A 144,179-nucleotide genomic window follows, 5' to 3' on the forward strand; every position below is an offset into this window, starting at 1 on the left:
CTCTCTTTGCCTTTTCCGTTTTTGCCTCCGCCAGTGTTCATCCTATCAAATAAAACCCTGCATCCACCTCTACACAGAAATAATTTTAAAACAACTTTGCAGTGCAAGAATGAATAGTTGTGATCTAAGCCGCCCACCTTGACTATCACCCTGTCTTCTCTCATCCGAACTTCTTACGAGGGGGTTTAACAAAAAGTATAAGTGCTATCAGTATTGCAAAGCCACTGTTGAGAAATAACTGTTAGGCACATGCTCCTATATTAGATCGACAGCTTGACTCAGATGGCAGTTACAACTATTTTTAACACGTAGGGTTCTTGGTCGAGCAATTTTCTCAGTACACAGGAGATCAGAACACGCTGCACCTTTGTGGACTACAATAAGTGACCGGTCAGTGTAGCACTGCTGCCACCAAGCTGTACCAAGCTGTACCAAGCTGTACACAAAGCTGTACCAAGCTGTACCACATATTCTTTATTCCCTTAATTAAACTTTTCGATTGTACATAGACAGATTTTGAAATTTGTTTTCTCTTACCTCACTTTATCATGTTCATGTTAGGTGCGGAAAATATGTCACTTCTTGTTAACTGTCGTTGCTCGTTCATACTAGTTGTCTCTTTTTTTACTGAGAACTACCACATTTGTGTTTTTGTTTGAGCAGTCCAATTTACAATTCCAGAGAAGGTTCAGGTTAAACATTACATAAAAATATAAACACAATACATCCAAATTCAATTATTACAAACTACGAGTGCGATGAATCACTCAAATAAGCAGACCTACATATATATACAGTGCTATTGGAAGGCCGAAACACCTCCTAATACCCACTTACAGTCACATCAGTCAAGTTCTCGTAACTGAATTTCACTGTGCACATCATAGCAAGACACCATAATTGTATAGACATAGGTTCTCACCCATTGTAACTAACCTGAAAAACACCCGGTGACATCTGATGAGAGGTCCATCTATACCATCAAAGTAAGGCATGTCAGCTGATCTCCACCGTAAGGTGTAACAGTCAGCCGCCTGCAAGACGGAAGTTATTAGCAAACAATAACATAGTCACATGTGCTTTAACACTTAAATTTTAAATATAATATTACGGTGTTTAAGTGGTGAAAACGTTGCTTTAATGATTATGCTCAAAGGGAATGGCATGCTATGTGAAGAACTTCTGAAAACATACAAGTAAAACAATCCTAAGTTTCTGAAGTTTTTTTTTATGTGATTGCAGCTTAGACCAGGTTCAATGCTCCTTCACGTGCAGTGCTTCAAGGCCACATGATTTGTCAGTGCAAGTTTTCAACTGGTACCGTCAATATCATACTAACCACATTTTCTTTTAAAACATGTATCTACTTAGGCTTCAATAATGGCCGTGATGTCTGAGGCTACGCATAGGGCACAAGAATAAAGGTTGCGCTCACATTCACATGTATCAAACCCATTCAAACGATTTTCACAAATGCGAAACATTGGAATCGGCTGCAAAGACTGATACACGACAATAATGCCAGAAGATATAGCCAGTGTTTAAAAAATTATTGCGATGAGAAGGAAATTATGCTCTTGTGAAAAATATTCAGTGTGACATAACCATTGCACACCTGGAAAAGGCATTTCTTTCACCTATTCTCCAGCGCTGTAGTCTCTAGAGGTATATTCGTTTATATCAAGTGATGTGCTTTGACAAAGATTGTATTCTTTGCTGTGAAATGCTGTCCACATGCTACTAAAACGAAACCTTTAGCCATCACCAGTCCAGAGAAGACAACCATTTTTAAGCATTTCCTCTTGTGCATGGTGCACTCATCCACACAATGAGTGCCCAACGCAAAAAATTACACCATCTTCCCGTGGGGAACCCTGATAAGGATGCGAAGCACCATGGGGGTTCCGTGTGTTTCCATTGTGTTGCCATTATGTTGAGCGATCTGGTGTTTAGTAGCACAAGAGGGAATTCCGTGTCAAGTTCCGCACCGGTGGCAAATGCACGCGAGCACTGTTGTGTTACGGTGAGTAGGCGGTGGTTCTCGAGGCGCCGAAACTCGTCCATCATGCTCTTGTTGATGTTGTCGTCTCTGTGGTAAAATCGGCAGTCTCCGTCAGCGTTGGTGAGGTAAGGGTTGGTGACTTTGGTGCATCGGCTAAGAGCAACGTACACATCCTCCCCTTCGCTGCTTTGTCTTCTCCTCCTCCTTCTTCTTCTTCAGCGGTTCCTCTACGGGAAGATGACGACCGTGGTTGAACGCCACGCTATCTCGTGGTGGATTCTTTGGTTGGCCAATTCATAGGGACATCCCGCCACAATCATCATCAGGGGTGCTGGGGATGGGGCGAGAGCAACGTACACTTCCTCCTCTTCACAGCTTTGTCTTCTTCTTCTTCAGCGGTTCCCCTACGGGAAGATGACGACGGTAGTTTAACGCGAAGCTATCTCGTGATGGATTCTTTGGTTGGCCAATCCTTAGGGGCATCCTGCCAAAATCATCATCAGAGGCGCTGCGGACGGGGCACGGACGCGGGACATCCCCCAATCAAGAGATGCATCGCATCTAATATGAATAAGCTACATGCCTTTCCGCGGATTATTCGGAGACGGTAATGATTGTTTCAGTGCTAAAACGTTCACGATGTGCAGCGGGAATTGCTTACTCCTCTGCATCAGACGCACGATACGCATGTAGTTTCCACGTGGTTGCAAATTCTGGTAGAATAAACGCTTTTCGTGATACTAATACACATGCACGAGCATTCATGCGCTTTATCGAACGACCGGAATGCTCAAACATTCACTGCAAGTGCGGGGCGTGCGAGCGTGAAGTCAGTTTCAGCCATCTACGCTACATCGAAACGCAGAAAGAGAGCCTTCTTTGTGCCAGTGCAATTTACTGAGTGATCGCTTTGAAAAATGCGTCTCCCGGCAGTAGACGGCTATGTGCCTCGGCCAAAAGCTACCACGAAGTACGACTTCGCAATTCCTTAAGAATCATCATCATCACCAGCCTGTCTACGCCCACTGCAGGGCAAAGGCCTCTCCCATTATTCTCGAATTACCTCGGTCCTGTGCCAACTGTGACCAATTTATCCCCGCAAACTTCTTGATCTCATTTGCCCATCTAACTTTCTGCCGCCCCCTGCAGCGCTTGCCTTCTCTAGGGATCCACTCTGTTACCCTTAATGACCAGCGGTTATCTTGCCTTCGCATTACATGCCCTGCCCACGTCCATTTCTTCTTCTTAATTTCTACTAATATGTCTTTAACACCAGTTTGCTCCCTGGCCCACTCCGCTCTCTTCTTGTCCCTTAATGTTACACCTAGCATTTTCCGCTCCATTGCCCGCTGAGTCGTTCTCAGTATAAGTTGAACCCTCTTAGTGAGCCTCCAAGTTTCTGCCCCGTAGGTGAGTACCGGTAATATGCAGCTGTCATACACTTTCTTCTTCAGCGACAATGGTAGGCTGCTATTCATTATCTGGGAATGTCTGCCATATGCACCCCACCCCATTCTGATTCTTCTAATTATCTCTGCCTCATGGTTGGGATCTGGGGTCACAACTTGGCCTAAGTAGATATATTCGCTTACCACTTCCACTGCCTCGCCACCTATCTCAAACTGCTGTGCTGTCCCGAGGTTATTGATCATTACTTTAGTTTTCTGCATATTAATTTTCAGGCCCACGGTTCTACTCTGTTCGCCCAGTGCGGAAAGCATGCTTTGCAATTCGTCCCCCGAGTTACTTAGCAAGGCAACGTCATCAGCAAATCTGAGGTTACTGAGGTATTCTCCATTAACCCTTACTCCCACCTGTTCCCAATCCAACGTTCTGAATACTTCTTGTAAGCATGCTGTGAATAACATTGGAGAGATTGTGTCCCCTTGTCTGACACCCTTCCTTATAGGTATTTTACTGCTCTCTTTATGGAGGATGATGGTAGCTGTAGGCCCATTATAGATATCCTCTAGTATTCTTACATAATGCTCATCTACCCCTTGGTTCCGTAATGCCTGAATGACTGCTAGGGTTTCGACCGAGTCAAATGCTTTCTCATAATCTATGAAGGCTATATATAGGGGTTTAGTATACTGAGCGCACTTCTCTATCACCTGATTGATCGTGTGAATATGGTCCATTGTTGAATAACCTTTACGGAACCCTGCTTGTTCTTTAGGTTGACTGAAATCTAAGGTTGCAGAGATTCGGTTAGCGATTACCTTGGTAAATACCTTGTAGACGACTGACAGTAAGCTGATCGGCCTGTAGTTTTTCAAGTCCTTCATGTCGCCTTTCTTATGGATTAGGATGATGTTCGCGTTCTTCCAAGATTCCGGTACCATTGCGGTCATTAGGCATTGCGTATACAGGTTTGCCAGTTTTTCAAGTACAATTTCTCCGCCATCCTTCAAGAGGTCTGCTGTTATCTGATCCTCACCAGGTGCTTTGCCCCCTTTCGTTTCTTTGAAAGCCTTCCTTAATTCTTCGGTCGTTACTGGTGGGATGTCTATGTCCTCTGAACTACTGTCTCGTTCGGCATTATCCTGTATGTCCCGGCTACTGTACAGATCCCTATAGAACTCCTCGGCCACTGTGACTATTTTATCCCTATTTGTGATGACATTGCCTTGCTTATCCTTAAGTGTATACATCTGATTTTTCCCCACGCCAAGACGTCTCTTTACTGCTTTCAGGCTACATCCGTTCTTTACAGCGTATTCGATCCTCTCCATATTATACTTCCGTATGTCAGCTGTCTTGCGCTTATTGATTAACTTCGAGAGCTCTGCTAGTTCTATTCTGTCGGCTGCAGTAGAGATTCTCATGGTTTGCCGTTTCCTGATTAGATCTTTCGTCTCCTGTGAAAGTTTACCAGTATCCTGTCTAGCCATAGTGCCCCCGACTTCTACTGCACACTCCGTGAGAATGCGTGTAAGGTTGTCGTTGGCTTCCTGTGTCGTAAGCTCGGCTTCCTCGGCTTCCTTAAGAATACTACCTACAAAAAAGGAAAAGTAACTGCTGCGAACTCAACCTGGAGCAGCTTATCAGTGCCCATTGGTCAACCACGTATGGGCGATCGGTTGCGATGACGAAACCGTTTAGCCAACTTAGCAGCATGATCCCATTTCGCTGAACAAAAAGCCTACAAATGGCCCAAGCACTGGGGCTTTTCGATTCACAGACTCGGAAGTCATCGCGGAGAGTTTGCCGGAGTGCGAGGATTTTCTTAAGCCATAAGGACACATAGGAGAATCGAATGTCAGACTGCTTCTCAGGGAGTCTGCGGTGAGTCCGGGAGTGTAAATCAAAAAGCCGTACTGTTGCTGCTTCCGCACTTAATATCCGCGGTCGAAGGGCGCTCTCAAAGATCTACGTACCCTCAAAACCAGCCGCTGACAAAAAAAAACTAGAGCTAACCTGCGACGCAAATGTCTATCACTGAACAGAACACCCCTGTCCTGTTATATACACAAGTCAAGCACCCAAAGCAGACTCGTCACTTATCTTAAATCACAGGCGGCATATCTTCCATTGTCTTCAAAGCAACTAAAAGAAAGCCAGTCGGCCAGGGTGTACGACTCCAGCAACTCAGCGGCAACCGGGAAGTCGAGGCCATGGCGATTGTGCAGGAAGAAGTAGTGGAGTACTGGCGCCAGTGTTTCGGTTTCAGCTTTGCCTGTTTTTTTCAGGACGTGCTTTATACGACTAGGCACGAACTGAACCAAACGCGTCAAAACAAGCACTAGGTTGAACATAGGCGAATAAAGCATCGCAAATAGAATGATCAAGCACCATACGTAGCAATAAGTTGGGTGTGTTGTGTTCTCCTGTCCATGAGCAAGTTGTGGAAACAAACCTACAACATCGTTTAAGGAAAGCACTTTTGGTTAACAAATAGCAAAAACAGGAACATTTTGCGGTTAAAACGCATTTATGTTATAGTGTTGGCGCTAAAGAAAAAAACGGCTGAGCGGGGATCTAACCACCAACCTTTGCAACAAAAAATGCATTACCAATGCAGCACCGCTGCGAAAACAACCGCTGTTCCAAAAAGACAATCCCTCCAATTCCTGGCTTAAAAACAAGAAGCGCTAATCCAAGTAGCTTTTATGGAATATGCCAAGTTTGCGGCAATCCCTTTTCAAAAAGGCAGTTATTGTAATTTTCTTGAAACGTTCAATACCACAGCTATTTTTCTGTTATTACAACCGCTTCGCTATAGAATGAATTTTGCCTTGGTGCCGTAATTCATTCGGAAAATGCATTTCCATCACCAATTCAGACGTCAAGCTTTCCATCACGCCAATATGGGCCGGCATTGCGCAACGTGCGTGCCAACACCTTTCAGCGTCACTTCAAGCAGCCTCCATTACAGTTTGTTATGTACATCAAGCTTTCCGATATGACTATTAACCGCACTAAACCTTGCCAACAATGAATCTGGATGGCTGGTTGATGGAATTTGCTACAGGGTAAAGATTGTATATCTGAAACCTACCCATCCAGCCTGCAAAACACCAATATTTTCTACTACATGCTCGTCGTCTCCCGACTCACTGAATTTTTTTATTTATCCCACACTGCCAGTTTAAATTACGTTTTAAAAAGTGACCCATAATTCCTGGACAGCTTCGTGCCAAAAGGGGGATGATTAGTTTTCAAAACACTATATCTGCCTTTTTTTTCGGACCTTCCCCTTTCACGCTTACGCAACTTCAGGCCAAGTGTGCTTTCATGGCATGTTGTACGGCTCCCCAACGTTTGCCTCTTCGCGGTTCATGTGCTGTCTTCTTGCTGTGGCTGTAACGTCAGCTAGAAATTACACAAAAAAGGCAACCATAACTTTCATCGATGCCTTTTTTAGTCAACCTTATAATTTGACTGTCAATACACAAGCGCAAGTTCAGTTGAGAACATTGCGCAGATTTTTCGGGGCCCTGTTGCGTCATTTTTGAAAGAATATTAGGGAGGAACATTATACGACACCGGTAAGTGGGCTATTTTCTATCTGCATAGTTTTGTGTCTGAATATTGTTTATCAGGGTTTCTAAGCGACCATTTGTAGGGTTTTGAATCAGATCTCGCTGTTTCAGACGCCTATAATATTTGAAAGGTAACACAAATAATCAACAGTTTAGTCGTAAGAGAAAATTTCGGCTCAAAGTAAGCTAAGCGTCCGAGAAGATTGGATACACTGTAAGCCTGCGTTGCACTACTCTAACTGGACGTGAGTTGTCGGCGGCAAAGGGCTCATTAATACTTTCATTCCCAGCTTCAAGTGTACACAATGAAAGCCCTAAATAACTATTTCGACTTCGACATGGTAAAAAGCCACTAGACGGGGACCGAAGAAGAAACAGTGACACGGGACGAGCGCTAGGCATCAACTAAGGCTTTATTGACAAGAAAGGCAACATGCATATAAATACGCAGAAACACTAAACAAGATACGGAAGGCGCAGTTTTCACAGAGGATGGGATTTAAGCTGCAGATAGGCTTTTTCTTTTAGGTCCAGAGCCAGAGACGGTGTGTTCACGCATTCATTATTTTCCTTGATAATACAGAACGCTGTATTGACAAGAACGCTGATAATACAGAATGGGTGACACACCGTCTCTGGCTTCTCACAAAAAAGAAAAACCCTATCTACAGCTTCAATCACATTCTCTGCGAAAGCTGCGCTTTTCGTATTTTCTTTAGTGTTTCTGCGCATTTATATGCATGTTGCCTTTCTTGCCAATAAAGCGCCCCAGTTGATGTCTAGCGCTCGTCCCGTGCCTCTGTCTACGTCGAGTGTGCTTTTTATTATGTTGAAGTCGTATTATCAACTAGCCAAAATTTTTGCGTTGAATAACTAATACGACAGTGTTTTTCATCATACCTGCCATTTCTGTCGATAAAACCTGACCTAACTTTGGCTGCACGTAAGAGACGTTGATTTGGATATTGTTATGTGCACGCTCATAAAATTCGAATAATTTTGTGTAGCCTTCTCAAAGCAACGAAATGTCGCAAGCTCCTGTAATGAATGTGGGGAGAGTAAAGTGTTTTTAGCTTTCCCAGGCACTGCATAAATCTGTCATGTTAACATAAAAATCGTCTTAAACAGCTTTCATTCACCAAATTCCCCATGATCTGGGCTTCCTGATTTCTTCCTATCTCCGTTTTTGTTCATTTGTTCGAAGTCGTCTTCGCAACGTGCTTGCTACGAACCACAACAGCATACTGGCCATGTGTCGTTACTCGGGCCATTCAGTGATTCCTTCCAGCTTAGTAATAGAGACTTCCATGCGACGCATGTAATATTGAGGAACCAAACCACGGCACGCTCCTTTTTATACGTATTTCATGCGCACACAAGACACTAAATCGAATCGATGCGTGCCCATAACGTGCATTCGTACGCTACCGCTCAGCAAAGCATCCACACTAGCACCGCGACGCTGCCGTCACCTATAGGTCGGTATCGCGGTGAATACTGGCTTATAATATTCTCGAAGCACGTCACTTTCTTGGTAGAGCGCGCTTTCTGACTCGAAAACAGACGCGTCTGGGGGCAGAGCTGTCGCTGTCGTTGAATTCCTGCAAAATGTTTCCGTAATTGTTCAATTTTTCAATCATCACAAGGTTTCTGAAGGTATCTTTATGAAGCCGCACTTGTGTGTGCTTATACTACTGCGCCTAACATACACATAATTTATTTATTACAGAAAAAAAGTCATTCGCATCATTGAAAACGTACAATATCTACAGGACGCAACAGCGCTCTTTCAAAAACACGCGATCATAAAACCGGAACATATACACCTGTTCAGACATTTGTGTACCTAAAAAGTGACGTTCAGGAAAGGCTTTAGTCATTTCTAGAATAAGCGGATCTCAATAGACCTAACAATGCATATCCCCTGCGCTACATATTGCCATGGCACATACCTTTTTTGCGCACTACTTACGGAACGCAACGACTTCGGCACGCATTAACCGCAGCGCTAAAGTACATAGATGGAAGATGCAGCGACATTCCAAACAATCCTCGTAACGCTACTTTTGCATTGTTCTTTTGAGGGTGTTCTTGAGCAGAAAATGTGACTTTTATTTTATTCTTCGCTCGTTATGCATTCATTTACATGTTTCTAAGAATGTATGACACCCAAAAACACTGCGTTGTACTGCAAGAATCCTGTATACCTTGCTACGCTGCTAGGTTATTTTTATTTTATCTGGTGATTTCTTGCTTATTTTAATGCAGGCGTACATTATTTGTATCCTCTTTCATGCTCAAGTATTGTTTCGCATTGCGTCGTTTGAGTTGCGGCAGTTGTACGCAACTTTTAATCCAGTAATGAAGCGTATGCTTTGTTTCAGGAGTGACGTGCATTTCAGTAGACGTGTTTAAAGTAGATTTATAACGCATTATTGCGGTTTTATTGCGTTGTAGCTTAGGTAAGATTTTTACTGTGTACGTTTATGCAACTTTTATATGCTATATTTTGTTTGCCTACTGCTTTCTTTCCTTGGTTTTCTCTATATTTTTTTTTTCTTTTTTCCTACGACGCTACTACAGCTGTGGAAGGGTGGATGGAGCTATGTCAAGCGGCGAAAGTGTAGCTTTTTCTCCAACCACCTTCTTCCGCTGTACACATGGCGAAAAATAAACTTGATTGATTGATTGATTGATTGATTGATTGATTGATTGATTGATTGATTGATTGATTGATTGATTGATTGATTGATTGATTGATTGATTGATTGATTGATTGATTGATTGATTGATTGATTGATTGATTGATTGATTGATTGATTGATTGATTTGGCGGTCTTTCTAACAACATCAAATTTTCAAATTTCAAATAGGATTTCAGATAGGCTCCCCAAGAATAAACTTTTTGTAGATGTAGTATTATTTTAGTCAGAGCCCCGTTATGGCAAAGTCAATAGTGGGCCGCATATGTGTTTTTTTTCCAAGAAAAAAATCTTTCCAATTTTAAAGCGCCTTTACGAGGTTCCCAAAATAAAACATTTGTGTAAAGGTAGATTTTTGCCTTTCAGAAAAGATTTTAAAAGAAGGCCACAGTGATACCGCATTTGCAAAGAAGTTTTAAAGAATGCTTAAAAAGCAGGCAGTAGGGCAAACGGTCACAAAGAAAAAAATTATCAGTATAACATATGTTAGTACATCCTGTGACATTCTCTTCAAACTTGCTAATGCGACAGAGAAATTTCAGCGAGGAGTTTGTAAATTTTATTTATCAAAGCAGTGAAGCCTAATGTTTACGGTAAAGGGATGTTGCAGCAGTAAAATACAACCAGCAAAAACTAACGATAGCCAACTGCACGAAGTGTAAGATAGCCCACTGCACGAAGACTAAAATTGCGTGCACCAGTGACTGGTTGGCAAGCCGGTAATCGATTTCCGCGCTACCAAAGCATTGTTCCTTGTAAACTTATACAAGTTAGGCAAGCTTATACAAGTTGTAAGCGGGACAAGCTGGCGCATCCGCTAATGCGGTTTTGGTGCGCTGGTTTTTTACCGATATTTTATAGTACTCAGCTACCGAGCTATTGTGTTCACCATTCTTGTACGTATTTCCAAAAAAGTAGAGTTGTAGAGCGCCTGTATGTTATTTAGCTCCCGCGCATTTTCACAACATCAATAATATCCTACTCATTTATCTACTCGTGATTATAGAACAGAACAGCTAAAATTGACTCCCTAAAAATTTATGCTGCGTGCACTGGTTGTTCTCTGTTTGAAAGTTGTAACATCTAGACGGGCTTGCGCTCGAGCTTGTTGGTATTGCATAAGGCTCATCTTAAACGCACAAAAATAACACGGGCAAAGAAAAAAAGGACAAGCGCTAACCTCCAAATGTACTTCATTGAACCAAGATGACATATACCTACAAATGTACTTCATTGAACCAAGATGACGTATACCTATACCAGTAAAAAGGGAACCTATACAGAAAAGATTGCAATTATAGAAAAAATTCAAATTACGAACCAAGTGTTTTTGTTATTCAAATAGTTTATAAAATTGTAGTAAAGATAAACGTTCAAGATGAATGAATTGTAATGAAGCCTAAGATGAACGTTGTACGATGTGTTTTTGGAACATTAGCCTGGATCCTGCGCTCATAAATGCACAGGTTTTGGAACAAATAATAGTTAAACCCATGGAATGTAACTACAAATAAAACTCTATCTAACGAAATTTCATCTTATGATTTTTCCGATCTAATGAAGAAATACGGAACACGGCTAAATACTTTTATGAAGTCGAACTAACGAAATAGCGTCAGCGCCACTCCAGATTTCACGACGTATTTTGAGAACCAGACACATTTCAAAAATGGGCTATTTGGAATGTGATTCGCCAGGACGCCACAAAGGTGGTTGCTCCAAGTCAGAAGAAAACAAAGCATTTAGATTCATTTTCACGAAGTCCTCTAATAAAGTTTTCCACAACTAGAACTCGCGGTTTCCCCCAGCGCCTGCGCATTTTCTTGGATCCTTCTTCTGAGACTTTGCATGTTGCGAAAAGTCTCGCGACCCTATGCTAACAAAGCGCGTGCAGGCGAAAATTATCAGCATTTTGCGACGGAATAAATCCGTTTCCCCCAGAACGCTTACAATTTTATTGTTATTATTTTCAGTAAAGACGTTTAGCGCCTCCCTACATAATTGGCACTCGAGTGCTGCGGCCGCCGCCATTACGCTGTCATGGTAGCCGCCTTGATGCGCCTTCCTTCAGACATCAAACTTGTTGTATCAACTGCTTGTAAAATTACAGTCCCGATTTTACAAAGTTCTCGATTTAACAAAATAATTCTGGTTCCCAGTGACTTCGTTAGATCGGGTTTGAAAAGTATAAATGTTGAAAATAGCAAGATGGCCGGAAAGGTAAATATTCCTTATGCCATCTCGTAAACGCCAGAACGACGTCTTGTACGTCTTGAAAGGACGCTTAGGTCTAAATACTATTTGCTACTACTAATCGCTGTTCTTATTGTGCGCTCAAATTTGAGCAAATACTGAAGCAGCAGCTAAACGTATTATTTCCGAGTGTGCAAACGTTTACCCTCACGTTTAAGTTATTATGTGTCCGGGGATCATTCTAAATTGGGAACTACGAACAGAAATTAATTTTTTTCACTGCTACAACTTTTTTCTTATACCTGTCACTGAGACATAGGTCTTCATTAGGTCCGGTGCTATCTCAATTTTAGAGCCTACGTGGAGGCCCATAATGAGTCACTCTCTTTGCGTAATAAATTATTTGTTTGACGCGTTTGTGTTGACAGCCTAACAAATTTTCTTTTTTTCTTTGACCTCACAACTGTTTTTTGATATTCATGGTACAAAAACTGGTGAAGCTTTCACTAAGTCGCGCAAGGCTTGAACGGTAGCAAAGCTGCAGGAATTCTTTCTACGTGAGCACTGGAGCACACTAATTTGTAAAAGTTTGAAATTGTATATTGACATGTTCCATCGCCGCTTTCAACTGTTCTAGTAGTGGCCATTATCATATGCATCTATATCTTTGTTTTCCTTCTGCGGAAAATTACATGCGCGGCCCGTCTTCACGACATCTCGAGCGCAGCGGCGGATCGTGCATGCACGACGCATGCGTGGCGTTCCTGGAGTCGCGGTGAGGTTCCGTGGACGAGGTGATGCGTCATCAGTAGCGTTAGTTGTTGCTAGGCAACGTGGCGTGTTCCTCGGGGTTTTCGCCAGTCTTTTTGTAAGCAACTGCGCGTGCCGGAGACGCTCAGCGGTCGCCGCGAGGCATGCGCTTACGAACACGCGGCATTTTCTCGCTCCTGACACCCGCGTGGTACTCATGTTTCATTTAACCAAAACATGTCACAGGCGCAAAAATGCTGCAATTCTCCGCAATCTCCACAAGTAACATTAGGGGAGATGATTTACAACTACATCAGGGAATTCCTGAATACCAGAACGGCACAGGTGAAGGTGGGACCCCGTTAATCGCCCGTAATCTTAACGTGGAGCATCGGAACTCCCCAAGGATCGGTTTTTTCTATTCCCATTCAATCCCAGAACAATCGACCTCGCCAATAAAATGCAAACCATGGATGAAGTACACCACAGCATTTACACCAACGATGTCACTTTATGGACAGCGGTGGGCAGACACCGGGACGTACAGCCTGTAAAAGGCTTGTCTATAACACAGCTTTCGTACTCTCAGCCCTCTCCTGCCCCGCCGGTGCGGGATTTGAATAAAACTACTCCGGAATTCTGAAGTCTTAGCCCTTCGCTTTTGCCTCCGACATGTTTGGAACGAGTATGTTTCGGCAGTTTTCGGATGTAGCTGGTTGAAGTTAAAATCGCTGTTATAGACAAGCGTTTTACCGACTGTACATGATCGCCTTCAATTGGCGGTGGACCTTGTTGAACAACACGCCAAAACACTCGGCCTTTTCTGTTCCCCAGAAAAGTTTGTACTGCGGTACAAGCTCACAAAACTACGCCGAAAGCATAGACACCCCCACAAAATCACAGCTTGACGCTGCGAGTAGGTGAAACTCCAATCCCCGAAGTGCCCGAGATACGTATCCTCGGCATCCACCTCCCGGCCAAGGGACACAATGGCAAGACAGTATCCACTCTTAAGAAAGCCACCAACCTGGTCACGAGACTCATTGCGCCGATAGCAAACAAGCACGAGGGCGTTAAGCAGAAGACGCAGCTAAATCTTTGCACTCGTAATTAGCATATTAGCATACGTAACCCCTTTCTCACCCCTTAAGCAGCAGAGCGCCACAAAATCAAGTCTCATCAAAAGAGCTCATAAGCAGGCTCTGGGAATCCCCATATGTGCGTCTAATAAGAAACCTGCTGCACTTGTGCACACAACACCCTCGAAGAGCTCATCGAGCAACATCGCATTGCACACCTCAAACGCCTGATCAAGACGCCCACCGGCAGGCAAATCCTCGAACCCCTACGCATTCCGTACGAGAGGACTTTTGGAGAAAAGCACTATGCCCCAGACCAACCACACAAAGGAATCTACATTCCTGCTTTCCTCAACAACTTGTATCTAATGTACAACGAAAAGCCAAGACAAATGCGAGCCCTAGCTTTAGAGAAACAACTGTGAGCAGAACCTCAAGTCGTCTACACGGACGCTGCATCTTACAAAAAACGCAGGTCCGTTGTCCCAGTTGTCACCGACGAGAAAGGAAAGGTTCTCACCGCTTGCTTCATCCGAAACCGACACCACGAAAAAGGTGAATAACTAGCCATAGCGTTAGCCCTAGCCACAGCCCAAGAGAAAAATATTCAGCCACTACCAGCCCGCAATCCGCAGCATCACAAACAGGAGAATTTCAAGTGCGGCACTACGAGTCCATGTTCAGCAGGACAAGAACGTACACGTACACACCATAACCACTTTAATACGCAAACCCGTACAGGCGGTGCTAGAGGGCAACGACCGGGCCAACGAAGCTCCTCGAGCATTCCCCTACCGACAGCCCCTTCAAGACACCCTGCCGACAACACCAAGGATCAGCCTGTGCACCTACCAGGATGTGCTTCATGAATAGAGACGCAAAAGGCGGACATGCTCTGCCGCCGACCCCTTGCAGACAAAAAAACAGGAAAAAGCGTGCAGACGTCTTCGGACTAATAGCTATCCAAGCCCACGTCTCTACACGAACTTCCATCCAGAAATTTATTAGAGTGAATGTAAACACTGCCCGCAGTTTGCGCGATTGGCACACATGCTCTGTAAAGGCCCTGTCATAAAATGAACAGACTTTAGCAATCCAAAGAAAACATTTATTATCAACACCAAAGAGCAGTGGGAGACCGTGATGCTTAGCGAGGACCCTGCCATCCACCAGTGGGCCGTCTTGAATGCCGAAGATGCCACCAGGAGCCAAGACATGCTGGCCCTCGTCTGAAGCACGCTTTCACAAGTTTTTTGGGGCTAAATGTGCTAAAGCTAGCGCAGGCCACGGACGCCTGACGGGTGCACACGCTCACGAGCGCACGGCAATTTTTAACGCCTTGCGGGCACACATCATGGCCAGCTTCAACAGCTCCGCTGTTAAAATAAACAGTGAGTACGCAAAATTGAGCAGCCCGTTATAAGCAAACGAATATTTTTTTGTCCAGTCAAAAATAAAAAAAAACAGCTCTGGTGTAAATGGCATTTCGTTTCCTCTTTGAGATTGACCATTTTTCAATCCCGATGCACTCTTTCTTTTACAGTCCCTGAGAAATTAAAGCAATCAATGCGGAGAGTGATAAAGTTTACAGCTCAATATGGAGATAATCAAACACTTCTCGTAATATAGGAGGCTTCAGTCCGCAATGTTGAGTTGACTGAGTATTAATTTCTGTTTGCTGGATTGAGAAAACTGAACAGCTTTAAAGGCACATCGAAACAAGTCAACCTATGAAGGCAATGTAATGTGCTAGCTACAGACTTTCATTGAATTATTTTAAGTCTCTAGCTTCGGCTGCAACCTCGTGGGCGCCTAACGGCAATTTAATGGGCTACTGATGCAATTTTTTTTAAATAACACTAGAAAAGCTTAGGTTTGGTTGAAACCTCTTGGAGTATGAGGGTAATATAACGTGCTAATGAAACACTTTTATTGACTAACACCAGGGGACTTAGGTCAGGCTGAATCCTCCTGAACGTCTGAGGGTAATATGAAGTGCTACTGATACACGTTCATTGAATAACACTAGGAGGGCTTAGGTTGGGTTGAAACCTCCAGGGCTTATGTGAGTAATATGACGTACTACTGGTACGCTTACTGAATAATGCTAGTGATGCTAGGTTGGGCACGTGGTTGGGCTGAAACCTCGTGGTTGTATTACGGTAATATAAGGGGCTACTGAAATACTTTTATTGAATAACCCATAGGGGGCTAAGGTTGGACTAAAATCTCCTGGACGTATGAGGTTAATGTGGGGTGCTACTGATACACATTTATTGGATAACACTCGGAGGCCTTAGGTTGGTCTGAAAACACCTGGGCGTATGAGAGTAATATAAGATAGTACTGATACACTTTTATGAAATAATCGTACGGGTGGTCAGGTAGCGCATACATGTTTTTGGCGCATGAGGGTAATATTGCCACGAAGCCCAAAACAACACAGTTGTCTTGAACGAAATACAAGTTTATTGATGCCAACTTCTGCTTCCCAGAAACTGAATACCCAGGCGGCGAAGCAGATCAAGAAATTGACGTGCGCAGTCGGGGGCCGGAGAATCGAATACCGCCACGTTTGGCCGGCGAGTATTTATCTTTCGGCGCGATTCTTCCTCAAAACGTTGAATTACAACGAGAGCACTGGAGATCACAGACGATTATTCTGAGCTAGTGATGCCATGGCCAAACACTCAACTTAATAATATAAGCTATCCTGTGTGGCATTTAAAAGAAAGTCAAGGTTACATGCACTTCAGTTCAAACACTGATAATACAGCTGGGCGCCGCCGGGTGGTAAAAGCAAAATAGAAGTCTACAAACACAGTGCACGGTTTGCGGCCTTACCCCCTCTAAGAGTGCATCGACCCGATAATAAAACGACAGTCCGAACAAAAAACAAAAGCCCGTAATCTTGCGTAGTAACGTTTGAGGCAAACCCCGTGAACGACTTTGTGCCGCGTGCGTGCTCGTGGTGTGCCAGAATCATCGTCGGGGAGAACCTCGTCGATAAGTTGGCCAACACGTCATTCAATTCGGTATAGGGCCGGAGGTACCATCACAGCTGCTTCTCAATCAGTCCGCGTCTTTGCATGGGTGTCGAAACCCACACAAGATCACCTTGGTGACACTCGGCGTCTCGGCGTCAGAGATTGTAGCGTCCGGCATCCGCCAGCTGCTACTTTGTAGTACGTCCGCTAGCAAGCTTGCGGCTTCCTTCGCATGGTGCAGGTAACCCTGGACGTCCGCGATGAGGTCGTCGTCATCTACGAGCGGCAGCGTGGCGTCAAGCATCGACGATCGCTGGGGACAACAGAAAACCTCTGAGTCATCGGCGTAGTTTCCTGGACAGCTGTATTGTACCCGCTGGTGACACAAGCTAGTATTTCGTCCCGTGGTCTTCCGGGGATCGGCGTTGCTGTAACGTAGGACGCCTTGCGTGTGCTCCGCAGTGAGTGCCGTTCCGCTGTCCGGGGTTAGTACTTCAAGGTATCCTTGTCGCAGCACAACTTGGTGGATAAAGAGCAAGTTCTGCAGTTCTTGTGTAGTCCCCGTCGGAAGATCGGCGGTCTCTGCGTAGTCGTTTGTAGTCGGTTGCTACGATATTCCTCTTGTTCTTGGATCGTGACATAGAAAACGGGCCCAGAAGGTCCATTCCGATCTGTTGGAAGGGCCTTGATGAGACGGCGATAGGTTGCAGAAGTCCGGCGAGTCCCGTCCGTGACGTTTTTCGTCGCTGGCCGTCACAACAGCTCTGGACATAGGGGAGACACCGGATGTAAGATGAGGCCAATAGTACTTCACCTTGATTTTTCTAATAGTGCGTGCTGTGCCGAGATGTCCGGAAAACGGGTTCTCTGGACACGCTTCGAAAATTTCATCCCGAACGTCTGCGGCGAGGACAAGATAATTTGTTCTCGTTCCTGGGTTGAAAATCGTCTTCACGAGGACGGAGTTTTTGAGGCTGAATGCAGGTAAGTTGCTGAAGTGGCGTCCTTCGAGGTAGTCAATTATAACGTGTAAGTCGGGGTCCGCACGCTTCCGGGTGGCTAGGTCGCTCTGATTAACGACTCCGAAGAATGCGCCCTCTTCGTCAGAGTCTTGTGGTGGTGGGTCGACGGGCCGCAAGGCACACTGCCATGATTGGAAGCGCAACAAAAACACACGGATGAAGAACAGAGTAGACGAGACAGGCGCTAACTTCCAATTATTTTGTTCTGTCTCGTCTGTCTCGTCTACTGTCTCGTCTACTCTGTCTCGTCTCGTCTACTCTGTTCTTCGTCCGTGTGTTTTTGTTGCGTGTCAAATCATGGCATCTATTCACGAACTAGCCCAGCAAGAAGTTATTTTCGAGACACGCTTTCGGCGTCGTAAGTGGTCTTGCCAGATTTGTAGACTATTTTGACGTTTACTTTTTTCGGGAGCAAGCTCCACCTAGCGAGGCGGCCGCGGGGGTTTTTCGAATTTGCAAGCCGAATCAGTGAATGGCGCCCTGTCACAACATTACTCGGTCTGCCATCCACGTATACGCGAAATTTTAAAATGGCCCATATAATAGCGAGGCACTATTTCTCAGAGGCTTAGTAGTTTTTCTCTTCCTTTGACAGACCATGGCTCGTATAGGCGATTACTTTTACGCAACTGCTTTTCCTTTGCACGAGGACGACGCCCAGGCCTATATCACCGCGGCCGTGCAAATTTCTGTTTCGGCGTTTTCGTCGAAGTGAGCGAGCAGAGGCGGGCTTTGCAAACGTTGTTGCAGCTTGCAGAGTGCTTCCTCTTCAGCGTTTTCCCAGCTGAAAGAGGTGCTATATTTCGCGAAGCGTGCGAAGTTTCCGAAGAAGCGCCCGGTTGTACGCGCACAGTCAGCGGAATCTTCCCACGCCCATCTTGTCTTGGTCTTCGGAAGTTCGCTATAACTGAAGTTTTTGCGGCGTCAAGCAGGCCTACTGCGGCGTTGACGACGCGGCCCAAAAACTTGAGTTCCTCTTACGAGAAGCGGCATTTTTCAGCCTTTAGCCTTAACCCCGACGTACGAATTGCCCCGAGTAGAGATTCCAACATTGCAAGGTGTTCGTCGAAAGTCCGCGCGAATAACACATCACCGAGGTATAAAATGCAAGTGTGCTAGTTCAGTTCAGCTAGCACAATATCCATGATTCTTCGAAGCTTTGCGGGTGCCGTGCATAGCCGAAACGGCATCACCATGAAGGGGTATAGGCCGTCAGGGGCTATGAATTCAGGCTTTTCTGTCTCTCTCTCTCTTCCACGTCAATTTGCCAGTAGCCTGTCTTCAGATACATCGAATACAAGTACTTCGCGCGGCAGAGGGGGGTCAAGGGCATTGGCGATTCGTGGTAGGGGGTACACGTTCCTTTTGGGGATTTCTTCCGTCGCTGGTAGTCAATGAACACGGAACCTTAACGTCCGTATTTTCCTCTAAGAGTATGACCAGCAGAGTCGAGGAGATTTTTGATGGCTTTATAATGTCGTCGCTGAGCAGGTCTTCGACTTGTGCTGGGATGGCTCCCCGCTCGAGTTATGACACGTCGTATATATATATATATATATATATATATATATACTAACTGTCGGGTAGGTCGGGATCCATCTTTGGTTATAATTTTGTGCTTCGCTCGAGGTGTCTGGCGTAATTTTAGGTTGGCCTTCTGCTGTGCGTACGTGCGGACCGTCAATCTGGTCGAACTTTCTTCATCTTAGACACCAATGACACGCTCATTACTGAGTACTCGGCTCCCATGTGTATCAGTGAGACTACATTAGAGCCGCCGATGGACAACTGGCCTTCGGACGCTGCTTTCCTCGAGTGCAGGTACGTCGGGGCGTCGTATCTCGGCTTGTTCCTGTTGACTATTGGGCACTATGCGCCGTCGTTGTCGCTGTCTTCTCAGCGGCAGGGTCGGTCTTGTCGGATACGCGTGGCGCCGTTTGGTGCCTTCGTGTTCTGGAGTCACATAAGGGTTAGATCGGGTTGTCGGGCTGATGGCATGTCGTGAATCACGGTCTTCGGCGCGCCCTTGCGTCGTTGGAGGGTTTTCGATTTTTCACCGTAGAGCGCCCTGACCTCCCGAGGTTTCTTTTTTAGTTTCCCCTATGTGGGCTGCGGGATCTCAAACGCGTGCAGCCTGCGTTCCTTCGACAGCTTCCCGAGCAGTATGGGCAGGACTTCGTATGGGTAAATGCACTGGTCTTGGGTAGGTGTTGGACAGGTATTCTTCGTTCTCAGTAGGGCGCTGTCCGGGTAGGGTCCTGGTGCGTCGAAGAACCATCGCAAACCAAGCCGAGGGGCAGCGACGGTACATGTGGTCGCCCTATCTGCAGTGGTAGCACAGCAAACGATTATAGGAAGTTCGACATACGTCCGTCTTCCTCGGCGTCTGGTTTCGGACTACTGGGGGTCGGGCGAGTGACAGTGGGCGGCGGGACTGACGACGAGTTGGAGCTGGCGGATCGGACAAATAGCTCCGGCGTAGGACGTACCTCGTAGCTCACGGGGTGCTTCCGATGACGTAGAAAATCCCAGTGCGTGTTGAACTTCTCGGATCACGTCTGTTAGGGAGGCAACTTGGCATTACTGGGAATGCTTACCGCAGCTTTTCTCTAGCTACTGCACGGGTGGTCTCGCGCAGTACATCGCACCTGAGAGCTCCGGCACCAATCGCCTCCAAGAAAAGCGAGTTAACAAGGCGGTCGTACTGTCTCGTTCGAATTTTGAGCATCTTCTCCATCACTGCACCTTAAGGCGCGAATTCGGTTACCGTCTCTAGTGGGGTGGGGAGGTTGGCGGACAACGCAGGCGAAAACTCTTGCTTTGCCCCTCGCATCAAAAACCTTAGTTTCCCTTCTTTCTCTCCTCGACAAAAATCACGACCCCTTCGTTGGGGTGTTGCGAGCGCGTTTCCAGCAAAACTGCAGCTGGTTAATTTCGCACGACGGTGGAGAATGTTTTACAGAACTCGCGTTTTAAGAGAGTCGATTCGGTCAGGAAGCGTTCGTGGCCCTCGAACCAAGCTCGAGCAGCATCTTCTAAATAGAACAAAACATGGTGGAACGTTTCTTCGTAATCCCACCTGTTAAAGATCCGGACGTGCTCTACTTTCTCCCACCAGGCCTCAGGGTTTTCACTTGGACATTCGCTGAACGATGGTGGTTCCCGGGGCTGCTTCGGGACGACGGCAGGCGTGGCTTCTTGCACCTTGTTGCCGCTTGTAGTTGTATTTCTCTTGGTTCTTTCTGTTAGTAGTTCTTCTGTTAGGAGGCCAGACTCGGTCGGTAAACCTTGAGTCGGCGGCTAGCTCGGCTTGGGCAGGCTTGGGCTGGCTTGTCGGATTCCAGAGGGCGTCGGGAGCATAAAGGGGTGTACACAACACCTCAACCAGATATCGCGAATCCAGAGACGACACAGTTGTCTTGAAGCAGGAACTAGTTTATTGGAGTGAACGTGTGCTTCCCTGGCAACTCGAATACCGCGCCGGCTGCCCTGCCAGTATTTATCTTTCGGTTCAATTGTTTTTCGAAATGTGAAATTACAACAAGATCGCTGGTGATTAAACAAGGTTATTCCATTCTAGTGTCGTCAGGGACAAACACTATCCCTATCAAAATAAGATAGCTGGTGTGGCACTGAAAAGAAAGGAAATGATACATACGTTTTGCTTCAAACACTGGTAACACCGCCGGGCGCTGCCGGGTTGTAAAAACAAATATGAAATATACAAACAGAATGCATGATTCGTGGGAATATAAGGTGCTACTGAAACTGTTATAGAGTAACAATAGGGGTGCTTAGGTTGGGCTGAGACCTTCCGGGCGTATGAGGGTAATATGAGGTGCTAGTGATACAATTTAACTGAATCACAGTAGGATTGCCTTCGTTGGGCGGAAACCTCGTGGGCGTTGAGGGTAATATTAGGTGCTACTGGTGCGCTTTTTACTGAAGAACACTAGGATTGCTTAGATTCGGCTGAAACCTCGTGGGCGTAGGACTGTAATTAAGGTGCTACTGATACACTTTTATGCTTTTATGAAAGAACAGTGCGAGTGCTTAGCTTAGGCTGAAACATTGCAGACGAAAAGGGTAATATAAGGAGCTAGCGATAAAGTTTTATTCAATAATCACAGAGGTGCTTAGGTTGCGCTCAAACATGGGGGGGGGCATGTGAGCGTAATAGAATGTGCCAGTGATGAACGTTTACGGCATAATCCTAAAGGTGCTTACGTTGCCCGTAAATCTCGTGAGCTTGTTTACTTATATTGTTCGTCTGCATTGTCACTAGAGCCTCCACAGCTGGGAATCAAACCTGTGGTTTCGTATGCGGCCTGTTGAAATCCTCAGCCTCTAAAAAAAGTGTCGTAATAATTCGACATTACGCCAACAATTTCATCAGTGATCAGTTTTTACATGACTTAACAACGTGTGGGTTCAGCGCACAAAATATTTAGAACTTTTGAAAGCCCCTGTGCCATACACTCCCTATGAAGTTCCATTGATTTCTATAGTCGTACTCATTTATTTATTTATTTATTTATTTATTTATGTATTTATTTATTTATTTATTTATTTATTTATTTATTTATTTATTTATTTATTTATTTATTTATTTATTTATTTATTTATTTATTTGTTTGTTTATTTGTTTATTTATTTATTTATTGATTTATTTATTTATTTACTCGTTCGTTCTTTCGTACTGCAGCCTCACTATACTTTTCAGTGTGCGTAAAAGGTAAATACAATGCATACAAACAACGCAAAACAAACAGCAGAACATACAAAATGCATACCAAGCGAAAGGCGAACGGTCCAAACGAGACAAAACATAGCTTACTACAAGGGCTTCTCGAATGAAGAGATTTACTGCTTTGTAACTGTTTTGCCAGTAATACCGTTCAAATAAACAATACTGCCCAGAGAGAAGTTCATTTCACTTTAACTTGGTGCTTATTGACCTGATAGGCCATGCACTCAATCGGACGATCCTCTACGGTTCATTGTGTTTATTTTTGGCGGAGAGGTGAACCCAGTGAAACCTCCGTAGAGGCAGGCTTGTAGGGAAGGGTGCCGATACCGAAGAGCAGGGCCAGGTATAGGGACAGCCACACCCACCACAGCCTCGGTACTAATGGTTCCGAAAGCGTTTCGAAGAGATTGCAGCCTCTCTCATGCTTCCCCTACCTCGTTCAATCCACCCTAGCAGCGAGCGCCGCACTTTCGTGCTTGAGTTCTTATGCTACGCTTTCCCTGAACCAAAGTGTTCTAGAACCCTCCTTCCCACCATCCACTCTACATCCTACTCCACCACCTGCAAATTCGGCGTTCAATCCTGCACAACCTATCGCATAAGTTGGGAATGCTCCCTTACCCTTTTTCCTTACTCATATCTTCACACCACACCCCCAGCATTGGGGGGCAAGTTGGCCAGCTTAGAACCTCAGGACAACTTTCTCTTGGTCTAGAGGTATCGGCTGACCGCGACTAATCAGGGACTTTTGCAATGGAGACCCCCCCCCCATCATGGGCCCCATTACCCAGAAACGTTTGTTACCACGTTATGTATTCGTCCTCTTCCATAAAAGTACAATTCCATGAATGGAAGTGCTCACACGAAGCTTTACCTAAAACAGAACTGCTTTGCAGGAGTGTTGCGGTTTTGTAATTACGCAATATTAGATGTTTCTTACACAGAACACCGATTGAAGTTGAGATAAAGCAGATTGCCCTGCTTGTGTTCAAGCCCGCCGCGATGACTTAAGATAAGGCGTTGTGCTTCCGAGCCCAAAGAAGCAGGTTGGATCCCGGCCAAGGTGCCTTTTTTTCAGGTGGAGACGAAAAGCTAAGGCACCTGTTTGTCAACATTTCGGCGCAGGTTAAAGATCTACCCTTGCTTAATATTAATGTGAAGCCCTCCACTACGGTGGGCCTCAAACCAAAGTGTAGTTTTGGGGTGCTAAACGCTACAATTAGCGGCTTGTTTTCGAGGTCCCACCTAAAGGCAAAAAGCGGCAAACCCTTCAAAAGTTGGTAGAAGAAACAACAGATTCATATGTAGTTTTACTAACCTAGCTTGTGTACCAAACGACGATATCGGAGGAGTCTACTTTGACACAGTAAACGACTGAATGACTGACAAACCTGGCTGACGCTGACTTCTGGACCGCATTAAGCATCTTACATGCATTATTGAGGCAGCAATATACTACACGGCGGCAAAACTTTAGTGAAGACACGGAGAGGCAGGAGAGCAAAAATGGCCAAAGCTACGACACGTAGCAGCGGTGGAGCTGCTTGCGCAGCTGCTGGCCGGCTTCGGGAAGCGGCGCGCATGCCGCCTGGCATCGCAGCGTAACACAGAGCATGGAGCGAGGACATGACGATTAGGAGCAAAAACATGAAACGGGAATGACGCCGGTGAAATGTTTTTGGTAAACAACAACAGCAGTGACCGCCAGACGATGCGAAGAGTGAAAGGAGAAAAAGTGACCACGGAGAACGTAAGAACTAAACGCACAGCTGGCATGGTGTGCAAAGGATGTGAGAAACCGCCGTGTTAGGAGCTTCAAAGTCCAGAGGAATTCGTGAGCATCGGGCTGAGGCTCAAGTGCGCGATGAAGAGAGATGACATGCCCGCACATTCTGAAAGAGCCACCACTAAATTTTTATTTTTTTCCTTAAGTAAGCGTTGTTCTAAATAAACAAAACAGACGTCCTGGTTCCCTTCACTTCTCGTTTCCAGATTCAACTGCATATGTTCGTTTTGTTTTGCTGCATTGCCTATTCCTATAATCTAGTGCTCCTACAAAATACTCGCCTGCTTGCAACAGATAAGCATATTGTTTTTTGTCCAACATAAATCATGAGACGAAATTTTTGACACCAATATACATCCGACGTAAACCGCAAACTCAGTGAGGGAAGGCTGGCGCATTGTTTTCGCTTGACTTTGTGCCTAAAAAGTATACTAATCTAAAAAAACAAATTAAAAGCTTCGATTTATCAAAGGCGTTATTCTGCAAGCTCCCCAGTCTTTTCCAATAAATTCATTTAAATTAGTTTTCGGATTTGGATTAGTTTGGATTCGGATTTCTCGCGCTTCATTACCGGTCAAGCACAAATTTTAGCGCTTTCTTTTGATTATATTACCCCAGAGCCTCTGCGTTCTTTTCGCATCCACAATAAAAATCATACAACACCATCGCAGTCTAAAATGCATAAGATATTTGAGCTCATTGGCACGGCTCACTTTCTAGCATTTCTACAGTAAAGCGGTGTTCCTCTAATATTTGGCTTGCCTTTGGAAGCAGCAGTACTTCGCTCTGGTCATATTAAATAAAAATGTCAACTGGCCTTACATGTAGCCTTAAGCTTAGCATTAGCAAACAAAACTAGTCGGGCATCTTCCATAGGCCACCATATATACGTCAGGACCAACAAATATCAAGCCTGGAGGGAAAAAGCCACTGACCATGTTCGTGACGAACTCAGGCCGGTGTCGAAAGGTTGCCATTTCTGCGCAGTGCATCAGTCTTTTTACATCACCTTTGATGAGGAGGTAACGCTGAAAACCACGAATCGCTCAACAGTGGCCAGCCATACTCCACGAAGCTAGTCACCATCGCCTACAACACTACAAAGCTAAGACTCAAGAAAATCAACCAACACCATGTCCGGCTTCCACCCCATTCTTGGGTTGCTCGCTGTCGCGGTCTGTATAAGGTGCTCCATTCATTTTGTTTTATGCAATTTTTATAATTTGTAAATGTGGAATAAGAGTGTTTCTTCAGCACAAATAATTGACACATTTTTAAGGTTATTGCGTGTAGCTAGTTTGCGTATGTGCCAGAAAGCCTGTAAACTGCTCACAACCGTTACGTCTTCGTTAACAATACTATAAATCACTGTAGCCTACGTACTTATAGATCAGCACGAATTAAAAGCGAACCTATCGTTATTTCTCGGTTACTTTTGTATGAGCAACGATTTAGGATTTTCCGCCCGCTAACTTTCTATGAAACTTTCTAAGCTCATCACATCTGCAATGACTAGTAATTATTCCGAATTAGGTATACAAGCGCTGGTCTTTATTAAACATATTACGTTGAACAAAACCGTAGACTTGTACATGAGGCGAGCTGCAACTAAAACTACAAGTTCAAACCCTGGGAAAATAAGGGTTCATATCTTAGCCGGAGGGGGCGTACAAAAAATTAATAATTCTCTCCAAACCTATACAGCACTGCACAACCACACACACACGCTCGCTGCACCAAGAATTGTTTGACACAAACATTCTAGCGCAAATTGCAAGTGCAAAACAAGCGTTATCATAAAACCGGAAATAAATAGGACGGTGCCGCTATTGCGCTCTTTTGTAAAATCAAGTCTGCGAATTTATGCCCCTGACTTGCATCTGCCAATGACATGAGCCGTATTCCAAGCAGGAGAATTAACCCACAATCTGTCGTGATTTTTTAAATGTCCGCCAAAACAAGCCACAGAGGAGTTCTGTTTGTTTTCGCCTCTACCGAAAATCTTGTCACTGCGACTTGAAATTCCTTCAGCACGCAATGGATCATCCTCGCGGAGAAAGTAACTCGCTCCAATAAGTACCTTTGCCCCTCCTTAGTTTCATAAAGAAAGCCGTGTGATTATGTTTGGTGCCTCGACGAAAAGTCTTTTAGAAAGTACTGAGTGCCCCATACGTGATTCAATACTTAAAAATATACTAAGATAATTCACTATATCTCTGTAAGCTGGAACAATTACTGTAACAATATTCTTTCGCTTCTCGGGGGGAAACTGTAGAAAAAGCAGAAACTTTGCCCCTGCACTCCGTTCTCATGGTTAACCAGAGAAGCTGTAACGTGTGGCTGGTGTATTTACCCGTTGGCTGTCCGTTTCGAATGGTGTTTTTCCTTACCATGTTGACGCTGCTACGCCCGCACTGCCGCCGCCCCTCCAGCCGTTGTCCCTTCAGCTGAGCTTCACGCATCTTCTCATTCGAGGGCAGTCGTTTACAACTGCCTCTAAAAAGCAAAACATATTGTAGCCGGCTGACCTGAATTAGTTAAAGCAATAATATGAACATCGGTAAGGTAAAGCTCGCAAATTGGCCCCACTTTAAACCGTACTCCATCTTTTCTAAAGTGCCTATTATGAGCTGGTTTTGTGTTAGTCTCTTTAACCAGTTACTCTCCCCAGTTTTTATTGACCAAACAGGAGCAAAGGTGGTGCACTATTTGCTGAGTCTACAATAGTTAGCGTAAGTAGCGTAATTTCAACGTATTTAAATATTTCAAATTTATCCGGAGACTTCACAGCAGGACTCTTCACAACTCACGTGTAGCGTCTGTGCGTAGCAGTGCCTTGGAAAATTTCACTTTTGGATACATTAACTTCGAGAGTTCAGGATGGTTCACTTGTTCTCTTGCAAATTCAATTAGTTTGCTTTGTGATTTACATAAAACAGGCTATTAACAAAGTTTCCTGCGAACCATAAAATGTGAGAGATACTAATAATCGCAACTAATATGGGTAAATGCACGCTACCAATATTTCATTTTTCCTGAACATTGAGAAACGTCAACCGCTCCTTCACTAACGTCTGTGCTCATTCAGAAAGCTAAACACCTCCGAATCTGTGTATAAGCCACTGACTAGTTTTCTGACGAGGTTCAATACCGTGATTTTCTTGCTCAAAAAAACAGTTGGTTGACATAAAGCCACGAAAGACCCCAAACTAGCTCAGCCTTTTATACTTTCCCTCCAAGACTGAGCTGCCGTTTCTAGTCTACGTCGAGCAAGGCGGAACACTGGAAGAACGTTTACCAAGGGTTGTATTCAAACCCCATATACAATTTTTTTTCGGTGGGCGTTTATCTATCAACACGAGGTGTAGGGTACGTCAAGCATAAAGTCGTTACACACTGCTTAAGGGTGCCTGACAAGCCTCACAGACGGCCGCGTACTTTAGAAAAATAGTCCTTGCAAAATGACCTATTTAAATCATGTGAACCGACGGCAGCAGTTTGTACAAGCACTTCTGTAGGATTAGTATGAGCTATTAAGCACATATACAGAAGCACACCTTGAATCAAGAATCAAAATAATGCGTACGGTAGATTTCTTCACAACCAGTTAGTTCTCTGAAAAACATGCCACTATCTGTTTCCGGGTAACTGTTTAGTATTGACATTTTTTGCTCACACGCATTACGCAAAACGGGGAATCCGTATGCCAGCTACTGCGCTAAATAGTGTGGCGACGTGGTACGACCCACTTATCGCTACATCGACCACGCGATTCAGTACTATTTTTGAATAACCCTGATACTGAGTACTAGAGGGATGTGAAGCTGGCATTTTGAAAGAAAAAAGAATAAATCCGACAGAGCTCCTGTGTGTTTGCGGAAGGGGTACTACATTATATTATACAAATTGATACCTCGTGTCCGTGAACGGCACATTATCTATACTATGCAGTGCTTTCGTTCGCCAAAAGTGAATTGAGTTTGTAATTTTGTTGTAATCTTGCACTACACAAACGTGCAGAAATTGGCAAGCGAAGACAATTAGGCATGATAAATTTTGAGCTTAACTTATGTCGCGAACACATCACATCTGCCTAGCCCTTCCGAAGCAAATTATAAATATTTCAATACAGAATGCATATTACATGACCACGTCATATCTTCAGAAAATGTAACTAAAAATTATGTCGGCTAAAAATTTCTAACAAAGCATAAACAAGGGTCAGCTGTTTCTTTAAGCTTACCCGTTTCCTATTTCTTTTCTCCGTGTTCATTTTTAACTATTCGAATTAAACCATTTGGATAGTTCTTGTAGGCCTTTTTTTGTGACCGGTGGCAACTTCGTCAGCATCTGTCTCGCCAATGTGGCCCTGAAATTCAATGAGGTTGACCAATATTAGATTCAGTATGTTCCATTTCACATGTTTTTGCATCCAAGGTTGAAAACGCAATAAACAAGGTTAAAACAATCAATGAGCGAATGGAATTGTCACACAATGTGAAAGTTTTGCAGTGAGCTTAGTTTATCCATTTTCACCGAGCCTCCCTTGCCCTTCAAGCAAGTCATAAGTAGCGAATGTTAGTGTTCGTGTGTATAAGGCTTACAGATATTTTATGGCTCTTACATCCTTTGGTTCCCTTGGTAGCGTTACTAACGTTGCGAATAGCTCTCCCTGCAAGTGATATAACCATTCCATTTTGGTGTTGTCTCGTGCACGTTGTGCACCTGAGACAGTCGGAGCGGGTCTTGTTTACAGGACAACCATTATTACTCGTGTCTGCAACTCCTCAGACGCAGGCTAAATTTGGTTCCCCGACACCTCCTTGCTGTCTCCTGCTTCTGCTTCTAAAAGGCTTAAGCCGAGCTTACGCCGGTCACCGAAGACACTAGGCATACACTGCTGTGGATTGGGGGAGCATGTAGTCTAGATAATAGCACCAATTTTTTCCCATATATTCGCACCGTGCCCCTCACTAAAATGCAAAGGCAAAACAGGGGCCCTATCTGGGGCAAGTCATCTGCGCCAGGTTTTCTAACGCGTGAGTATGCTGTGAGCTCTTACGTCGATCGTCATTAAACCCACCTTGGTGAAATAATACGTAAAAAGGTAGAATTACGTAACATAATACGTAAAAAGATAAAGGTAGAACCGGGAGTGCGAATAGTTTTAAAGTTAGGTTTAAGTTTTATTGTCTCCATTTTGCACTAATTTAGATACGCCTATGTATTTAGGCCTTTATCTGGGTACCTGCGCATGTGCGTGTATGTACCCGCATGTGTGTGAAGGTGTGCGTATGTGCGATGCTGCGTGGATGTGTAAGTGAATAAAATCATTTACAAGGAGGGCCCAAAACAAGTAGTTAGTTTTAAAGCAACAAGAAGGTAATTTGTGAATATTCAGAAATTATAAAACGAAAAAACATGTGCGCCCGGTGTGATAGGAAACGACGACCTTTAATTGAGGGCCGAACATCTTCAATATCCAGCCAGCGATGCTGCTCTATTCGTTTTTACTTTATGAATAATTCCTGGGCTTTTGACTGTGTTTCACTCTTAAGGGTTGTGCGTTACGACATCACGAAAGTCAGAGCGAGTTGAAGCTTTTTTTTTATTTTGCGCATCATAACTCACCTGTCTACGACATGTCAGGAACAATCAACTTTTGGTTGTTCTGCAACCCTGTTATGCTACCTGTGGCAGCAACATACTACAAAAATCGAAGCCCTCAAAACATACGTGCGCACAGAAAGGACCACCTTATCAATCGCCATTTCAAAAACACATCGGTTTGACCGAAAACAAAGCCATATTTCAACGACAGTAATTTTCGCGGCCACTGTCTTCAACGTACCTTCTTCAGCAGAATCATATATCCGGTAAGTGTCATTAAATATAATAACCGTTTAACACACTTGCATGAAGCGCTTCTTGAGCGTTTTTCGATGGTACCAATCTCACAGAAAAATTATATTTTATGCAAACCAGTAACTCCTCCAAGAAGCATTTAATGACGTGACATAGACGTCCGTGCACATTGTGCGTGGCATAGATTTACGTTGCACATCGTGGATTTATGCAGTACATTTTATAGAAAGCGGACACTCCTTCAGGAAGCATGTAATGAGGTAACATACATGTATGTAGACTACGAAGTACATTGTAAGCTTAAACGTTCCTAGAAGTCATAACCTAGAACGTCTCATACTTCAACAAGCTTCCCTAACGAGCCACAAGTAGCTAGATTGTGAGTCGCGCACTATGACATTTTCCGATATGCATTGCAGCATTCGGCATGTTCCCAAAGAAGTAAAACGTTAGTGTGTATTTTTTTAAATTGAAAATTGTCCTGCTGCACCGAGGTTTTCTAGCCTGCGAAGTAGGTAACAATCGCCTATTTGCGTTGACGTTAAAGCAAGAGAACGTACATCCCCACTATTTCAGGACCTTTCAAAAACCAGAAAAATGCGCAAATTTCCTGGAGACCTTCAATAGGCCGAAAAAAAAATGTCAGAGTACTGTAATATGTTCCGTGGTACACTCCACATTTCAATTTAGTATGCATAGGTGCTGGGGTCAACATGTGGTCGGCCATGGCCGAAATGCTCTTTACAGATGCCAGGCCGCAGCCTTTACATCGCGGTCTGGCACAAGAACTAGCACATTAAATTTGGAAAATTTGGGTATCTGCCGTAAAGGTCAAACAAAATATCGAGCAATACACCTTTCGCCAGGAAGAATCTTCCGCTCGTGACCCCACCTCTCCTATACGTGTCGTATACGTGTACAAAAAACCGGTAAGACCAGGCTTCACAGCCTAGTTAGGAGGGGCGTCAATATAACGTAAACATTCTGAAAAAATTCAGGTGGCCAAATCTCAAACAAAAACCGCGCATTTATCACTTGCGAGACCTATAACATTATCGTCAGGTTGGGCGCTTTGGTGACGACGCTGCGCCGAATGGATATGCCAGTATTCTTTGCGCCGATACGAGCAAAAGTGGCTGCAACGCCAGCACATATGAGAGTGCACGCAGCGCAAAGAAGTCACCAGCCTGACTTGGCTGTTTCTCCGCTGGGTAAGCCCAGCGCATCGCCGTGTCCGCCCATCCCGACGCCGCGCCAGCAGTTCGGATGGCTCCTTAGCAATGACGACAGCATTGCTATGGTGCCACGAGATGCGTGGTTGAGGTGAAAACTTTTACTGCATCTAAAAATCAAATCACGTGATGTGTGGTTGTGGTGAAAATGTTTATTGCCTCTAAAAAAATTAAACCACGTAATGCGTAGTTGTGGTGAAAACGTTTACTGCATCTAAAAAATCGAAAGAGAAAGATGGTTAACACGCGAAGCTTTCTTCCGTGCAACCTGAGTGAAAGTGAAAGTCCTAAATCCAAACTGGTTCTACCATGTCGGCATTTCGCAATCGGATAGACCCAGCAGAGATTCCGACCATGGGAAGCCTTTTACTTTTTTTGTTTTTTGAGGCGCTTGAAGTGGCTTTCCTTATAATCTTCATCGTTTTGTGGAACTCATTACGTAAAGTTGGCTTTTCTGTAGTGCGTTCCTGAGACGAACGACACCATCGGTGAGGCATAGAAAGCTTCACTGTAAGAACTGCTAGAAGAGGAGCCTTACTTAGTGGTGTAATCGGTCCAGGGCTCAAACGGCGGAAGCAGTCTGGCAGGCCCACGTGATCAGCCATTGCTTGTCTTGCAAAGCAGTGCTGGACAGAGCAATTTCCCAGGAGCAGACGGTGGAAACATGTGTAAAGGCGGGCCCGCCTGGTTGTCGTTTGGTCTTCTATACCTAATATTGCAGGGTGATACTGGGATGGGGTTATCACATGCCACGGAGTTAGTAGAGTATTGGGTGGAGAAGCAAAGATGTCTGATGTAAGTGCGTGTGTCTTGAAGCTGCTGCCATTATGTGGCTTGGGTACGGAATATTGAGTGGTATGGCAGAGTGTGTGTGTGTGTATGTGTGTGTGTGCGTGTGTGCGTGCGTGTGTGTGTGTGTGTGGGCGCGCGCGCGTGTGCATGGGGTGGTATGGAAGAAGGAGTATATGCTTGAGTGTTTCATGAAATGTGGTGATAGATTCTATTATCTGAAAGTCACTTTCTATGCGTCTTTCATATCACAAACCCGGTGCGGATGTTTGGTGTGTGAGTACCCGCGTTTCTGCCACTTGACCTCGGCACCCTTTTGTTTTTATTTTGTTTATGTACATTAACAGTACGCGGACCTCCGTTTTCCTCGTAGCATTCGCGCAGGGTCGTCGTTCACTGACTTGTCCCCACCGCTTGTTCATACGTATGGTTTTCTTTCCTTCCGTGGTTCTTTTTGCACCGGAATATGGGTTAGATGACGCTACGAGTAGCAAGTAATAGCATATTATCCGCCTTCCTGCGGCGCTGGATTTTTGCTACCTAATGAGCTACCTAATGCTCCCGCATTACAAGTACAAGGACACCTAAAATTTTTGTTGATGTTAGAAATGCGAAGACAAACTTAACATACACACATCCAGTATACGCAACAAGAGTCCATAGGTCTTAAAGTCAAGCATTCCCATGCTTTAATATCATCGCCTGAGCTTGCTGCCGGACAGCACACATCTGATTGAATGACCTAACGTAGAGTACATCTTGCCAACTGTTGGTGCGCAGACGATGTGTGCCTGCGTTTATGGTGAGCATGAATTTTTTTAAGCACTCGTTTCAATAACGGCCCTTGGTTATGCGACGAAAGCATTGTGCTACTCTTCAAATAGCGTACACCTCTAACGTTTACTGCTTCCCATCTGTGCTGGTAAATTTCACTGCTGTTTCCTTTCGAGAAACAGGAGCAGGTTTTAAGCCTAAATCACTGTGCTTAAAAAAGTTTACTACAAGTGGGTGGGGGATGCAGTCGGTGACTGCTTGTTTGCTTCATTACCAGTCTTCATTATAGTGACTGTGTTTTCAATTCAACTGTCGGTTTACACTCTTTCAGCTGTGGATTTCGACTGCGGAGAAAGATGTCAGGTGTTGCAACGTTTATTTAAATGCCGTCACATATTCTTCAAGTCATTCTGTAGTAGAGACCCATTTACATGGTGTACACCGACTATGTACGATGGAGGCTTCGACGTAAAACATCTGTTATGACTGAAGCGTACGTAGTAGGCTGCAGGAGCCCTATTGAGGCTCAGTTATTTTAAATGTACTCATTACTATATTAGGCGTTCGACAAAGGCGGAACTACTTCTCTCACAAAATACGTGAGCATTTCTTCCAAAACCACAAGCACCTGCACATGGGCTGGCCTGTCAGCCATTTCCAACCATTTTTACTGTAATATGTGTAAATTGTGGAGCCATCTAGTACAGATACTCGTTTTATGGAACGGCACCCCCACAGATAACAACCTCGCCGATCAGCTAATGTCAAAGAAATAAATGAAACCCATATTCACGCACATCCGCACCACATTGATCAAGGATTTGCACTGCATGTGTGGCGCCTGCAGGGGACGCTAATCTGTTTATTTGCTTGTTTGCTACCGTAACTACTGCCTTCGTCAAGCAGAAGCTTCACATTCACATTTCTGCACTCGAACGTAGTCTCACATAACGCTCAACCTTGATACATTTTTACTTCTGTGTCTTTTAGGTAGCATTCAATAAACCCCTTCCCGGTGTCACCGCGCGCCCACTCCCAAGTATCACAGAAAGAAGGGCACTGCAACGTATGGTAATAACCAGCGTCCAGTGCTGTGAACGCTTTCAAGCTTTTCTAGTTGCACCTCCTAGGCTGCCTAGTGATAATATCTCTGAAATTTAAGTCAGCTTACACCTTTGAAGGAGAATGTCACGGGATTATCGAATAGCGCTTTGCTGCTACCTCGTGTTTGCGTCACTTTGTTACATTTAGTTTCTTGGCCTGTTCACACTAACTACTCGGACAAGCAGACTTACCGCAATTTATACGGCATCTTCCCTAGAGTGAAAACACTCCTTCCTGTGCACTTATACTACACACGTGCCGCCACGTGCACACGTCACAGCGCACGCATCAGACTGATCCTTGTTCCCTTCTGACAGGGTGTAGGGTTAGCGCCGTTGTTATTGCGCCTGGCTGATGCACTGGCGACTTAAGTTCAAATTCCAAACAAGCGCAATTTATTTTCTCCTTACATCCGCGGCCATTTTGGAACCTTTCGCGCTGACTTCGACTACGAATACAATCACTTGCGCATAAGACTCCTAAAGCCTTCTTTAGGAAGGCTTTAGGAGTCTTCCTACTTTTAAACAAGTAACATAGTTTTAAACAAGTACTTTTAAACATGTTACTTTTAAACAAGTAACATACAGCAACGCGATGGAACACCCTATTTTTATTGACAGCTGTAGAAAAACCGAAGGCAGCCGCGGCTATCGCAACTAGGGGCCCTGTCGCAGCCGATATAGGTAAGATATCTCACGCAACTTTACGATCCGGCAGCGATATAATACTGTAACCGATGACAAATCCAAATTGTCAATTATCTTGTTACTTTCTTATTGCGCGGTTGATGCTCCTTCTACTATCTTAGGTTTAAAAATGAAGGCAAAGAGAAGCCGGGTAGAACAGAAAACAAGGGTTTTATACACATAAATCACGCGAGAAGCATTAGCTTGGTTTTGGGCTAAACTAGGGTGCTTCTCACTGTGCGCCTAGTAAACTTCTGAACTTAAAGTTGCAGATTTGTATTTTTCACAATGTACATTTGACATAGGTCATATTAGCACTGCCTGCCCGATCAACTCGTTGCGCAGATTATTCCAAATTCAGCATAAACGGAGGACTGAGAGTTGGGCGAGTTGGTAATGATGCATCTCAAAAAAACAAACTGCGCTTGTGCTGTCTTCATGTGTTCTTATCGCCGTTAATTTGCGCGTAGTTTTTTTTTGGATAAACGGTTGAACTGTGGTGCACTCAGACAATTCTTACAATAGCAGCTGACTATAAAAAGCATACAAAGGGAGCATACCTGTTCGTGGCATAATCTTAGGGCAATGCTTATGCCTATACCTTTTTTTCTGTCAATTGTTCTACCCTAGTATTCAGCCGCGTATAACCAGTGTAATTTCAAACGTTCACGAGAGCAGTTCTTGACATGCAAGTTTCACACAACGGCTATGCTGTGACTGGGTCAGGAATAGGCCAGCTTTAACGTAGTTCTCATACATGTGCCACTTTTTCACACATCCCAACCATTGCAAGGACCCCGTCCATTGCACTGGCTTACTGCTTATCTCTTATATAACGAATCTGCTTCAGCGCGTGTACTGTCTTATGCCTCAGATGATTATTCATTCGGCAAGTTATCCTGCGCTGCGAGGCCTACAGCAGCTTATTTGAATTTTTTGAAGCGCAGATTGCAATTATGGTCGAGCCAGTTCATGTAGGTATGTGCATGACTCGCTGTTCTCTCCTGGGAGAAGCTACAAAGTGGTCCCACTGTTCAATACGTAACTGAGTTTAACTAGGAGTGAGTCATACTTGTTTATTGAGAAGCCCCTCAGGCAGATTGCGAAGGCGATGCGTCGTGACACAAGTACGTAAATTTATGCAATAAATATACCAGTGGAAAGAGGCATACGTCACAGTCTAATCATATTCTGTGATACGCTGTGCTCTCTTACATTCATTTTTATGCCTGTGTTTGGTTTTGTCTTGTCTTTTTCTGAACGTTTCAGAAACGGTACTGTGGTAACCTAAGCAATACTACACCCGCAACCCTTAAACCAAATAAATAATAAGAGAGGGCGTTAGTTCATTGCTCTGTATGGGAACACAGCTGAATTGGCACAGTCCGAGCGTGTGATTTGCGTGGAAGGTTACTTTTAGCGCTATTTGCTCGTCATGCCTGCAGTATGTCCTTCGTTTGGCTATCTAAGATAACGGGGCGGCTGGTGATCGCCCGCAGTTAATATTCATACTAGAGCCTCAGAAGTGTTTCCTATAAGCCACCTAGACATACAATCTTCCATAATCAAATCAGCCCCTTTATAGGTAGTTTGTGAGAACGGCTGGCTAGCTTGCACTCAAATCGTAGACCAGGCCGAATTTTGTTCCCTTTTCTTGTTCAGAAGGCAGGCTGCGTGCTTTCTTTTTCGAACCCAATACAATCTTGTTTTCGTACATCGGCACAGACGAGCATTATTTACATGTACTATGGAGTTCCTTGTGCGACATCTCAAAATAAAATTAAGAATAAATAAGATCATTCAGAATTGGATTTCTTAGATACCGGTGGTTTCCTATGCAAACAGTTCAAATTAGCTCATTATTGTTGCGAGGTTCTGAACAGTAGAAACTCTGGGCTGTCGGTTGCTGCGGTCTTTCTTCGCAAACCGACTAAAAAGCTGGCAAGAGCACGAGACAACGGTTTTCGTTCTTCACACGCACTGCAGTGGGGTTGCTTCATCTTCTCTGTATTCCCGCTTCCGTGCTTTTACAGAAGAGTGAATAAATTAATGTGAAACCATGCAAACGTATTTATTCACAATTCCTGACAGGCTCCTAGGAGCATTGAGCAACGGGGGGTAATACAAAACTATTTGTGAGAGCATTAACGTAAAATCAAAGGTTAAAGAGACGATGTTGTACCGAGACGCAATAGGACATAAATCGCTATGTGCATTAATACAGGTGATGCAAGCATACAAACACGCGCTAATACACACAAAAAAAACAAAGATTTCTACCATTTCATTTTAAAAATATGAAAATGGCGTGAAACTCTTGTGTTTTCTTCAGCTCGTTCATAATTACAAACTGCCGGCTCGCGAGCACCCTGCCTTTCGAACGCTCCAGGGCCTGTTTGACGGCCCGTAGTTGTAGCTCGTAATTGTAAGTTCGTACGGCTTCTTCTATAGTCATGGGTGGATGGCTTCTGATATAGATGCATTGGGGTGCTGGGTACCTTCCCATAGGATCTGCGCAGGGTTGGCCTTTCTCTTGCGACAGACTTGGCATTCGTTTTATTGTGGCGTTAGCCAGCAAGGAGACCCGTTCGCAGAGTGTTCGCCATCGATCCGCGGCCACAGTGCGGCAGAATATGAGAGAAGAAGAGAGGGAGTGTCGATATTGTTACCTCAAGCGGAGACCCAGCCGGAGGCCGCATCAGCAGCAGTGGCGCTGTCCTCGCACCACTGTGTCTGCCCGACACGCCCTTCGTTCGTCGTCTCAGCGCGTCCCGTTACTGCTTGTACGCGTTGTAAAATGGACTGTGACCGGAGTGCAGGGCTGAGCAGGCAGCAAAGAAGAGGGCACGAAACGGTGACGAAACGCTGCAACTGACGGACAACAAAAGGAGCCACCAGCAATCAATGCCGGTGTTGTCACAAGCAAGCGTACCACTCCGGCGGATAAAACGTGAACATTGTCGGTACGATTTCGAGGGGCGTACAAGGAACGCCTTCTGGCGGGCTTTACTTCTAAAGCCGGAGCATTCCGTCCGCATCTAGCGGAGCCTGATGTTGGAGCGAAAGAGGGCATAGGTGTTTTCGCAGTCTTAGCGGTTCTGCAATAAATCTTTCATTTTTGGCTGACCTCACCCTGCTGTACGTTTGTATCTTTTATTTCCCGATGTAGTTGTCTTGAAAGGAGTTTTGTAATCTTTTTGACAATTGTACCGTGTTAAGGGTATTATCTCATTGAAACCAACTTGGTTCAGCACTAAAAATAATTCTTATGGCTTTCTTTTAGACGTCGCGCTATTTAAAAAAAGTACGCAAATTTGTTGCTCAAATTGAATGCTAAATTGTTCTACATCCTTTATAACTGCGGAGGGCATCCATACACAACGAAATCAAATGGTCATTTCTGCCATTTCTGCAAAAAGCCGCCAGTATGATAAAACATACTCATTTATTCCTTCATTCCATTTGGCAGATCCTCTGATTTTTTGTTTTGATTTCTCCTAACTTCCCCAATTAAACGCTCTTCCCTCTCCTTGAAGACGATCACGACCCTGTCATTAAATCAGACAAACCGAGCCAGCCAGCTTCGCTTGATGCTACAGACGATTGCCAAAAAGAGGAAACCAACCCCCTGGACCACATAGCGCACATGGTTACGCTTGAAAGACGGCAACAAGCCAGAGTGCAAATATTGGCAACAATAAAACTCGCAATTTATTAAACCATTTCAGCAGGTTCAATCTGTGGCGTTTTTCAAGAAGGGCAGGAAGGAATATTGTTACCGAACAGGTGGACAACACCCGACGTCCCACCGTCGACGAAGACGAGGGAGCGGCTGGCGTGCAGCCCGTGCGAGATCTGTGATAGTCGCAATGTAAATGTAAAATACATCATCCGCATCTCATTGTTCATATCCAGTGCCACGTAACATGTTTTGTGGAGTGTGTGGGTTTCTCACTCTCCTGGCCCCAGCATCGGCGTGGCCCGGCATGGCCCAGTCTCGGCATCGGCACAAACATGGAGGGTACACGGGCCGTGTCGTGCAGCCCCAGTCCCGCTTCGACCAGCACATGAAGATGCCCCCGCCCCGTGTGCCCAGCCCGTGAGAAACCGATAAAGAAAAATCGAGACCCGACGAGACGTGACCAGCCAAGGCGAGTCGCCCATGCCGTGTCCCCAGACGTTTCGTGCGGCGCGGTTCCCAGCACCCGCATCGGCTCGTCGTGGCCTTGTGGACGTCGATGTTCAAGGCTGCCATCGTCATTGACGGCAGAAAGGCCTTCACTGTTTATAGGCATCGCATCCCATCCTCACTGCACCCGTCCACTCACGGGGACCGAGTTCGACCGAGAGGGTCGTCTTTAACCCGAGAGGGGGGGGGGGGGGGATGATATTACGGAACAGGTGGACCATGCCCGATATCCCACCATCGACGTCGACGACGAGGGAGTGGCTGGCGTGCAGCCCGTGCGAGATCTGTACTAGCCGCAATGTAAATATTGTAAAATATTTCATCCGCATCTTACGGTTCACGTCCTGTGCCAAGTAACAATATTTTCCGTGCCAAAACAAACAGGAAGGACAGAGCGGAAATCTTCACAAGAATAATGCGAGAACCTCCGCAAGAGAAAACGGTTCGTAGTCATACCTAGAAACAAAATTGACAGCACCGTTACACCGCCCATCAAGCAAAGCAGTGAAAGGGGTTGGTGAAAGATATGCGAAGGCTCAATTTATAATGACGAATGTGATGAAAGTGATGAAAGCAGTCAACAAGGGAGTCATGAGGAACACTAACGTCGGCGAGAAGACAGAGCAACAGGGACGCAAGTCCAACACTGTTTAGGTATAGATAGTTGGTAGGAAGGCAAGTATTTTAGTAATCAATAGATGGGTGACCGCATTGAAGTAAATTCGTTTATAAAACAAAAAAAGTGGGCGAATTGCCGCCTTGAGGGTTTGTCAGGGCTAAGACAAATTTCTCTTTAAAAATAAAACTTTATCGTCATTTCTATAGTTCTTTATCACTTGCGGTTTGTTTACGTTACTAACACCCAGATTCAGGACAAAGTTGGCGATGCCACTTGTCAAATTCTAAGCAACGCCTCCGCTTGAGAAGATTTGTAGCTTAAATAGGCCTGCGAGTATCGCCTTTATCCATGATAATCGCTTGCTGTAAATGAAAAACCACGTAATCAATTTTTTTATATGCGCTCGCCATCGCTATTAAAACAGTTCATCAATGTGTAACACTAAATCCAGAATGCTGACCCTGCCCCCAGGCCATGCACTTCGTATTGATCACGAGGATAACATTGAACATTGTTTGGAATAACACTTTTATAACAATTTCAACGCAGCCCGAAATGCTCAATTAAAGTGCGTGCTGTTTTTTTTTTTGACAAATCACTCAAAGCCTTAGCGAAAAATTGTGGGTAGCAAAAACAAAAAAAAACGATTGAACGTGAACAAATCTCGAGTGACATGGTATTGTAGTCGACTCCCAAGCTCAAGATGCGGCGTTATGTTTCCTCATATTTAAATCACATTGTTTTGCTAGTATGGCGATCACATGACTCTAGAATACAAGTACGCTTGAAGACTGCGATTCTCAGGATGCCGTTAGTCCAGGTCATTGCAGTTGATCATGCTCTTTTCTATAAAAACCCTAGGGCACAACCAACGCGATTACGAAAGATACAAACGAAACAAGAAATGCAAAACAACAAGGCGCACTCTATGAAGTCCCCTGCTACTGTCACTAAAAAAATACATATTCTAATGTTGGAAGAGGCAGAAAGCGTGCAAACATCACTTAGGTTATGGGCAATCTTCGTCGACGGAACAGAATAATTCAGTACAGTAACCGTATGTGTGCCAAACTCTAGAACATATAAACACTCAAACGTTGCACCTCAGTTACAAACTTTACTACATCCTCTCACACAGCAAAGCCTGAGACCTCGTGCTCGGCGGTACAATGCTATTGACATCATTCCACCACTTCGGGTCATAAGTGTAGACGTAAGACTCGACAAAACGTGCTTTTAAGCCAAGCGGTAATGTTCGGAGAGTGACTTTTCCCGAATTCAGATAACAAATATAAGCTACCAACGACCCACGAGTCCCACGGCTCACTGCGGAGTTTGTCCTAGTCTTTGAACTGTACGCACAACTGAAGCCATTGAAGTTTTCGTGTGGTCTTAACGTAAACACCTAAAAAATATATATGCTCGGGTGAAAACTGACAGAAATATACCTGGAAACTCTTTTAAAAATTATTGCACATAGCTGGAGGGGAAAGCGCTTATGCTGTGAATAGTAAAAACAAAGACCAGAAAGACAACAACACCGGGCGAAGCGCTATGCCGCATCAACTCCAGCTATGCCGCACCAGCTAGCCCCTACAGCTGTTAATGACTGCACACTTAGCCCAGGATTCTGAGTTCCGTCATAAACTTCGCCATATGGCGACAATGGTGCTAAACGTCTTTTGAGATCAACAAGCAATACACTTTTGGATTGAAATGCGCGTGCAACGACACAGCGGGACTCAGCACCCCACCAGTTCAAAAAGCAGTGCATAGTGCGCGCCTGAGCATAAAGCATACACTCAAGGCACATTCAAATAACAAAGATACGACAAGCTGCGTAATGTTCAGAAAATCAACCATGACAATAACGATGATAAGATACCAGCAGATGCAACGTCCAGTTGAACTTCAATTTTGCAATGTTAACATCGCCAACGTTTGAGGATACCATTAAAAGTAAGGTTCAAGGGCGTAAGGATATTTATGATGGCAGCACGAAAAGCCTAACTACAAATTTCGCCCCTATTTTGGCAGCTTTATGTTGAATTTTTATATAAAATCAGAGGAACGTGCAAGAGAAAAGCCCTTGTTTCTTGATATGCACATGCTTCTGTGCTTTGCTTGTTCTTGAATACATGTGGTTCGTTGGTTGAAACAACCGCACAACTACGAATATTGGGCATTTATTTGGTGCCCTCGGTTTTTATGCATTGCCATAATAATTGTTCCAAGATGGCTCACAGTCTTAAGACAGCAAAATGTATAAATAAGGGGGCAAATTATTTTATTCCCTTTACATTGAATTAGTATTGCTTGTCGGAGAAACATGTCGGCTTGTTCCACAACGTCCACTCGCAGTCTTTTTCTGCGCAATTTCTTGCCCTCTGCTAATGTATCTGCACAACCAAAACAAACAATTACGCTCCTCAAGCGAATCAACCGCACCAAGTCTAGCATGTGATGCCGTTTACCTGTCTTTGTCTACCAAATAACATATTGCGTTCTGCTCATATTTTTGTGCAATTTTTTCAGCTATGCAAAAGGAGCCCCGTTTTCCACCGTTCTAAAAGATGACATAACTGCACATAACCTGTACAACCCACTTCTTCACATATCTGCATTGGCTGCACAGGACGACAGCCTTCTTCCAAGGAGGTTGTACAACAAGAACGATAATGTTGCTGACAAAGATGACAGCCGGGACACAAACTTAATTCGTGGGAGAAACTACGAAAATAATAACCAACTCGCCGGCGAAGGTAACCATGCGGATCCTACCCAATCTAGGGCAAGGAAACCTGACAGCGGAAGCATTCGGGAAAATGCTCTGGTAGGCGGCAGATCCTTGCATGAGGAGAAGCGCTCCGACGTTTTTCAAAAGAGTTGTAGGAACTCCGAAAGAAGCGATGAGGAAAATTCAAGGTCATTAATCGGCACCGCTCTTGCACGCTCCGAGACGGACGAAGACTGCGAGGAAGATGAAGAAAACAGTGGCCAAAAAGCGACCAGCACGACAACCACAAAAAACGACGAAGAGGGTCCCACAGATCCCGACAATGAGGACTGTGAGCCTGAAGAATCTGATCACAGCGAGAGCCCAGAGCTCCCTGCATCACCCTCACAAAGTTATACAAGCCAAACGGAAGACAGCTGGTACACAACCCTTAGAACCACAAAGCGTCCAATGAAACCACGCGATCCCAACCGAAGCTCCGGCTCATTTCACGACAAGAGCAGCGAGGGCGTGGACTTTAGCAATAGTGAGAGCCGGGAAAGCTTTGGTCGAAGCACGGAGTTAGACTAATTCAACAACCAAGTGATTTGAGCTGATCTCCAGAGAGCCCACTCGGCGTTCGAAGCTCAGCTGTAGCCAATAATTGATGAGTGAAATATTCAAAATAATAAATACACACTCCCATTTCGAAGCGTTCTTTATACTTGATGAGATTTTTCCTCCCAACACTGGCATTAACATACTGATATCCCGAAAACATACTAAGAAGATTTAAGACTGTTAATAAGTTTAAGCATAGTGTACGCGGCTCCTCCTAGCAATAATCATTGGTTGCAAAATCATGGCTTGCTTTAAAGTCCCAGGCGTGGAATTCGACCCCAAAAACACACAAGCATACTTCGGCAAGCCCAAAGGTCTGCCTATATAAGCACTAAATAGTACATGGTGCAGTGACGCAAAACATTGATGATGAAAACAAAACATAAATAACGTCATTTATAAAACCAAAGCCTCGGGTATCTGTTTCATGGCACGAGGGAAGTACAAAAGGATTGTTGCCATCCTCTACAAAAGTTCAAGTTGCGCGAGTCGGGAAGCGTAAGCCAGGAATCGCGCGCCAGGAAAGGGAAGCACAAGTGCTGGTGGAAGATCGGGGTAGCGCAGTCAAAAATGGCGATGCAGCCCGTGCGGCGAACGGGAAACAGCTTTTCCAAAGAAGGGTAGGCCACTGCCACACGTGTAATACGAGCCTCATTGGCAGGGAAAAGTGCGGACGTGGGCAAAGAGGATGCTCCTGCCAAAGGCGATCGAGCATAACGAGCTTTGCATGGCACTGTCCACGGAGCTGGTCAGTTGGTGACGGGAGCAGCCGCGAAGTTAAAAAAATGTTCAAGAGCACATCACGAGACGGCCTATCTTTCGCTCTCGCCTTCAGAGAGAGAGAGAGCTCTTTATTAGATGAAAGCAGAGAGGTTCGCGGCATGTTCCCGCCTGCAGGCTACTCTGCGGGGATGTCGAGAAGGGATTGAAGGCCATAAAAGAAGTAGGGCAGAAGAAAGAGGGGAAAAAAAGAGATTAAAAGAAAAGTGAACACGATGCTTTGCGTGGTGACTTAAAAAGTCCACACAATCTCACACGTAAAGTTACAAACTGTCTCTACGAGGCCCATTCCGTGTAAATAGTCAAATAAAGCGACCAACAGATTCTTACAATTCTCTGAGCGTACCCCGTATTTTTAGATGCGACGCTGAGAGCATCTCTTGTCGGCGGCCCTCTCCTTCCTGCGTGCGTCCGTTGTTGTCCGCAGCCTTTCCACTCTCCCCCTCTCCTCTCCAATAGCGAACACTCTCTCGCGAGGGGCATTGGATTGGATTAGATTGGATTGGCTTGGCTTGGCTTGACTTGGATTGGATTGGATTTGGATTGGATTGGATTGGATTAAAGTGGCTTGTGTTGGATTGTGTTGCGTCATAGCCGCGGCAGACGCACTGGCGCCGGCGCGTGCCCAGGTGAGAGCGAACACACTCTCTCAACATCTGCGGGTGTGCGGCCCAGCGCGGTCTCACTCTGCCGGTGGGCGGCGCTGCGCGCGGTGCTGCGCATGTGCGGTACTCTCTCTCTCCCCGGTCTCCTCTCCTTCGGGGGCGCTGCGCATATAACCGGTGTGCCGCTCTCCGGCGGCCTTTCGGTCGACGGTTGCTCTCCGCTTGCGCTTGTACCCCCCCTCAGCGTCACACCAGGGTTCCCGCGAAGGGAGGTAGGCGTAATTTTTTTCTTCTCTGGTTACTATCGCACTCAGAGAGCCCTGTGAGGGCACATGGAATAAAATTTTGAGTTAGCCCATGTGGCATTCAGAAGTGATTAGATGCATTAGGCTCCACACTTAGTGTCATATACAGTCGAACACGGATATATCGAACTCCAAGGGGATCGCGAATTAGTTCGATATATAAAAAATTCGATATAAAAAAATATGGGCTCTGAGACCTCAACTATGGCGGACGGTCACTTACCAATCGTCGTATTCAAGAATGACAACTAATTCCGCACTCACGACTCAACAGGACGCTTTATTTCCGTGAAAAAAAAACGCTGATCTTGGCCTGCTTCTTCGTCCAGGAAATGAAATTAAAGACGCTGGTCTCGATCTTCTCGAGGCTGCACAAATAGAAAATTCCAGCAGTACGCTGTGCCTTCGCACACCATGCACAACATGCACGCAAAAGTACAGCGCGCACGTATCCCAATAACTTTGAAGGTAACAATTACAATTCCAAGGCTCTCTGAACGGACTCCAACAAAGCGCTTGCGATGGTCATCTCCGAGAGAAACAGTGATCTTCGAAAGGTGCAGGACAACTCGCCAAACAGCACCAACAGCAGTAAAATGCAAAAGAAGGAGGAGGCCGCCAGTGCCTTCGTTCCCTCTTCCCTTTCCCAAGACGACATCGGGGGAAGACAGACCCAGAGAGAGAGACAAAAAAACTCTTTTTTGGCAAGCCGAGGAACGTACGCAGCCGAAAAAAAAAAAGGACGTGTGCAGTCGGGGCATCCCTACCTCGCACTGTCACATTTTCTGAGCGTTCGGACTTGTGTGCCTAGAGAGATTTAGCATACCGGGCTCCGTCCGCTAACGCTACGGCGGCCGGTAGCGGGGCTCGACTGGGCAAGCGCAAATTCGTTCCGGTAGGGGGAATTAGCTCCGCGAGCCAGTCTTCGCCATGCCCGCGCATTCCTCCATATCCTGCTCAACCTCAATCGGGGGTGCAGCGACTGCCGAAAAGCACCTTCCAGCTCGCGCGGCGTTCGATATACCCAATGTCGGGAAAAATACGGTTCGATATAAACGTACGAATTCCTATACTTTTACACAGAATTTTTAAGGGGATAATTTATGAGTTCGATATAGACAATAATTCGATATACCCGTGTTCGACTGTAGCAGTTTCTGCTTAGGAAGTATGCATAACACACGGGACGTTTTCAGTGACGCGTATGAACAAATACAAATGAAGAAAACGCCGGCGAAATCGGTTGTCGCTTTGCGGAAACTGCGTTGGGGGCTGAAGCCAATCTTCTCCTCATTCCTGGACAGCTCCAACACGCTGGTTGCGCGTTGAAGCTGTCCAACACGCACAATTAGCCCACTATTTCACCTAACATCCATCAAACAATCCACTGAGGGACCTTGAGTGTGCCGACGTTCATAGTAAACAGTTTTTACGCAAATTTGCGATGCTCGACGCATGGAACACGCCGGATGCTCTTCGAAAGATAAACTACCAGCTTCGAGTTCCTGCACAACTGAGGCGAAGCAGTTGCGGCGAATGGCACCCGTTGTTAACTCTTCCGTTGTAATTACACATCCAAGCTGACGTGCACGCGGGCCTGGAATGGATGTACTCTATGTCGGTCACAACAACAGACGCCCTGGTTTTTGCACAGTAGCCCTGAAAGCTTACGCCGTCAATAGGCAGCCTAGACGAGCGGAGAACCACGTAGATAGTCTGTGAGAATACCTATGTCTGTCAAGGCGTGCCCTAAGGGAGGCTTTTTTTGGCAGGAAAGAATACCACTTTTGCCATTACACTATCACTGGGCTGCAAAATATATAGCTGATGGACACGCTGATAACCATAAGGTGTAGGTTTCGGCGAGTTGGTATTCCATCATTTGCATTCACTTGCGCCAATAAAACGAAGGCGGAGACCACAAGACCCAAAGCGCAACTTTCAACAAGCCGCGCTCCAAACTTGTTGAGAGTTGCCTTTTCTGTCATGTGGCATCTCTTCCGGGTTCGTTTTTACGTGCAAGTGAATGCTCAGCTGATAACCATTTTTGTGATTACTGCAGGTCAATATAAATATTCGGTTTCCTTGTGGACTAATATTTTGACAGAACTGCTACCGTAAATTATTCAATCCCTGTAGTGCTCTTTTGTCTGGAACATGCAGCAGCATACCTAAACTGCTGTAAAGGTATCGAAACAAAATCCGCGGTTAACTCTACTTTAGAATATTCTTCCAACAACACACAATTACTCAACGAGTATCTTCAGAAACACACACGCTCACGTACGTGAATACGCCACTATTCGTCCTTCAGTTTCGCGAAAAGGGCGCAGCGTTTAGGACGTGAGGACATTTCCCTATTGAAGATATAAATCACAATTACGGTACTAATTGGGCTGGATAACTTGCAACTTTCCCTTTTAATTACAGGTGTTCTGATGCCACTGCTGAGAAAATAATGGCGCGTCATTTTACTTTGCGAGTCTCTCCCAACGTTATCTGATTAGGGCGGCGATAGCGTAATTTCTCTTTGTTGTTTGCCTTTTTAGTGATCAGCGGAATTACTGCCACTGCCTCAAATCATTCCCCAATAGATGTTCTTAAATTAGTGCGCTGTCACAATAAAACAAAGCGCAAAATTCAAAGTCAAAAGATGGTCATGATAAGATTTTGGACCTTGCTTCATAATGCATGAATACATACTCAGTAACATTTCTCTGGCGCCAGACATGCAGACATCATGTTTAAGATACTATGCTTACCCTCGCCGATAACATACAAGATAATATGCAAGACTCATGAGAACGTTGCGTAGCTGCCTAAATCCTCAACACTATGGAGATCGAACGGTAGATCGAAGAAAAATACGTTCTGGTAAATGGACTTTCGTGCGTACGAATACATTTGTTTGCTACCCCGGAGTCCAGAAGGGGATGATGAGGTGGAGCAAGCTTTTTCCGGCCTACTGGTTTTCCCTACGTCACTACTCACTGTCACCGATCACTTGAATATATCGCACAGTAAACCGGTAATAATTCAGGTGCTCCCAGTTACAATGTAATCCTAATCTGGTACGTTCGGCATAACTTAATGCTACCTAAAATCTGAAGCAGAGCTTCTACCTCAGCGCAGTGAAATAGTAAACGCGGCAGTCCCACTATCATTTTAAAGGTGAATATGAATATCCCACTGATGCCAAAATCGTGCGACGACGATGGCTTACCGTGAGGCTTTCCCCTGACGAATTTTTTGGTTGCCGTCTGAAGCCCGTTCTATACTGTGCGAATGTACCTGCAAATTCACTCCTACAGCGTCGTTCGTGCAGAAAAACAATCTATTGCCACAGCTGCAAAAATAGGTCCCTCTGCCTCAAGAGTGGCGCCGCAGCAGCGAATTCGCACGTAACCTCGCACCTTGTAGAGCGCGCTTGAGTTTTGGCTTTGACTCTCAGACGGTTTAGACTTTGAATCGTTGCGCTTTGAGTTTGATCCTCAGGCAATTTTGCTTCTGGTCGCAACGGCTTCGCTTTGAGTCTTCAACATTGGATGTCGCACGATGACAGATTCGCGTTCAACCACCGTAGTTATTAGACAGGGGGAAATGGTGCATGATTTTCTTATTTGATTTTTCCCTTCCACGCACCCTTATCGAAATCCAAACTGCTTCGACCGGCCATGCCTCAATGCCCTAATCGGACAGACGTGGGCTTCCTAACAGTAGCAACCCACGTTCGAATCTGACCACGAGAAGTCTTTTCTTTCTTCGCTTCACCCACGATCTTCATCACCGTCATAAAAACTCGGCGTTCCTGTAGAGCGTTTTCGGTGGACTACAGACGACACCAGTGGGAGGTTGAAAGCTCCGCTTTAAAACTCTAGTTGATTTAGTTCCGGGTGCACCCCCACAATTGAGTCGTTAAACGTCAGTTGCTAAAACAGCTTCTGCGGACAGCCACTGTGGTGGTAACGCCAGAAAGTACTTTGACATCCCAATTCGCCATCCTGGCCCTGCCACAGGCTAACTCCTCGTACCTGTTTTCTCTAGGAAACTGGAATAAGGAGTTTGAGCACACCCCCTTACATTCACCCTTCTCGCTTTAAATGCCTTATAGATGCTTAATAAATGCCTAAATGTCCTATAAATGCTACTAATTTACATTTCGCCCTCAGGTGAACAACGTGAGACTGAGATGCATTCTACACAGCACGCTCGACCCTCTGGCTTCCAGTATAGCCCATTCAGCAAAGCTGAGCGGTCTTACGTCAACAAAATTAAATCAGCAGACAAAATTTGCAACCGCACTAAAGTGCTCGTAGCCTGGTTATTGACTTTTAGGCCGAGTTAATGTGTCGGGGAAGGCACTTCACGTGAGATCCTCAAAATTGACACAGACAAATCTGACCTGGACATCAGTCACCATAGAACACGTGAAGCAGACGTGAAGCAGAACACGTGAAGCAGAATGATGAGGCCATCATGGAGATTCGGTGCCTCGAAAAACCGGAGTTTCGCCTTCTTCATTGTTAATTCATTCGTACGACCAAGGGTAGGGATCAATGTCACCGAACTGTGCGCAGTCAAACCATGCGCTTTCCGCAGACTGGTATTTCCAGCGTTATCGTCCAACGGTGGTTGCACGATAATGATATCTGCGGTTGCACGATAACGCTTGCAACTCCCAACCATAGAGTTTCATACTAATATATACTAGAGGGAAATCTGGTGGAACTGTCTAGGGGAGCCGCGCTTCAGCGAGCGTGCCGTCATGTACCCGGCAGGTACGTTCCACTTGTCCTTGGGATAGCTCACGAAAAGGCTGGAAGGTTGGCTTTGGCGGCAAAAATGCAACAATATTACTTCAAACATTTAATGAAATTTGTTCTGTTATTATAAAATTAAAGCTCCAGAAAGATTTATTTGTCAGGGATTATTTAGAAGCTTCATGAAAGATGAGCAGAAAAACAATATTACCCCTTTTGGCTTCAAGACGAAAAAGAAGCCATGTGGCTAATCAAGCCAAGGAGGCGAGGAACGTCGCTAGCTGCAATGGCGCCGCCAACGGCGGCCCGCGAATGCAGTGCCAGATTTCCCTCTAGTATATATTAGTATGAAACTCTATGCTCCCAACCGCAACTGCGGTTGCAAGCCTAATGACCGAGCTCTGATCGCCCGGCTGAAATGCACGCATCAGTGCCAGCAGGCACTGTCCAGTACTCAATTAAATTACGAACGGTGAACTTACGGCCGTCTTTGTACTAGCCGACAGTAGATGTGAGGAAAGGGCTGATGCATCACCAGGATTTCCTCAAGGAGGCTTCGGGTAGACGCTGGTGGCAACGCAGTATAGTGGCTGCAAAGGCAAGCTGTACAGTTTCCTTGGAAACTTTAGCAGTTGAAAAAAATTCATCTTGGTCCATGATTCGAACCCGCGGTCACCGTTTATCTTGGGCAGTCGCTCTATCAACTGAGCTAACTAGCAGGCGATCCGTTTGTAACGCGAGAGCGACTTGATTAACAACTCGAAGTAATCGACAGGTGTTAATTGACCAGATTTAGGGTAAATCCTCATTATGGATTTTTTTTAGCATTTCCTTTCGCGAGAACTCCATTTTCCTTGGCATAAACTCACTCCAGCTGTGGTATTTCCCCCAACCGGGTCGTACAACGCTGAATAGTGCGGCGGTGACAGCACCCACAAACTAATAACCCATCATGGGATAGCGTACTCTCCAAAACAGTATTGCCATTCTATTTTTTACGTGCCAAGTTTGACTGTATACTTGTAACAGTGAAGCTGTTCGGCGAATCGCAATTGTTCCTGTCCGCAGTTAGAAATACAAAGAAAATGCCCAGCGCTCGTGTGTGTGTGCCTCGCGACGACCGCCCAGCGTCCCCAGAGCACGTTTTTCATGGCAAGCACACACACTTAAGGAGATTGGCTGAGATTGCCGCGACCTCTCGGCCGCTAAAAAAACCTAAAAAAATGCTGAGCGCTCATGTGTGCATGTTCACGGCGACAGCTTAGCGTCCCCGGCGCACCTTTGTCAAGCAAAGCATACCACTTACAGAGATTGGCCAAGATTGTCAAAAAAATACTCCAGCGGTCTCCGTAATCGTCGCAACACTTGCTCGGTATTTGAAAGAGACGTCATAGCGTACGCCTCTCCAAGGTGATGTCCGATTATTATCACTTCCAAAAAATTAACGAAGCTCACACTTATACCACCAATATTAGAGTAAAGGTCTTTGCGGCAGCAAATAAGTAATAAACCGGCTGCAATCGTAGAGTTAAACCGTCATGATGGCCGTGAGTCTAACGTACAGTTTCGCCACCTTCGAGTACTACGCGTTAGTGTGAGTATGATCGCATTTTTTTGCGGGGGGGGGGGGGGGGGGAGGGAGGGGGTAGGGTTCTTTCAGGCTCCCTGTCGCAGCATATGTCATTAGTTGGCGCAGGCCTGGTCACTCCACGTTAGATTTCTGTCTTAATTGTGGATCTGGCTGCCCAACCCAATAGCGTAATACAATTCACCATTAGACACACGCCAAATGCCGGCTTCGCTCTATGAAGAGTCTCGTGTGGCATCCCGTTATAAAATGCAAAGGTGAACTAGGGTGCCTAATTAGAAACAGCTTATTCTCGCCAATATTTCTACCATGCGAACACGCTGCAAGCTCCTTGAACGCCATCAAAACACCGTTAGTAATAGAATAAATAAATTGTACGGTACGTGATATCTAAACCGAAAGTGAGAATAGTTCCCAAATAGGTATAGATACGAAGTATTTGCTTTGCACACGTTCAAAATACCTAGTGCATAAATTCCCAGCAAAAATACATTTATTGGTACAAAACATGCTTATACTTGCGATTAGCTGAGAAAACCGACAATTCCTAGCGTGTCGTTCGAGTGAGCCACACTTCACCTAGTTTCAGGCCCGTTGTATCCTCTCTGATAAAAAAAAAGCAGACAGTGGAACAAGTGGGATACCTTCATGCATACATAGGCCATGTTATTTCAGCTATGAAGCACCATGCCGTTAAAAATGCACACACATCACGCAAACCAGTGCCATTGTAGACTAGGTGCGCGTGTGTGAGTGCACGTGTATATATGTGTGCGTACAGTGCGGTTGTCAAAATATTTTCTTCAGCGCAACGCTGCTTCGTAGCCGATGAGGCGACTGCGGTACTTGTTTTTCCGCCAGTGACCCAGCAGTCCTGATACGAACAGACGATTTTTGCGAAATGTCGGGGCATAATAAGAGCCTCCCATCGTTAAAGAAAATAATCATTTTCCACCCATGCGGCAAGGTCAGCCGCCTGTACTTGTAGCCATATTAGTCAAGCCGAACAGGCTGCGCAATACTGCTGCCCACAAATGGAAAGTTTAGCATCCCGCTGGCATGCCCCAGCGCGCTACGACGCCTGTAGCTCAGATGGATATCAAGCTTATTCTTCGCAGAAACACACTCCTGGGGTTTTCCTATCGTCTAATACGGGCACATACATTGAGTTGAGCAGAGATAAAGGAACAAAAGACGGGAAACTGCCCACCCGGATTCAAAGTTACCAACAATATTGTGCCCTTTCCACCTGATATCATATAAACAAAAATTCCACCTCCACAAAAAGATCGCACAATTCTGCACTACACGACACATTACAGGTAGCTTATATGTCCACCCTTTGATCACCTTTCCCCTGACGCAAATAGTAATTCAGATACAAATGTTATACTTTTAGCTATGTAAGCTCCCACAACCCCCGATTTGCCATGCAACGTACATTGAATTGGTCACGCGTACGTGCCATTCTCTGATATGCCGTCAAACTGAGGTTTAAGCCCTTGCGTTAGTATATATTTGTAATTGCTGATGATTCTTTCGCTCATCTGTGACACCTTCAATTTTATTATTTCTTAATATAGTATTCACTATCCCCGTATGTGCTCAGATTAATGGCCGTTCCTCTATGTTGCCGAGGAGTTTAGTAGAACGCTTGTAAAAAGTACCAGGCGTGCATTTTACTTTTCATCTGCTAGCGCGTAGCTGTCCCTAATAACTGGCGGCGTTATACTCCATGCTTCTGTAATGAAAGCGGAATCACGATCTCTGTTTTTCACACTCTTGGCAGTACTGGGTAGCCAAACACACAATGATGAAATGAAAAGATGACCTCGATACGGGCATTTTTCCAGACTTCTTGCTGTCTAGGGAAACTAACCGCTAGACGTTTTCATTGGAAGAAGGATCAAACGCAATCCCGACTAGGCTGTTCATGGTGGAGGTAAATAGGAATTGCCAGTGCGTGGAGGTTAAATCTACTGCACTCCTCATTATAAGCCTCCCGTTAGGAAGAGTCAAGACGAAAAGCTTCTGTTGAGATGTACGATATCACAATCCTTTCTCTTGTTCCGAGCTGTCACTACAGGCTTTAAAGCAAAAAAAAACTCGCAATAACAGATCCAGCCACTCAACAGCGCTATTTTTTGCCTACATAAAGTCTGTCTTCCAGCATTGCGTAAGAAAATTGTAGGGGTTTTACGTGACTACAGAGAGAAAGCGAAAACTTTATTCTCTAAGCAGCCCGAGTCCTGGTCGTCGTGCCACATTTTCTTCATTATGGGGCGGCTGGTCGGTAAAACTCCCAGAGGTCCACACTAACACGAATGCAGTGGGCCGCAAGAAGTTCTTGCATCGACTTCAAGTACACCCAGGACTCGGGTTAAACCACTCCTCCCAGGAAGCGATAAGCTTTACCTGAGCTCTTACGCACTCAGAAGTGGGAAGCTTCGGGTAAACTTCGACAACCTGGAGGTTTCTGATGTGAACCGAAATGTGGACACACGGGCGTTCTTTTTTTTTTTCGCCTCCGTCAGAAAAATAGCCACTGTAACCAAGATCAAAACCACGTTCTTAGGCTCAGCTGACCACTTCAGCCGCTCAGCTTCCGCGGTATGTTCCCGAACAGCGTATCCATATTTCTCGGAGGCATGCAGAGCCCTAGGACATTCCTGTACTACGTTTTCTACTTTACTGTACCAATAACTCTTATGCTTTTCAATACTTTTGTGAAACTAAGCGCAAGCATTTTCCGCTGTCTACATCTGTCACTCTCTCGTTTTATTACAACGATGCAGAGCTTTCTTAGTTCGTTGACGACATTTTCCGGACTTTTTCTACGCATCTGTGCCCCACAGTGTAAAATATAATTCACATATTTTGCGAATTCAAAATAAACTTATGATTTGTCTACGGATATTTAACGAGTTCAATTAGTCCGAATAATTTAGCAACCATTTGGTATGGTTGTTTGTGACGTTCTCTGCAACTAATTTATACATGCCATCTTCCCCTGCTGATTAACGGAAAAACTAACTGAATGAAAATATTTCCTTTAGTCTCTGATATTCCCACTCAGTACCGGTTTGCGACAACTTAGGTGCCTACTTTTGTCAACCAGGCTACTTTTCCTTCCTTTCTCCTTCCGGTGCCGATTGTCGTGATTTCCCACATTACAATCACCTTTGTTCATTTCGCAAAACTGAATAATTTAGGTTGTGATAATTAAGAATGGGAGGTAAGGGTCGTTGAATGAATACAACAGGCAAATCCAACATATGCAGTTGGTTTACCTTGTTATGCTGATAGTACCTACGTTTTCACATCTCACGAGAGTTTTATTATAGCTTTGTCCAACTCTTTTTTATCTCCTCCAGTAGAAGTATGTCATGCACCCTTTTTATATTGCGTTCTTTTTTTTGCGTACGCAATTCTTTTTTTCAGATACCCACTTCTTTTAAGCAATCAACAGCGCGCTGTAAAGCTTTCGCTTGGAATGACTTGAAGCTGTTATTTTGTACAGTTTTCCTTGGCTATCGTACAGGCTTACCCTCGCACAGACTCACAGGCACAAACAGGTTCACCCTTGAATGCAGTATACAGGCGCAGCCATTGATAGAACTAACACGGGGCGCCACGACGGGCGCCGCTGGTATCACGCGGTACATGCGCAATTAGCGCCAGAGGAAGAGATAGCGGCACGTCATCTGCTACGATTCCTGCCACTTCGCCGCGCGCTTTTGCACGAAAGCACTGCAGCCATGGCGCTCGGTTGAAAGAGGGAGGAACAGTAGCAGACGACGCGCCGCTATCTCCTATCTTGGCACTGACTCCGCCTGACTCAGCACTGACTCCGCAAGAAGTTTATTAAAGTGCATAAGAAAAGTACACAAATAAAAACACTACAGAAAAGGGTCCCGAACTCAGTGACTGTACACGGACCCTCGATGAGTTAAAACAGTGGTAACAATTTAAAAGCATGTGCCCCAAAGCATGTCATGGCCGGGCTGGAGGAGCGGCGGGCGCGCACTTTCATACGGCCTGTGCTTCGGGTATAGTTCCCACATTTCACCGCCGCTAGTTCGTGGCGCTGCGGACCAACCCTCGCCGGTTGACCTACAGATCCTCCCTGTTCTGTCCCTACAGCACGGGCGGGGTAGAGCGGCGGCGCGCGCGCATTTGCCACTGCCCTAGCCCTGCCGTGGCTACAGGTGATACCCGTCCTTGTAAATTTACATGTGCGTCATTAAAATAGGCGACTCCTTCCCCCCTCTGAATTTTTGGTCTAATTGGGTCAAACAGCCTACCATTATCACTGGGAAGCGCCTAATCAAAATATTGAAAGCAACATTTTAACTCGGGGCACATGAAGAAAAATATGCGAGGCCTTCATATCTCATCAGCGACTGTATTATATGAAAATGGTGAGGCAGGCAATAAACGTGGCATTTTCCGTGACTGAAATATCGGTTCTTATTTTTTCTTTCGGATGATGCCTTCCTTGGTTTGCACACGCATAGGGCACGACCAGTGACGCGAATGATTTCCCGCCGAGGGAGATACGGTTATCGCTTAGCTAAACGTGTTTCTGCTGCTCACGCTCCGGTCGGGCTGAGTGGACCGCTGGCACCCAGCGCACTGTCAAAAACATACAGCTAAAACTCTTAATCATGCAACTGAAGTGCACAACGAGTCTTCTTTTTGGTGAGATATAGCAGCGAAGGCATTTATTCCGCGGCAGATCCAAAACACGTGCGGCAAGCGTTGTCGGCTCGCTCGGCCAGAGGCGATGGGTCGACTAAGAAAAAAAATTTCTTTTGCAGTGCGCAGCCAGAAGTGGCGAAGATCGGAGATGCCGAGCGGACCGCGTTCCGCTCCCCGCTAGCAGACGACGCTCGCTTTCCTAGCGCAACTCCCAACCGCAGCGCCGCGATGGCGAGAGTCGCGGCCGGCCGCCTTCTCTCCACGGCCGCGGCGGGGAGATACGGAACTGAAACTAAAGCGTGGCAAACTGGTCGCATGGCGACGCAATGAAACATACCCCTCGCGAGGGGCACGATCAAATGCAGAGCATTTCCGGGGGCGCACGACGTTAAGTAGTTTGCGTTACGTTAATGTTGTTGCTCCTGTGGCAACTGCTGACGAGAGAGCGCTCGTCAGCAGTAACATTGGCAGCCTCGGCGCACGTTGAGTCCGAGAGAGGGGAGAGAGTGTCCTTGAAACGTGCCTGGGCGCGCTATCGAATGTTGATCACGCCGATAGCGAAACGTCTGAGCCGGGCATGTCGAGGCGAGCGATGCGGACAACTACGGACGCCAACAACGGGTGACATCGTGAGTTAAAGAAATGCTCTGCATTTAAAAGAGGGTTGGGAGGGTAGAGGGTTGGTTCGAAGTGCCCTCACTCTGTCAAGAACCTGCTGTATCGTTTCCTTGTTGGGTGCGCAGGCCATATGAAATGCGCGCTCGCCGCTCCTCCAGTCCGGCCGTGAGCATGTGTAGCAAGTTTCTGCCGGCGCCCGTTGTGGCGCTCCGCACGCTCCGTGTTACCGCTAACAGTGGCCGCGCCTGTACATGTACTGCTTCTTTTTAAATGAGCAGTTGGTCCGATTTATATTTTGTACGTGGTGCAAACTTCGCATCCCGTTTTCGTCTCTACTCTTCGGAACATGTTTGCGCCATACCTGGACATTTCTTTATGGCCATTTCAGAATGTCCCACTATCAGCAAAGTACAGCCCGTGTAGTAAAGTTTCTATTTACGATTGAGATCCGGTTTCATGTGTTGGAACCTCCGAAAAAAGTGTTTTCGTGCCATGACTGCCCAAACCAATTTACAAATCTTCCTAATTATTCTGTCACCTTCACGTTGAGTTCCAAACGGCAAGCAGGTCAGTTACTTGATATAACAGTCCTGAACAGTCGTCCGCAGCGGACAACATTTACGCTTTATTCTGACCTTGCCTTATCATACGTGGCATCCTTATGTCGAGAAGAACATTTCAGTCTCACTATTATGCAGCGCATTGCGCATCAAACGGATTGTTACTGCGCCACAGCTGTATTGTGGGAGTGATAGCGAGAACTGCGAGACCTCTATGACGTGGAGAAGGGCATGTTGTTGGAACGTGACAGTGAGAGCACCGTCGCCGTAGAAACACGGATAAATTCACCTATGAAATCGCTCTATGTGCAAACGCCGCGACAAAAGCGTCATTGGTATGCTGGTGTGCGAGCACCGTATTTAACTTGCGATGGCCCCTCCAAAGAGAGCCACCAACAGTGAAGACGTGTAACTGGCAGAGAGAAGAGTGATGCCGAACTAGTCGCAGGGAGTGGATTTTTCTTTCTTTCTTTAAATTTCATGTGGCATCGTATGAAAGAAATAACCCTTGAACCACACGACGACAAAGGAACCTAATGCAGAAGCCGACGAGCAAAGGGAGTAGCGCAGTCCGACGCTGCAGAGCGCCGTAGTGCTTCGTAATAACTTTTTTCATACCTTTATGGGCGCGAAACCTGATGAAATAAAAAATCAGTACGTGCACAGCAATAAAATAAACCAAAGTCCCTTTATTAAGAGAAATATGTTGTAAACGCGAAGCTTTCTTCCATGCAACTTAAATCCAAGTCCAAATTTCAAACTGCTTTCACCATGTCTAAATGGCGCGATCGGATTACGTTGGCTTTATAACGCGAGGAACCCAGGTTAGATTGGACCACGGGAATAGTTTTTTTTTTCTTTTGACGAACTTTATGGGCCTTTGGGGAAACCCATGGTGCAAGTGCGCTTTTCTGCAGTGTGTTTTGCGTGAAAAACGCCGCCATCAGTGAGGCGTCAAAAAGCTTTGCTCTAAAAAGCCCTGACGAGGACGAGCAAAGGCAGTTGCGCAATTCTGTGGTCTGAGCAACGGGAAAATGGCCCCAGTGCCGTAACAATATCTTCATAGTAACGTAATACCGTGCATGTGCAGTGTGTACGTGGGAATGCGTGCGTGTGAATTGATGCAGTAGCGTTTACCGCTCACCTCCGTGGCTGTATCGGTACGCTGTCGCCAAAAACTGCGATTCACATTCGCTGTATTGGCAGCCCGTTATTGGTGTATCAATGGAGTAACTTACAATCTCAATGCGGTTTTCAGCGTCTGGTGCCAGAATTTTCTCGTCTTCTCGCACGTTTTCGCAGATTCTCCTAGAGCCGTAGATGGAACACGGTAACACATAAGCACGAATCGTTGCACCGCACGTCAATATCCGTCGCTGTAGCGTATGTCACTGTTGCGTGGTCATCTGCGATTTCTTTTTCCCCAACTATTACGATTGATCGGCAGTTTTCAATATTTTACCTCCAAATATAAGATTTATTTCTCTACGCCTTTATCCCATTTTAAGTCTGAGTTCAACTTTTAGGCAAGCACAAATTTTCCTAATAATATTAATGAGCGGATAGGATTACGCTCCTTGCCATTTGAGATGTCAGGATCAAAACGTGTGTCCAGATTTCATCAGCGGGTTGCGGCTCGAACACAAGAAACCCTTTGCATTTACAATTACGGTGGTGTTACCGAATGGTGAAGCTTTCTTTTTGCAGCAAAACTGCATATACGTCAGTTTCCAGATATAGCGGGCATGGATAAGTCGTCGTATCGCGACCCAGCGCTACTGTTTTCAGTTGTCTTCTTGACATACCCCTGGTGTGGCATCTTAGTGGGTGTTTTCCCGAACAGCTTGAAGGGCTTTCGCATCGACACTTTGCCCGATGTCTTTCACATTTGAGCATGCGGCTATCAACGGTTGCCCGTTTATCTGTTGACGGAAGGGTGCTTTTTTGGGAGTGGTTACGGGGGGAGGCTGCGTTCGTGAGAACAGTCTTCGTGCCCTCGCTTGGCTAGTGGAAGGTTTAACGTGGATATCTCCCGGCTCGATGGGACCTGACTGCTATCCTGCGTAGCGAGCGGTTTGCGTTGGTGCGTTACACAGACGGTAAGACGCCTACGACACGGGAGGGAAACGGACAGCACCCTGCTTGTCTTCTATAATAAAACTGTAGGCCTTCAAAGTTTCATTCAGCTAATCAGCTATGGAGTACGCTCAATCGCGAACTACAGAGAAACGTATTTTGTTACGTGCCTTACTTAGATTGCACTCAGCTTCGCTGGTCTTCCTTCTTCACAGAGTTCAAGGGCCGTGGAATTTTGTAGCTACTAAACTTTTTTGGCGTCCTTGAGGTTTCTGGTCCCGGCTTCCTCACCGAGTTTTCCGCTCGCATCTATCATTAGCGACAAGAAAGGGCAGTTACGGAGGCGCTAGTTTTATCAGCCCTCAGGTGCGGGAGCATTTTTACCTCATGGTGTCCTTGAAGCATTTATCCTTGGATTTCTTCTAGTAATTCCATACTTGTAGTGTTTCTCAATAAGCCTTTTTGCATTTTACACTAATTCGTAGGTTATCATAACCATAGGCAAACGTGCAGGAATGCGCATTCTTAATAAAAAAAATTCTTCATGCACCGAAAACTTTGGTACACTTAGACTTGTGTTGCTGTGATAGCAAGGAAGTCGTACAATAAAAATAATCATACCCGATATTTCTGATGACTTAAAATGATGTAGATGCTGCAAAATATCCCGCACCTTCGCTACGCCAATTATAACGATCTACGCTATATCTTTTTAGAGGGGTAAACGTCAGAATTAAATGTATAATGTCCTGCGTTTAGTGGTGGTACATTGTGGCCTCCGCTGTCAATATACCCTTGAAAAATTCCAGGCCGTACCACTTCCATCGCAGTCGCGGAAAACGGCCTGCAGCAGTACACCTAGTTCCCTATCTTCCACTGAGATCAAAAGAAATGGCGGCCGAAAATTCGCCTCTACACACGATATTTCTTTTCCTGGCAATTTTATAATTTCGCCTCACTATGGATGCCGTAACACTGTCAAGAGGATGCCTTCCACGCGAAATACCATAGTAATTATGTTGTATGCAATACGCCTGCCAGCAAACGAAGCAAATGTGAGCAACAAATACTTGATTCCTCATCACTTTTCGTACATTTAGGAAAAGAACATACAAAGTGATAATCCTAAGCTTGTAAAAGCTGGAAGCATAGTCATCAGAGAGCATCCAGATATTTTACGCAATCACACACAAGTGAGTGTTTCCGCACCATTTCCGCATTAGCGGGTATTGTTACGTAGGGGAGGTGCACATTTCTGTGAATTTTGTGAAGCGGACCCATTAGACCTTGAAATTCCTCAATTCCCGGCGAGTGCCCCAAGTGGATATGTGGCACGAATTAAGGAACAACAACGACTTTTCTTCTACGCTGAAAACGTGTGGAGATCACGGGTTGGTAGATCAGTTAGCTTCTGTTCTGGAGACCGCGTTCAAATTCCACGGGGTCAAATATGTGCTTTTATTTACCCTCCAAAGCGGCGGAAATTTTCTTGGTCAGATAAAATCAACAACGGCGCTTCTCCGCAGAATGGGGCACTTAAACCTCTCGCCTTAAAACTACAAAGTAGCAGCATTGGGTACTTTCATTACCCCGCGCTAGCAGCTCTTGAGGTGGATGAAAAAGGCTGCTAAGCTCATATGTTGTTCTCGCAGAACCAAGCTGACTTCCGCTTGCATCTGAAGTGAATCTTCACTGTGTCACTGTAACGGCCGTCCTATCCCGGCGTAATTTCCCCGTGTGCCTACGCCGTCAATATAAGATCTCAATATGCACACGGCCCACGTAGACGATCGGAACAGAAACCTGTGCCTACTGCCATGCACACTATGGGAGGCTGCTCTTGTGAAGTCAAAATACCTAATACCCTCGTGGACATCCACCCACACCCACTGGAAGGAGCGTTTGGTGTAAAAAACATGCCGCAAGCACTTTTCTTTATTCTTGTAGGTGAATATAACGGTTCGCTGGCATTGCACGAAAAATATTTTAACCGAACTGCTGCTGGGAATTCTTTCATCCGTCTAGTCCTTTCCTGTCCCTGAAGCATACTGCAACACGCCTTCAGGTGCACACGTTTAAAACATTATGGGTCAGTTCTTATAGCGATATAAGAAGAAAGTATGGTGCACTAGGTCACAGCTATACTCACAAGCACGCAAGTTGTGCCACACTTCTGCTGCACCAGAACCGGCCCACAATTTTGCGAGGAGGAACTGCTACAGCACATTCTATCTTTATGTTCCCTACTTTATGCGCTGAGTAACATGCCACTTCCTTTTTAAGCTCAAGTTGCAATACGGCTACTCGAAAAACCATGACGCGCAATTTTACTGTACTTATCTGTCAGTCTCTCATAAGGAGCTGGACTGCTCTACCTGCGTTTCTTCTTCCCTAATGTTAGTAGGTAATCGGATCGCTGCCTCTGCCTCATATTATTCTGTATGGTGTATATTTTAGATTATTGATAATGCAGAAATAAAAATTCAAAAAATTCTGAACCGACACTAAGTGGAATTTCGGGAGTTCTGCCCTTACTCGGGAGATGGTCATGACAAAATTGACGTTCCGTCATGATAAACGGAAGCGCTTTATGGTAAAGTGCAGACTGACATGAAGAGTTGGAGCATCAGTTCTTTCTGCCTTTCGGTTCTTTTTACGACACTATACGAAAATCACCCCCACCGATAAATTCAGTATGATCCACAGTATGCCGGCAATTCTTTCGGTGCTCGCACATGTAATGAAACTATAATTGCCACAGCTTCAGCCCGTGCCTTCCATAAAACTGAATCCGCTAAATCTTACAGTCGTACGTCAACAGCTGTCACTGTCGTGTTTATCACTGTGCGGTGGTCCTCTGTGATTTCTGTTTCTACTATCGCCATCATTCTAGGGCATATTTGATTGCTTCCCACTTTGTTTTCTTCTTGTAAACGGCGTAGGATAAATAAGTTACGCTTCCTTAGTAATGTTTTCAAGTCTTCAGCTGGAAGTTCGATTCCAATTGTTCAAAACGAAAAACGTACGGAGTACATCACGGTTTTTGTCGGCAGTAACGTCGAGTTCCACAATATGAGCCTAGTTTTCGCCAGATCCGGCATGTGGACCATACACAAAAAAGCCACCGCATTAAAAACGCACTGGTATTACCATTAATTAGCGTTTTCTTTGTAACAGCAAAGTTTTTGAAAAGAAAACGAAGGCTTTCCCGTGAAAGCGAAGGTTTTAATGCGACGAGGCGTTTAAACGCGGGGGAAACCTAGTGATGGGGGCCAAACCCCCGTGCAGAAAGTTGAAGGAATTTTTGAACGAGAGCTTTATATAGGCACATCATTTTACTATAAATCTAGTATAAATGTTTATACTGGTTAGCAATGCTGTACAAAAGACTTAAGACATGAATACATAGGTGGTATTTGCATTTTTCTTTTAATTTAAAATACACAGTGCTAAATAATGGTGATAGGACATAAAAACCCGCCTCGAAAGAATTTTCTAGTTCGAAATACAAGAAAGGCTCATAGCGCACCCTCGTGGCAGTGTTCCAAGTTCAAAACTATCAAATGGTTTCAGCAGATAGCGCGAACAGTGCAGCATGGCTAAATTTAATGGGCGCAAACACGAATACATTTGCTGTCTTTGATAAGATCACTGAAGCTATTCCAGGCAGCTTCGCTGTTAACATTAGCGCTCGCTAAGAAAAGTTGATGAATCTGGGCTAAGTTCTTTATTTTATTTTTACAATACTAAACGTGCGAGCTGTTCTTGTTGTTTTTAACCCGTTTTTACATGCCAGTTTTCGACATTTTTGTTTACCGTTCGTGGAAAGAAACAACAACAGTAACCGATCTGCCTTTTTCACACGGTCCTCATATATTCAAGCTTTCCTAACAAAAGTTATCTTTAAATCCATCATGCACTGACCTGCGCTAATAGCTCGGCACATGAAGCTTGTTTTATTCCGCCCTATGATAGCAAAAGTTCCGTGTCGCACGATGTCACTTCAAAATTTTCTTCGCGCATTGACGTTTTTCAGCACCAAGAATACCAGTGCGGTGTTTGCGATCACGTCCTTCAACAAGAGCAGCCATGCCCTATATTTCTGAGAAAGTAATCACGAATATGCCTAAACATTCTCTGGCAATCTTATCCTCGCCACGTACAGGACTGCGCAATGTATTACTCAGGTGGAACTCTTCAAACTTTCATTTTAAATGCTCTTATTGTACTTGCCCCCGGTTGGTCCGTGATAGATACGATGAGAATTGCCATGAAAATGCGATGAGCATTGCCATGAAAGGCAAGCCAAGCATTTCCCTGGAGATAATAACGACTTTTTATTCAGCAAAGTTATACAAGGTTTTATAACCTAAAATTTTATACTTGCCGTACATAGTCTGTGGAGCAGTCCAGAGCACTTCCACTTGGGCTAACGCTTGCGTCCGCCTTTATCAGCCCCTATCAGCAATCAAACTGAACTTCGAAGCAACCGGCCTTGACGCTCCATAAGCCAATAATTCCACTTTCATAACAAGAACGAACTTGCAAGAACTAGCCACTGAAAAAACACCTAGTGAAGCAACAAGGTGGCAATTATTTGGCACGCTGATATACTTATTATCTGCATCGAAATTATTTCGGAGATTACCTGCATTTCTACTGCTCCTTCGTAATGAACAAATAAATTTTCCTCGTGAATAAGCAGTGCGCTCAGGCGAAAGCTCTGCTTTAAATCATTACAAAATATGTTTTGCGGGATGCATAAGATACAGAAATCTGTTGGGAGGTACCCAGAAGCCAACAGAAAACTGTAACGCGCGCCGGAGGAGGGTTTTGAGTAAGGGTGACGGAGCGCGCACGGAGAAAGACAGGCCGCTGCCGCATGTGCAATACGAGCCGCCTAGAGATGTGAAGGTACCGACCATGCCGAGCGAGCAGATCGAGCTTTGACAGTTGCTGCCCAGGGGGCTGGTCAACAGGTTACAGGCCCGGCCACAAAGATTGACAGAAAGTCCAGCCGGTCTTTCTCCTCCACATTTTTAAAATGTTATACGCATCCGGCGTATTTCATCGTTTGTTTTTAACGTAGCCAATACACTGATCAGAATACTGTCGGAGTTGCGCAGTTATCTTTTCGCCAGGACGAGAGCACCTTATGATTAATGTGCCAGATTGTCTGTTTTTGGGTGTTCTGCACATAGCATCTAGGCCATCCTATTTTAGGTCTACGCGCCTGCGTCTCTAATTTTACGGGCGCTGGTCAAAGCCTTATAAAGACACAGTGTAGGGCCATGCACTGCCTTAGCCCAGCGCAGTGGTCGTCTTCAAGCTTTCTTGGTCGTGTATTCCCAGTCACTTGTGATATGAGGTCGAATACCTTGAAAACTGGAAGCTCATAGCAAGAAGCCCATTGTTACAGGATAAACAGCAATGATGTCCGCACTTTTTCCCATCCTCCACCATATTCCAACGGCGGTCGATCACTAATCTCACATATTTCAATTTGCTTGACCACCCAAGTTTTAGAAAAGGGAATGGGGGGGGGGGGGGGGTAGCGGGGCAGGCGTTACTTGTGGGTATTAGATTTAGGAATTACATCAGGGAAAAATTTGGAGTAGTGCACAGCAGGAACGCTTGGATCAAACTCGCCCCGCAGGAGGCTGCGATGTACAGAAACGCCTCAGCATAAACAAATACAGTGCCCATAATCCAAATCCGAACAAATAAATGCCAACTTCTTAACCTCCTTTACGATTAGTTACCATGCTGCCCTTGTCCACTGCGTGCTTGACCAGTTGTCGCTTCCTACCACCCACCTTAGGAGAATTCCACTAGGAGAATTCGCGCAGCTCCTAAGAACAAACAGAACACCAGAATGCTCCTACGGCACGCTGCGGTGGAAGCGCCGAGGGACGCGTGGTCATCCGACGGATTACCGTTTTTACGAAGTAGCTCATTCATCAAAGTCAGTGCCACAAAACAGCTAACGACTCTACACCAATATCTTGAATTAGAGCACAGGCGACGAGCGCATTCGTGCACTAGCAGACAATTAAATCGAGTTATTGCGCTCGCTGGGCTTTAAGAGAGAAGAAATACAGTTTATTGTAGGGGCTTTGACGGCGTCCTCTGCGCTTCACGGAAGGAGTGTCTTTCACACGAGAATCCCCATGCTGCCTTCGCCGCCTTGCCTCTGTTGACCAGCCGGAGCTTCCCTAACAGGGCGGGCGGCTGCACATAAAATCCTCTAACTCTTGTCAAAGTTCAGGGTAGAAAAGAAAGTGGCCCATGCGTGTGGAAGGTATGTCTGACTGAAACTCCACTTTCCTATCTTCATTTAAAGGGCCATAATTATTGCCGTCGTCATTCCGATGTATTACGCATCACTTACATCGCGAGAGTTATCCCGCTCCCATTTCTATTCCAAATTAAACTGAACCACTCACCAACTACTGCGTGTTGAGCTTCGGGCGGGATCCCTATAACTAGCCTTCTTGCAGTTGTTAGAAGCGGGTCAGTCCCGTGTTTGTAATGAGTTGATTTTTATAGCGATAGAAACGACTCACGGTGCAAGCAGGTTCACTTGGCCTTCAGGAAGGTATACAGTATATTTTTGAATACAAAACAAAAAGGCTGTGTTAAGTTTTTTTTTTTCGTTCCTCTTGCCGCTTTATTTTGGGGTGCAGCTTTAGTACTACTCGTTATCTAGTCAACATCATTTCTGTGAACGCACATCAGACCGCTCAAATGAGAAACCAGCGGGTGCATCACATCTGAAATCGACATCCCGAAACTTTAGCCGCATGGCACGATCTAAAAGTGATCGATCTGATTAACGCGTTGGCTTTTCGCCCTGTTTTTTTTTTTTTTTTTTTTTTTTCATTTGCGCGGTAGCCTGTCCGGCCATAAAACCCAGCACTGCAATGTAAAATTAAGGGTGGTGTGCTGGCTGTATTCGCCACTAGGGGAATCAAAACCATGTAGAGACTTGAAAGATTTTGGCGTTCGCAATACTGAAATGCACTATAAGCGTCCCTTGGCAGTGTTGCCAAGCAGTATTGGCAAGATTATTTTAGGATCGGGTATTATTTGGCTAGAATTTACCGTAAAATATTTGAAGCACTACCACGATACCTACCAGATGTATTTTTGCTTTTATAGAACACCTGCTGCCGTAATCTTTTGTTATGTGTGGCATCCCGCTTCCGTCTTCTAATAAAAACAATTACAGTCAAACCCGACTATAACGAACCCGGATAGAGCAAATTATGCTATATATCGAACCAAAATAAGTCAGTTACGGAAATAGATCTGGAACATATTCCTTATAACGAAGTTCACATCCGATATATCGAACTCTGGGAGCCTAGAATGGCCACCGAAATGCATGATCTCGAGCGGCGATTGAGATGAGGATTGGCCGCGACCACGGAGAAGGAACCGCGACTGAGACATTACGCCTCGCACGGAGCGACGTGACGCCCAATACTTTCCGTAACTGTTTCCGATGCGCGGGACTCACGACGGAACCCGCCCAGTCAGCGAGTCGGGACCAAGACAGCACCATCGATGAACGGTGGGAAGAGCTCGCCAACGTTCCCGATGATGCCGCGAATGAAATCCGTCCGACGCTTATAATAAAGCGCTTTCGGCAGTCCATGTGCTCCGCCAATGCTTCTTAGATTTTTGAGGACGTGTACTCGAACTGGTGGAAACAATGTTTCGTGTAGAGAATGCTATGCTAGTTGAAGCCGCCAAAACAAAAGTGAAAACAAAAATCACCGTTGTTTTTTTGCATCGTGGGCAGTTAAGGCGGAAAGTATCTTGCAATAAATTAGCTTGCAATAAATTAGCTTGCAACAAGTAGCGTGCAATTGCAATAAATGGATTATTTTGCTATGGTAATGGTTACTGTATTGTGTTAGTTTCTGCATACGCGGATTTCGGAGTTGGGAAGGGGGCGGGGGGCTCCCGCGGATTGCGAACTCGTAAGAATAAGCTCGTTATAGGCGGGTTCGGCTATATCGAACTATTGGATATATCGAACTAATCGCGGTGCATATTGCAGTTCGCTATAAACGGGTTTGACTGTAACACCAATGAGGATGGCTTGGTGGGCTAGTTGGTGTAGCATCATAAATTGTTAACAGCGTACAAATAGGACCACACACAAGGAAGAGCGCTTGTCCTGTCTTCTCTTCCATGTGTGTGCAGCGCTTGTCCTGTCTTCTCTTCCTTGTGTGTCAGCGCTAGTCCTGTCTCCTCGTCCTTGTGTGTCGCCGTATTTGTGCGCTGTTAACCCTTTATAAAACCAATTATGCGCGGAGATGGAAATGTTAACTTGGAACCAATATCATGCTGTAAAATTTTGTGTTGGCCTTAGCTAGTTTTTGATTGTGTAGGGCTCTCTTGGAATTCAGAACATTTATTGAAAGCGTGCGATTATTCGGCATTGAATGAATAAATTGAGGAACTTCATTTGTTCTGCTTACATAAATTTGATGCATGTTGCCTTGTATTGACGTGTTTTCGTATTTATCGTACTGTATTTCCTATAGACTTGACATTTTCTTCATGTATAAAGCAGCTCTGCCAAATGCCGCCTATTGACGTTCCACTGCATACTGAAATTTTAAAAAATTCAAAAAAGCGCCGTTGAATCTCAGCGGGTTACTTAAGTCGTCGAGCTTTTTAATCAGTGCGCACTTAAAAAATGGCATATTATCTGCAAACACCGGTGGAATGCCAGCACTCACTCTGATCTTTCAAGTATTCATGCCGCTACGTTCCCAAGAAAACGAACATACAAACTTTGTGCTTTACGACCGCTGGTATGCTGTACTGAAAGCTGGATTCGTATTTCTTTTTCCTAGTGTTTCCTAAACCGCGCAATTTCCGTTCATTCAAAAGGATGATGACACTGCCAAGAAAGAGTACTAACCAAACCAGCGTGCACTTGAAATTATTTCAAGGGACAACAGCAAAGAGGCTGAAGAAGGGAGAAGCGATGAGGAGTGTGACACGGAGAGCACGGATACTGGCGAAGAAGACGAGAAGCCATCAACAAAACACACTCCAAGCTCAGCTTCTACAAAAGAAAGTAATTCGCACCAAAACATTCCGAATCACAATGACCAAAGTTCTGGAACGGATGAGGATTGCGAAGAAACCACAGAAAACCGGCAACAAGGGAATCCCGAGGACGTGCTAACTACCATTAGGTCGACAAGAAAACCAGGCAACGATGACGCGAGCTCGGGTTCCATAGGTCGGGACAGCGAAATAGTTGAACACGTCGATTTTAGGGCTGGCGACACCCGTGATGACGGCGGGTGATGAGAAAAATCTAAAATGGTGTGACGCTTGGCAACTTGAACGTTTTCAAGACCAAAGCTGGCGGTTCTCTTATAAAGTGATGCTTCTAATTGTTCCTTGAGTAATGAACGTTGTCTGCCATTTCTTCGGTTATTTGCGCTATGACATTACAAATGTACCCCTCATGGTACTCATCTGTGACGGAAACATTATTAATTCGTTACCCCAATACGCCTCAGGAGCATGGCTCGTCTGCCCGACAAACCATTTGTCTTTAAATAACTCTTCTTATACAGCCACCAACCTATGAATAGGTTTCAAGGTATCTTGTGCGTTGGATTACCACAAGAATCAGACACAATTTACATATTTTCGTACACCCTTATTATATCTGGAACGCGCCCACTGCTTCCCCTCCCCTCACGCCTCCTACCAATCATGCAGTCCCTCGTAATGTTTAGTTGGAAAGGCCGACTGCTTTTCCATTTTTCCACACCACACGGGCAGCAATCCAACGCGGAAAAAACGTCTACCAAACGTGCTAATGTGAAATCACTCGCCCTGAGGAAACCATTTTGTGGAACAGCAGCGTACTAGAATAGCCGACGCGCAAACTAATACAAAACCGGCCGTATGCATAGGACTAACGCTTTTCCTGCCGCCTGTCTCGACATCTTCTTTGTAGCCCTTAATTGTGCCCTCCAGAACTCACCAACTCGCCTAGCAACAAGGTATTCGTACGGAGAGCCTACTGTACCCGACTTCAAACTTCACGTGCTTAGAATACAGTCGTTAGTGTTCTGTTTTTAGAGTGAGCGCTTGGCACTAATATGGTAGTATACATTTTAAAGTTGTCATTCACATATCATGTGGTCAGTCAAAATTCTTTCTGTGTTTCAGGTTATTGCCAATAAGTGAGCTCTAGTGTCTATACAATTAAAGTCCCGGCTTGGTGAATTCGGTGCTGAATAGGTATGGGCTGCAGGGCTTTCGCCAAACACTCCAAATTAATAAAAAGTAATCTCTATCACTCAAAAGGAGAATATGCAACCAATGCATCATGCCGGCATCATCATGACACATGGTGCGGAAACTTGGCGGCTTAGTAGACAACTCGACAGCAAACTTAGGCCCCTCAACGGGTCGTGGAACGAATAGGGATTTGAGTAACACTTAGGGACAGAAAACGAGCTTCCTCGATCAGGGAGCAAACTCCATTAGATGATATCATAGTTCAAATAAAGAAAAATAAATGGGCTTAGGCAGCCATGTAGTGCGACGAAATGGCAACCGGGGGACCACCAGGCGAACAGAGCGGATACCGCGAGACGGACAGGGGAAGGCCAATAACTCGATGGAGGAAAGAAATAACGAAATACGGGGGCAAGGAATGGACTCGAGTAGCGCCGGACAGGAGTGTGTAGGGGTCGATGGAAAAGGCCGTCGTCCTGCAGTGGGCCTAAGTAGCCTGATGATGTAGATGATGGAGATGATAAATGTCACTGAGTAACTCAGCTCGCTCGCAAACCAAGCGCATTCCAAACTTTTGTACGCATGGGTGTTGTGGTACGGCTCAGACACGGGTTTAGCTCTCCCTTCCCGCATCACACGCGCCAACTTGAGGAATAAAGCGCAACACTTTACTATCATGTGACTACTGAAGGTTAAAAATTAACACTTAAAAGTTTCTCAAAAAACGGACTTACTTGGCGAGCACGCTTGTTCCCCGATATGCATTTCTTTGCTGGAAAATGCCAGATGAAGTCTAGCAAATATTTTAAAGCCAAGCCCTCTTGGTTTCACAAATGGTGATGCCTTAACCAGAACGCACTGGAGGAAAGCCAGCTTTACACGTTGGGAGCGCATTATGATGACAATAAAAAAGAAAACATGCTTCCCGTGGTCGAATCGAAGCAGGATTCCTCGCATTATGAAGCCGACGCGTAACCGATTCGCCCATTAACGCATTCTGGTTCGTTAGCATTTCCTTTGGGTTCGTTACGCGGACGTTGGCCTTGGACCTCGACCAAGTTGTACTCGACTTTGGATTTGTACCTTGACAGTTTGGAAATTGGGCGACGCCGATAGTATACCGAAAGTGATACGGGGGAGGGAGAGGGGAGGCACGAAGCTTTCTCGCGAGGGATTCGTTTGCTTTCGTTTTACTTTGTACTTTGACTCTCAGGCAGCTTGTACTTTGATCGTTGACCCTTTGGCTTGGATTGCAGCGGCTTTGGTTTTCGCACGCAAGAAAGCTTCGCGTTTAAAGGGGCTTCTGACGTTTTGCACAAGTCGTATTCCATAAACACGCAGATAAAGCGGGCCTTCGCAGCGGCGTAATCATTGAAGCCAGACGCGACCCGATATGTTAGTGAAGAACTCCGTTCATTTGTATCAATTTAAAAGCTAAGCAATTATGAAAATAGATCAAAAATCAACTTATTCGGTTTTTCCGCACTGTTTTAATCATTTTTACGTATTTCGTTGATTAGGAATTCAGTACTCTCTGCCTTGGACTTGTTCTGAAGGACAATGTCAAAGTACCTTATACTTACTTGCATAGTGCTCTTATCGATGCCCTTCAGCGTTTTTAAAGTTCGCATGAAAAATAATATGCATGAAAAATTATGACACCTTGACAAACAATTACGTTTGGGTACAAATGTCTTTACACAGGAGACGTTGAACTACCCTGAGGGACCATGAGAAAAAAAATTGGCTCCAATCCACGCTGTGAAGGTGCTTCGAAAGCAAAGCTGTAAACCGAATCCACAACAATTGCCCTTGCGGCGTCACTTGAATTATCACACGTGGCTCTACAAAGAGTGAAACCAGAGATTCTGCCTGCCATTACCTAGAATTCACAGGGGTGGCGTCCCGAACGCAGAAGCGTCGGCCACGGCCGGGCTAGAGCGGCGGACACCACCGCTGTAGCCCGGACGTGCGTCAGCAGAAAGAAAACGGCGAAGAGCGTCATTCTAAGGGTGACACAGGGGAACCTAGCCGTCCCGATGTGCTAGCTCGGGGCTAGATCACCGCGCGACATAAGCGCGGACACCGAAACAATTATACATGTAAGCTTAGTTATTCCCATCTATACCGATTTTAACTAGTTAGTTTAGTAAGTCTAAGAATTGCGAGACAGCTGAGGAAACTCTTATAATACCTATTTATCAGAACCAGTTTTGCTCCTTTCACCTTTTGTAATACCTGTTAAAGCACACGCGAATTGTTATTCACCAATTTAGAAAAAGGGAGCCCCATTCGTGGCCGCCAGTGCGCAAAAGGTAATGTTTGTTTAGCGGCAAGATGTCTGTATGTGGTCTCTACATTTTGTTTTCGTGCCTTGCAAACCCATCTTTAACCTATCTTTGCATTACGACCACTTCATTCCGTCCTGCCCGGGTTACCCAGGAGGTGGTGTCGAACAATTTTATTAAGCCGTGCGAAGGAACCGCGCAATGGACGCGAAGGTTCGCCTAAACAGACCCAAAACAACCGTCGCTAAAGCAGACGACAAAGCCGGGTTGCGCCGATGCGCCCACCGGCGTGAGCGCGGGGGGAACGCTGGGTAAATTCGCCGCGCCATCTACACTGCGCTCCGTGAGTGAAAGCCGCCCTTTTCTCCGCAGCCGAGTTGGGAGTTTCTTGTCCCGCGCGCCACAAAAGAACCGTTGGCTGGTAGAGGTAGAAACTTTGCTTTAAAAAGGAGTATACACAACCACAACTTTTCCAATTCGCTTGCTTTATTTCGCTTTGCTCTTCCGCGCTCTTGTTCGCCGAAGCCCTCTTCAGTCGTTAGCATTTTTATAGAGTCTAATCCATTCCCTCCACACTCTTCCTTCGCCCTCTTCCAACTCCCGCTTACCCTCCCTCTGGCGTCACGCGGTTACTTCAATCCTCAACTCTTCCTTTTACTCGCTTTCCATGCTCTGCTTCTTGCCATACGACGGTGACGCTGAAGACAACCCGTAGAAATGTGTAGAGATTGCCTCTGAAAATAGATAGGTGCTGTTGATTATATATGTATACACCCATAAGATGTCCTGCCAGTTACGTTTTCAGAAGAAATGTCCGACACGCAATGCCTCTGCTACGCTGACGATAAATTAAACACACGGTCATGCAACGCCTCGTTCGAAACTGTTTTGCCAGCAGTCGATAACTGAAGCGCACGCTCCGCCTGCAGACGGAAAGATGCGCGGCAGAACCTGCGAAGCAATGTCCGGCGAACCACCTAAAAGAAATTCGAGGTCAGGGGAAAACGCCTCTAGTGATCATATTGCGCACACACCGGCTGACTGTCAACTGGTGGCGGTCGATCGTATGGTCGCTACTAACGCTTCCGTGGAAGCTGCTCGTCGCGAGAAACCGCAGCACTTCCTTCTGTAGGTTCATGGAGCGAAAGCCTCCTCGAAATCATCCCAAACGGGACTCTTTCGCCAGATGATTCCACAGCCAATGCACATTTATTTACGAAGGAAGGAAGGAATACAGTTTTTCGTCCATCAGGATCAGATATTGGGGGTGGAGGAGGCCCACAGGGCCGCCGCGATCGCCAAGGCCTGGGAGGTGGTCAGGACTTGGCCTGACTCCCCCAGGTCACGCAACATCTGCTCCCAGAGGGGAGGGGAGGGAACGGAGGGGTACGGATTTTCGTGGCATTCGCAGAGGGGATGGTAGTGAGTGTCGAGTGCCCCGCAGGCTGGAGGGGTATAAACGAGCTCGAAATTTCTTCTCTGTTTAAAAGATGTCAGTTTAGAAATATGGCTGCTACGGTGACCATGACCAACAAACAACGCCGCAGTAGCGGCCGCCACAAGCGTCCGCAGTTCAACACGTGCGTGCAAAGCCATTCCCGAGTTTTTTCCGAGTTCTAGTGTTATTCAAACATATCCAGCCCATCCGTGGGCGCGCCCGTAGCGACCGAAGCCTCACCCACCCATGTCGTCCACTTTGTGTGGGCGTAGCATTGTAGCCACAAAGTTGTCGTTTGAAGCGACAAGAACTTAGCACCAAACAAAAATCAAGTCCCCAGGTGACCGTCAGCCAATGGTGCCACAGTCGCGGGGGTGTTCGATCCAAACTGGCGTTCACTATTGTCCGAGCCGATATAAGCGGGCAAGACGACAAGATTTTTCCACGGGAGCCTTCTTTATCCACTGTGAAAACAGTCGATGACAAATGACGCAACTTCAAAGTTTAAAAGGCACTCGCCAATGCCCAAGCACGCTCTTGATACGCTGAAGTCGGACGATTTCTGATAAGCGCCCGCTGGGGCCACTCAACTTTCTTAAGACTCGCCACCCGTCGGTTCCTTTGCTTCTAATAGGTGATTTTACCATTCCAAACATTTCCTGGGCCACTGAACCACCTACCGTCAGCCCCTTTTCCATATTCGCAATTGATTTCTTAAATCTGTGTTCTATTTGTTCCTTGTCACAATTAGTAAAGCAACCTACCAGAACAACTGCGTCGGTAGCTAACACACTAGATCTTGTGCTTACGTACCACTCCGACTTTGTTTCGAACATTACCCATCTGCCAGGATTAAGCGATCATACCCGGCTATCGTTAAACATCAATGCATCCTGTCCCAAGCATGTAAAAACGGTTAAAACAATTCATGACTACGGTAAAGCCGATTTTACCTCGATTAATATGAACTTTGCACATTTCTTGATAGTTTCCTCTCCACCTTTGATAGTCGTAGTGTTCAAACTAACTGGGACGTTTTTGTAGATAAGGTGAAACAACTAACAAATAAATACGTTCCTGTTCGCACTATCACATCCGGCCGCAATGCACCATGGTTCAATGTTCAGATTAAGCGCATCTTAAACAAAAAGCGTCGTATTTATAGGGCCGCGAAAAAATCCTCCAGCATCGCTCGATGGGACGACAACAAAAAGGCCTCGCAAGAGTACACCGCCGCAATGAAAAATGCGAAATATTGCTATTTTAACACCACGCTACCGGCTATGTTAATAACTGATCCTAAGAAATTTTGGCGCGTTATTAACCCCAAAGATAGCGAAATGTTAACCTTGATTGACAGTGCTGGAAACACCATTCCCCCTCATCTGTGTGCAGAAGCCCTAAATGATGCCTTTTCCAGAAATTTTTCAGTTACCACAGATGTCCCTCTTCCGACTACCCCCGATTGTGACTACCCACCCATGCCTCCTATTATATTTGACTATGTTGGTGTAGAAAGTGTAATCAAGTCCTTAAAGCCTTCCTCGTCTCCTGGGTGTGATACGACCACTCCGAAATTTTTGAAAAACACAAGTTCTTATTGCTCAATCATACTAACAAAGATATTCGAACAATCGCTTCATGAAGGCTGTCTCCCCATCGACTTTAAGATTGGAAAGATAAATGCACTGTTTAAAACGGGTAACAAACATTCACCATCTAACTACCGGCCCATCTCGCTAACCAGCATACCTTGTAAAATATGAGAACACATAATATATTCCAACCTGGTAGGTTTTCTCGAATCTAACTCGTTTTTTTCCAAGTGCCAACACGGTTTCAGAAAAAATTATTCATGTGAAACTCAACTTGCATCTTTCACCCATTGACTACACACCATTCTTGATCATTCATCTATCGCTGATTGCATTTTTTTAGACTTTTCGAAAGCGTTTGATAAAGTATGTCACAAGTTGTTACTTCACAAACTACAAAATGTTAATCTTCATCCCAAACTTTTATTTTGGCTTGAATGTTTTCTTTTTAACCGCTCTCAGTTTGTTTTAGCTAACGATAACGTCTCACCCCGAACGAACGTCTCTTCTGAAGTCCCTCAAGGATCTGTCCTGGCTCCCCTGCTATTTCTTATTTACATTAACGACTTACCTTTATCCGTTAGTTCTCACATTCACTTGTTTGCTGATGACTGCGTCCTCTTTCGTGAAATATCTAATGAAAATGACCTCTTAACCTTTCCATTCGATCTTAACGCTATTTCTGTGTGGTGCAAAACATGGGTAATGGAACTTAACACTAGCAAATGCAAGTTTCTTCGCGTATCTAGAACTAACCGTTTATTGCCTACTTACTATCTGAACGATGCTCCATTGGAATCTGTCAGCACTTACAAATATCTCGGAATACATATTACTACCGATCTCACTTGGTTCGTGCATACTGCGTACGTAATTAATAAGGCTAATCGCATGCTTGGCTACGTACGTCGAAATTTTTCACAGGCTCCCTCAACATTAAAACTGACTTTTTACAAAACGCTTATCCGTTTCAAACTGAAATATGCTGCATCAGTTTGGGATCCTAACCAAGAAAATCTAACACACTCACTTGAAATGGTCCAAAATAACTCTGTTTGTTTTATACTTTCTAACTAGAACCGGACTGCTAGTATAAGAACTATGAAATCCAGCCTCGGATTAGCTTCCTTATCATCTCGTAGAAAAATCCTCCGCCTTTGTCTTTTTCATAAGCTTTTTTATCACAGCCAGCTACGCGACGAGCTCATTCTGCCTCCTCGGTACATTTCAGCTCGCATTAATCATGTCCATAAAGTCGGCTTGCCGTGCTGCAGAACTAACTCCTTTTCCCAGTCATTCATACCGCGTACATCACAAGAATGGAACCACCTACCCGCACTGACGGCAACAATTTTTGACCACCACCTTTTTAAAACTGCTTTAGCTAACATTGTATAATCAGAAGCATTGAAGTACATTGCATTTCCCTGGTTTTGTTTCTGTTTATTATTTATCTGCTCTGTTGTGTAATATGTTTGTAACTATTGTAACCCACTCCCCTATCTGATGCCTCTGGCCCTGAAGGTACCTAAATAAATAAAAATAAATAAACCAAATCGCAAACAAAGCCATATTTCAAGGTCGCGAGCAGGGCGCGTCCCGCTCGCTACAGTGAACCCTTTGCTTACTTGGTTTGGGTTTGCGCAGAGCAGCACTGGTTCTACCCTCAAGCGACGTAACAAATATAATTCAGTGGAAGAACAGAACACTGAAAAAAATAAACCGCGCCGCACTGGGCGCGGCTAACAGCCAAGATGGGGATTTTAAAGCAGTAAGGGGGGTATCTAGTTTATGCTCGGGACTGAGTATTGCAGCTCGATTTCAGGTGGCGCTGCATGCGGACGATAGCACAAGTCGTACTTTATCAACGTAAGCGGCCCAATACGGCGCGATGAGTGTTCAAGCGTGCTGCGCGCGATTGCGCCGGTTTCGCTCGAGGTGTATCGGATGCTTCACTACCACTACTTTCATAACTCAAGCAGCTAGAATCTCGGGAGTAGGAAGAGCTCAAACCCTATAGAATAGCGCCCCCTATGAGAGTCACCGAGCGGACTCGGCGACGACTTGTGTTGGTACTAATGGGAGTTCTAAATATGTGAGCGAGTGACTAAAGAATCGCCTCAAATATTGTTAGAGTGAGCACGTACATGCGTTTCATATCGACGTTGGTTTATATAACGCTGAATTGGCCGCTCGTTCACGGCAATGTCAAGCTTGGTCGTGAAGTGGCGGCGCCATGCGCGTGGGTATGCAGGCAGTAGCAGCATTCCATTCCGTTATCCCGGTGGGTTCTAAGCATTTATACCAGTAACAAGAAAACAGCCTAAGGGATGCACGGTACGGCGTACGGCCTTTTCCTTCAGCGTCTGTCATGCATTCGATCCCCCCTCTCCCTTAAACTTTCCTTGACACTTATACGCGACCCTGCTTTTATCAACTAGACAAATACACCGTAACCGAATACGAGAGGTGTCTGAAGAGTAGTGTGAGTTTTGGGGCCACCCCTACCCGTTTGCTCTAACCCTGCACAGGATTGCTCAAAACAATTATTCTGCCCTCGCTGGTTCCACTGATCGCTTAGACGCCTTTTGTTCTCTATAAAGGCTGTTCGTTCATTTTTTACGTTTTCAGGGCTGCATTTGCTATATGGGCCGGGTGCGATTGCCGGTCGCGGTCCTAGATTCCCCATCCGATCACCAGGCCTATAGCCTTGGGTCTTTTTTAAGTGTGTGGAACGAAACTATGGCCAGTCTACTAAAGTCATACGAATTTGGCAAACTATGCATATGAGTATTTCTTCCTCTGAAAGTACAGTTGGCTCTATCTATATACAAAGTGCGAGTTCAAGACTGAACAAATCGTGCCAATGACTAAAACGATGCACTGTCGTTTGATACGATAGTACCACAGTTCAGTCAAAATCCTTAACATTGAATTCGCGAATACTATGCGCAAACCGTGCCACTTTTAAACCGCCACAGAAAGAAAAACAAGATACTGCTGGGATTAGAACCCACTACACTGATGGACGGGGAGCGACGATTCAGTCCACTACGCGTGAGACGTGAACTTCAAGCATTCAACGCTGCACCCACGATTTTATTTCCCTTATTGCAATGAAGACTAGCCCGAAAAGCTTTAAAGTCATACCCCATCTACAATAACAGTACGTTCACTGACGCACATTTTAAAAGTCAGGCAGGAACACACACGGCTCAAGAAGATGCAACCTGTCGAGCGGCTGCAATTGCGCTGCATAGACACCATACACGAGCACACGTTGTTAGCGAAAAATGTACTTAGTTCCACGAGGTTCCTCCGCATTGCGGTCGAAAATGCGACCCTTCATAGGCTAAACAATCCGATCAGCACGAATAGGTCCTAGGGCACGGGACTGCACTCACAATGGAGCTGCGTGGGAACGCTTCAAACAAAGGGTCACAGGTGCAACTCACAATCGGGCGACAGTATGCGAGAGACAGATGAAATTAAGTCGACTGATGGAAGGACTGCGCTCCCTTGTAGAAGCGGAGAAAAAAAGGCCGGGGAAATGTTCTGAGAACATTCGCAGCGTAAAAGGTGAGATCCGCTCTGAGCTCGAAAAACAGTATTGGGGCGGGGACGCCTGTACGCAACAGGGAGCAACGAGTGGTGCCCGAGGCACAACCACCTAAGCTTTAGGTGCATTTGAGTGAGCAAGTACCACCAATAAAACAATTTCCGAGGTGAACTACTCTACTGGCGTTGCTAGCGGAAGCGGGGAGGTGGTGGCTGCCTTCAGAAAGTACTACGCCAAGCTGCTTTCCTCCCACGCACATCGTGAGGCTCATTTCACGGGAAATCATAGGCGAGTTGCAAACGGTTGCAGGGTACGTAAATGTCACAACAAATGAACGGATATCGCTCAAACTGGTAAAGCGCGCGAATACGAAGCTCAAAAGGGTATTTTCTACAGTCCTTGCAATATTCGTTGCCCTTGATCCTTAACAAATTTCAAAAAGACGGTATCGACTACAGAAAGTGTACGAAGAATCTGCGACATTTTTTTTTTTGTGGCCAGATATTTATTGATCTTACTTTTGTGGACTTGTATAGGCTTTTATTGTTTGTTCTGGTTTCTTTTTGTTTCACACAGTGAAGTGTCCCATGCCTTGGATAAGGTATAGCTGGTGCTGTTTTATTTCCTAATTGTGTTTATTGTGTCTATGCATTTTTTTTCTATTGGTACCTAATGTATGTCATGATTAATATTACCTAAGAGTATGTACACTTATCCATTGTTGTTCGTATGTAGGTGTGTTTTTTCCACCTGTATATATTGGTTAATTTCCCGTATATATTAGCATGTGTATGCTTTTTACCGTTGCCAAACAGCTGCTGTGTTTACGGGCTGCCAGGCACCCTTCAAGTGGTCACTGACCACTTTTTCGCCCGGTGGACCCCCCAACACCGCAATTTTGGAAAATAAACTTGAAACTTGAAAAAAGAATTTACCTGTGCCTGATGGCATAGTTTCATAATTGCATCAGGTATTCCGTAAAGAGATTAGACCTGTTTTGGTTGCGGTCTTCGAAAACATCAAACACACAAAACTGCTACCACCCTCAATGGCGAGCAGTAACTTGGTCCTCATTCCCAAAAAAACCACACCCATGATACAACACTCAGTATGGCAGACTTCAAGCCGATGCATGATACGGCGCTGTGCCTGCGCCGTATGGTGCGCCTGCGCCGTATCGTTCAGGGGCTACGCCGAGACACAACGGCTGTTTGAGGAAATAACCTGTATCGAGAAAGGGACGTACTCTTCGTATCGAACCAATGGTTTTATTATTGTTGTTGTTGTTTATAGAATTCCTAGGTGTAAAACTAAAAATTCTTTTGCATAATGCTAGCGTGGTATGGTTCCCATAAGCACCCACCATAGCTGAGCACCAGCAACTGTACTTTTTCGGAGCAGAACAAGTAATCGAAAAAGTTTGCCAAGCTGCTACTGCAATTTCACTCTGTGAGAGCAGTGCTTGCCGTACTTTTTCATACGTTTTACGTTTAACATGTTGGTCGATATACATTCCTTTTTACCTAAATTACCTTCCGTAACTCTTCTTCTGCGCTTAACTAACTTTTTTGTCTACAAGCGTGCTGGTCACCCACGCATATGCAGTTTGCATCTCCGGAGAAACGAATAAAACTAAAAGTCGCTGAGGCGTCGTACGCCAAACTACGGATCCCATTAGCGCCAGTGTTCAGTTGTGTGGGCTTCACGGACCTTACTATAGTTGTTACACTCTTCAAACTAACAGAAAAAAGCTGCATTCATTATGGCACGAAAGTCGGAGCGTAGTTTTCACTTCTCGGTTGACTCCAGCCGACCTGTTGGCCGGCAGTTCGGCTGCCAGTTTTGTTGGCATTTTTGGTCGGCGAGCCAGTCACACTAAGCGGACTTTCGAACGGCCGACGTGTTTATGTCGCCGTCCGGGTCGTGTGACAACGCGGTCTGTCAACTCGGAAGACGGCGGCATTGTCATGTCGCCATCGTGACGCCCTAGCGTGAGCGTGCCTTAACAAGAACGGTGGTAATAGAGAAAAAAGATAAATATAGATGAATACGATAGCGTGTAAGCACGCTGCCCGAAAACTTAACAGAAGACGCCGCTGCAACCCGCCGACGCTGAGCAGGCGCCCTTCTCTACGGTGAAAGTTCAAGGAAAAGCCTACCGATAGCAGTATTTCTGCTTTGTGACTCCCATGGGAGAATCTATGGCGTACGTGCGATTAAATGGCGGTGTCAAAAAACACGCAGGAAAGCCTGGTAAATGGCCGAGAAACTTTGCAACGAAAGTGCGAGCTTTCCGCTGCACGCAAACATGTTATATTTGGCACAGACCACACTGCCACCTCCTGATTCTAACGACCGAGCTTGTTCAATTAGGGCGCTCAAAACGCCTTTCACGGTCCCTTAACCTTCACTGCTGCTTCGAAGTTTTAATTTCTATAGTGCTCTATTGTTTAAAAAACTCGCACCTCCCCTCGCGGTAATCCCTGTGTAGATGCGACGCATAGGCGGAGCGGCGAAGGAACCGCGTTTTATAGCGCGCATAACGTTGAGGGGACTGCGTAAGCCGGTCCCAGTCGATGACGACGTTGGCGTACTTGTAAAGCGGCGTGGACTCTAGGTGTTTGAGCCAAGCGTGGATGTTGCTTCGCCGGAGAACGGCACACCGGTTATATGTGCAGCGCGCCCGAAGGAGAGGAAACCGCGGAAGAGAGAGTACTGCACATGCGCATGCCCCAGCGCGTCTGCCGCAGCTATGACGCAACGTGCCGCGGCTATGACGCAACACAATCCACTTTAATCCAATCCAATCCAAATCCAATCCAATCCAATGCAATCCAAGCCAAGCCAAGCTAATCCAATCAATCCAATCCAATGCCCCTCGCGAGAGAGTGTTCGCTATCGGAGAGGAGAGGGGAGGGCACTCCAGAGGGAGGGCGCTATCGGAGAGGAGAGGGCACTACAAGTCTCGCCACTGTGACTTGGAGTGCCGCCACGAGCTCTGGGCTTGGGTGTGAGCTATTTTAATTTTTTGTTAACATATTTTTTTAATGTGTGCGTTTCGTTTGCTACCGCGAATATCAAGCGCACACCTAATTTCAAATAACAGAACACTGAAAATACTACTTATCTATTGATGCCTTGCCTCAAATATGCCTAATGTTGCCTTTTTGCTAGCAATGTTGACCAGTATGACGTATGGCACCAGATTTAGTTGTTTCTAAAGGCTTTGCCTATGAAATTTCTCGCTTCAGAATACTTCTATCGTTTCGCAGGTTGGCTGAATAGAGAGAACGACATATAGACAGCCCTAAATTCTTGGTTTAAATGTACACAAAAAGTCTACCTCCTTAAAAAAATAAAAATCTATATTTACACCCGCTGGGGCTCTAACTCAGGCCTTCAGATACAGCAGTTGCTGAAGAACATAATTCGCAAAGTGGCATCACACATGTCACGTGAGGGTGTTGTGCAGCGAAGCGTTTTGAAGCGTGCGTCACTATCGCCTACGTGCATTCATCCCAGGGGTGCGCAGCAAGATCACACTAATGTGATAACACTAGTTAAGATACTTTTGCCCTTGGCTGACGCCTGCAATTGGCTTTGTTAGCGCTGGAGACTAAATGTCGCCACCCCCATCTCGGCAGACTCTGCCCTTCCATACACACACATCTCGTTCCCAATTGGCCAAGTACAAGCTACACATGCTTCCACGACGCAGAAACAATTTTCAATTGGCGAGCACTCCCTGGAGCAACTTCAACGCGGTCGTTTCTCAAATTAAATCACCCGGGTCAAACATCTTACGGTTAAACTCTGCTAGCAGCCTCGCACCTAGAAACCGGTGGCAGGCCTGGCCGAAAAAATCCAGGTTGTCTAGTTTGAGGCTGGCCTATTCTGAACTTGTTGAAGGTATTTAACTTGTTTTTACCTGCATTCGCCAGTGGGAAATCGTATCCTACCGCGCCGTTCCATCAAACCCTCCACCACCACGCCACCTCCAACACCACGTAGCGGTTCCTCACTAGGCCTCACTTAGTTTGGTGATTTTTTTAACGATGACACCACCAAGAGCACTGCGCAGCATCACTGAAATGTGTACATTAAGACCATACCCTTTGGGCTGAATACGTTTCACCGCTGTCATCAGGAGGGACACCACCAGCAACGTGGTCCCAGCACAATTCTGGGCTCTCATTGTGGTAAATTCCGTTGAGATGACCCCTGCCAACAGTACTCCATGCTGCAATCTCTGCGATAACACCTGCCCTAGTGCTCGCAAGGGAAGCAGTGATGCATAGGTTGCTCAGCTGAAGTACACGAGTAAGCGGAAGCAGGCCCTGTACATTTAACTAATGAACGGAACGGCAAACTTACGACGACCTTTATCGTAGCGGGCAGTCGATGTGAGCAAAATGGTTAACGGACGGAAGACGGAGGAGTTACACCACATTGTAGTGGCAACGCTGAGTAGTGTACTGGGGACGGCGGGCACTAGGTAAACAAAAAGCGTCGGTTGCAACACAATGTTGGCATTTTCTATGCTCCAAAGTTCACATCATGTTCTCTCTGTTTTTGGAGGGGTTGGGTCACCGTCTGGCTCTCTGTCGGAGCATGACTGCGCCTCAATGGTTGCGCAGTTCTGGTTGCTCCTTTAATTTTGTGCCATCAGTTCATCAGCATATACCCGGCCATTGTCGGAATGCTGCTTAAAGATGCCAGGGCACCGCCTATACGTAGCAGTGTCGCAAAATGATCGGAAGAACAGCGCTACACTGCTCATCTCTCGTAGGGGTCAAGAAAAGGGCAGGGCGAAACACTTTTCGGCACGGTGAAGGCTTCGCTTAAAGCCTCACCTCTCTTTAATTCTGTACTATATAGGCTTAAAACGGACAAAACCAGGCAAATCAACCTATATGGAAGAAGCTTGAGGATAACGTTTGCACACATTTAAAAAAATTAAGACAACAATGTCGTAAGTTTTCATTTATTCATTTGGAAATACTGCAGGCCCGAATATGCCTAGCAGGAGGGGCGAAGTGAAACATACATTCAACATTGGTCAGTAACAGCAACCAAACTCGTTAGTCCGCTGTCTTCTCGTGAAAGTGTACGTTTTTGTAGCTTGAGCTACATTGGCCGACGTTGAGCAGTTTCGCGTGGCTCCTGGAGAGCCGTGCTGCGCAAGCGCGGCACATGGAGGCCCGGTTCACTTGATCATCCGAGGGGTGGCGTGGTGTGGAACCGATGGCTCGTGCGTCACAGCAACACCGGCGTGCGCCTGTGGAACCAGCTTAGCTCTGGGGCGATTGGTGACGCTGCGCCGGAGCCGCTTGATGAATATACATGTCCTATAATGCGTATACCGTGTGTGTGTCATTGAAGCAGCAGTAAGAATGATAATCACGCTAATCCTAGACAACCACGAAATCTAAGAATAACAAACTGAACCTTAACTCACGCTACGTATATCCTGGCATAGCCAAGATAAGCCACTGCTATTTTTTTTTCTGTGTCCCTCTCTGTGAGCACACCGAGCGAAACGTCCCCCCAAAAGCACGTTACACCAACTACCCGACATCAAGGTTTACTGAATCGCCTCCAGCGCGATAAGCATTTTTTCGAACTTGACATATCTTCAGCCTCTGCAATATAAAGACATTCGCACTTGGATAGAGCAACGATGTCACGGATTAGGTACACCACGCATTAAATGCCTTTCACAGCACCCAACCCATATTAAAATTTAAGGCGCGCGCGCACGTGTGGGAGCAAAATTTCAGCCCCGATATGACAACGGATTCGTCAGTTTGTTCTTCGTCAGTTTGTTAGCCGTGCCCAGCCGATATGGCACCACAACGCATGTCACATACGCGCCCACATAAATTGTTCAGAATTAATATGAGCTAGAAGCCACCTGCTTTCGATTCCAGCTGGTTTGATTGCGCATTCGCTGGGCATGCGGAGGAGCATAGGGGCTGCAGCTCACTAAGCGGCAGTTGACGGACCTCACGTTTTTCGTACCGACGGGGCTCAGTAGTCGTTGGCTATCTCGTCGAGTAGTTGGAATGCCGACAACAAGCCCTGCGTCATCAGCTTTAATGTCACGCAGGTTTTGAACTCCTTAACTCCCATCTTTGGCCTCTACAGATATTTACTTCATGCACCTTCCAGGAACATTTACTCATATCAAGACTTCCCCGACTTGATTAGTCGTATTAAAGGAGCCATGAAGAGAAAATACAACTTCGTTTAATTTGAAAGAACTAGGATTCAGTATCTCACTCAGCTCCATTACAGCCACAAAAGATGTTTTTTAACGAAAAAAAAGCAAGAAGTATTTAAAAACTTTCAAATTTCGCGCCACAGTGACGTGTTATGAGCAAGAATGACGTCATACGGGCCAACAATAAAACATAATTTTCAGTGCATTAACTGCACGTTAGCATTCAAGTGATGCGGTCAAATGGAACTAGAGGCCCCATTACAGACGTCCAGTCATGTGTCGTCGCGACAGCTCAGTTAGGCGGCCGCCAATCGCACAAACAAGGTTCCGTGACGTCATAGAAAAGTTGCGGGAAAGTGGCTAGGGGGTCGCGACTGCTTCACACGTTTTCTTTAATATCTCCGTTATTTGTTCGAAGATTGCGATGATATTGGTATCATTGTTATCGGGACTGAGCAGTCTTTCTAATAAACCCAACTTGTATTTTGTCTTCATGGCTCCTTTAAGCGTTCCAAAAGCGTCTTTTTAAGCCGTAGATCCCAATGCGACTTGGGTGCTTCTGCGATATGACGCTAACGTAAACAGGGAGCCCTAAGAGAATAATATTTTCAATGGATTCCCCCGAAATTTTGAATTACACTAAAACTGCCAGTCGGCCAAATTCAATAGCTCATTCAAACTGCGGATGCTGCAGTATTCTTGTTTTGAGAGGTGATAAGATGGGTTATTAGCGACAGCCGAGGGCACACGTTTCTCTAAAAAGCTGGCTGAGAGATAAATGTCGTCCATCATTGTTTTGTCAAGTGTCCGATCTCCTTGCATGTCCACGTGCGTCTCATCTTGGGCGTCTCGTCGACACGTTGTTACACGGACTTTGTCTTGACGTCCTCTGCACGAAGATTTTTTTTTTGCCACATTTGATTCACTGGCGACTTCTGCAGCTCTTGTGGAGACCAAACCTACGATGCGGTCAGTACTACTTAATGAATCTTTTGTGCGACCAGGCAGACAAATAATGACAAGCTTAAGTTGTAATCTGGGACTCCCCTATCTTTGTGGAAACGATTGGGTGCACTAGACATTGAACAAATGGAGAGAAAAGACTTCCTTGCCCTATGAATGTTCCTTATGCTGCAAGGCTAAGCGAACACTACTAAATGCGCGTCCTTTCGTCGGACAGGCCAAAAAACACACATAGAAATCATATGCGTATTTTATGAGCAATAACTTCTGCGTAGTCCAATGTGACCACTTTGCATTGTTTGTTCGTAGATGCACAAAGATTTAACGCATCACATTCCGATATGGTAACAAAACGCGCATGTGTACTTTACTCACGTTTATACGTATCGGATACTGGCATATTTTAAAGGGAAGCCTTTCATTCTTAGCACCAGTATGCATGCCCCGCATGCATTTCCAGAACAGTGTCCGAGCTGGGAAGCAGTCGTTTACCGAAAATTCGGCAAGGAGAGAGGAACCGCCGTGTAGGTTTCATAGCACGAGGCGTTCTATAGCGCGAGGCGATCTTCAGGTAGCCCAAACTCTGCAGAAGTAGAAAGTGGACGTAGGTAGGAGGTGGTATGAGCAGGTGGTAGGAGCAGAAGAACGCAGTAAGTTAGTGAACTGACCTGCGGAGAAATTCACTGTCGTTGTCAGCTCTCCTATTACGGCCTACCCGCAAGGGCACGTAATTAACGCCGTACTCGCGCATTGGTGTATAGCGCGCGTAGAACTAGGCTCTGTCGCGATATACGCCAGGGATAAAGGGCCAAACACATCTGCGGACTATGGTATCTGTGGACCCATTGTAGATATCCTCTGGTAGTGTTCAAAATTAATCCGGAGCCCTCCACTACAACGCGCCTCATCGCCTGTGCTGCGTCGGCGCGTTAAACCGTACAATAAATCAATCAATAAATCAAGCAGATATTCTCTAGTATTCCTACGTAACGCTCGTCTACACCCTGACTCCGAATGCCTGCATGACTGCTGAGGTTGCGACCGAGTCAAATGCTTTCTTATAATCTATGAAGGCTACATATAGGGCATAGTATACTCCCCGATTTTTTTCTATCCCCTGATTGATTGTGTGAATACGGTCCATTGTTGAATAGCCTTTACGAAACCCTGCTTGTTCTTTAGGCTGACTGAAATCTAAGGGGCAGAAATTCTCTTAGTGATTACCTTGGTAAGTACCTTGTAGGCGACTGTCAGTAAGCTCATCGGCCTGTAATTTTTCAAGACCTCCATGTCACGTTTCTTATGAATTAGGATGATGTTGGCGTTCATCCAAAATTCCGGCATACTCGCGGTCATTAGGCACTGGGTATACGGGTTTGCGAGTTTTTATAGTACAATTGGCCCGCCATACTTCAAGAGGTCTGATCTTATCTGATCCTCAACAGGTGCTTCATCCCTTTGCATTTCTTTAGCATTCTTTACTTCTTCGGTCGTTACTGGTGGGATGTCTAACTCCTCTGAACTACTTCCTCGTTCGGTATTAATCTGGATGTCGCGGTTACTGAACAGACTTCTGTAGAACTCCTCGGCTACTAACACTGTAACTGCCATTCATAAGGAGAGCAGTAAAATGCGTACATGGAAAGGCGTCAGACACGGGAACACAATCTCTTCAATGTTATTCACAGCATGTTTACAAGAGGTACTCAGAACATTGGATTGGGAACAAGTGGGCGTAAGGGGTAACGGAGAAGACCTCAGTAACCTCAAATTTGCTGATGACGTCGCCTTGCTAAGTAACTCGGGGGGCGAATTTCAGGGCATAATTACCGCAATGGACGAGCAGGGTATTATCACGGGCGTGAATACAGAAAACCGAAGTAGTGCTCAATAGCCTCAGGAGTGCACAGCGATTTGAGATAGGTGGCGAAGCAGTGGAAATGGTAAGCGAATGTATCTAGTTAGGCCAAGTAGTGACCCCACATCCCAACCATGAGGCAGAGATAATTACAAGGGTAAGAATGGGGTGGAGTGCCTTCAGCAGGCATTCTCAGGTAATGAATGGCAGCCTACCATTGTCCTTGAACAAGAAAGTGTATGACAGCTCCATCTTACCGGTACTCACCTACGGGGCAGAAACCTGGACGCTCACTACGAGGGTTCAACGCAAATTGAGGAAGACCCAGCGAGAAATGTAGCGGAAGGTGGTAGATGTAACGTTGGGGAACAAGAAGGCAGCGGAGTGGTTCAGGGAACAAACGCGTGTTAAGGACATATTAGTAGAAATTAAGAAGAAATGGGCCTGGGCAGGGCATGTAATGTGAAGGCAAGATAACCGTTGGTCACAAACGGTAACACAGTGGATCCCTGGAAGAGGCAACCCTGGCAACGGGCGGCAGAAAGTTAGATGGGCAGATGACATCGAGAAGTTTACGGGGATAACGTGGTCGCAGTTAGCACCGGACCGGGATACTTGGAGATGGGAGAGGCATTTGCCCTGCAGTGGGTGTAGACAGGCGCATGATGATGACATCTGCGGAGAGCGACGCATTTCCCCACGCGTTTTCACTGTCTGACAACTGGTTCCTCCACTGTCAGGGACACGCATGAAGGCTACAGGACCGGTTTTGGGGACAGAAAAAAAAAGCTCAGAAACACGTCACTGTAAGCACAGATATTTGTCCCTTAACGCCATGGGAGCCCCTATAACCGAAGCTTGTTCTACCTTTTGTGACCATTTTATTGTACGAAGGAGGAAAGCGATATAGCCAAGGCTTCTTGCATGACCACCAATTGTCAAACCGGCAGACACGAATAGGGAGGACCCCGTCTTGCCTATTCCTCTCGGTGCACATTCCGCGGGACCGTTCGTACTCAACTCGGACGGGCGTGCGGGCGGAACTAATGTCAGTGCGCCACGTGCGCATTTGCCGTGCGCGGATAGTTTGTTCGTGCAAACTTCGGGGCAACAGGCGCGAACTTGTGACTTACAAAACAATATACCCAGCGACCCAGACCAATGGGCCACGAACCAGCGCTGCCAATGCTGGAAATATAAGGTATATATTGTATAGCCAGCTTACTTTTTATTTAGTTTTAGCATTTCAACCAGCTCAGATGACTATTTGTTTTACAGGGCTCGCGCAGTACGCGTCCCCCAAATTTCCACAGTATCTCACGTCTAGAAATTGCATTGCTTAGACGGAAAAGCGCTTGCCCATGTGTGGTCGTTCTGCTGATTTTTGTGCTTGTTCACCCAGCGCAAAAAACTGCTCCCTGCATCCTAGTTTTACGCTTTAAGGTAAAGGTTTCAGTTTCTTTTATTTCCTTAGTACCTATATTAACTTCGCGGACTCTTCTACCGCCTTCAATTGGCCTTACATTTTCCTGCTAGCATACCAGTCTGCAAAGCATCGCATGTGCGCTTGTACAGCGCTTGTGTGCAGCGACCTGGACTTGGACATTGATACAGTGTACAAACTAGCAAACTAAACAAAGTCACATTCTTTCATTCACAAACGTGTCGTGGCTTAGTTTCAACTGAGCTAACGAATTGCGACGACACGTCGGCGGCCGGCGGACTAAACGCTGGGCCGAGTGACTCTGTCAGTAGGTCGGCGAGCCGTGCAGTAATGCAGTCAAGCCAAGTCATTTTTTTTCCTAACGTCACACAAAAACTCCACGGAAAATGGGCGAAGATGCACAAAAGACGGCAGCACTTTCGAATTGATTTTTCTACGAAATATATTCGCGGAAACGCACTTAGAGTGGTCGAAATTCCGGACTACAATTTGCGCTAGTAATCCCGTAATGTTTACAAATCAATTCAGTGTCCCTTCAGAGGGAAAAAGAGAGTACAAGTGGGGAAAGCGGCAGGTGGAAACGAGTGCAAAACGGGAATTTGGGCGCGCTTAGCGTCTGGGGAAGGATGCAGAAAGACGACAGCGACGAGCTTCAGAGGAGGCAATGGACACCTCGTCTTCGACTGCGGCGACTTCTTTTTAAACTGACGAAACAACGTTAGTGAGTTCTCGCAGCATAAGGAGAGTTCGACAAGCCACAACGTTTGGTTGGCAAGCTGCGCTTCCGCTGCTCTCGCTTGCATAACCTGCCTAGCCGAGCTGTAAGCCGCAGCCATTTTTTTGTTTGGTTGTTTGCCTGTCTTTGTCTTGTTTTCTTTTTTTCGAGTAAATTTAGTGCGAATTATTGTGTACCCAGAGAAATAATGTTTATCCATGTAACTTCGCCTCGTATAATTATTCAGCTTACGTATAATTTCTTCATTCTTTATGGCACACTTTTTAATGGCTGACATGGTCCGAAAACAATTGTGCGCGCTCCAGATTTCACGCTGTTTTCTCGTCATGGATGTGATATGAACGAAAGCAACTGCAGTTCGAAGGTATAAAATGAACGGCCTGGAGCGATAAGCCGATGGTACTGTTGACAAATGAGTAATTAACTTAAGTGTTTTCATTTACCATAGAGACATACAGTACGCAGGAATAACTGAACCACGCCTAAGGTGCTTGTGGGAACGACAGGCTTGCTTCCGCTAAAAATTTGCACAAACTTCACAGTTTATGACCTATTTTTATAACACAAGCGACGGTCACATTTTATTTTAGTATTTGTAGCCTAAAAAACGTGTTTCGTCCATTATCTCAGGTTACCTATTTTTTTCCAGAGGTGTCCTTCGATTGTGTGACCGTTGAACAAAAAGAAAGGCAAAATGAACTATTCATGCAAAACTGAATGCGAAGCCACCTGCGGGTTTCCCAAAAGACTAGTCATATTGCCCCACTTGCAGTTGCAACGCCCTTGCATAATATAAGGGCCTGTAAATGTACAGGAATTGAAGGCTCCTTTAGTTGTGGTTGAAATTATATCCCGCCAATGTTGTCGTACACTGGCTCCAGCAGCTGCAGGATGACATGAAATTCAGAATTGTTAAACCACGCTGCTCCATGCTTTCTTCTTCTCTGTATTCACGCCCCCATGCTTTCATAGGATACTCACTAACAAGTCAAATACTACCACTAGAGAATCAACCCCAAACACCTAAAATGTATCCCTAAAACTGTTGTACTGGCACCAGCTTATTCGCACTTGTGTAGTCTTGTTATTAAACAACTGAAAAATTTCCTAAAGACCTCGCAATCAATGCGTTTTTGAGGAATGTAATCGACCCTGCGTATTCGTATTTGTTAAAGGCGAGATGCGTTTTTTCTTACTTGAAACTTCCACGCAATGTAATGTTTTATCTGGCGATGCAGTTTCCTTGTGAAACATTTTTTACCCCTCTGGACAAAGTTAACACAACGAAGTTATGTTGTTTATTGAGCCGGGGAAAAAGATGCCACAAACCAAGGCACTATATCTATGGTTTGCTTCGTAACATCATTGCTCTTAAAGAAAATGCGACATTTTGTAGGTCGGAACTTAATTCTTGGAGTTTATTCCACCTTTATCACCGTCGATGTATAAACAATGCAACCAAGTGTAAACAATGCAATTACGCGAAATAGAACAAAAGTCTGGTACAAAACCACTTTCTTGTTCCGTCTGTCAGTACACGACCGCTGACATTTCGGCTTCTCATTTCTTCCCTAGCTTTACCAGAACCGTGCCCCTTCCATTTATTCAAAAGGATTACGACACTCACGGGAAACCATACAAACCAAGCCAGCTGGCTTTTGCACTGACCGCAAATGACGAAAGCCAACAGGAAGGTGACTCCTACAGGCTTGGGAACAGGTTAGGTCTGAACGAAGGTAAAGAAACTCAAAGCGACAATGGTGACGACAAGAAAACGTTGCAGTCCTACAACGAGGCCCGCGACCTTGACGAAAGCTGCGAGGACGAAAGCGTTCCCACAGAACCATCCAGTGAGAACTCTGATTCTAAAGGAAAGAGTCAAGAGACTGAAACAAGCGACGAAGGTGAAGATTGTGAAACAGTGACCCCCCCGGTAACTGATGAAGCAGACACGAAGCCTTCAAGTGAAAGTGAGTCGCAACCACCAACAACAAGTAGTCCTGCCAGACAACCAACACAGGACACCCTCACATCGACCTTGAAAGAAAGCAGTAGCAACGGCGGGTCAAGCAACCAAGGCTCCAGCGAGGAATGCGAAGACGGTGAAGAAGGAAACCGAAAAGGAAGCCGGGAGAGCCGAACTACAACCACGTCGACAAAAAAACCCAAAAACGAAGATGCAAGCTCAGGATCAATAGGTCTAGAAAGTGCAGCCGAAGACATAAATTTTAGTGATGAAGCGGACTTTGGCAGCAAAGATATAACTTGGTAGAAAAACTTGAGAAGTCAAATGACTTTGTATCGCCAGTTTTGTTGTCGTCAAGATGAATTATTCTTACAAAATAAAAGTGTATCGTATTTCTTGTAATTTCTCACGTGTGGACTTTTAGCTTCATCTTTAATAACACCCAAAAACAAACTCACCACATTTGCTTCAAAAAATTAAAGCCGACGCTTTCGTACTATATCGGCCTAAACACCCCCTTTTTTAGCTAACACTCCGTATGCAGCCACAGAACACCTCATCAGTAATAAGTATTGACTTGCTCTGACCAATAAACACAATTCATCTTTTTGTAGCACGCTATATTCAGAAGAGAACGCTACCTGCCATGCCATCTCCCACAACAGAGCATGGAGTGCCCTCCTCTTTTACTCATGAAGGACAAACACTGTGAATCGTTTGAACAGTACACGTTGAGAGATTCCAACCTAACCGGAAATATTTGATAAACGTTGTTTTCGCTTAGTGACTCATTAACTGGATGAAATGATTCTGCGGCCGAAAATAGGTAGAGAATATCCGCGGTGCTCAAAACAATCTCTACTAAAACTAGTTTTGTTGAAGGCTTGTAAGCTCAAGTTCTAACAATGCTTGCTTAAACTGAAACCATGAGTATTTTGCTTGAATCGAAAACTCTCGTCTCAAAAATGAGTCTTCTGGCAGTTTTTTATATGGTCAAAATTTTAACATCAGTGCAGTCCATTTCAGGTTATCATTTTTCAATAACATCTAGCACAAGGAAAAACGATTAGGATAGATTGAAGGTACTTCCAAGCAAAAAACTGAAACTACAGAATTTACAAAATAATCAGAGACAATTGCTGTTACAAAAATGACGATTCTGAAGTTCAAATTGCAGTTATAACGAGTCGATTGTACAGACGGATTTTGAAGCACGCCTTAGTAGGGTTGCACAGAAAAAATTACCTCACTTAAGAACCGAACAAGTTCCGAAATCTTTTTCCATGCGTGCATTTTCTAAATCGCGCTTCAGTCACAAGTACCACCTCCTCTCACAAAAAATTGGCCGCCCTACCACCATGCGAACGTTTATGCCCCGCAAAGCTGTTGTAAACCACTACAAATGGTGATGGAGGAGGACATGACATTTGTAGTTGTCTCGGTGGTCTTGTTGCTTGCAATAGGCTAGTGTGTATAGATAAGGGTACAGAGTATAGGGACTATTTTTTCCCATTGTTCCGTGCCGCCGCGATAATCATTGGTCAGTTATGGTTCCGTGACATTCGTTTACACTGCGATGGTTCATGGGCGCCGCCATTTTTGTTTATGCGTTTTAGTCGGTCAACTCAGGTAAGCTTAGCTTGTCCTGCCGGCTCTGCGGCTGCGCGCGATCGTTCCGAATACAAATCAAACATAACGCGTGTAACCGCATTTCAGCAGCAGAACTGTCTCCAAAGATGCCGTTTTGATGCATCTTCGGTATTGTTGTTAACAGACGACCCGGTCGAAGTTAACGGCGATACCGTACATACGGCAATCTCGCAACATCTATGAACGCCAAAATGACCGCCCTTGCTGACTTGGGTGTCTCAGTGGCGGTACTCTAATACTTTATCTACTGACACTCGGCTTCTCTGGTGGCAAATTCTGGGTCCTGCCTAGCCTGACGCATTCGCTTGGCGCCTAGATCAAGAACTGCTCTATTTGGTGACACTAGTCCGGCCTAACCTTGAAAGATAATCTGCAAACATAATCTTTATCAAGAACACATGGTGGGTGGTACCACTGTTCACAGGTGCCTTATCATTCATAACGCGGTTTCGATGCTTGTTTTGTGGTTTTCTTGAAGGAATTATGAACTGTATGCTAAATGCCTGATTAGCCTGACGCATTAGCACGGCGGGTTACGCCTTGGAGCATTGGCGTTCTTGATTAATCTAGACTAGGGTTTAACTGGCTGACGCAACGCAGGCGATGAGGCCCGCCGTAGTGGAGGGCGCCGGCTTAATCTTGACCACCCGGGGATTTTCAACCTGCGCCGAAATCTCGTACACATGGGCGTTTGGGCGTTTTTCCTTTTTGGCTCCATCAGAAAAGCGGCCTCACACCCCCATACTCAGCAGCACAATGCCTTAGCCACTGAGCCACGGCGGCGGGTGCCTTGACGTTCTTCGCCATGGAGATGAAACAGTTGGGGGTAGAGGTACTGGGAGACGCGCGGACTAGCAGACCCAGCAGACGCGCGAAATGCACCGCTTTTTGTTGCACCAATTTCCTTCTGAGCGGAACGTTCTTGGCTCTCATATCCTTGAACCACATAACCACGGCTACCTCGAAATTCTCGTGAGGGGTGGTCTTGAGGTTATTTTTCTTCGACGCAATTCCAGACGAGGTGGTACACATGATGGCGTCTGTTCCCTTCAAGATTGTTGAAATCGTTCTAGCCGGGACGCCATGGCCTGCGGACACAGGACTTTTCTATTGGTCCATACAGCTCTGTAAAAACAACACTGGATGTTTCGTTTCTTTCTTCTGGCATGGTGCAATTATCTTCTTGGCGTCTGAAAACCAATACGAAATTTCTGCTGCTTTAAAGATATGTTTCTCAAAATACTTCGTTGAATCTGGAATGGCGCTGAATCCATTTCGTTCGTTCGAGTTCATAAAAGCATTGAGCCATATAGGCACCTGCGGGGAAATACCAATTGGTTCGTTAGACCGGGTAAAAAATAAGATCTGGGTGCGTTAAATCGAGGTTTGACTGTAATACGTGGCTTCAGATGATGTGTAATATGATTACTTATAAAAATATTGTTTGTAAAAACAAACCACCTAAAAAATTAACTCTGTCTAGGCGACGCTAGAGTACAACTAAATATTTATTACATGAACACGCAAACACATATGTAAAGCAAACCCTCACCTGGAAACATCGAACGCGCTAAAAATCCGGACAGAATTGCATGAAATCAGTGCTGGCCTACTTCCCTTCAGATGATCAGGTATTTTATCTGACAGGCAGTATTCATGTTATAAATAATCAGTTGAGGACAAGCATCGTCCCCTGCTTCTTCCTCTGGTCATTGTTTATTTTCGCTTTCGCTAGTAACCATCTTTTACAATGCTCATTGCAACTATACGAGCTCTTCGTGCAAACTGAGCTCACTCTACAATTCAGTTACAATTCCGACATTCTTGAATATTTTATTGATGAAAAACTCGAAAACCTTTATGTTGACGTTTCGTTGCAAGAATGACACTACTTTCTTTCTCGCTTATTTGCTTGCGTAGCGAGGCTTTGTTGTTAGTAAAGTGGGAGAGCAGAATTATACTCGTAAAAATATTGCGCGCCTTTACTAGGGGGACAACTAATAGGTTTATGCGAGGTGTAAAACATGTACATCAAGAGCGCAGAAAAACCTATTGTATAGCAATCCTACATTTCATTTATAAACTCATGCAACGCTGTAATGGCGAGAAGAAACAAACAAAACTTTACGTGCAATGAAGTGTATGGTAACTACAATTTTAAAACGAAAAATCTGCAGAAGTTCAGGAAATTCTCTACAAATGCACACCATTTTAGCGCCTCTTGTGTTAATCGAGTTCTTTATCTATGAACAGCCGACTGCGTTGGGCGATTTATTGTTTGAAAGTTGCCTTTTTTTCTTTTTGCCAACTACGCATATTTATGACATAATAGCGATTCATTTACTTTACTCCAGTTTAATAGCATCTACTTCGTCAATTAGGTATTTTTCCTCAGAGGCAATGCGTACTGCAGGATTGGCTCCTTTTCGCAACTTTAGTATTTATGTTTTTATTGGTCACTCTTTTTCCGGCGTTTTATTTTATTCCTCGTTCTTTTGGAGATGTATCAGGGGCATAAGTTCTAGTACGTCAACTCCAAAATTTTTGTTGCATATTTTTTGTATTAAATTATTGTTCGAAATTCCTTTCGACAAAATATTCTTCGTTTACGCAATTATAAGGTGTGAATGTGTTAGTCCAGCCAATTATGCGTTTTTGTGAAAAGTGAGGGGCGTAAATTGGCGGTTGGCCAATTTACGGTATCTGTTTAGTCGTATTTCCAATGCTCTTTTTCGGGATTTTTACTGTTGTCTTAGTTTCTTGGAGGACTTGTAGAAGATGTATATTTTTGATTTTGTCAGTTCATTTATGTAAACTTTTACTGTTCTTTTTTTTATTTTATGCTTTGGGGAAATTCCGTTCGACCAATACTCTACGTTGACGCATTATATGTACTTACAAAAAGCACTGTCCGAAACACTGACTGACTGGCTGGCCGATTCATCAAAAGCAAGCGAAAAGTGGCAGACCTACAAACTTTAAACTTAGGAATTACATTTCTACATAACGTAGGAGCTCGATACGGCGGAATTTTCAGAAATCACACCCCTATCAGAGGGAAAAGAAGAAATTGTGTTTTTCAAATTCTTTATTATCTTGTTCACGCGTCCAGATATCGAAGTTCCTTTGGCGTGTATATGTATTCCGTAAGAACCACTGAAAGTTAGATTTAGTGTTTTGCCCTAACCAACCCTGATGGCGGGAATTTTCATTTCGGAGAAAATTGGGCGTCTTTAAAGATTCCCCAATATACGTTTCAGTGATTGACATGTCCAACTAATTCTTGCTGGTTTATGTTACTGGTACAAATGCGCTAAAATATTTTTAAGCCTTTCGCACCGCTTCGCCTCTGAAAGGACAAAAAACATTTTTTTTATTACTTTCCGGACTGGACGAAAATGTCTAAAAGGGGATGTGAACGTCCAGCCAAACTGCTGTTTAAAAAGGTCTAGAATTTGAGGAGTGCATTTGTGGAATGCACTCCGGCATTTCATGCAAATGCAGGGCGTTACACGGTTGGCCCATTTTTACGATTTTAAATGCAGAGCACGTTAGGGGCGTGGCTTGTCGTCATAGCTCGTTCGCTATCACGCTGTTCGAGGTCAAGCGACTGCCTGAATAAGGCGGCGCAGCTAAATAACGGACCCAAGTAGAGCCCCACGGCGCACCGTAACGGCGTAACACAGTCTCTTCGAAAAGCAAGCGGTTTATATAGTCATAACCGTTCGAAACTCCTCAACCACTGACGCTTGTCATACATCTCCCCCTTGTTATGAGTGAAGAAAACTGCAGGTACATTTGAGGCAAACTCTGTGTATATAGCCGGTATCCCCCGTTTTCATTTTGTTAGGAATTCCCGCTGGGTTGGTTTTTACGATAGTAAGCAAAAACGTGGCCGCCAAAACCGACGCGTTCCAAACTGCGCAGTGAGGCGCCGGCACGTGCGGGATCCCGGTCGCGCTGTTTCAGGCAGAGGGAGCGCGAGAAATGCGAAAACGGAAAATTTGAATTTCATTGGACAAACCTCCGTTCAATTCATCAGGAGATGAGTGAGACAGGCAGGGGAAGAGCGTGATGGGAGGCAGCGGTGAGCCCATTACGGCGCTACAGTCCGTTATGGCGAATCACTACTTTGCGCTTCGGAGATTCCACGTTGGGTGGAACGATTTTTATTTCTGTAGATTTTTCTGCATTTTTGGTTTTCTTTTATTCTGTTCGACCAGTTGTCTTCATTTACGCTATTATCATAAATAAACGTGTTACTTGCAGCAATGATTCATTTCTGAGCAAAGACTTGCGACACATGGTCCTGGCTGTGAGACTTGCTGCACCACCCGGCAGAGAGTGGTGTGCATTAACATTCACCGACGTTTCAAAATAGTTTTGGCATGGGGTACAAATGAGTGAGGATATTCAATGTCGCAGCTTAAACGGCAGTACTAAAGCTGTAAACTTTGGTGGGGGGGGGGGGGGGGAGAGGGAGAGGCATTTTGCGATGAAGTGTTTCCCGGAAACTTAAAAGTGCAAGAAAACTTCTAACAATGCCTGTGTGCTTTTATACGACCAAGATATGTATGACCCTTGTGTTGAAATTACTAAATATGTACATTTTCCGGAAATCGCAGCATCAATCCTTGTCATGTTGTCTGATAGGTTGCGTCAATGATCGGTCCAAAATATTTTAGGGCATCTAAGCACTCCTTATGATGTTATGAATGAGAAAGAATAGCGTTTAATTGTACGCCAAACACGCCGGTGTTGTGCACGCCCCGACGCTTCACAGCTCTTGTTAATGTAGGCCACATACACCCCGCCGATGAAATCTGTCGAGCAATTGTCGCATGGGAGCGATATTCCGTTCGCGTATAGATACAAGTCCGGAATTTCCGGTACGATGCGGAACGTTAACCACACGCGTTAAGTCTACTTACCCTTAAACGACGTAAAAGATACCAAACCACACTTCGTTACAACAAAACGCGTAGAATTGGCCTTCAAATATTTTGGAGGTAAAAAAAATCGCAGTATTTCGAAAAGAACACAACATTGCTGCGGCTGGAACTCAGACCATTCCCTCCAACGCCAGCGATCCTACCCAAGGCAACTGGCTGAAAAACGAGTTCTATTAGCACTTGTTCAAAAAAATAGGAATGTTGCAAACGACCCAATAGGGTGGCACTGAGTGCGTACAGGAAGTGCAGGGGCTTGTGCCTATCTAGGAACGGAATGTCTCCTCGTGAAATGCTGCACGCTCGCTCTATGCGCGGAAATGACGTTATGCCTACAGGGGCAGCTGTCCAGCGGGGTACATGGGCCCTTTAATTATCCTCGTCATAATTTTTCTGTGACGTTTTCATACTCTTTCGGTTACTGTATACGACTGACAAGCTTCGTGAATCACCCTTGTTAGCCCTACGTATACGCCGTACACAGGGACGTGCTTCCCAACTAACCTTATTCCTACTTGTGTAATTGCCCTGCTCAATTTATTTACTATGTCCGTCTTTAGTAAGCCAGCATAATCGAACTGGGGTGTCGCGTGATTCCGAACTTGTCTCACAATTTAGGGTACTGGGGTTCGACTTCGGGGAGGTAGAAAGCTTCCCCAATTGTCTGTTTAATTGATTAGTTGCCTTTTGTTTATATTAGCTTCTGTAAGAAAGGGCGGTCATTCCCAGCATTCATTGGCGAGCTTCTAACCTATTCAGCAGTTTGCCTTTTCCTGTGCCATGGACGCCTGATTTTCGACCAACATAGTTAACGAAAGCTCCCGCATTAAAATGGCGTGTGCTTTTAAAACAACCAAGTAATGCGGCGCATCTAGCCGTTTTTATCCTTTTTGCTTTCAGCCGGTGTTGTTTTTTTTTTTTTGTGGACGAAAGTATCGGCTTTGTACGAATGATTGCTACCATCAGTATGCCAGGAATTTGCTTCCTTATTTCAATCGCACGAACGTAAACGGGATAAATAATTCTGCTGTTCTAGTTTACCGAAAGCAACATGTCTAAAGTAAACGCTTTGTGTATTTTATAGCATGCACACTATACTCATATCTTTCATATCTTTTTTTCAGCTATGCCGAAGGAGCACCGGTTTTAGCCGTTCAAAAAAAAGACATCCCTGTCAACAAACTGCATAAAAGAGACCTCCACCAATCTGAACAAAGTGCAAAACATTATGGCCAGGATTTGAGAAGCATAGACGAAGATGCTCTGCTTGCAAAAGCTGATGCTAGAGGCACTGGCAGTGGAGACATTACTGACGAGAGTCGGGACAGCGAAGCAATCTTGCAAAGCGGAGACCAATCCGCTTCTTCCGTACAGAGCTTTAGCGAGTCACAAGACAGTGAAGAGAAAAAGCCAACTGAAGATGATGAATCAACTCTTGATAGCGTACTTGAAACCTCACAGCCCGAAGAGGATTGCGACGATGAAGAAAACAAGGGCTCAACCAGCAGCACGCCAAGTCCAGTTTCCGTACAAAATACCTTCGAAGACACAATCGCACCCACCCGAACCGAAGAACCAACCGAAGAAGATGTGACGACAAAACCTGATGACGGCTGTGAGGGCGAGGATGATGAGAACGAGGAGGAAAATACCCCACGCACTCCCCCCAGCAGCACAGAGTCCAGTGGATCAGATTCACAAGGTGAAGGAAGTGACGAAAATCAAGACTGTGAGGAGACCACGAGCCCTAAAACTCCTGAAACCACTCGGCCAAGTAGACCTACCACCACAACCAGGCGACCGACGAAGAAACCAAACAAGGATAACAGTTCGGGCTCATTTAACGACAGTGACCCCGACGGAGTCGACTTTAGCGACAGTAATAGCCTTGAAAGCAAGGGAATGAGCACGGAGTTAAGCGATCAATTAACCGACTAATTGGGTATGATGTGCACAAAGCCGTACGACGCTAAGGGTGTAGATGTTACTTTCGAACGATGACTGAAATATAGAAAATATTATAAACACATAGCTGTTGTTAATGCGTGTACTTATCACTAAAAATATACTTACTTCATGCACCGCCTTCCACAGCACTCCTATACCACGTAAACATACCGAGAACCCTCACAACTGGTAACGATCTACCGCATATAGGTACACGGCTTGTTCCAACCGCTACTCTTTCTGGCAACAGGATGGGTTTTCAACTCTCCCGTTCAGGATTTAGGCTGTATTACTCGCAACGCACTCTCTCTTAACCCAGCACGCACTCCCTACATCAGCACTGAACAGTGCACACTGTAGTCTTGCAGAACCAGTGAAAACCACCTAAGCATGATTTTATTCTTCGTGGTTTCCAATGTCATTAGAAAACCTCCTCGGCAACTATATTGTTAAAATAAAAAGCTAATGCATGCGAAATTAAGAAGTGGTGAAGTGTGGTCAACGCTATGCGTCGGAGTCATAAAACAACGCTTTTTCCAAAGTAGCGACCACAAACGTGACCTCTTTGGTGATTTTCATCAGCAAATATAAACGCAAAGGGCATATTACTGAACTCTATTGCCGATTTGCTAGAACTTTCTGCCTGCATTTGCGGCTGAAATCAATCTCACTGCATCCTTGGACAGCTCCGACACGCCGATCTTACCGTGAGTGATGGGACCATATCTTACAAAAAATGGCGCACAAACTTACGGGACGAAACAAAGGTGCACAACACAAGCGCTGACTCCCAACTGATGGTTTGTTGCAAAGAAGAAAGAATTTCCGCAACAAATGTGCACATGCGTACACGCGCTGACAACAAAAGGCTATAAGGAAAGCGCTCCGCATAAAAAAGAAAAAAGAAAGAAGTGAAAAGAGAACGTGTGCGCACAACGGCCGGCAAATCCTTTGAAGAAGGAGCTGATGATACGATCTTCATTTTTCGTAAGACATGCTTTACCAACTCGTCCACCAACACTTTGCCAACTCGTTTTGGTCACGGGTTCAATTACCGGCCGCGGCGGCCGCTTTCCTGATGGAGGCGAAAAGCAAAAACGCCCGTGTGTACGAGATTTCGGCGCACGTTAAAGATCCCCAGGTGGTCAAAATTATTCCGAAGCCCTCCTCTACGGCGCGCCTCATCGCCTACGTTGCGTCTGCGCCATAAAACTCTACAATCAAGATCGTTCACCTTTCACTTTTTCTAAGGAACCATCAGCCTACTTTGTTAGCTGATGTATATCACACTTTGCACCAAAGGATTTTCCACCGACGGCTTTCATAGATTGTCTGCACAAAGATATATTCTAAACAACGCGTAAACAACGCGGGGATCGGAAGGTCATCTCGGTACGATAAAGTACCAGCCTTGGCGTCCTTGCAGCAGTTGCGTAGATGGGGCACGCTGCGGAATAATTTCCACCACCCAGGGATTTTTAACGCGTGCCTAAATCTCGACACACGAGCGTTTTCGCTTTCCACTCCATAAAAAAAATCCCGGGCCCTCTTAATGAACGTGATACTTGGTGAGTGGCGACGCATTCAGTGTATAAGTGTATTCTTGGCGCCTTGGAGTTTTTGCCAACGGAGATGAAACCGTTGGGTGGTAGAGGTATAAAGCTCTGCTGTAAACGTCCGTAGTCTTTGAAGCACCGAGCTCTCTAGCGTGAGGCGTCAACGAGTGTCCCGGTGTGTTTCAGTATGCGTTACTGAGCGCTCCAGCGCGAGGCGTAAACGAGTTTCCCAATGTTTTAGTGCCGTGACTACATGAGACGAACGACGATTGCGACGACGACGACAGGAGACGCCAACAGGCCCAGACCCTAAGGGGCTTCACACCCACGGTGTATTCACACCTAAAAAGCAGCCATCGCGGCCGGGATCTGACCCGCGACCTTGGGCCCAACGCCACGACGCCATAGCCAGTGCTCCACTGCGGTGGGTACGCCGCTAATCTCTTCTGTAGTTCTTCGCCCATTGGAGACCTCCGGGTTGTCAAAATCAATCCGCAGCCCTCCACTGCGGCACGCCTGATAGCCAGGATTTAGCTTCGACGCGTTAAATTCCTATAAGGATAAACCGGCTCCTCCCTGTGCCACTGGACCATCAAATAGCCCTTCTGTTCCTGCGTAAATGTTCCATGCTCCTGTGTCTTCAGGAGACAGCCTCAACACGCGGACGGCGTACGCAGTCTGGTCTGGAAACTGAGCGTCTTAATGCGTACGTTATGAAAAGTACCGGCCTGGGCATTCAATCTCCGCTGGGTTGAAGCATTTGCGGTCGAAGGGCACAAGGCTAAGCCCATTCTTGTTCATGAACGTCCTAAAATATGTTTTAGGGGTGAAGCTCCTTAAGTCATGGGTCTGTCCATCCCTTGTGTCTCGTGGTACGTGACCGCCGCATGCTTTCGGAGATGTCGCAAAGTGGGCCGCGTTGCACGCGCAAGAACCGGCTGCAACCGGCAGCGCAAACTCGGCACCGGGAGCGCGAGCTTGTCTGTGTTCGCCAACGGAGGCGCGAGCGCACGTGCACCACTGCGAGGGGGAGATCACGCAAGAGATCACGCCACGAACGCAGGCAGTCGTTCTCGGAGATCGAACGAGACGCAAGGACCTTTGCTCGTTTCCTCTCGTCATGTTCGGGCACAAGTTCGCCCTAAATAAAAGTTCTTTCTTTACCGTTGTGTCCCATCCTACGTGACAAATTGTGGTGGAGGTGCGGGGTAGTCCTCGATGGCGCGGGGTCTTTCACCAGGTCTGGGCCTGGGAGAATTGACTCCGAAAATAAAAGTTGATTTGTACAATGTACGCACACAGTCTTACGTCTTTCTTAATGATGTAATGGGCGAACTTTCACGGGAGAGTTACGGTTACCGATGATCTCCCCCTCTCGAGCTTCGCCCCACTTATCATCATTCATTCCGTGGATATGGCGTGATTTTTTTCTTCTTCCACTAGTGATCGTTTACAGTAACGGCGGCAACGAGTTCTATCTTAGTAGGGCGTTGTTTTTGAAACTTTTAAAAACACGCCTAAAATTGCGATAACTTCAAATTAAATTCACAGCTATTTTTTTTTAATTAACTGGGAAGAATGCAGCAAGTAAAGCAAGTTCCAAACATCATTGGATTGGCACGCTTAGCTTCCGTTCTAGAAGTCCACAAACCAGAAGCGTGCTTAGTGCTCGAACCGTCTAAATGGGAAGATTTGCTCGCTTCAGTAGAGCTTTTGACTGCCTCACGATTTCTTTCTTTTCTACCGGTAGCGGCGATTCGTGGCTGTCGATCTCATTTGTTTTTCTTTTCTCCCGTGCGCGGGAAACCAACACAATTCGACAGAGTAGACAAGCGCCCAAGAGATCAAAAGACCCTTCGAGTGGCAACAAGCTGGCGCGCTGCGCCGACTTCTCTCCATTTAAACTCGGCAAGCGTTGCGAAGAATCTTCACTCTCGAAGACGGCTCTTCCCACGTGCTATCTCCCCTGCGTCATTTCTTGCTCCCGTATTACTCGCTTTGTTGACAAAGAATGAGAAAATCATCGCCGTGCCTCGCCCAGGTCGAGCACTGGGCTAGTTGGTATACATTCATTATGTGGAACAGCGCGGACTTAATGTGACCAGAAAAGAACACAACACGAGCGCTTACTCACAAATGGATATTTATTGAAAATCGGGAAAAAATATAAAGTGGCTCTTCCGCACTGACCAAAGCCGTTGCATAGATAACGCGCTCCCGCCCTGACCCCCACACCAATTTATTTGCAGGAATCGACAACGTTGCTCCAAGCAAAAATGAAAAAAAAAACATCACTTATAATTACATATAAATTCATCCGCATTCACAACTCCTTAGATATGTCTAGGTGTGATCCAGATAGTTTCCTTGATGGGTCATTTAGTACTTTTGCATTCAAAAAGCTTCACTCACGCAACAGTCGCTTTCGTTGTCGTGGTTCACCACAATTACCACCTCGCCCTCAGCTCCACGTACAAGCGCGAGCTTCCGTGCCGTCCGACGATAGTGAGTTTTTAGGATGGGAGGTTTAACGTGGTTTATGCACTTATCACCTAACGCTGGTGCGTTTTCATACTTTGAATGTCCAGGGCTTTCGGTGCTTGGACAAGCAGAGGGAGGTGATGCACTATGCTGGGGCGCAACACGTTGACCTTCTCTTTTTGCAGGAGTGCAATTTTCGCACTCCACGCGACGTTCTTTCTTTTCGCGAGCGCTTTTGTGTGCAAGCTTTTTTCACCTTGTCGGACAGGATGGCTTCGGGCGTAGGCGTTGTATTTCTGCGCGAGAGCTTGCGCCGCAAGGCTCATTGTACCTATGGGATCGGAGGACTCGTGCTTGCAGTTGATTTTTTCTTGCTTGCTCGTCACGTCCGAGCTGTTGTTTTTTACGCACCCACGCAACACTTTGACTCTTCCTCTATTTTCGCATCCCTCGACGCATTCCTGCTCGAACCTTACCCAACATTTTTGTTGGGTGATTTTAATTGTGTAACCGACCCTCAGCGTGATGTATGGGGACGTGGGCGAGGTCGACCATATAGCGGTGCCCGGGAGTTAGACCTAATCGGTCAATTCCATCTCTCCGATGCATGGGTGAAGCTCCACGGCGACGGATTTGTCGCTTCTTGGGAAAGGGGACAATCTGGCAGTCGGCTAGATAAGTTTTATTTTCCACCCGAGCTGAGCTGCTACGTGGAATGCTGTGCCGACCTCCCCTTCCCAACGGGGGCTCGTCGCGTGTCTGATCACCGGCCCGTGTTAGCGACGCTTAACCTTGGCAACTGTACGCCCCGCCACCAGATGTGGCGAATGGACGAGCGCGTGCTAACCGACAGGAACAGTTCAGCAGCCCTTTATGCTTCGTTGACTGCTCTGCGCGAGTTCAGTTCTCTGCCTTGGGATTAGTTGAAGGACCACTGGCGCGTGCTTTTAGTACAGGAGGGTAGTGCGTGCCAGGCGCTCATCACGGCCGCCCTTAGCGACACGTTGTGGAGGCTTCGCATCGTCCAGAGACGTGGCACCTTAACCTTGGCGATGCAGGACTATGTTAACCTGCTAAAGGTACGCTACGAGTCCCTCTTACGGCAATCATCGCAAGCGGCGAGCCGTGCGCAGACCTTGGGCAGACCCGTCTCGGACCCCTCTGTACTAAGGCATATTAGAGCGGGCTCCCTTGACGAGGGTGGGCTAGCTACTGTTCCAGAGGTTACACTCGCTGACGGGTCTGTTAGCACGAGGGCTGAAGATATAGCGGAGGTCTTCGTGGGACACTTCGCAAACCTTTTCTCGGCCGATAACGCGTCTTGGGATGCTGATGATTTTGAGGATAAGCTTAGTGCGTTTTATGGGGTGGTGTTGTGTGTGCCAGATCACCTTGTTGATTCGCTGTGTGCTCCCGTGGATGCGGACGAGCTCGGCGAGTGTGTTAAAAAATTGAATGGTGCGTCGGCGCCTGGGCCTGACGGGATTCCTGCTGGGTTTTACAAGAGGTTTTTCCCGGCCATTCAGGGTGCGCTCCTCGACATGGTGAATGCCTTTTTTTCTCCGTGGAGGAAGGCCAGACTCCTTCCGTGAAGGTCGCGTAATCTTGATCGAGAAGCCAGGCGGGGATCCTACGCAGCCCCAGGCGTATCGACCAATCACACTCCTCAACACGGACTACAAAATCGTAGCATCCATTTTCGCTAGACGCACCAGTACCGTTTTGCCCGATATTATAAGCCAAGCGCAAACGTGCAGCGCACCAGGTCGCTCAATTTTCTCGTCCCTGGCATTGACGCGCGATTTGTTCAGTTAGGCGACAAATATTAGCGCTTCTGGGTGCTTCATCTTTCTCAATCAAGCCAAAGGTTTCGACAGAGTGGAACACCGATACTTGCTGGGCGTTTTGGGCCAAAATGGCTTTCCGCCAGACTTTTAGCTATACTTGAGCTGTTGTACTCTGACGTGAGCGTTCAAATCCTTGTCAACGGGTTTTTAAGCAGTCCGTTCTCTGTCACCCGTGGGATAAGGCAGGGCTGCCCTTTGTCACCTTTGCTTTTTGTCATTTGTCTTGACCCACTGTTCCGCCGTGTTGCTGCAAGCACTGCCATCCGCGGCTTTTCGTTGCCAGGCATCGGTCAAGTTAAAGTGTCCGCGTATGCGGACGATGTGTCCCTGTTCATTCGGGATGAGGGCAGCTACTAAGCGTTTATGCGGCTATTTGAGGAGTACGGTGAGCTGTCCGGAGTTCGACGGGACAGGGGAAAAAGTATGGCGGTGCGTTTCGGCGCACTTGCGTCTGGCTTGGCGGCGACGTAGAATGGGTGACGGGTGTTCGAGTACTTGGCGTGGTTTTCCATTCCTCGGGTGCGGTGGCGCGTAGTACTTGGAAGCGCCTCCATGAGACTGTGGAACAGCGTTTTGCAGTTGCAGGAACGTTCAGGCTTTCCCTCGGAGAGCGAAGCTACATAATTAAGTCCTCTGTCTTGGCGCTTTTTATGTAGCACGCGTAGCAAAACCGCCGCGCCATTTCACCCGACAGTTCGCCGCGAAGTTTGGATCGTTCTTCTGGAGGAGTCGGAATAAACATTCATTCAACTGTATTAGTTTCTTCTGGGTGGGCAAAACAGAAACAGTGTCACGAGCGCTGCTGAGGCTGCCCAAGTCAATTGGTGGTGGTTTCAGTCTGCCTTGTTTGGAAACCATGTGCAGCGTGCTGGCGGTACGTGCAGTGATCGACCTAGTAGACTCAGACGAGTATCCAGGGAAGGCGCTGCTACAGTACTTTCTGGGAACTTCCCGGTCATTATTTCATAACGTGCACGTCGCCGGTTCTTCTGCTGAGCAGCCGCCACCATTTTACGCGTATGTTATAAAAAAAATTGCGAAACCTCCAGCCTCCCCCGCCAAGCCTAAGTTTTAGGGAAAGTACGGCAGGTGATGTGTGCGAAAAATTGGCAATAACCAAATTAGACAACCAACAGAAAGGAGGTCACGCGCTGTCCGTTGGCATCAGCTGACCTCGGCGGAACTTCCGGCTAATGTTCGGGACTCGGGTGGTTACGTGGCTGGGAAGTTCTCCCCACGTGTGACCGTCTGGCGAGATTCGGCGTTGTGCGTTCCGCACGGTGTCCACACTGCGGCCACACTGACACGTTAGAACATGCCTTGTTTCACTGTCGTGTAGCGGCAACGTTTTGGACTGTATTAAGCAGGATGTTCGGACTCACACTTCGAATGAACACTCGTTCAAATGATGTGATGGTGAATTTTCTGATGTGCGCTGGAGCTTTCGTTTTCTGGAGAAATCGTGGTGCTGAATGTCTTCGAGGTCGGCCTCAACGGGCAATCTACCCTCTGCTGTGGCGTGTCCTGTCGATTCTCATGAGTCATTTGGAGCATGAGTTGGCAGCTCCAGGGGAAGAAGCCTTCCTTTTGCGTTGCTCTATGCGCTTTATGCGCTCTATGGACGTGGGCAGGGCATGTAATGCGAAGGCAAGATAACCGCTGGTCATTAAGGGTTAGAATTAGAATTAGAAATTGATGTCATTTTAGGAGAATAGGGGAAAACCAATTTTTGAACGGGTTATCAGGACAGGCGGCTGGTTTCTGAAATATACGCGTTAATGGCCTCAACCACCCCTCTCTGACAAAACCCCAGGTATGTGGCTCCGAAGGAAAGGAGGACAGGCATCAACAGAAGAACGCCAAGGCGTTGTATTGGCGCTGCTAGGTGGTGTATTGGTGTATTGGCCCGTGGTTCGTTTTGGGTACGTGCCGAGACTATGCGCTGTTGATGCTAAAAGCCGCGGGTGATGACGATGATGAGGGGGAAGGCACCTGCGGATGACGAAGACGTGCCCGCTGCAAGGATATTTTTTTTATTACGAGGGTGGATGAGACGGGCATCAGTGACCCGTCTCTGGCCATATGGGAAGCAGGGGCTTACTTCATGGAAAGGGTGAGAGAGCATAACATCTAACGTCGCACATTACAAAGGTACAAAATAGGTGTTCAGAGGAAAACCTTAGGTGCCCCATTCTGCGAAAAAGCACGGTTGTTGTGTTTGTCCAGCCCATAAAATAGGTGCCGCCGTAAAAAGTAAACACATAACAGAACTTGATTAGAGCGGGCGGCCATACAGGTCTGCATGGTGATTGAACAAAAGAGGGGGGAGGGTAAATAAGTAAAGCACATGTGTCTTACCTGATGGCATTTGAAGCCAGGACTGCACAGCTTCAGCCTTGGGCTCTGCCGGCTGTGCTATTTCCACTTTTTGTTTCTTTTTTACATAAGGAACTACCACTAAATTATATAAAATCACAGGCTATCTATGATACCAGCACCATTACTGACATACTTCAAAAGGCAAGAGTAAGTCCAGCGGGACATATTTTTAAAAGCCAGGCAGACACACACACCCTTGGAGGAGCTACAACCTAATGGAAATAAACTTCACGCTACAAGGACGGGACGAAAGAAGAGAACACCACACAGCGCAGTCTCAACCCGTCTTTGTAGCGCGAAGTTTATTTCTATTATGTCAGACCAACTAGCCCATCAGGATGCTTTATTTAGCTACAACCATTCCATCGGCTGGGGTTGGGCGGCATAAACACTAGCTATCCACTAGCACACATTGTTCGCGGAAAATTGACTTCCTGCCCCGATGTTCCTCCGCAAGGCAGCTCAATCACGCGGCACTTCCAGAGGATGACCCTTCCAATCAACACAAGATCGTTGAGCACAGAATAGTTTTTGGTCACTGGCAATAATCAAATACACGTTGCTAGTGTAGCATAAAAGTTTTCGTTGTTGTTGCTCCTTTGTTTGTGCAACATACCCACTAGGGGTACCACCCAGGAATCGGGAGCTTTGAAAGGCAGCGCGCCCGCTTCAAAAAATTCACATAACTGTGAATCGGAAAAGTAAAAGTTGTAGAATAGTGCGTGCCACGTGATACCTGAAGCTGATTGCACGTGAGTAGAGCACGTGAACACCAACCGCGCAGCACCCTGATGCCCGAGGATGTGTGGCGTATGCCAGTCTATCCGCTAACGTGATTCGCGCCGTCAGTCCACGAAACTAAACCGAAGAAAGGGACGCAAACACGGTGAAGCAGAAAAGAAGCCAGGAGAAGGAAATCGTGCCGAAACACCGCGAAAAAAAAGCGAACAAATACATCCAAATGAAAGGTGGCAGTAAACACGTTGTTAATAAGTATCGGCAGGCTTTGGCCTTTGAGGCACGCCAGTAGACATCAGTGCCCCGAACTTATTTTTCAACACAAAGCTTCATTGAAAGTGGCATGTTGTCTGTCGTGCTTGTTTCCTCTTTTCTGCGTCACTTTGCGCTCTAATATATTGTTTGTATATGGTTTCTACGCTTACTGTCATGCATTGCTTACGGCGAAGGTATATCCTAACAAACTGTAGTGGTCGAACTATTTAAGTGTGGGAAAATCACATCGAGTAATGGCTGATGACCCACCACGGTGGGCGTCGGGCTAAGCATTGGGCTGCTGAGCCCAAGGAAGCAGGCTCGATTCCGACAGAAGCGGCCGTCGTCCTGGTTCGTTTCGCAACGCAAAAATTACCGTGTGTCGACATTTCACTATATGTTAAAGACACCGAGGTTACCTAAATTATTTCGTAAGCCACCACTACGGGGCACCTCGTAACCCAGGTTTGGAGCGTAAAGCAGGAAAAAACATAATTTAACTTCGAACCATTACTGAGAGGTTCCTGCATTTATTACGCCAGTGCTTTATTCTAATATTTCTGTACAACGTCTACGTCTTTCAGCTTCACCGCGGGAGCAGCCTTTCCCTTCAACCAAAACGATGAAACCAGTGTCAGAAAACTTCACACATCCAATTCGGGGATACCTCGATTAGCTGAAAGGGACGACACTGTGCAAGTAAGGAGCTTGTACGAGAACCCCAAAGACGCGAGTTTGAGGGAGGACAATGACCAGCGGAAACGAGACATTTCCGGTAGGAACGCTGCATATAACGACCGAGCTAGTAGCTTTGATGGCGTAACGAACCTGAGAACAGCTGGAGAAACTGCCTTACGTCGCCATGCAGCCGCAGCAGACGGTACAAGCCGAATCATTAACCATGAAAACACTCAAAACGGTGGATTCTTGCGTACTGGTGAAAGCAACCACGACGAGGAAAACTACAGCAGCTCATCTGAAGAAAGCGATGCGAGGAAGCAGGATGCCCAGTCAGAGAACGTCAGCTTAGCTTCCGTGGTTTCTCCATCAGGAGAAGACTGTGAAGATGATAACGAAACCGAACACAGTGCCGAGGATGCCACAACCAGCAGTCCACCAAGCACGCCACCGGAGCAAACTAGCGACTCCAATAGAGAGCCCACTGCCAATCCGGATGCACCTGAACAGGGCCCCGATGATGAGTGTGATGATACCGAGCCCTCCAACGAAGCCGTAGGCTCGGGAGCCGAGATCACAAGTCAACAAACCCAAGTGCCTCAAAGTGAAGAGTGCGACGGAAGTGATGAGTCCACCAGCCACGGTCAAGGAACAGAAGTAACTGGAAGTGAACAAAGTCAGGCAACTAAAACTCCCACAAGTGAAGAGTGTGAAGAAACTGAGGAACCAAACAATCAGGTTACCTCAACAACACCAAAGAAACCACACGAGAAACCAACCCATAGTGGAGAAAGCTGGGATCCTGTGTCCGAAACTGAAGAAGATGGCTACCAATTCAGCGGCAGTTCTAGCGATGAAAACACAGGGGAAAGCGCAGACGCTTCATGGAGAAGATAGTAGAACTGCTCAACTAATCTTACCTAATCAACTTTGGTGGACGGAGGCGATGCATATTCTACCATATAGCGATGAAATAGTTTTTTCTATTAAATGTAACCCTATTTTAGCTGTCCGTTGTTTCTATTTCGCGATTGGTTAAAGCCGAGTTTTTAGGTACCCCTATGTTACCGACCCAGACCAACTGCAAGCCAACGTAGGCGTACTTTACCGTGCAACTTACCAAGCCAGCCGATAAAGGTCTTCATACTGATAAGATCAGGCATACAAACAATCATCAAGCGACATTATGAAATCAAGCAAGGTGATAAAATACATTGTTTTAAACTAACCTAAGTCCCTTTAGAGAATACAGCATTACCCTTCCCTTCCACTTAATGAGCGCGTGACTGCGATTCTGACGGCGACAATGGGCCACCGGGACTCCTCTGTAGAATGAAATGCAAATTGAGCGACACGTTTTATGATAAAAATATGTCCTGCTCTTATTTCACACAATTACTGGCACACCCTACAAAATTGTGTTGCTGAACAACTTTATTGATTTTATAGCGCTAACAGTTGCCAAATCTGTTTTTTTTCCAGTATGCAAGTTAGTGGCATAAGCCAAATGGTATATGGCATTTATACAACTTGTTTCGAACAAACACTCCCTACTAAAGTGTGTGTGTCCCCGCCAAAATACTTGATCTGATGTAAGTTATGCTATCCACAGGTTTTTATGCGCAAATACATGCCCAGCTTTCTCGCTCGAAATTCCGACCTCCCAGGAACCTAGCCAAACCACTTCAGGAAAGCGATATTTGGCATAAAGCAAGAAGTCAATGCGAATACGAAAACACTCAAAGACGTCTCCAGGATTCCGAATATTGTTTGTGTAATTCGCTGTCAAATCTTACTCACAATGCATTTCTATGGGATAGTTTCCATTGCTCTGGACCTTAGTCGCGCCACGTGCGAGAATTGAAACTGCGCACAAAGCATGTTTTCACCCCCAAACTTACCCGCGCAAAAAATGTTCACATTTTTCTAGAAAACTACACAGTAATCACTGTTGAAAGGACTGCTATGAGCGAGAAAGCTGCACATGCATAGCCCGCAATCAACTAGACCTTAAAGGGACACTGAAGTGAATTTGTCAAGCTCCCGTTTTTGCTTGCACTGCGTAGACTGGCTCAAATTAGCACACTTTTCATCGTTTATCCGGTTTACAAATCGGTAATTATTTTACAAAGCGCGAAAGAAGAAAAACTACCATGCGCGGTTTGCGGCGGCCGCACCAACTAAAGCTGTGACGTTAGGAGGAGCGGGCACCCTGATTGGACGATGCCCAAGGTGAGCAACCAAACAAGTTTCGGTTTCGGTTTCCGTTCTGTAAAACACAACCGGTGGCGTTGTTGGATGGGCATTCTCAATAACTCAGTAATCATCGTACCGCGCTTCTGCCATGTTGTCAGCTGTAAAAATGCATAAAGATAAGCCTCCCAGGACGGCTTGGAATCGTAGCATTCACTAGCCGAGACCTACGCAGTGCATGAACGCCCTCCGCGTACCCGCAGACGCCCAAATGTCATGCGCTTTTCCCCCATATTTGGAGCTTGCTTCCCTTGTGCCTGTATCGTAAAAAGCGTGTTCGCACCAGGCCAAGGGTCTGTTCATTCTGGCCTGTGCCCACTGCCTGCAAGCAGTCGGTGCTTATGGCAACAGCACGCCAACGAGAACTCGCTAGCGCGCCAGTGCCAGCCTGCGCGCGTTCTGTGAACTAGTTCGTGGAGCCATGAACGTTGCGGCCCAAAAAAAAAGGTGAACTCAGTGTAGAAAACATCGGCGGAAAACGAAAAAGTTAACTTATAAAAAAAAAGCACGTACCCGCGGGGATTCGAACTCGTGACTTGCAAAATACTTGCGATGACATACCTAGCAGCCCAGGCCACTCGGCCACGGGCCGGGCTCTGCTGGCCTTGCTAATATAGGGTATATATTGTACAACCAGTTTACACTTTTATTTAGTTATGGCATTTTGAGCAGCTTAGGTGAATATTTGTTGTATTGCGCTCATGCAGTAAGCGTCGCCCGTGTTTCCACAATAGCTCACGTCTAGCAGTTGCATTTCGTAGACGGAAAAGCGTTCGCAGATGCGTAGTCGTGCTGCTGACCGCTGTGCTTGTTCGCCCAGCGCAAAAAAGTGCTTCCCGCACCCTAGTTTTACGCTGTACGGTAAAATATCAGTTGATTTTATTTCCTTAGTACCTATATTGACTTCGCTGACTCTTCTCCCGCCTTCAAGAGGCCTTATATTTTCCTACTGGCATACCAGTCAGCGAAGCGTCGCATGTGCGCTTGTGCAGCGCTTGTGTGAAGCGACCTTGACTTGGAGCTAGATACAGGGTACAAACAAACCAAGTAAAGAAAGGCAGATTCTTCCATTCACAAACGCGTCCTGGCTTCGTTTCAACTGAGCTAAAAAAATGCGACGACCCGTCGGCGGCCGGCGGACGAAACGCTGGGCCGACTGACTCTGTCTGAAGGCCGGGGAGCCGTGCAATAGCGCAGCCAATTGCGAGCTCGGCTCCTCGCGACGTCACACGAAAACGCCGCAGAAAATGGGCGAGCGTAAAGAGTGGAGGACAGCATTTTCGAATTAATTTTTCTACTAAATAAAATCGCGTAAACGCGCCCAGGGTGGTCGAAACATGGCCTGGTGACTCCGGGCTACAATTTGCGCAAGTAATCCCGCAATGTTTACATATCACTTCAGTGTCCCTTTAAAAGGACACTGAAGTGAATTTGTCAAATTTCAGTTTTTGCTTGCACTGCGTAGACTGGCTCAATTGAATACGATTTTCATGGTTTATCCGGGCGATGAGGCGGTATTTTCTTCTATAAAGCCTGAAACAAGAAAAACTACCATGCGCGGTTTGTGGCGGCTGCACCAACTAACGCAGTGACGGCTGGTAACGGTGCTACGTGATTGGGCGATGTCCAATATTAGCACTCAAACAAGTTTCGGTTTTGGTTCTGTGAAACAACATGCTTCCAATCCGACGTAATCATTGAATGGGCATTCTCGAAATCTCAATAATCGCCATACCGCGCTTCTGTCGTGTTCTGGGCTGTAGAATGCGTCAGATAAGCGCACCAGGATGGCTTGGAATCGTACCGATCTCTAGCAGAGGCCTACGCAGTGGATGAACGCCCTCAAATGCCATGCGTTTTTCCCCCAGCTTTGGAGCTTGCCTCACTCATGCCTGCACCGTAAAAAGGGCCCACCTCTCCGCGAGGGGAACTCGAGTAAATGCGTCGCATAGGGGGTGGGTGTATTGCGTTAACGTTTAGTGTTTGGGGAGTTGGTGGTAGTGAATGCGTTGTACCAGAAGCTTCTTGACGTAGTTTGAATCAGTCAAGGATATAAGGCGCGTTCGTAGCCTTTCATTCTGTGTCGGTTTTGTGGCGCAGTGGGAAGACCACCATGTACCTCGCGTTCCGCCCACAGGTAGTGAATGCGTTGTATCGGCAGCTTCTTGACGTAGTTTGAATGAGTCAAGGATATAAGGCGCGTTCGTAGCCTTACATTCTGTGTCGGCTTTGTGGCGCAGTGGGTAGAACACCATGTACCTTGCGTTCCGCCCGCAGGGTCGTGGGATCGAAACCAGGCGCCGGTGAGTATTATTTTTTTATATAGTGTAGGGGGAGGGGTGCGGACCTGTTGTTGAGAGCGAGGAGGGTAGCGTTGTGCGGGAGAGGAGGAGTGGGGGAGAGGGCGCGCCTGCGCGCTGAGCTGTTGCGGAAGCACGGCGGACGCTACATGTGAGTTAAAGAAATGCTCTGCATTTAAAAGCGCTTTCGCAACAGGCCGAAGGTCTGCTGATTCTGGCTTGTGCCCACTGCCCTCAAGCAGTCGATACTTCTGGAAACAGCACGCCAACGAGAACTCGGTAGCGCGCTAGTGTCAGTCTGCGCGCCTCGCAAACTCGCTCATGGAAAACTAAATGTTATGGCCCAAAAATGGCGAAGCCAGTATACAAAACATCGGCCCAAAATGAAGAAATCAACGTAGCAAAAGAGGATCTACCCACGGGGATTCGAACTTGTGACTTGCAAAATAACATACCTAGCGCCCAGATCACTCGGCCATGAGCCGGAGCTAACGGCGATGGAAATGTAAGCTATATTTTGTATAACCAATTTACATTTTTACTTACATTTACATTTAATTTACATTTCAGTCAGTTAGATTACTATTTGTACAGCGCTCGTGCAGTAAGCGTCCCCCAAACTTCCACAATATCTCACGTCTAGCAATTGCATTTCTTTGACTGAAAAGCGTTCGCAGATGTGCGGTCGTGCTTCTGACCGCTGTGCTTGTTCACCCAGCGCAAAGAAGTGCTTCCTGCACCGTGTTTTTACGCTGTAAGGTAAATGTTTCAGTTGAATTTACTTCCTTAGTACCTATATTAAGTTCGCTGACTCTTCTCCCGCCTTCAATTGCCTTAGATGTTCCTATACCAGTCAGACAAGCGTCGTATGTGCGCTTCTGCAGCGCTTGTGTGGAGCAACCTGGACTTGGAGCTTCATACATGTGTACAAACTAACAAACTAAAGAAACGCACATTCTTCCATTCACAAATGTGTCGTGGCTTAGTTTCAACTAAGCGAATGAATTATGACGACCCGTCGGCTGCCGGCGGACTAAACGCTGGGCCGAATGACTGTCGGAAGGTCGGCGAGCCTTGAAGTAGCGCAGTTAAGCCAAGTCACTTTTCCCTGACGTAACATGAAAACGCCACACAAAATGAGCGAGGATGCGAGCAGGACAGCATTTCCGAATTGATTTTTCTACTAAATAAATTTGCGTAACCACACCCAGAGTAGTCGAAACATGGCCTGGGGACTTCGGACTACAATTAGCGCTAGTGAGTCGGCAATGTTTACGAATCATTTCATTGTCCCTTTAACAACAATGCATATAAACAGCACATATCCAGCGACTTCTCTACGCTAACCTTTGAACGGTAGTTCCATCTTTATTACCATCGCACTCCACCTCCGCGGCCACCCTCAGCCAAAATTCACCAAATTACTATTTAAGTTCAACCATTGAAAATGTCACTACAGTTACCGATTTCCTCTCAAAGCTGTAGCAACGCATACCTGGAACACTCTTCTCTGTTTGGGGCTACATTCACCTCCATCACAAGTGAGCCAACAACCGTTTACACATATTGGCCGAAAAAATATACACAAAGTGTGTTCTCTTCCACAGTCCGCCTTCGTACCTTTACCGTTAGGACAATGTTCGGCCCGCGGCAATCATTTCAGTTGAGTCCTTACCTCGATCAGAGAATTACTGCGTGCAGCGTGCGTCAACAATGAGGAATCTCTCTGAAACTAACGGAAATCGATGTCTATCACCCCACCCCTTCATCCTGCAAGTCGCTAGGTACCAGGCACCCTTCCAACAAAATGGTGCAAACCACCAAGGCCAATATGTGCCATCACACAAGCTTGTTGTAGGCACTGAAGCAAACCCCTTACCTGAATTACAACCTTCCTCTTCTCCGTCAAATGGTCTGGCCACATAGCCTTGCGGATGATCCCAATTGTGCGCTTAAAGGTTGGCGTTCAAAACAATTCAGAAAAATAATGTTTGCACTCATCTTTGAAAACGTATATTCTAACGATAAACACCAGAATCTTGGAAGAGGACGAGGATAAACGTCTTTATTGCTGGCAAAACTTGAATTGGAATGATGCGCACGTATCTCATTGCTCCCTCAAAAAAATTACACCATCTTCCTGTAGGGGAACCCTGAGTAGTAAGCGAAGCAGACATGGGGTTGATTCAAGTGCCCATTAGTTTTCAGTTCGTCGTTTCCGTTAGGTTGAGGTACGTAGCTACCGTTATATCTACCGTTTGGTTTCCATGGTAACTACCACACTTTTCACTTACCGGAACTAAGAAATGGGGAATTGCGTTGACCCCATGGCTGTTTCGCATACTACTGAGGGTTCCCCTACGAAAAGATGGTGTAATTTTATTGGAGATGGGTGGGGGGTGTTAGAGTGGAGAGGCATTAAAGAGAGAAAGGGAGAGAGACATTGTACGTGGTATGAGTATGTCTTTATTTAGGCATTATCATCATCATGTTCAACGTACGTGACGTCGAGCTGTGTTCGGCATTCCGCTTTGATTATGACCGAATTATGGTCTGTGAAATGTAAAGTCAAGGGCTGTTGTAGTGGATGAACCCTAAAGTTGCTGATGCACGTTCTCCGGATGGTTGTGGGCTGCTTGCAATCACGGCCCGCCGAGACTCACCTACGCACACCGCTGCCGACGACGATGAAACGTCGAAAGCGCGTGAAGCGTGCTCGTCTCGTCCCGGCCCAGGAAGACACCGGCAACACTGTCGCTCCAGGAGCCATAGAAGGGACCGGGCGTTCAGCAAGCCGAGCATGCGCAGTGGGGGTGTGGACGGCGCAACAACAAGGGAGGGACACAGCCTCGGCAATTAGATGCTTCGCATCTAAAAAACGTTTTTTTTTATTTTCGTTCGAAATCGCTAGCTCTTGGCGCTCAAAATTCTATAAACTGTCCACATATATCCCCAGACTAGACAATACATTTGACCTGGCCGCCCACGCACTGAGGGTGACCTCACTACACATTACCGTCTTTCCCGCCGGATGTGCCCACCGACGAACCAGCAATTGGATAACGGCTGGGCTCAAATTCGGCGTTTACTGCAAACTGTTTTTCCAACCCAGCCGGACTGAACCACGCACATCCAAGCTTTCCACCCAACCACGGTCTGCCACCTATGCGCCGAACACCTCACCCTATCCCACGAATCACCTGTGAGGAGCACTGGATGGCCGGGCTCCGCAGCTTCGATCCGGACCTTCGGGTTTCGTTAATAGACAGTGCTGTGGAGTTCGCCGGTGAGTGGATGCAAGTGGCTACAGGTGCGGCAGTAATATATATATATATATATATATATATATATATAGGAAAGAAAGAAAAACACGCACCCAGAGTGGGGACCGAACCCACGCCTTTCGATTGGATCTCGAATGCCTTACCAATTCGGCTATCTGGGCGACTGTGTTGTCCTTCACTTTCTGGGGTATTTATATTTACTACAACTATATCTGACGCTTAAGGGTGGTAGCCAGCGCCACTCTGACTATACGGGGAGAAGGGGACCTTTTTTGTAACCCGCGGGGCATGACTCGAACGTCAACAGCTCGAACGTCTACGACTCGAACGTCTACAGCAGGAGCGGGCAACTGACGGGAAACCCTCTAACGCTACCTTGGCATCAAGGCTGCCAGATCCGAGACCCTCGCTAACCTTTCCCCCGTATAGTCGAGACCCCCGTGGCGCTGGCTACCACCCTTAAGCGTCAGATACAGTTGTAGTAAATCTAAATACCCCAGAAAGTGAAGGATAACACAGTCACCCAGATAGCCGAATTGGTAAGGCATTCGAGATCTAATCAAAAAGCGCGGGTTCGGTCCCCACTCTGCGCGCGCGTTTTTCTATCTGTCCTTGTTACGTAACTTAAAAAATGTTAACCTCACTAACCATCGCAAAAAATAGCCTAATCATTCCCCTATGCCTCCTTAGGCGTTTAAGACTGCCGACCTATCTTTCTGTATATATATATATATATATATATATATATATATATATATATATATATATATATATATATATATATATATATATATATATATATATATATATTTATATTTATATATATATATATCGCACCAGATTGGTATTCTGGAGGTCGTGGGTTCGGGCATTTTTTCACCCCTTTTCGACTCAAAAAATTCTTCATCTCTTTCTATGACCCACCACAACCTCCCCTTTGCTTTCAGAGGTTTTCTTGACAGCCAACCCTTATTTTCTGTCTTATTTCACAGAGCCCCTCATTTCCCATTTTCTGATTCGCTATATATATATATATATATATATATATATATATATATATATATATATATATATATATATATATATATATATATATATATATATATATATATATGTATATATATATGTATATTTATTTATTTATTTATTTATTTATTTATTTCCGCGAACCATGTATGCGTTTGGCCCGGCTACGCCCGCCTCTGTTATCTGTGTCAAGCGAAGCGCGTCTTGCATTCTTCGTTTTTATGCCGCACGGGCCATCTCATTCAGATAAGCAGACTGTTTCGTGTTAACGTCACTAGCCCAGAATAATCTTCTCTGATCTACAATGTTCTGGATGTAAATCGACGGTTACATAAACACTCGCGCCGAAAGATAAAAGCCTGCAGAGCAGACGCCACAGCATTCCGATCGCCGATGCTCGCCCGCACACGTTACTTTGTTGACTGCTGTTTCGCCGCCTGTGTATTCTTTGGGTTGTTAGGGGAGCACAAGTTCGCTACAATAAACGTGTTTTCCTTCAAGACAACTGCGTCGTCTCTGGCGTCGTGACAATATATATATATATAGCGAATCAGAAATGGCAAATGAAAGGCCCGGTGAATAAAGACAGAATAAGGGTTAGCAGTCAAGAAAACCTCGGAAAGCAAAAGGGGGAATGCGGTAGGTCATAAACACAGATGAAAAATTTTTTGAGTCAGAAAGAAAGTGGTCAAAAAATGCCCGCTGGTTGGGATCCGAACCCACGACCTACAGAATACCGGTCTGGTGCGATAATCACTACGCTACCGGCGGGGCTGTTTCCCCACCACTTTCTCGGTTATTTATGTTAAGGTATTTATTTATTTATTTATTTATTTATTTATTTATTTACAATACTGCCAGTCTCTTCCCGAGAACATAGCAGCTGGGCTTGAAGATTTTACATACACGTAGTCTACACCCGTGGTCTACAGAAACAGCAGAAAAATGTGGTAAGAAAAAGAAAGAAGAACCGCAATCTTAAACGCGGGTGGTCTTTAAAGTATACACAGCAGAATACGAAATATGTTTCAGTATAGTTATACATAAAAATATGTACAGAACAAACACACAAAACACTAATTATTTCAAAACACCCATTTGTACCCGGAAATACATAAAAACACATTTCAAACCTCAGTAACACTAGCTTTTTTTTTTGCGAGAGTTTGCCTTACGGCATAACAGTCATATATACAACATTACATTGGTTTCACGCAGAAACGTCAACAGAGACCGGTACTGAGGGCCCCATATCCACCGCTGTAGATCAGGGGGTCTCCCAGGATGGAGCCCTGTGCCCCGGAGGTGTTGCAGCCGAGAGGTTTGAAGGGCAGGGCAGGTCCATAGAAGGTGGCTCGTGTCGGCTTCGGACGCAGGGACCGTACAAAAGGGACAGGTGTCCGCAAACGGTGCGTGATAGCGGGCAGGCCAAGCGTGGGCCACTGCTGGGGATAATGCCACCCCAACTCGAAGCCTCCGCAGCAGGACCTCCTCCCAGTGAGCGAGCCCACTGGGGAGGTCGGTTCCACGCGGTGGAAGTAAAGCACGCGTGGCGCGGCGGAGGTTCTCCTTTTCCACCAGCAGTTCTTCTAGGGTGGACACCGGAAGAAGTGGCAGCGGCCTTTGTAGGTCTATACGGCGACAGGCGCGATCCGCCGCTATGTGGGCAGGAAGCATGTCCCGGCGAACCCACAATACACGCACAGGGCATGGGTATGTGTCCAGGATCGCGTGAATACGTTCCGACATGCTGGTGGTACGCGCAACGCGACGTAGATCACGTATCGCCGTCGTTGAGTCCGTGTAAATTTCCAGTTTCACACCGGTAGTTACTGTCGATGAGAGCGCTTGGAAACCATTCCGAATTGCAGTAGGTTCTGCCAACAGGCTTGGGAGAGGTCGAAGGGTCTCGTAGGCGCAGCACTGGTTTAAGGTTGGGTGAGAGGGACAAGCCGACTGCCTCGTAACCGCAGCCTTAGTAACACTAGCTGAAAAGGAATGTTACATGAAAAGGGATAAAACACTACAAATAACTGCACACATATAGAGTCCTCGGCCACTCAAACAGATCAACAGGAGGCTGTAATGCATCTACCAATAAAGGCACGGTGGGCTAAGACGTTGCATTTGCTATTTTTGAGGCAAAGTCCTTTAGCGAATTTGTGTTAGCAACGGAGGGGTCTAAACTATTTCATTCTCGTATAGCTAGGGGAAAAAAAGTTCTTGAAAGTGTCGTTCTGGAAAGAATAGTCTTTTAGAGTATGGGGGTGTGTATGCCGGGTTGTACGGGATTCTGGTAGGAGAATGTACCTGGGTGTGTCGATTTTGTAGTGGTTGTGAATTAACTGAAAAAGAAATTTCAGGCGCACCTGTTTTGCTCTAGCCGCGAGTATTGGAAGGCCACAGCTTGATAACATATTCGTCGGGGAATCAGTTTGCAGATGAATCGCGCTGCCTTCCTTTGTACTTTTTCAAGTTTATTTACGCTAGTGACTGTTTGGGGAAACCATATTGTACTGGCATATTCTAGTACAGGTCTCACGTAGGTAGTGTAGGCTAAAAGCTTGGTAGATTGTGGAGCCATTCGAAGACATCTGCGGAGATAAAGCAGCTTTCGCAGCGCATTTGAAATTATTTTGTCAATGTATGCATCCCACTTGAGTTGTGAAGTAATTGTTACACCTAAGTATTTGTGTTGATTTACTCTTTCAAGTCTCGCGCCGTTAATACTGTAAACGTAGTTTGCAGGATCTTTCTTTCTTGTTAGACTCATGCACACAGTTTTCTTAAGGTTAATCGACATTTGCCAATCGGTGCACCACTGGCCAAGATAGTTTAATGAATCAGCAAGCTCAAGGTGATCGGAATAACTGGTAATTTCTTTATAAACAATGCAGTCGTCGGCGAATAGCTTTATGTTACAGGAAACGTTCTTCGTGATATCATTAATGAAGATGAGAAAAAACAGTGGCCCAAGAACGGAGCCTTGTGGTACCCCAGTGGTAACAGGAACGGTTTCAGACGCCACTTGCTCAAACATGACAAACTGTGAACGGTCACTCAAGAACTCTCTTATCCAGTGTGTTAGTGGTCCGTCCCCGATTGTGTGTCGGAGCTTCGCAATTAATTTATGATGGCATACGGAGTCAAAAGCCTTTGAAAAGTCTAGTAATATTACATCAGTGTGGGAACAGTTGTTAAAAGACAATGCTTGGTCATGAACAACTTCTATTAGTTGCCTAATGGTTGATAATCTGCTGCGAAATCCATGTTGGCAAGGTGACAGGATGCCCTTTGTTTCCAAGAAAACTGTTAAGTGTTTTAGGAAAATATGCTGAAATATTTTACACGATGTGCTAGTTAGCGAAATTGGTCTACAGTTACAAGGGTCGTCGCAATCTCCCGACTTCGGAATTGGTGTAACTTTGGCCTTTTTCCAGTCGTGTGGAAGCTGTGACAACGAGAAAGATTTGCGGAAAACCAGGCCAAGATATTTACTACACCATTCTGCATATCGCCGAAGAAATGCGTGTTGAATGTTATCGGGCCCCGAAGCTTTTTTAGGGTCTAGCTCAAGCAAAAGGCTACAGATTCCTTCGTCAGTTATATTTATTGGGTTGATTGTATCATTATTAAGCGATAGGAGCTGAAGCGTTTGTCCGTTATCTTTAGTGAATACCGAGTGGAAAAAGTTGTTGTAAGCATTAGATTTATCTCTTTTCTGTTGTAATGATAGTGTGGGACGGCCTGCTTTCCTAGGGCGGAAATGTTTCCAGAATCTTTGGGGGTGACCAGTAATAAATGATGGTAGCGTAATATTAAAGTAATGTTCTTTTGCTTTTTTGGTTGTGCTATTGAAGCTTGCAATGGCAGATCATAATTTTGTCACTTTCGTATGCCCTCCGTCCTGCTTTACTGCCTTCCGGAGACGTTTAACCTTTCGCTTTGCGTGTAAAACTTCTCTTGTAATCCAGGGATTCTTTTCTGTGGGCGCGTAAGCCGTAATGGAATGAAGTTATTCGTGCAATGCGAAACAATGTGTTTGAATCGTAGCCAAAGCGCGTTGACAGTGGTGGTGGGATTATGGGCCAAATTGATGAAGCCGTAAACTTCATGAGCCAAAAAAGTTAACACACTAGCGTCGTCGGCTTTGTTGAAGTCTGCGACAGGAGTTACTGTCGATTCGAACCGTAAGCCTTAATGAAGTGTTATACTGCAGATTGGTACTCTGTGGTCAGATATACCCTCGACGACTTCAACGTGGGCGTCATCAGGGTTTAGGTGGTTACTTTAGATCCAGTATACTGGTAGCTGTTCCTTGACAACGCGTCGGGCAGGAAACAACTTGGCGGAGGTTGAAATTTAGCATCAGATCGATTAAAGCCTCTGAACTGGGTGAGGTGTGACGCATGTTTGTCCAGTTTACGTCTGGAAGATTAAAATCACCCATCAGCATGACTGCAGATCTACGAACATGCTGTTGAAGAAAATCATGAATGGCAACTAAACACTCGGCACCACAAGATGGGCTCCGATAAACGCAGCCTATCACCAAGCTTGACCCATTGCACAATATTTTACAGAACACCGCTTCAGTTTCCGGAACTTGGGGCATTAAAGTATAAAAAATTGAACGTCGGATTAGCAATGCCACGTCTCCGCCACGAGATGGTCTGTCTTTTCGGATAACAGCGTAGTTCGGGGGAGCAAATTCATGATCAAGAACATTTGGTGACAGCCAGATTTCCGTAATCGCTACAATGTCAGGTTTATAAAGCAGTAACATGTCCTCGAGCGGTTCCACTTTATTAAGAACACTTCTGGCATTCACGTTGAGTAGTATTATTTTTTCCTCTGCGCTGCACTCCGAGTATTCGGGCGACTTGGCACATGGTCGTTTTTTTGGTTTGTTTAATGGCACCCTTTCTTCTTTCTCCTCATCCCAAACAAAAGGGCGATCATTTATGAACACGTTATCGAAAGCTAAGGCAACCTTTTCCTTTTTCTCTCGATTTGGCTTCGCACTTTCCCATAGCTTTTTTCGGATTTCCCCGAGTTTTACGACAGAAATCTTCACCAATTACGTAATCGGTGTCTTTAAGATTCTTACCATTCTTTACTATGGCTGCCTTCTGTCGCGAATCTGGAAGCTTGAATATAACTGGCCTGATTTTGTTAGGAGCGGGCCTGCCTAGCCTGTGGATGCGTTCGATCGCAATTGGCTGTAGCTTAAGCTTACCCTAAATAACGACCTTGTTTACTGATTCTTCGAGCGTTTCACAGGTCTCATCTTCTGTTTCGGGCAGTCCGTACACGATTAGATTCGATCTTCGGCTCCTGTTTTCGAGGTCATCTATTCTTTTTTCCAGCGTTTGGATTACCATGCTCATGGAATTAAGTTGCGTCTTGCAATGCTCCAGTTCTCCCTCAAGCCTTTACAAGGCGTCAAGTTTGTTATCTATGTCTACCAAACGTTTCTCTTTTATTTTTTAATGTCCGTTGCAACATCCTTCAAATGGTTGATTATTTCTTCAAATTGAGGGCCTGGGTTGGTTTCAATATCTTCTCCCAACAATAGCAGTTTTCCAAGGAACTCAGCACTGTTTGACATCATGACACACAGCCGAGGGCACGGCAACACCAGCAAAAAACGGTCGCTTGAGCGGAAGCATCTACCGTAGTCCGTGCTCACCTGCACAAGGTAGAGAAACGGGTTTGTGAACCGCATTCCGCCGGTGAAGCCGTGCCCAGTGGCGGCCGGGCTCTTGGTGGTGGTCTTTATAGGCTCGCTGAGGGGGGCCGCTGTCAGCCGTATGTGCGCACCGGGATGCGCCGATGTCACCTTTGCCTGATGCCAGGAAAAGGCTCCAGTCAGCGGCAGGCTCGGCACGTGTGAATCGGTACTGCCGAAATTCGATGCGGTTTCACCAACTCTGCACCGGCCGGTATCGCCATTGCTGGCGGGAGACGGCAGGCAGAGGCAGAACTGCACAAGGTAGAGAAACGGGTTTGTGAACCGCGTTCCGCCGGTGAAGCCATGTTTTGTAATTTTTGTTTCCTGCGCTTGGGGGTGGTAGCCAGCGCCACTCGGACTACTCGGGGTGAAGGGGACCTTTTTTAACGCCAGGGCGGTGACTCATGTCGAGAGTGGTCGACCAGTGTTGAACCGTCTTAAAGGGGCACTGACACAAAAATTTTGCATCTTGTTTTTTTTGTTGCGATAAGTAGCTAGTGGCCTACTTATAACCTGTAGAAACCTCATTTGCTTCAGCGTGCGACGGTTGTTTAATTAGAGGCATTTTCAATGCGGCCAGTCGCAGTTTCGGTTTCAGCGAGTGCAGCGAAACGATGGATTTTGTGGATTTTGTGTGAACAAAGCTGACCACGTGACCGTCGGAGGGATATCACAGAGCAGAGCCGCCGTAGCACTGTCGAATCCGCATCGACGGCAGTTTCTGCGAATGCCCCCACGTACTGATCTCGTGCGGCGCTTAATTAAAAAGCGACCGTGGATGTGGCGCAGGCGCTGCGAGTGCAAATGCTACCGCGGCTAAAGAACGACGTGCGACGCTCGAGACGGTGGGTGGCAAGACGCGCGCTGGGAGCAGCCGGCCGGTCTGCCTACAGGTCCGCCTACAGATGTGTTCGGCTTAGCACTGCGGCGGATATTCGAGTGCCGCTCTCGTAAGCGGTGCAGACGACAATTTTTAATGCAACCCGCCATCGCATCATTAACTCCTTTCTCATGTAAGCCACCATGGGGACTTGGGGACAATTTCGTGCAGCGGTAACAAGCTATCACTCGAGCTACCTGCGCCGGCCTGGCCCACTTCGCGGCCGTGGCCGCCGCCTGCACAGCGACCGTGCGGCTACCTCAGTGGGCTTTTCGTGCCTCCGGCGCCTTTTCGCATCCAGTGGTAATAAACAGTAATAGAAACAGAGTGCCTGGAATCGCTGTAGAACTCTGGTCGCGGCCAGCTGCCCGATGAGCTGGCGAAATCACGGCGCCTCCGCCACCGCCGCCAACGATCGGGTCGTTCGTTCTCGAGAGCAGAAGCTCCGCCCTCCGGCCCTCCGATTGGAGCGGCGAGCCGGCGAAAAGCGCCGGCAGTGCGGAAGCGGCAAACACAAACTCGTGACGTGTTTGGACGTTGTTTATTTACACAATATCCTCGGGATGTCGATTGCGCGTGGTCCTCTGCTGTCTGCTCGGTTGCGTTTCGCACACTTTAAAATTGATTTTAAATATGCTCTAGGCTGTATTCGCCGCTGATATTTTGCAGATGATGTATATGTGTTCCCAACAATCTATCTCCGAAGTTATCTCGCCTTCAAAATTTTGTGTCAGTGCCCCTTTAAGCTACCTTTCGCACCAAGACTGCCAGAACAGAGGCCCTAGCTATGCATGTAGCGAAATGCTGCTCGACCACTCTCGACATGTCGTAGACACTTGAGTCACGGCCCGGGGCTTAAAAAGAAGGTCCCCTTCACACCGAGTACTCCGAGTGGCGCTGGCTACCACCCCCAAGTGCAGGAAACAAAAGATACCTTAACGTAAATAACCGAGAAAGTGGTGGGAAAACAATCCCGCCGGTAGCGTAGTGGTCATCACACCAGATCCGTATTCTGGAGGCCGTGGGTTCGGATCCCACCCGGCGGGCATTTTTTCACCACTTTCTTTCTGACTCAAAAAATTTTTCATCTGTTTCTAGTACATACCGCATTCCCCCCTTTGCTTTCCGACGTTTTCTTGACTGCCAACCCTTATTCTTTATATATATATATATCATCATCATCATCATCATCATCATCATCATCACCCTATCTGCGCCCACTGCAGGGCAAAGGCCTCTCCCATTATTCTCCAATTACCTTGGTCCTGTGCCAACTGTGACCAATTTATCCCCGCAAACTTCTTGATCTCATCTGCCCATCTAACCTTCTGCCGCCCCCTGCAACGCTTGCCTTCTCTAGGGATCCACTCTGTTACCCTTAATGACCAGCGGTTATCTTGCCTTCGCATTACATGCCCTGCCCACGTCCATTTCTTCTTCTTAATTTCTACTAATATGTCTTTAACACCAGTTTGCTCCCTGACCCACTCCGCTCTCTTCTTGTCCCTTAATGTTACACCTATCATTTTCATATATATACATACAGGTCGTTGGCGTTCCAACTAAACCACTCATTTCGCCGAGCGATTTCTGTCCAAATAATTCTGAACAACATATTACTGCCTCGGAAATAAAATTTAGGTTGTGGATAGCCACATCACGTTTTTTAAATGAAAAAGCGTTTGCCTTAAAAGCAACAGCCCTTCTCATGCATTCCCTAGAGGCACGTCAGGTGAGTTGCGCAATAGTTTCTAACGTGACCTCTATCATATATCGCATTCTGCCTTTTGCTAAGATAGTGAAAAATTTTGTACATGTGTGGTAGCCCGGTATAAATCCCTAAGAACAGCCCCACGACCATTCCTGTGCACATGTTAGCCCATTTTTACGCCTCGCAGCTCTTCATACCTGCTCTGGGCGTCAAAAAAGCATAAAGCAAAATATTTGAAAAGCACACGGATGATAGAAACAAGTATGTTTGTGTATTTTAGTTTTCTGTTCTCTTAGACCTCGTAAAATATAGCTATTTCAAACCATCAGTGGGTCTGAAATTTGGGCAACGTTAGGCATTCTAAAAAAATTAGTTATACTGCATTCAATTTTAAGGTGTAGTTTCAGCATCATGTTTTATGATAGTACTTGCTTAATATGCTTACGATGTGAGAACCTTTTTCGCGGGAAACATTTTCCTGCATTCATGAACGCTGCGGTAATGGCAATTTTTACCCTTCTTCAGGAGATATGTATTTTAGGAAGTAGAACAAAGGTATTGTAGTCAAATATCGCCAAAAAAACAATTTCACTTAAGCAGGTTTATGTAGAAAGTGTATATGTTAACAAACAAGCCATTTCGACGGCAGTGTTGTATTATTTATATGGAAGTCATAGAAGGGACCGTAAATATTATTTTAAGCACACTGATACAAATAGCTCTTAAATTTCGCCACTTTCGATAATATGAGGTTACGGGGACTCAGGATGCGGTACAGAGAGGTGCAGGTGAGATATTGCGACACTTGGTTTTGTAATGATTAATGCAAGAATATTTTTGCGATGTGGGAAAAGGAACGGGAAGGGTGGATAAAAGGCGGTAAAATGTTCGGTTCGCGGAAATGATGCGGAAAACCGAAGAGTTAAAGTTAAATTCAATAAATCAAGTGACAGCTGGTTGTTTTACAGATACAACTTCTGGCTGTGGTATCAGAGGCAGGGAATGCAAGGCAGTTGAAGGCACAATGGAGGCATCGGCATTGTCACGTCAGGGCTGTGGGTCAGGCTAATAGATGATGCAGCTAACGGTGGAACAATGGTGAAACCTCGGCCGCTGTAGATAATGCGAATCTGGTACGTGGTTGTCCGGTCGACAGGCCACAGGGTCAGTAGACTCGCCCGGCAACGGGGAGTGCGCTAGACCGTCCTCCCCTGAACGTCTTCCTCTTCGTCTTTTGGTCTGGTTTTTTATCTGCCGCTTTTCCTCGCTGCCATGCCCACCTGTTTTATTACACTACCCCAGACACAAAAAAGTTGCATTGGCAGAAGCACGCACATTTTCAAAACAAAGAGAACAGTAGGCATACAAGTACATCCCAGAAGGAAAGAAACACACACGCAGTCACATTAAACACTCACGTCACAGTCAACACGACGTTGAGATTCGAAAATGTCCAAGTCAGTGCAACTAAAAAATCCCAAGTTCATTCACAAGCGGAAAACGCAGCGGATAAGTTTGTTCAACTTGACATAACGGTCTATTAACTAGTGAATAAATAGATGAGAGCATACGAGTCCGGGGTAAGAAAAGATGTCGTGCCGTAAAAAGCTGATTAGTCCCGCAACTCTTCTTTCCTTCTGTACTTCCAACAAAGCTGACCAGGAAGCTTTAGACGTCGCAAACTCATCCATAACCCGTCTTTCTTCTCGGTACCATGGGTTCCACGGGTGCATTTTCGGCCATAATGAAAGTTTTGTTGATCGGAACAGTTTTTCGGTTCTTCCGCATCTGGTTTCCTCGATTATGACAGCATTTCGTTGCTGAACACAAGAAACTCCTAACCAGGCATCTTTTCTCCCGGCTGTCTTGGAATCGGGCGTTCCTCTACATCGACTGAGCAAGCCTTCCGTCGTTTCAGCATTCCAGCTTTGCTCTTGAGTAGCCTCCGCTTCGAGAAAAAAGACAAGCCCAAATTCCTTCGGAGACGTTTCTGCCTGCACTCTATTTTAAGTGCCCTAATGTTTGGGGTACTCCTGGTCAATGAGGACCTCTTCTTTTTCTTGATCTTGCGTATACGTTTCAACAATTCAGTGACTTCAATAAAAACTTTGGACTCTATGCCTGTCCTGTTTGATCGAAGCTCAGAGCACTCTTTTCTGGGAGCTTCAGTCCTTTTTCCAACTGTAAAAAACGACGTATCGTCTTGGTTGATGGCTGCATTATTAGCTGTGGGTTCTTGCTCCCTGAGCTTTGGTGGTACTGCACCGTCAACAGACAGAAATACATTTTCATGAAGCGTTTCTTCAAACTTATGGTGAATTATCTTACTTCGGAACCCGAAACTCTGTTTCTTGGCATCACCTATACCACGGCCGATTCTTTGATTTAGCTTTCAAAGGTGGCCCTAGTGAATGGGTTGGGCATTCTACCCGAAAAGGTATATTAGACACATGTGCTGTCTCCTACAAGTGTAATCAGAAGGCACAATGCACGATTACGCTAATGGCGTTTATGTACGGCTAAGAAAGGCTTTTGGCTAACACTTTTTCTTATAGTAACAGAGAGAAGAAAACTACGCAAAAGGAAAGAATTATGGTCATGGTAATGGGAGGGCACACCCAGCCGGGCATCACCGGGTATTGCCTTTTGTCTCAGGTATTCTCGGGGCCCCAACACACACAGTAGTTTACTACTTGTTTCGAAGTGAGCAATGGAGCCACCCATATCAGCCTTTATATTCAATTCGGTAACATAACCACTACTATCCTTCAAAAATATTCACAGGCGTCAATCCCACGCATAAAATTTGCGTCGCGGCCTAGGACAATGACATGCCTTTTTGGAGAATAGCCTCCTACCAACACATGCAGGACGCAGCCCGGCAGCACTACCGGCATGCAATGAACCCTTTACCCGTGATCCTGGCTCAGACAGGTATGGAGATATCCTTGGCGATAAACTGTTTGGTACCGCGTTGTAACATTGCTGACCCGTCCCATGTGTACCAAATCACGGATGGGCAGCCCCTTCATTCTTCCCCTGATGGCTGGCTAGGCATCCTCTGCGTGCCTGCTAATGATGAGCATGGGGACATTCAAGCGTGTCTCAACCAAATGAAGCCCTAGGCGATGTCTTTACAACTTGTCCAGTCACCTCCAGCAAATATTGTTGAACCCCGGTGTCACGGTGCATATTCTGCAGAACATGGAACTGAAAAGCGGAATGCGTTTATCGCTTTAACAGTGTAGGGTATCAAAGGCAGGCCAGTCAACTTCTCTCGTGGGAGTCATAACAACAGGTCATAGATTTTTCTTTCATTATAGCATAAGAAACTTGGCCCTAGGGTTACCAGATAACGCGGTTGCGCACTCTACGCAGAAGTGATGAGTTGGGCAATTTAAGTATAGTTTATGTTGATAACATTATCAAGAATGACCATTCATCGTAGGCATTGCGAGCTGAGAGTTCTTGTCGTAAATAACATCGTAAAAAATTGGCGCAGCTTGTACTAGTAGTGCAGGGCTGGAGCAACAGCATAGCGGGTGGTCGACCTAGCTTCTCCCCACACTGACAGCGGATACCAGTACAGAAAGAGCAGCCTGACGTCAGCAGTGAAAAGCCGTTTTGGACGGAACTATAAAGCAAATAGCATTAAAGTATGTATATGTTGCGGAATTATGGAAGACGAGGAGGGCGACCACCAACGATCATGGCCATCAGGGGATAGAGAAGGAAGAAGCGAATAAACCTCGGTCCGGCTCAGCCATGGCCTCGCGTCTGCGTCCCGTTCCATAACATTTCTGGTGCCGAAACCCGGGTACAGTGTTTTATTCAGTAGCGATCGTCGTCATCCCTTTCGTCGTCATCTTCCGACGGCACAGCCGCGTAGAGAAAATCCTCTTGTAGAAGGTCCTCGCCTCGGTAGTCCTCCCCTTCTTCTTATCCTGGTCCAGTGGCCAAATCCACGTGTGGATAGTCAAGGGATGCCTTGACAGAATCGTCGCCATCGTCTTCGGCGCGGCTGACCCATGACGCGCCGGTCGCTACACGGTGACGATGACGATGGCGGGAGCGCCTCATGTGGCGTAAGCCCACACGCAAGCCTTCGCCACGGCGGGCGGTCACCGCTTGGCAGGTGCTCACGGGCCCTCGGTATTGTTTTTTTTTTTTTTTTGCTAAAGCCACTGCGCGCCTTGCACCGGGGACGCCGGGCGGTCGCGCCGCGGGACGCACTGACGTGCTCTCGGGGTTTTCTGTCTCCGTCGGACTGATTGGTGTCGGCCTAAACAGCTCTGCTGTCAAAAGCAGGCTCACGGATCACTGTAGCGACCACCATTTCGACAACCGCATAAGCTGCCCGTTGTAATGAGAAAAAAAATTCGCTGCCTTCGCAACATAGATGCGAAGACGGGTGGTCGCCACTAGCTTTGCTTCGCGTTTCTTAGGTCTGCCCCTTTCTGAAAAGAAAGGCGGTTAAAAGCGAAGCTTTCTTCATGCAAAGTAAGCGAAACCAGTTAAACTGAAAAATCCAAGCAGCAGAAGTCCGAAGCCAAAGTCCCCTTAAGTTCAGCCAAAATACAAAGTGCCGTGCGCCCCGAATGCAATGAATGCAATGGGATAGACGGCGGTTACATAACCTGAGGAATCCACGTTCGATTGTGACCACGAGAAACTCACACTTCTTCAGCACTTTCCGCCTCTACACGCCACCCAGCGAAATTTTCTGGTGACAATCCGCACGGACTGAAGAAATCTTTTACAGCTCCACTGTTAAAAGTTTCGTACGGCTGAGGCTAATTCCTAATGACAGTCAAGACCGGCTTTCATGAGCTGCCATATCAAACTACTGAAGATGCTTCGAACTTTCTAAGAATGCGAATTAGAAAGACCAGTTCGATCTTCTGTTTCATCATCATCATCACCACCATCACCAGCCTATCTACGCCAACTGCATGGCAAAGGCCTCTCCCATTAATCTCCAATTACCCCGGTCCTGCGCTAACTGCGACCAATTTATCCCCGCAAACTTCTTGATCTCATCTGCCAATCCAACTTTCTGCGGCCCCCTGCAACGCTTGCCTTCTCTAGTGATCCACTCTGTTACTCTAATGGCCACTGGTTATCTTACCTTCGCATTACATGCCCTGCCCACGACCATTTCTTCTTCTTAATTTCTACTAATATGTCCTTAACAAGCGTTTGTTCCCTCACTCACTCCGCTCTCTTCTGGTCCCTTAACGTTACACCTATCATCTTCCGTTCCATTGCGCGCTGAGTCGTCCTCAATTTAAGTTGAACCCTCTCTGTGAGCCTCCAAGCTTCTGCCCCGTACGTGGGTACTGGTAAGATGCAGCTGTCATACACTTTCTTCTTCGGGGGCAATGGTAGGGGGCCATTCATTATCTGAGAATAGCCTGCCAAATGCACTCCACCCCATTCTTATCCTTCCAAATTTTTCTACCTCATAGTTGGGATCTGGGGTCGCAACTTGGCCTAAGTAGATATATTCGCTAACAACTTCCACGGCCTCGCCACCTATCTCACACCGCTGTACTGTCCCGAGGTTATTGATCTTTACTTTAGTTTTCTGCATATTAATTGTCAGGCCCACGGTTCTACTCTATTTGTCCAGTGCAGTAAGCATGCTTTGCAATTCCTCCCCCGAGTAACTTAACAAGACAACGTCATCAGCAAATCTGAGGTTGCTGAGGTATTCTTCATTAACCCTTAATTCCACCTGTTCCTAATCCAATGTTCTGAATACTTCATGTAAACATGCTGTAAATAGCATCGGAGAGATCGTGTCTCCTTGTCTGACGCCCTTCCTTATAGGTATTTTACTGCTCTCCTTATGAAAGATGATGGTAGCTGTGGACCCACTCTAAATATCCTCCAGTATTCTAACATAATGCTCGTCTGCACCCTGGTTCCGTCATACATGAATGACTGCTGAGGTTTTGACCGAGTCAGATGCTTTCTCTTAATCTATGAAGGCTATATATAGGGGTTCAGTATACTCAGCGCACTTCTCTATCACCTAATTGATCGTGTGAATACGGTCTATTCTTGAATATCCTTTACGAAACCTGCCTGCTCTTTAGGTTGACTGAAATATAATGTGGCAGAAATTCTGTTAGCGATTACTTTGGTAAGTACCTTGTAGACGACTGACAGTAAGCTGATCGGCCTGTAATTTTTCAAGTCCTTCATGTCACCTTTCTTATGAATTAGTATAATTGTCGCGTTCTTCCAAGATTCTGGTACACTCGCGGTCATTAGGCATTGAGTGTACAGGCTTGCCAGTTTTGCTAGTAGAATGTGCCCGCCATCCTTAAACAAGTCTGCTGTTATCTGATCTTCACAAGGTGCATTGCCCCCCTTCATTTCTTTCAAAGCCTTCCTTACTTCTTCTGTCGTTACTGGTGGGATGTCTATCTCCTCTGAACTACTTTCTCTTTCGCCATTATCCTGGGTGTCCCGGCTACTGTACTCTATAGATCTCTATAGATCTCTAATGATCTCTATGATCTTTATAGAGCTCATCGGCTACTATGACTATACTATCCCTACTTGTTATGACATTGCTTTGCTTGTGTTTAAGTGCATACATCTGATTTCTCGCCACACCTATACGCCTCTTCACTGCTTTCAGGCTGCCTCCGCTTTTACAGCATATTTGATCCTCTCCATATTATACTTCCGTATCTCAGCAGTGTATCTGCTATTGAATGACACATTGAGGAAAATAGAGGCGGGTTCGAAGAAAATGATGTGCTTTTAGCACGCTGTTTTAGCGAGCTCGTACGGTTCGTCTCATGGCGTAGAGGTTCCTTGTGAAGCCGTGTTTATTTGCCGTAAGCACTGGTGCTTTTTTTCACTGTTTTAAGAAAACAGGTTTGTCTTTGGGACACGTGTTTTCTATACATGGCCCCATTGCGCAATAAAACAAAATTTTAGGTAGTGTAGTCCCGCTTACGTATATTTGAGCTTTCATTTTTTAACAGAGGAGCTTTTGTACAAGCCGTACGTTCGCCGTAGCAGGAAAAAATACAAAGTACCGAGCGCTCGCGAGCTAATGCCCCGCGGCGAACGGAGCGTCCCCGGCTCGCGCAGTGGCTTTGGCAAAAAAAAAGCTCCAGCGCCGTCATCAAACGCTGTCGCGCATGTAAAAACAACTCCAGCGTTAATGCTAAGGATTAAAATACACCCTAAATGGGAGAGGTCACCGTGTCCCCGAATTCTCTAGGAGCCATTCTAGATAATTAGAGACACGGCTACGAGTGTGTCAGTCCTTCCCGAGACGATCCCGCCACCGCTGCCTCGATTCGATGACAAGGAGCTGGTGGAAGACTACAATGCACACGATGACTTTGCATCCAATACTCACCGCGAAGAAGATGGCGACCTCTTCAGTGGACATGACAACGAATTCTAGTACTGCAACTATCCAAATAATAAACTATACTAAATCTAACTATTTATCCGGTCATGCTTGCCTACAATAGCTTCGCCATTCAACTCTTGCGCGTGACTGCAAGGTTCACTGAATTTTTTAGCGTTTAGTGGTTTGTTGCCTTCATTTTCAGTTTCGGCGACTGCCATTCAGCACTTGTGTTCCTTAGCATGCTTTTTTCCGCGTTAGGTAGATTTTGGTTCAGACGTTTAGTTTTTTCTAATTTTGTGGTTTCGTCCCCTTTAGGTCGGTTTCTACTGCCCGGTAGTTAAATTTGTTTTGCTTGTTCTTATTTCACTGAGGATGATTCTAATCTACTTTATGTTGTTTTCGGCAGCCAAACGTCCCCCAAGCGGGCGTGTGCTTCCACGGGATGTACGCCCCCAAGGCAACACCACCGAAGTTCGTTCCGTTCGCTTGCCATCTTCAGGAGCCCCCTGTTCGCGCCTGTCAGTACCTACACCTCATAAGGATGTTCGTATTTTACGAACAGAAGCGCTTTTTCTTTGCGTGCGTGCTCCATCGCCATTTTGCAGAATCCTCTCCCAGGGGCTGCGGTCCCTTTTTCCGGCGCGCGCTCCCCTACTGGAACTGCCATTTTCTGTAGATCACCACTTTTTTCTGTAGCTCATAACGCGTTCCATGAAACGAAAACATGTAAGGTTTTTGTCGTAAAACTGTTTTGGTGGCGAAAGCCTTAGATTTCGCTTTAAGGCGAAAGCTTTACAGTTCTATGTTTCATGGAATGAGTGAGGTACCATAGGACGTTGTGAGGTACACAGAATCCCACAGGAAACCAGAGCGTGCCCCGGGAACAGGAGCGGGATGAAGGTCTGAAGAAGAGCTAATGAGAGTATTCTGAAACAAGGAAACAGCGGCACCGGAGGAGGGCAAGCCGCTGCCGCACGTGCAAGAACAGACGCTTTGTGAGCTGAAGGTACTGGCAGCAGCAAACGGAGGACTTGTGGCGATGGCGAGCGAGAGAACGAGCTTCGGAGGATGCTATCCAGGGGGTTGTTCAAATTGGAACGGGCGCAGTCACAAATTTCCACAGAAAGTTCAACAGTAGATCAACAGTACACTTCAAGTCTCCCTGGGCAACCTTCACCACAATGCTCCAGAATGGCAAATCGAAGTGACCTAGTGTGCAAATTCGGCCGGTGGCATGGCCCCGCATTCAATCTGAGTAAAAAGGCCATCAGCACTCGGACATTGTGCAGTACAAAACGCCTTGCTAGCTTTGCGTATTGTCCCTGCGCACATGCATTATTTCGACAAATCATGTGCTTCGTCAAATCATATAAGAAGCCGTATGGGGAGCTTCTTATAGTAAAGGTCCAACTATAGCTTTCGTCTTCCTGGTATCAGAAACTTCTACGCGCTCCCGTAAATCTTTATAGCTACATTTTGCCATAACTATAGCCAAACAGGTAAGGCTGCTTGTTGTTTAGAGTTTCTCTTTGTTTATTCGCGGACTTAGAGATTTTAAAAGACTTTTAGCGCTGATGCGAAGCCCCTGTAGTTGCTTTATTGGGCTTATGAGCGCAATTCCAAAACAGGTACTTCATAGACATTATTAGTACTCACCGTTAGAAAGTAACACCATCACTAACGCCTCACGAGTATATTTTGGGCACTCTTCAGTGAAAATGCCTGTGCATCTCCGAGGTCTCGAAATAGGTGCTAGTCCCCTCCTGAGGCCTCCACGTCAAGGCGGCCCTTCAAGTAACGGCATAAGGGGCAGCTTCTAACTAAATGTTATCCTTTTCTCTCCTTCATCATGCCGTTATTCAGCGGATCTCGCGAGAAGTCGGACTTTCAGTTGCCATAAAAATTTTAACTTATTTATCTGAGTCATTTTTTCCCATGAAATCAAATGAGATAACTTTATATGACCAGGAAACCCCCAAAAATTCCAGAAAAGCTTTTAAAATTGTTATACCTTAACTGTTAGAATTTCGAGCCGTCTTATAAGACTGCAGCTGAAGGAAGGTATGCACTTTCAAATTTTAAAGTGTCTAGTCCCAGGTGTTTGGAATGGGCACTGATGAGTTAGTCATTCAGTCAGTGAGTCATTCAGTTAGCCATACCTTGTTTTTTAGGCTAGATTTAAGGAGGGACCGTAACAATCTAGTACAAAAGAAGCCGATCAATGAGCTAACAGTAAGACGGAAAGTTGAAGAATTCAGGTTCGTGCTGCAAGAACGATATTCAGCTCTAACCGAGGAAGCAGAGTTTACAACAAAGGAACCCAGCGACAATCTTACACACATTATCCCGGAGTGTGCACTAGAAGTCGGAGGTACGATGCCTAGGCAGGATACTGGCAAACTTTCCCAGGACATGAAATATATAATTAGGAAACGGCTAGGCATGACAACCTCCACCCCACCTGACACAATAGAACTAGCGGAGCTTTCGAAGGTAATGAATAAGCGTTAGACAGCTGCATTCGAAAAAATAATGGAGAGGATCGCGTACATTTTAAAGAACATGGGCAGCCTGAAAGCAGTGAAGAAGGGACTAGGCATGGGGAAAAACTGATGTATAAACTCAAAGACAAGCAAAGCAATGTCATAATAATTACAGTAGCCAATGTCTGAAAATGTTTATAGTTTCCGATGAGTTCTGTAGAGATCTCTACAGTAGCCGCAACATCCAAGATAATGCCGAACGAGGAAGTAGTTCATAGAAGATAGACATCCCACCGGGAACTACAGAATAAATATTGAAGGCTTTGAAAGAAATGCACGGGAGCAAAGCCCCTGGTCAGGATCAGATAACAGCAGACATCTTGAAGGACGGCGGGGAGGGGGGGGGTGTACTACAAAAACTGCCAAACCTGCACCCGCAATGCCTAATGACCGCGAGTGTACAGGAATCTTGGAAGAATGCGAACATCATCCTAACTCATAAAAAGGTGACATGTATTGCTTTAAAAATTACGGGCTTATCAGCTTACTCTCAGTCGTCTACAAAGTACTTCGAAGGTAATCGCTAACAGAATTTCGGCCACCTTCGATTTCAGTCAGCCTAATGAACGAGCAGGGTTTCGTAAAGGCTATTCATAAATGTACCATAATCACACCATCAATTAGGTGATAGAGAAGTGCCCGGAGCAAACTCGACCCCTATATATAGCCTTCACAGATTATGAGAAGGCATTTGATTCGGTTTGAAACCTCCGCAGTCATTCAGGCATTGCAAGGGTGCAGAGCATTACGTAAGAATACTAGAGGATATCTACAATGGGTCCACAGCTATCATCGTCTCCATAAGGAGACAACTAAAACACCTATAAGGAAGGGCGTCAGACAAGAGACACAATCTCTCCAATGTAATTCGCAGCATCTTTACTAGAGGTATTCAAAACATTGGATTTGGAACGGGTGGCCGTAAGGATTAACGGAGAATACCTCAGTAACCTCAGATTTGCTGATGATGTTGCCTTGATAAGTAACTCACGGGACGAATTGCAAAGCATGCTTACCCCACGGGACAAGAAGAGTAGAACCGTGGGCCTGAAAATTAATATGCAGAGAACTAAAGTAATGCTCAATAACCTCGGGAGAGCACAGTGGTTTGAGATTGGTTGCGAGACAGTGGAAGTGGTAAGCGAATATATCTGCTTAGGCCAAGTAGTGATGCCGGATACAAACCATGGAGTAGAGATAATTAGAAGGATAAGAATGGGGTGGAGTGCATTCGGCAGGCATTCTCAAATAATGAATGGCAGCCTACCGTTTGCATTTTACCGGTACTCACCTACGGGGAAGAACATTGGAGGCTCACCAAGAGGGTTAAACTTGAATTGAGGACGAGTCAGCGAGCAATGGAACGCAAAATGATAGGCGTAACATTAAGGGATTGAACAGAGAAGAGGGGGTTAGGAAACAAATGCGTGTTAAGGACATATTAGTAGATATTAGGAAGACGAAATGGGTGTGGGCAGGGCATGTAATGCGAAGGCAAGATAATAGTTGGTCATTAAGGGTAACAGAGTGGAACCTATAGAGAAGGCAAGCGTGGGAGGGGGTGCTAGAAAGTTAGATGGGCAGATGAGATCAAGAAGTTTGCTGTGACAAACCGGTCGTAGCTAGCACAGGACCGGGTTAATTGGAGATCCATGGGAGAAGCCTCTTCCCTGCAGTGGGCGTAGATAGGATGATGATGATGATGGTGGTGGGGGTGGTGATGGTGTGGCGGTAATGGTGGTGGTGGTGGTGATGATAATGATGATGAACTGGTTCTGTAAGCCCCCTTACTGAAGTGCACTTAACAGCGGGACACGCGTTGCGCCAAATTTTAGAAGGGATTTGTTTTGTTGTCGTGCCTCAAATTTTGTTTTACTTGTTAGTGCAAGGTTAATCTCCGCAAGTTCGATCGACACCTATTTTTTTAATAGAGGGGCGAAGAGCCATGGACTACAGAAGAAGTAACCACGCCAAAATTCTAAATGCCCTTTGATCTTTGAGCAAACCAGGTTAAGGCACAATACCAGCGATAAGCTAGAGCAGGCGATTGTAGAAGATGATTTTACCGAAAAGGTGGGTGAGAAATTCGTCATCAACCACCTCCGGACATCTTAGAAACAGCGGCTTATTTTCTGAAAAACGAAGCCGAGTTTAATTCTTGTCGTCATGTGTTCTTAGCGGGAAAGAGAGAGCGTGTAAACGCTTCTTTGGAGTAAGTGCTGAAATTAGGGCGCCCGCTGTGTCGGGGAAGATACCGCATTTTTTTGGAAATAAAGTTCAATCCCAAGTACTGCCTTGTCGGTTGTGATTGTTTCTTATAACGTGTATTTGCTACTTTAAATTTATTTAGTTTTCTTATTTTCAATGACGGCTTCCATTCTCCATACCGTTTGTTGTACTCGGCATAAATATAATTATGCACATTATCATGGTCACGTGGTTCAGATGCAAGGAAGTGAACATTGGACAATGGCCCAGGGTCCGCCACGGCGCTTCACCGGCTAAGGCATTGTGCTGATGAGCCCAGAGCCACGATTTAGATGCCGCTCGTGGTGGCCTAAATTATTCTATAGCCTTCCACAACGATGCACCTTCTAGACCATCTATGAACCGTTAATGCTTTCAGCTAAAAGCTCAATATAAATTTCGGTAAAGGCTGAGTCTTCCTATGTTAGTTACATCGCTGCTGTGTGCTAATATTTGTCTATCATGTTCACTTCTTTCAGCTTCGCCAAAGGAGAACCGCTTTCTCTAATCCTAAACGGTCAAGCAAGCACCTATAAACTGCACGAATTAAAATCGCACCTATTATTAACAGCCGAACAGCACAATAGTCCAGATGCAAGAAGCTTCAACCTGAACATCCAACACGGGAGGCTAAGTAAAGATACACTCCAGCATGACGCGGACATCGCAGACAGCGCAAGCGGGAGCATTCGGGATGAGAGCACTGAGCACAGCGGACTTGTGAGTGGTAAAGAAAGCACACAAGACGAGTACAGCAAGAGCGCTTCATCCGACGACGCCGACCAGAAGAGTCATGAGAGCCAATCACATGACGTTAGCTTGGGCATCGAGGATTCCTCACCTAAAGAGGACTGTCAAGATGATGAGCAAACAGGACAGAATGACCCTAATGATGGAACTAGTAGCCCAAACAACGGTAAAGGATCTGATAACACCTCTGCATCACAGAGCACAGTAGACTCCACTACAGACCAAAATACTAGCACAAATACACCAACAGAGGACTGTAGTGATGTTGAGGAAACCCAAGAGAGCGAGCCGAAGGATAAAACGAGTAACCCAAGCAACGGCGAAGAAGCTAGACGTACCTCCCCTACAACACCGCCAAGAACAGAAGACTCCAATCTCCATCAAGATACGAGCCCGAATACACCCCAAAAGGACTCCAAAGAAGAATGTGAGGATAGCACGACCACCAGCGGAGGCAGCAGCAGTGAGACCAGCAATGGAAGTCAAGAAGGCGAGGTGGCTACTAGTGAAGAGTGCGAAGAAATTCCCGAAACCAATGATGTGGTTACAAGCACTGCAGCCACTCCATCGAAGAAACCTCCGAAGAGGCCAGCCGACGAGAACGCAAGCTCAGGTTCCATTGGAGGAGGTACTGCCGAAGATGCCCAGGACTTCAGCGGTATTTCAGGAGAGGAAAACCCAGGCGACCTCACAAATGTTCGCTGGAAAAGATAACAGAACGCTGAAGTGATGGGGCCTTGTCAACATAGTTAGACAGATGCGATGCATCTTTCGCCGTATAGTAATTAGGAAGTTACAATTAAAGAGAGTTACCCATTGAATTAAAACCTGGTTTTATCTCTGCTTTTTTAAATCTCCATTTGGCCGAACTCAGTCCATTTATGCGCCCCAATATCGCATAAAGATAATTAAAAGACTACCTGCTGGCAAGCGTAAGCTTACTTTGACGAGCGACTTAAAATGCCAGCTAAGTGACATCTTCTTAAATATAAGCTCAGGTTATCCAACTAAAAATCAAGTGCCTCGAAGGAAAAATTGCGACAAAATTAAGTGGATCGTTTTAAGTACTCCAAGCCTCTTCATAAGAATGAGGCATCACCCTGCCTTTCCCATCTCAGGCACGCATGGCTTCTGTTCTACCGGCGACACAAGTCCAACGGGCTTGCTCTCTACGTCGCATGATAACAAGGAGCGACACGCGCCACGCACAAACAAGACAGCTGCATTTATGCATAGCATTCTTTACCAAGTAGCCAACACCGTCTAGCCCTGTAACGCCTGGTATCTTCCCAGAAACCATGTGTCAAAATTAACACATTTAATCGTTGTAATAATGTCAATGGAGGTATTTAGTCAAATATATTTTTAAAAAGCACGATCAATCAATCAATCAAGGAAGTTTATTTTTCGCCATATATACATAAAAAAGTGCTCGGAGGAAAAGCTGCACTTTCGCAGCTCGACGAAGCTCCATCCACCTATACACAGCAGTGGTAGCGTGCGAGGAGAAAAAAGCAAAAAACAAAAAGGGAGAAAGAGGGAGGAAACAACGAGCTACACAACATAAAACATATGTTATAGGACGACCTCGGACGGCGAAAACAAAATAAAAAATACCAAAAAGAATCGAAACAAGAATAAAAAGAAGTCGTGCAAAAGCACCAACGGCGTTACACCCTGTATCTGCAGAAAAAAAGGCCAAACTACGAGGTTGGCTCATTTAATCAGTTTATTAGTTTATATTCTTTAATCAGTTTAATAGTTTATATTCCCATAACTGCCTCAATTAAATTTCAAGAAACCGGAAAATACGGAAATAAAAAACTAGAAAGAATAAAATGAAATAACCAAACGTGTTATATTTCTCTGATACCCTAACGCGACAAAGACGCAAAAATGAGAAAGCAACCGGAAAAACAAACGAAACAACAAAAATTGGGAAGAACTATCAAAACACCCTGAATTGGCACTGTATTGCCGCGATTTTTCTTTCCTAACGAAACGCTATCTAGCAGCACCTACTCAAAGCCTCCGCCTTCCACAGTCGATGCCTGTCCTTTCGTTCGGGGCCACATACCTGGGGTATTGCCACAGAGGGGTGGTTACGGCCATTCATGCGTATATTTAGAGACCAAATGCTTGTCCTGTTAACTCGCTCAAAAACTGGTTTTACATCTACTTTTCAAAAAAATGGCATCAATCTCTAATTCTGCAATTCTGTCAAATAATTCTGTAGCCTTTTCTCCAATTCAATTTTGCAGGCTGACATTATAGTGATATGTGGTGGGTGTGTTAGCCCCAAAAAGAAATTCTTATTCTTGGCCAATCCCCCACGTGGGTATGTGCCGCCAGTGAAGGAGCAACAACAGCCCAGCGAACAGGCGACCGGCTGTGTGGTTCCCTTTCTACATCACTTTCCGCGACATGCTGGTGCCGAAACATGGGACATCGACGCGGCACAGGCCTGGAATTTACTTGAAGCTACTCGATTCTGCGGGCCTCGTCATCAAACGTTGCCCGCCGCCTGTGCTTGTGCGAAGACCAACCGATCGCCGGGCTTCGCCGATTTCTCAGCCTTGGACAGACTCCGCCGCCACCGTGGTGCGGCTGAGGCTGCTGTACCGAAAGCAACTGTCGCCATCGAGCCCATACTGCTGAATTCCGCCACGCCTGCCGCTGATCTCCACGGGCTGCTGAACCCTATCAGCATGAGATATAAAGAGATGAAAGCCCTCGTCCAGTAGATGCAGGAGGGCTTAAGCAATGAAGCCTTCGATTCAGACCGGGCTGCCCAGGGGTACGGTGCCAAGGCGATAGATATTAGTGCACGTGTCTAATTTGCCAGAAGGTCCGTGGTTCCTTCCCATGTCATCGGATGGGATCCTGGATGGGTAGATTGCACGAACGAGCATCGGATGCTCACCCGCATTAGCCGGCGGTCCCCTTCTGTTGTGCCGAGCACACGCTTCGCCACGCTGCATAAGCTGCAGATCCCCACATTTTCCGGCAAGAATTTTAGGGCCCCTTCTACGCAACCATTCATATCAAAAACGCCTTGCCTGGGATCGAGCACCTTACGTTCCTTAGCCTACTTGATTGACAAGGTAACCACTGCGATAGAAGGCATTCGGCTGGCGGATGCCAACTGTAATGCATCCATACGCACCCCCACCGCAAGATTTGGTCGTACCGACATGCTCGTTGAGGACCCCATTGATAGCCTGCTAGCCTTGACCCCTGTGCGGAGCTCCGCCGATGTCGAAAGACTCCAGAAACATCCATGACCAGATATCCTTCCGCGCCAACGCTTTAAAGGTCCGTGGGTCGCGGCAACGGAGTATGCAGTGGTTCTCCGTCGTGTACGGAAGAAGGCGCTGCCTTCTGACATCGGCATCTTGTACCAACAGTGGGTCTAGGATTCATCTCGCCAGCTACGTCGGAGGGAACAGCAAGCTTGTCGTAAAGGCAATTAGGCAACTGAGGCATGGAAACTGAGGGATATTGTTTACTTCCTGTGCCTACAGGTAGAGCTCAGCGAACCACCCAGGCGTTCCGAATCGGCGCACCTTTGATAAACCGTACACGCCGCTCTCCAACTCGCGTCTAACGTCCGTGTTGGCCTTGCCTACGGTGTTGGCAAGCCCGCTCTCACGGAAAGGACCTCAAATATCAGCGGCTGTCGCAGTGACGACTTTGTACTGCATGTGACCACGAGCTCACCGAGTGCGCAGCGCCTATAACCGCGTGTGAGAAGACAGGAGTGTTGCAAGCTCCCCCGCTCTGCCTTTACACCAGCAAGCCAAACCGTTTCGACCATGTGTGTTGTACAGCTAGCAAGAATGCTTGTTTGCGCTCGATGCTCGCGACACCAACTTACGTCCCTCTGCGTCGTTACGCGTGTCCGTGAAGCAACAGTAGGCGAAAGCGGGCTTCTTTATTGAACGGTGCTATTGCCGATCAAATTTTGAGGATTGGGCCTGCGATCACTTCCAAATCGGCCAGCGCCACTCTGCTCACCCCCCGTGTACCTCCAGACCGCACGTGCCTGGCCGAACGGGCCTACAAGTTAGCTACTGCTGCGTGTCTTCGACACCGGCAGCAATCGCACGTTTCGACGCGATGCATAGCATAACAGTGCATAGCCTGTTCCATCAAGGAAGCCGTGAGGTTCTCCCTTATCACGTTTCACCAGATCCGTCCAATCAAAACACCATGCAGTGCAATCTTGTCTCAGCGACTCAATAGTCAGCATGACGACCACGTCGTAATGCTTGACTTTCTAGCAGCGATGGTTAACGTTTAGCAGCGGTGGAGAATAAAACATGTGCAGCCATTTGGGAAGAATAAGCAACGTTTACCGTGGTGGGAATCCAATCTGAGTTCCTG

General features: G+C 46.0%; 1 protein-coding gene and 2 non-coding genes across 3 annotated transcripts; 2 read left to right on the top strand and 1 right to left on the bottom strand.

The window, feature by feature from the left end:
- Positions 1-25,288: 25,288 nt before the first annotated feature.
- On the top strand, positions 25,289-99,831 carry LOC144148125 (uncharacterized; the record flags this gene model as incomplete). Its single annotated transcript, XM_077679712.1, has 2 exons — positions 25,289-25,431; positions 98,925-99,831. Coding segments are annotated over 2 exons (957 nt in total), but the record flags the coding sequence as incomplete, so codon positions are not given.
- A 17,776-nt stretch (positions 99,832-117,607) lies between these two features.
- Positions 117,608-117,679, bottom strand: Trnag-ucc (transfer RNA glycine (anticodon UCC)). Its single transcript has one exon. It is a non-coding gene; the product is annotated as a tRNA-Gly (tRNA).
- Positions 117,680-126,131: 8,452 nt separating this feature from the next.
- On the top strand, positions 126,132-126,204 carry Trnat-cgu (transfer RNA threonine (anticodon CGU)). The gene has a single exon. It is a non-coding gene; the product is annotated as a tRNA-Thr (tRNA).
- Positions 126,205-144,179: the final 17,975 nt, after the last annotated feature.

This window comes from Haemaphysalis longicornis, unplaced genomic scaffold (genome assembly GCF_048455015.1).
Source record: "Haemaphysalis longicornis isolate Haplotype H1 unplaced genomic scaffold, Haemaphysalis longicornis Haplotype H1 scaffold_78, whole genome shotgun sequence".
Taxonomy (NCBI): domain Eukaryota; kingdom Metazoa; phylum Arthropoda; class Arachnida; order Ixodida; family Ixodidae; genus Haemaphysalis; species Haemaphysalis longicornis.